Source organism: Rhinichthys klamathensis, unplaced genomic scaffold (genome assembly GCF_029890125.1).
Source record: "Rhinichthys klamathensis goyatoka isolate OS25496 unplaced genomic scaffold, OSU_Roscu_1.1 h1tg000072l_1, whole genome shotgun sequence".
Classification (NCBI taxonomy): Eukaryota; Metazoa; Chordata; class Actinopteri; order Cypriniformes; family Leuciscidae; genus Rhinichthys; species Rhinichthys klamathensis.
Window position 1 is genome coordinate 865,607 of NW_026606615.1, and position 144,179 is coordinate 1,009,785.

The 144,179-nt window shown below is 38.1% G+C and overlaps 1 protein-coding gene and 1 long non-coding RNA gene across 4 annotated transcripts; both read right to left on the reverse strand.

The window, feature by feature from the left end:
- Positions 1-5,940: 5,940 nt before the first annotated feature.
- runx3 (RUNX family transcription factor 3) lies at positions 5,941-62,991 on the reverse strand. 3 transcript variants are annotated; one of them, XM_056250616.1, is made up of 8 exons: positions 62,843-62,991; positions 62,479-62,593; positions 33,140-33,384; positions 32,008-32,164; positions 30,496-30,600; positions 18,662-18,820; positions 13,520-13,591; positions 5,941-6,577 (listed from the first exon to the last, which is right to left on the reverse strand). In XM_056250616.1, the coding sequence occupies exons 2-8, from the start codon at positions 62,534-62,536 to the stop codon at positions 6,054-6,056; spliced, it is 1,320 nt and encodes a 439-aa protein (XP_056106591.1). In that variant the 5' UTR covers positions 62,537-62,593; positions 62,843-62,991; the 3' UTR covers positions 5,941-6,053. The 3 variants fall into 3 exon arrangements, with proteins under 3 accessions (XP_056106591.1, XP_056106592.1, XP_056106590.1); XM_056250617.1 differs by lacking the exon at positions 62,843-62,991 and adding an exon at positions 39,357-39,443 and having other exon boundaries at positions 62,479-62,697; XM_056250615.1 differs by lacking the exon at positions 62,843-62,991 and having other exon boundaries at positions 62,479-62,702.
- A 42,889-nt stretch (positions 62,992-105,880) lies between these two features.
- On the reverse strand, positions 105,881-106,375 carry LOC130085058 (uncharacterized). The gene is made up of 2 exons (XR_008807097.1): positions 106,324-106,375; positions 105,881-106,064 (listed from the first exon to the last, which is right to left on the reverse strand). It is a non-coding gene; the product is annotated as an uncharacterized LOC130085058 (long non-coding RNA).
- Positions 106,376-144,179: the final 37,804 nt, after the last annotated feature.

A 144,179-nucleotide genomic window follows, 5' to 3' on the forward strand; every position in this document is an offset into this window, starting at 1 on the left:
CGACTCATTAGGGGAATTCACTGTCTATATTTACAGTCCTCCAGTGACCTCATCAGTTAAAAAATGACCCGGCCTGACAGGAACGCCGGCCGACTGCATGACAGGTAGAGGAAGAAGAGCGGCCATGTTCTCAACAGCAGAACTCTGTGCTTGTGTCCGGGGTTTGAGACGGTTAAATCTGATGTAAAGGGGTTGAACTATCACAGACCATGGGAATCTTCACACATCTTTCACATTCTGTGAAGATATAGATCTGCTGCTGTTTGTCTGGTGGAAGGCGTGAAAAATGAGCTCAGCTAGCTATGAATGTGTGAAGTGTGAAGTTTCTGACGGCAAGCACATCCACACATAAACACACTCAGATTCAATTAGAAAACGATGGTTTGTCAAGACACACTTTGAATGTTGGCTTGAAAATAAAACAAACAAACAAACCTTCACGTTAGAAGGTTATATGCAAGAGAAGCTTGACAGTTAAGTATGAGTATTTCCTCAGCTATGTTTATAATAAATTTAGTCATTTAGCAGGTTTCATACATTATGCATGATTTATAAAACAGATTTTTCTAGGGCACTTACACTGGTCAAAAGTTTGCGGTCAGTTTTATTCAGTAGCTTTTATTCAGAAAGGACGCATTCACTTGATCAAAAGTGACAGTATAAATTTATAATGTTGTAAAAGATTTCTGTCAAATAAATACATGAATTAATTACATTCAAATAGAAAACAGGTATTTTGAATTGTAATAATATTTCACAATATTACTGTTTTTACTATAATTTAAATGCAGCAATAATAAGGATATGTGACTTCTTGACTATAGCATTAAAAACTTTTACCTAACACTTTTGAATGGTAGTGTATAAGTCAAATTATATTTATTTATTTATTATTTGAGTATTATGAACCAGGTTATGTGAGGGTACATCATTTTAAACAATTGTCAAAGTCAGAAGCAGTTTCATTTCTTTAAGTTTAAAGCTGTTTTTAATTGACTAAAATATGTTAAACCTTTAAACTTAAAGGTGCAGTGTGTAGATTTTAGCGGCATCTAGCGGTTCGGTTGCGAGTTGCACTAAGGGCTCAGCCCACTGCTCACCCCTCCCTTTCGAAGAAGCTACGGTGGCTAAAACGGGACAAACATAATGTCGTCTGAGACAGCAGAGAATAGCCAGAGTAAGCCAAGAGTGTGTAACATTGTCACTGTTTCTGTACCACAGTCCATTATAAACCACATCATGGATAAAGTTTATAAAGCCATAGTCAGGTGAGGATCAAGGGTCTTAATATATAATATAATAATAGTAATAATCAGCTGATTGTCTCACAAACATAACCAGCACATTTATCCCCACATAGCAAACCCATAATACAGCGAGGAAGAAGAACCACGTGAAACTATGCAACTATATATTTTTTCTAAACGGGTAGTAAAAGTTTAGCTGGCTAATATGAGCTGTTACTGTGGCTGAGCTGGTTAAAGCGTAAAGCCTTGTTTAAACTCGACGCGTCCGCATGATATAAGCCCAAAGGTGCGCGCGGCAAAAATGACGTGATTGTAACAGCGCGCGCGCCTCCGCATCCCCTAGACACCATTTACTGCACACAATAGGCTTTTTTCCTCTGATTTTGAAAACTCTTCGCGATCGACTTAAAATGCTTCCAAGATCGACTTGTCGACCGCGATCGACGGGTTGGTGATTCCTGTAACATACTGTTTTACGGTCAATGACAAGAGTACTAATCAGCTGTCTCACGAACGTAACCAGCACATTTATCCCCACATAGCAAAGCCATAACACAGCGAGGGAGAAGAACTAAGTTACATGAAACAATCCAACTACATATTTTACACCACTGACAAGGGGAAAGTCACTACTCACGGTGTTTATGACTAGCTTCTTCTAGCTTCCTGCGGCTTCTCTTTCAAGGTAGTGACAAAACGCGCTCTGTAGCGTTGTGAGTTTGCGTTCGGCTACTGTAGAAACATGACGTCACAATATGTCGACCTTCATAGAAGGGGGTGCCCGCGGTTATGTAGATATAAATATCTCATTCTAATAAAAACATAACGGTTTATTAAGTAAGTTCTTTATACACCACTGAACAGATAGTTATGGATGTCATACTGCATTTCTGTTAATAGATACTCAAATTTTTTACACATTGCACCTTTAAAGTGGTACCGCTGGCAAAATGGACTTTCAATAAAACTTGTCGGTTTATACAGTAGAAAGGCGGTTTAAAAAGCCCCCGATGCTACCCGATTAGAGAAAACAGAGAAAAAGGCTGTCTTCCCTTTTGCCAAAACGTTAAGAAAACTTCAACACCCATAATGCACTGTATGTTGCCATCTGAGTCCACTCCCTCCAGTCTACATCCGATACGCTTACCAGAGTTATATATCGCCTTGCTTTAGTAGGAAATACTTTGTTTGCAAACTTTTAGTCATTATGGTATTGACTTGTTTTGTTTCTGGGTGCAAGAATTCAAAGAGTAAATGTTTAGTGTAAAGGCAGCAAATAAAGGCTGCAAAGAACTGTCAACTGGATTCAACCTGGATGATATCGAACACAGTGTTTTAGGCCAAACGGTGAGATGGTTCTCAATGCAGTACATGAAATCCATGGGGAGGAGTTGGATCCAGATCCAACTCCTCCCACCTTACATATATCTAAACCTACCCATCTCCCTGCCCCCTGATCCCTAAACCCGCCCCTAATCCTACCCATCTCCCTGCCCCCTGATCCCTAAACCCGCCCCTAATCCTACCCATCTCCCTGCCCCCTGATCCCTAAACCCGCCCCTAATCCTACCCATCTCCGCCCCCTGATCCCTAAACCCGCCCCTAATCCTACCCATCTCCACCCCTTGGATCTTGATCCGACTCCTCCCCGTGGATCTCATGTACTGCATTGAGGTGCTACTGCAAACAGTGGGAAAAGATAAAGAAAAAAAAATGGCCGTTTTCACAAAAGCTCTGGATCTGGCAAAAGTTTTGCTGACAAATAAACTTCTCGGTCCAGGAAACACGGAGAAAGATAGCCTAAACACTGTTGTTCAGTGACGACGTAACAATACAAAGCGGGTTGAAAATTGGCGAAGTTATTTTATTAAGTGATCTCAATAAAATGACACTATTGAAATGTGGAAATATTGAAGAATTATTTTTGAAGAATTGTAAAATCAATGGCTGAATTACAAAAAAAAACATTAATGACAAGTAAATGAAATCACAAGCAAATCCTGATCTTTTTTTAATTAAAATGCATAAAAAACTACATCATTAGCACACAATGAATGAACAAAAAGAGCATATTTCAGAACCAAAATTACAAACGTACAATGAGTGAAAAAGACAGTTTGTTCTACAGGAGTGTGTTGTGCTTTTTTAGCTCTTTCAGCATGATTATAATCTGTGCACATTACAAACATCACAGACTCGTGGCCTTCAGTGATATTCACTTCACTGGCAACATTTGGGATTTGTTCCAAAACATATTGAGCTTCGCTGCAGCCCACATAGACATCTGCTTTTAAATAACTAAATGATTTGGAACGCTTTACACAGGCATAAATAAGCTGCGCACGTTTTGTTACAGCCGTGTAGGAAGCTCACTAGGTTTTGGATCAGAGCCTTGGCGTCAACAGACGGTTCAATGCAACACACGATACAAATCAGTATTGATAGTGGAAATAAATAGATGCATTTTTGGTCTTATTTTGGGCCAGCAAATATTAATTTAGCCTGATTTGGATTACCCAGCTCAATCATAATCAACAATCACAACAAACTCACATACGATGAGACGACAGGTTTTGATATCCACAGACATTAATAGATACGGACTGAGGCACTGAGAGAATTATGAAACGCTACTAAACTCAAATGCTTCCCGTAGCACGGGTTTCTATTACCCAGAAGTCCTCGCAGGAGAGAATTGACTCCCACCTGTAACTAGACCAGCTCACATTTTGAATCCATCTTTCCTGTAGACTGCAGCTTGAGGCGATAATCAAGGGCAGGCACAATGGGAAGGAAAATAACCGCCGCCATAAAGGCATCAAAGCGGCCGTGAATCAAGCTGAACACGGGCACTTCTGCTTGGATAACAAGGCCTGGAGGATGACCAATGATTGCGAAAGGAGATATGGCTCTCTTCATCCATCTTTCTACTTGTTTCCTTTGCTCTTTTGGGGCTCTCCGCCCTCAGGTGAAGGCAGCAGGTGTGAGCATGGGAAAAACCTCTGGGTTATGGGCTGAAATATTCACTAACACCTGTTACGCGAATGTGTGTGTGTGTGTGTGTCATGGCCACTTTACCCTCCTTGTATGAGCATGTGCACGGTTTTGTTATTCAAATAATCGAGACTGATCTCCTTTCAAACGTGCCCAATTATTGTCTCCGATTTCAGTCATTCCAAGAACAAGGTAGGAAAAATAGACACATAATGTAAGTGCTTAGAGCAACATATTTTTCACACTTTAGAGACATAGATGACAACAGGTGATTGTTGGACTCTTTGGCTTGTGAGGACTGAAGGCTTTCAGGCAGTATGACTAAATATCATGTGGAACTCAATCTGGTAAGAATGTCTCCATTATGTGGTTTACAAGGACATATAACATCTTAAATAAATGTTTTAGTGCATTAAAGCTGCATTGGAAAAACATAGACATTACATTAAAATTTGTTTTGTATAATTTAGAAAGAATATATTACAGTAGCACAACTTCCAATTTTATATTAAAACAAAGATTAAAAATTCAATTGAGAAAAAAAGAAAAGAAATACGAAATGCTTGTGACCCAGAAACGACCCGGAATAGGAACGAGTCTACTTTGGCTCAAATAAATTAAATAAAAAAAATGGAAAAAAAATACACAAACCATAAAATTGAGAGCAAACAGATCAGAATCGTTTTAAGAAACTGCAAAGTCATAAAAAGCGATCAACACTGAGAAAGAAATAATTACTCTTAAAACTATTCCAAAAAAGACAAGTCTCCACAAGTTCAAAGACAAATTAATTGTTTGTGATTTTGGTGAAAAGCAAGACACCAAAGAAAAAATGAAATAAGAAAAATCAAACACCTGTCTGTCTCTGGATTATAGACAGTGTTTTACGTTTCTACAAATCAAGAACCCACAGCTAAAGGGTGAATCTCACAAAAACACATCCAGATCACATTTCACCCCAAAATCTAAAGAAAAATAAGTTGATGATTTTGTGATTTTGCATAATACATCATTATGTTTTGTATTACAATAAGAATCTGAGGGTCAAATGTGCTTCATTTTGAAAAAAAAAAAAATTATGAATGACAAATTTTCATTTTCAGCAAAACATTCTCAATAAATATGACCTGGATATGTTCCTGACGGGTTTTGTGATTCACCCTAAAATCCTTTTTCTTTTTGTAATTAAAAACCCATTGTCACAAAGCTCACATTGACCACATTTGTATTATATGATCACATCTCACCATTTCAAGACTATTTCAGCAATTTTGGAAAGTACCTGAAAGTTCGCGGGGGCGACATTTTTGGTATATTTACACATTAAAAGTCCCACGGTCCTGCAGCTCCGTGAAGCTCTTTCATACTGTCTGCATGACAAACGCTTTCATCTCTGCAGCGTTTCGTGGTTGCAAAGCACTCTGGGAATTACAGCTTTCAGGCAGTTTGGTTTGTAAGGCTGGATGAATTGTCTTTTTTCAGTTACAGGCCCATCAGAATATGTCCATGAGGAACCTGCTTTTCTTTGGTTTGTTCAGCTTTTTCAGTAACAAAAAAGTCGCTGATATATTACTATGGGATGCCTTTTCTTCCTTTTTTTTTATGATCATTTTTACTCTATCTATATACACACCTTAATTTCCTGCGAGACTTCAGTTTTGGTCCGTTTCTGTGCCGTATGGAGCGTCCAGAGCAGTCTGCCAAACTAACTTCAGGTCATTTGATCACGATCAGCGGTTGACGTCATAGAAGGACAAAGGGACATAAAACGATCAAACATGCAAGACTTTCACCTTTCCTCTTAACTCTTTCTCAGTAAGGCCTCCAGACGGACTCGTCTATGCGCGTCGACGCACTCATCGCTGTGGGCGAGTTGCTGTGGCTCCCGTCGGCATCCACGCCGTCGCTCTGGTTCCCGAGGCTGGCGTTCAGCAGGCTGTTGTTTCCTCCAGCGGTGACGCCGGCTCCACCGGCCGCCGTGCAGGACGTCAGCATGCGGGTGGGTGACCTGTCGCCTCCTGATCCGGTGCCGCCGGTCGGAACCATGGAGAACTGGTAGGAGCCGGACCCGGTGCCGTAGTACAGGTGGTACGGCGAGGAGTTGGTCTGGAAGTGTGAGTTCTGGTTCTGGTTGCCAGGATAGGGAGGAGGCAGGTAGGTGTGGTAGCGGCTGGAGGTGGGCATACCGGCTACACTGAGACCACCGATTCCAGTGCTGGACGGGTTGGCAGAGTAGCTGAAAGCACCCGGGTAATGCATGTGTGAATCCGAGAAACGAGGAGCCGTTAATGGAGACAGAGACGGGAAAGATGTCCTCTGCTGGAACAGCTCCGAACCTGAAGATAAAGAAAGTGACAGTTTAACATCTAAACAATTTCAAATGATGGATTAAATCATTTTAAATTAAATAAATAATGCAAAATGTTTGTGACCCAGAAATGATCCAAAGTAAGAATGCATCTTCAAATAAGTTCAAATAAGAGTTCAAATAAATCACTCAAGTCAAGGAATAGAACATTTCACCCCAAAATCAAAACAAAAATATTATTTTGCAAAAAGATAATGATGCCTGTTTTTGTAAACGTAAATGATTTGATCTTTTTTTGTTGCATTACAGTAATAAGAATTTGAAACAACAATAAGAAAAACAGAATGCAAGTAATGTTTACATTTTTACTAATTTCAATAATAATAATAAAAAATTCAGACCAAGACTGAATTAAATAAAGTTAAAAAGTAAAATGTTTATTTAAAAATATAAAATAGTATTAAATAATAAATTAATAATAAAATAAATAAAATGATTATAAAATCTTACATTTTCATAACTTTACCATTTAAGTGATTATATTATTATACTAATATATTCATATTTAATATGCCTTCTATTAAAATGATCTGTCAAATTCATCAGAACCCTATTGAGAGGCTGATCTAGCGCTAACTAATGTCATTTGTGAACGCCTGATAAATTGTAAAAAGAGAGGAGAGGAAGAAGATGATGAAGACTGGTATGTTCTGGTTTTTTTTTTTTCATTTAGTGTTCATGTCCTGTGCGAACAGGTGTAAGGGAAACAGAATCTGTGCACCTGCACACAAACACAAACTGCTGCCCGTTTCTGCCAGTTTGTTCTGTTTTCTGGCTTGATTTTTCTGCTTATTGCCCACATATGAGCGAGGGCTGCTGGGATACTGGTGCAGGCTTTGGCATGCAGGCGCCTGAGGGAGGAGAATGCCGTCTGTGCGTGCCACTGACTCGTTTAAAAGTCTCTCCCCCGTTTGTCTGGGGCACTGAGTCCATTTACAAACAGAAACAGAGGAAAAGAGAGAGAAAAGCACAGTTCCATTTCAATATCCTCAACTTCTGTTTTCCCCCTCTCTCTTTCTCTCAGAGGGGTGTTGACTTTCTCTTTTACACTTTTAGGGGGCCAGGATCTGATTCGAACCGAGGAGAATTCAAGATGTCAGCTGCTGTTGATTCAACTGAAATGGCCACATATTCCAGCCAGACTCACGCGCACGCACACACACACACACACACACACACACGTTTTATTATGGCGACTTTCGATTGACATAATGATTTTTATACTGTTCAAAATGTGTATTCTATCCCCTAAACCTACCATCACAGAAAACTTTCTGCATTTTTTGTTCAAAAAACATCTTTGTGGGGATATTTTGTCCCCATAACACAGGACCACACACACACCATACGAGATTAATTACTAAAAGCGGAAATCTGACAAATGAGTTGAGAAACAGCTGCAAACCAGATATAACACCCAAACCGTAGACATTGTTAACCCTCATTACCCTCACAGACACACACAGATTCAGACTCAGTGTCTCCCTCTAGTGCCTCACAGGATACTAACTAAATGAAAGTTTCCAGAATGATGCTCTAGTCTAGAACATCCCCTTGGTGGATAGAAAGAAACATATTGGTATTGTTATTATAAAAATTGAGAGTTTCATTTCATGCCTGGCCAATGAAAACTTGCATATAGTGCCATATTAATATGTTTTGACATACTTTATGATGTTTGTACCACAAAAATCATAAAAAACACATTATTGACCCCCTTTCGAAGACCACTGCTCTAGAGAATTACTAGTTTGCAGAGTTTCCATGATGTTTCACAGGATCTACATTAGTATCAGTGGAAAAACTCTTTAAAAGAGCAAAGAAAAGGAAAGCATGTGGTATAACCCATTATTATGTAATTTTCCCCTTTAAAAATATTTATATTAGTGATGAAAAGTCAAGTCAAGTCAAATATATTTATATAGCGCTTTTCACAATACAGATTGTATCAAAGCTGCTTCACAGTATCAATCAAAACAACTTAACAGTGTTTGTTTATTACTGGAAAAGACATCCAAGTTTGGTAGAGCTGATCAGTGGTATGATGGGTCATTTAATTTGAATATCCCCAACTGAGCAAGCCGAAGGCAACACCTTAAAATAACATTATAAAGATGAAAAAACAATTATGGGGGAAATAACTTAAAGAAAAAAATATTACTATTAATGAACATTAATACATTAATATTAATTGAAACGGTTAAGGGAAAAAACACGTTTTTTACAGAAACAATATTAATATTGAATATTAATATAAGAAATATTCTATTATATTGGTTTGGGTTTTCCCGTTTTTGTCCACACGATTCAAATTAAAATGAATAAAACAGTTAACCGGATTTTTTAGCAGAAGCAATATTAATACAAATAAAAAAATATAATATTTTATAATATAATGTAAATAATATTAACATTATTATAAGTCTTATTTGTTGATGACTAGTCAGAAGGGGGAATTGTTCTTCCATGGCAATTTAGAACTTCTTTAAAATAATACATTTAATGGTTTCCTGAGAATTCCCATTTCAGTTTGAGAATATGGTGAACGTTGTTGTTATCCTTCCCCCATCAGTGAGCAGTTCAGTTCGCCGTGTTCCACTAGCCCACAGTCAAGCGTGTAACCCGGCTCACTACAGAGGTTTGCCTCATTTGACTGCTGAGTTTGTTTGTTAACAGAAGAGCAAGCAGTAGCTAGTCAGCAGGAATTGTGCATGTTTGTGTGAGGATCAGGGTTCTGGTGAGGATGCAAATCTCGGCCCTCACCTGTAAAATGGCCATGCAAAAACAGATGGATTACACCTGGACCAGGCAAATCATGTGGCCAGGAGAGAGAAAGACATAAAGACTGAAATATATACTTGTTACTCTGTATATAATCTAATCAAATCCTGTATATTTGCGTCAGGACAATGCAGGATATCAAAAATACCACATATCTAACAATCATACAATAAAGTGGATCCCAGACTTGCTTACTTGTTCATGGTTTGAGTTTCTACAATGTGGTTTTATGCTCAACTGGTGAAACAAACCCACAGGAACCAACCAAACTATTGCTACAACTTGTCAAATATACAGTGGCCCCAAACTATTACTTTTAACCAACTGTTGTTGCACACTATGGACATGTTCCACTAACGTTTGACAACCATTTTGTATATATATATTAAAACTTACAAGTGTGTATATCTATTATAAGTGTGACTTTAGTGTCTAGATGCTTTTTGGGGTCACTGTAAATGCAGGCAGAGCAACTTTAACCTAATACTATTATAGCCTAGTTTTCCAAGTAGGTAAAAGACTGAAGTAGCTCAATGTTTGCACTGGATGTTGATGATTCATGATAACTGAAGGTAATGGCATATCACTCCGACAGGCAGAGAACCTGAGACGAAGGCAAACATGTAGATCTTGCGTGTTTATGTTAGAGCTGTAGTCCATAAGACAACACAGCATGTCGCATGCAAACTATCTCCTCTCCGACATGTGCCGCGCTGCGATCTCATACATCAGGACGGGTCAGGTTACCATTCACAAACATCTGATACTGTCCTGGAGATTTACAAATCAGGTCATTGACTCAAGACCTGGATCACAATGAGACACGTTTGTGAATAGATCAGGAATGCTTCTCTTTTTCTTTTTTTTGACCTTGTTGACTCTAAAATCCATTTGTTGAAATGACTGTATTATTATTGATCCAAAAATCACAACTATTAAGCAGCTTTTGCTTTTCTAGGACATTGAAAGGAATCAATATTCAGTTCTTTCGGAAGCAATTATTATGAAATATAAGAACGGTTGGATCTCATTATTCCTGCAGGCGTTTTTGATCGCCGCAGTTCAGAGCGGTGAGTCAACATTACACTCACGCAAGTCTGCAGCAGAGAACACATGCTATCTGAACCAACAGGACAGAGAAAGCACTACTTCATATCACAATCGTTTTTAATGGACAGCAATGAGATGAAGAGCAGAAGGAAACTCCTCAGATGTTTCCCCTATAAGAAAAAGACCCAAGTATCTCTTCTAAAGTTTCAGACGCAATCTCAAACACGTCTCATGCTGAGCTCAGGAAAGCCTCAGGAAAGCCATTTCTCATCAAGTTCTTCCAAGACCAAATGATCTGAGCTATTCACGTTCTTTTTACTGTATGTCAACAATTAAAGCTGCAGTCGGCAAGTATGGTAGATTGAGTGGACTTAGGCAACATTTTGAATGTTTACAACTCTCAGGGCCCTCTATCAACGGATACCCTCCCACCGAGTCCGTGCTCGTCAGTGCGTGTGCACCAGGTTATCTGTGAACGCGCCCGTCTCATCAGCATCCATCAACACCATGGAGTATTTGGAGGTATGCTGTCCTGGCTAATGTACCGATAGATTGCAATTGCTAACGTCATTTATACTCTAAATGAGCTTACTTGATTTCCCGCCATCACTCTTCGTTACTGCGCTGCATGTGATTGTAACGTGCGCGAGGCGTGTGCCGGATCTGTGATTGACAGTCAGATCTCACACCCCCCTGCGCTGATTGGACATGATGAACCGGGAGCTGTGGATTTTTGCAAAACAAATTACACGCTCCAGGTGGAGTTAGAAGCTCGGGTTTTTTTCTAAAACCACTTTATTTATGTTGTTCTGTCGGATTATCGTGTCGATTTCACTGAATATGATCAAAAAAATGTTGCCGACGGCAGCTTTAATACATTTTTGCTTTAAAGATGTAGAAGAGAAGAGAAACATCCGATACAAAATTGATACTTAAATGAGAAATATTTACAAACCTCATTAAATCTTCTAAGCAATGTAAGAGGAAACTCTGAGCAATAAAATGATTTTCTGGTCAACTTTGCAATACTATGATCTGATCTGATCATGATTCCATATTTGATGGTTCGAGAACAAATATCTAAATTCTGAAATTGAATTTTGTCTTCCAAATAAGACTGAAAAATCTGCTTGAATGAAGTTTTAAAACTGTCTTTGGCAACGTAAACACTGCAAAGAATGACAACCACAGATAAATGTAGGAGTCGACAAGCAAAGTTTTTGTGCTATTTTTGATACATGAAAATATGCAGAAGAAAATCACTCCCATAAATACCTACAGGGCCCTATCTTGCACTCGGCGCAAATGACTTTGTACACTGACGCATGTATCATTCCTATTTTGCACCCGCGCAAAGCGGACTTTTCCCTCCACAGACGCACGTCGGTAAACTAAGAAATACACTTGCGCTCCCCGGGGCGGTTCAGCGCAAAGAGGAGGCGTGTTCCGGCGCAAACTTTCCCTCATGCTATTTTGCTGTTCTATAAAACAATTGCGCCACTGACCAGAAAAAACCTAGTCTAAAGTCAGTGGCGCGTTGCGCGTTGTTCATCAAGCTATTTTAAGGGCGCATGCTTGGCCATAATCAATGTAGCGTGTGCACAATGCGCATACACTTTGATTCTCTCATCTTAGCAGCAGTTTTCATTTTTGCAAATCATACATTATTAGGCTACGATAGATAGATAGATAGATAGATAGATAGATAGATAGATAGATAGATAGATAGATAGATAGATAGATAGATAGATAGATAGATAGATAGATAGATAATTTATTGTAAAAGCATACATGAAGCTTACACATTTACGCAAATTATCATACGCCTGTTTAACAGAAGTTAATTTGGGTGGGTTTCTCAAACTTTCTCCATCCCCAATGTCACTTCTCTGTGTTTTACGGCCCTGACGAGAACGTTGCTCTCCTCGGCTGTGAACCGCTCCTGGCGCGCGCCTGGCAAATCCGCCGTTATAATAGGAATCCGCTTTAGAACAAGCGCGCCTGCTCTTAAAGGGAATGTGAGATGACGCTCTGATTGGTTTATTTCACGTTACGCCCAAACCACACCTATGAATAATGAAGCTACTTCGGACCAACCCCTTTTAGATTTGCGCCAGGCGCAAGAGGCATTTATCCCGCCGGGAAAATAGCAACAGCGCCGGGATCCGCCCACAAAGTTACTTGCGCTTTACGCTTTGACACTTGCGTTTCAGATCGTTAAAATAGGGCCCACAGACTGTACAGACTGAAATGAAACACTCAGTAGAAGAGTGACAATATATTTGGCTGCAGTGTGCATGTGGCCTTTAATAAACGTCAAATATTTCCTCCCTTTACAGAGCAGGGATTATGATGAAACTGCCACCTGGTGTTTTGAAAAATGCCACCTGACAAACTGCAAGTCTATTAGGAACAATAAATCAGTCAAAGTGCAATTAAAGAAAGCTATAACTTAAATGTCACACGGGCTGGTGGGTGTTTGTGTGTGGTGGAGGTAAAAATGACTCAGCTGGATTGGATGTTTGGGGTTTGCGGGAACAGGAAGGGCAGGAATCCTGCGTCGCCGCGGGGAAGGAAAACCATGCCAGCACCAGGTATGTGGCCGTGTGTCCATGGCAGCGAGAGTTTGTGTTTTCGAGTGAGAGTGTTTATATGTGTGTATGTGCCAAAGCAGGTGGGTGTGTGTGTGTATTTCACACACAGAGAATGTTTATTGTTGTTTCTGGGTCCATGCATGTGTGTGCGTGTGAAAGCGAAAGTATATACTTTTTTTTACATTCTGTTTGTTTCAGCCCCTCCACAAAAATGCTGCATTTTGATTGGATCATTAATATTATGATTCACCCATTAGGACTGCAAGACACCCACACACATCTGTATATCAAATAAGTAATTTGAGGACAACAGCGTGTGTGTGTGGTTTTTGATGATCTATATTATTTAAAAAGATGGGTGGGTATGGAATAGATCGCCACAAAAAGGAAATAAAGAAAGTCAAAAAGGGTTTGGAACGACATCTTTGTGTGAATTATTCTATTTGGACATAATGTGTACCAGTGTGTGTTTGTAAATCTCTTACTTGACCAGCGTAAGTCGTCTTCCACTTTACATGTCTTCAGTGCAGGAGGGTCCATCTGATCTGGCCATAATCCTGCACCAAAAACATATACATATTTAATCACTTGTCAACTGGTAATACAATACACACACACTTAAAATATGAATTCAAAAATAAATAAATAATAAAGCGATATGTGATATTGCTAAAAAAAATCGTAATATTTTAAATCCCTTTGACATTATTTAAGATATCTATTAATTTGCTCTTAATTTGTATTTGAGCTTAACAATTTCTGTAAATTAACACAAATAATAATAAAATAAAATGTAATTCATATGCAGTGATATAATAACACGTAACGATAAATTTTTTAAAAACCAACATAAATATTAATGCAATAAATAATAAAGCGCTGTTAAAAGTATATGCAGTTAAAAGAAAATTCTATATACTTTTTTGACAAAATTTAAGATATCTTTATATTGATATTTATGTATTTGCTATTTATTTACATACTTTTTTTTTTAAATTGACAAAAAATATATATATATATTTTCACTTATATGCAGCAATATAAATATATAATAATAAACAGCAATTTTTATCAACACATATTTTCCTTGAACATTTTATTAAATGTAAACATTTTAGAATTTGAGAAAAATGAAACATTAATTGTTGAATCGGTTTTGAATCAGTTCACCGAACGAAACAGACAGTTGACTAAAGTGATTATTGGAAGTCATCTGAACTCACCAACATAATTTTTGCTAATGAAGCTTAACCCGGAGATGCTGTTGCTTAATTTTAATTTCATTTTGGCAGCAAAATCATCATGAATAAACAGTGAATATTATAACCGCCCAGCCCTTTCTGTGTGTGTTTGTAGGATTGCGACAGAGTGAATTTGTCCACACACGCTCAGTGTGAAAGAGCTGCTAGTGTTTTCATCAAAGGTGCTGAGAAAAACAAACTTGAAATCTTATGCTAGTTTCATGTTACACACACACACACACACACACACACACACACACACACACACACGTTAGAGCTCCATCTGTCAAAATGCATGTGTATGAGTAGATAACTTTGAAATCTTTCTGTTTTGCTGATAAGCCAAGAAAAGTATCAGCGTGTCACGAGGAATGATATTTTGGGTTTCTGTTGAAGGTGTGTGTGATTATCACATATCTTATCTTTAGCGCGTGATGCCTGTGTGTGTGTATGATCTGAGCTTTTAAATCACTCCATCAGCATTAACACGCAGCTGTCTCTCACACACAAACACAACAGTCGCTGCACGAGTCTAAAATAAGTTACTTTGGGAAATATAGAGTATGTTTGTGTGTGTGTGTGTGTGTGTGTGTGTGTGTCAGCGCACTGAACTGCCAATTTGACATGCAAATGAATCTTGTTTGCTCTCAGTCCGAGATGAGATAGTTGTTACAAGCTAATCGTTGCAACACACACATACACGTATGAGATATGAGACGTATGCAACTACATTTTTACATTTTCTGAGAAAAATATGAGTGGTGCTTGTCCATGCAAAACTTGCCAGCATGATGCAAGTCGCTGGTTTCTAGAGTGTTCTGGAGGGATGATTGATACCCAAGTCATATTCTGGTCAGACGGCCCGAGTCCCTCCTTCACTACAAGTCTACTCAATTTGCCCATTTTATTTCTAAAGTCATAAATCAGATCAGATCCAAAAATACAAGCAAATATGTCCTTAACAAGCATTATGGGACATGTTACACACCAGAGTTTAATAGGCTAAGGAGTTTGAATAAATCCCTTTATCCATAAGTATGTGCAATAGTAATAATGATGCTTGGCTTAGCAAACACCACTAATGGCACACTGTTCCCAGGTCTCTCTCTCTCTGGTTTTCTCTGCACAATGATAAATTCTTCTGTATAAATGCTCTTATTCAGACCACAGCTGGTGCTTCTGCTGAAAATAAACATCTCACTCAAATATTTTGATTGGCCATTGCACAACGTCAATAACAGACAGATCTCTACTGCTATTAAAGTAGTGTCACATAAACTGTCTGTGAGCAGTACAATATGTGCGTAACTGAGAGCTTTGTGCATCTCTGACAGGACTCGTATGAAAGTAACTCGTCTATTTTTGGCTATAATGCCAACCAACAGCAGTGCAGATTGACTGAACTACTGAATCAGTTTGTTCTAGTGAATCAGTTCAGTCAGGCTGTTCATGTAAATGATTAATTCATTGATCAAATAAACAATTTACTGATTCATTTAAATACCCTGTTGTGAAGTACTAAGGATAGATGGTGTGTTTTTTCTATCTATATGAAATACATAGAGAGAGAGAGAGAGAGAGAGAGAGAGAGAGAGAGAGAGAGAGAGAGAGAGAGAGAGAGAGAGAGAGAGAGAGAGAGAGAGAGAGAGAGAGAGAGAGAGAGAGAGAGAGAGAGAGAGAGAGAAGCTGTATAACACTGAGTGGAAATGCAGGCTTTCCTCAGTACCAGCAAAAACAAACACAGCCACCATGAAGTCTGGTTATATGTCAGATCTTTCACCACACCTCCTTAAAACTCTCAAACGCTCTCTGAAGTCACACACACACAGTCTTATACTGCTTGCCATTATTTTGTGAAAATTAAGAACGTTTCCTTCCAGCTCTCATGTCATATAAACCATATTAAATAATATATGAATATGATAATTTACAAATTTCTTATTTAATAAATATATAACAACATATAATGAATAGAAATTAAAAATATTAATTTCACAGATATATTTGATGTGTTTGTCAGTAACGCAGCATGTGGGATGTGTGTGAGCGCATGAGTACACACCACACAGCTCTGCCCGCATCTCTGTGCGCTTGTACCTTTATTCTCTTCAATGAACTCCCTCTCCGTTTTCGTTTGTTTATTCCTTGTTCGTTTTATTTTCATCTGAAGCAAGTTGCTGCATGCTAACTAATGCCAACTTTAATTCGCCTCCCTGCTCCTCTGGCATGACAATATGTGTGTGTACGTGTGTTTGTGGGACGGCGCTGTGTGCTTTTACAAATCTGTTTAACTATGAACCATGTCTGTGTTTGTGCTGTGAATTTTGTAACTTAATATCTGTTTACAGTCATCAACAATCTGCTAACCTCAAGACTCCGGGATGATGCAATCAACACCAGACACACACACACACACACACACACAGTTTGCATCACTCAGGTGGAATGAGAGACCATCTAATTACTGTGTGATGAAGGTAATAAATCTGATTAAACATGTCTATCTTACACATGTCTGTCTGCAAACCTCATACCACACAGAGCTGTCTGACAGAATGTGTGTGTGTGTGTTAAGATTTAGATATAAAGATGAAGTGGGGACGATACGAGAGACAGACAGAGAGACAGTGTTAATATCAGACATAACAGTAAGGTTTTGATGTATCACACACACAGGCCTACAGCAGTGACAGTCTCCCGACAGCTAAAGCTCTGTTAATGTGTTATGTCTGCTAGAAATGTGTGTGTCGGCAGTCTTGGCCTCTGACAGCTCCATGAAGACATAATTCCTGTCCTAATCCACCTGCAGATATGGATCCTCGAGGTACTTTGCACACTCCTGACGCGGTAAGTGTAAATCTCCCATTCTTCTCGCGCTGAGCTCTGGATGAGTTACAGCTTTGGTTTTGCAGGAATGCTTGTGTAAGAGTCCACCCTTCAGAAATCAGGTCAATCTGATGGAGGAATTTACCAAAAACCCCAAACAAAAACACCACTGAAACATCCAGCGCCTCTAATTCAACAGCTTATGATGGATAAACTACTCATAAATAATGAAGGTTAAGAAAGAAACCACACTTTTATGGGTTCCGGTTGACCATTACATCATGTCCTAACCAAACACAAGCTATTGTTTGTCTAAATGCCTTGAAATAGAACAAAATTAAATATATATTAGATAAAATCAGATACTTTTTATATAAATAAAAAACAACAAAATGATATATCTGATGTTATATATACGTATATAGTCTATATATATGTTATGCATAATAATGTTTAACTAATCATATTTTATACTAATATAAAATATATTTTATCATTATATCAATTCTAATATTTTTTTTCTTAATATAATTATTACATATTTTTATAATAATTATCATTATTCTCATTATATATTATAAATTATTTGACTTCAAATGCGAATGGTCAAAAGAATAAAAGAAAGATGAAAGAACTATGATATGCCCCTCGGGAGCATTTGGTCTTTCTCGCTTTTTGATGGATCGTAGAGAGATGTGAGTCACGACTGCTTAGATAATCGTAAACACACGACAACTCTGTTTGAGTTTTTACAAAATATGAGCGATTCTGCCTACACTACAGATGCAGTGAGCAAACAAAAACAAATAAAAAAGGCGAAATTGTTTAACGAAATGACAAAATCAAAGCCAATCAAAACATATCTGATGTTTGATACACAAGATTTCGCCGTGTATCCAGCTTACAAACACTATCCAACTTACAAATGGAGAGTAGTGAGGAATAAATTCATGAGTTTACGACCCTAACGGTTGAAAGAACTAAACGAAATGCTCATGAACGCTTGATCTTTCTTAGCTAATGACTGTGCTGAGCAGAGCTATGAGAGTTTGATTGAAACGCGAGTCACGACTGCTCAGATGGCCATAAAAACACACCAGTTTGAGTTCTTTAGAAATGTGAGTGATTCAGTCTACACTGCAGAAACAGTGAGCAAACAAGAATGAATAAAAGAAGCACATTTCAGCAACACACACACATTGCCGCCGCGTATGAGAACAGGTGGACGAGTGAAGGGTGGGGTGCGAAAAGTGCCTGGGTGTGTATGTTTATTTGAGCGAGAGGGACAGAAAATAGAAAGATAGACTGTAAGCGAAGTGCATACGTGCCTTGGAGAGTGTGAGAGTTTTGCTGTTTTGCTAGCAGACATCATGCTCAAAGGTCTTTACATGCGTCTGAGAACGTATCCTCGCCCACTATCACACACGCTGACGTGGGAGCCGAGATCGAGAGGGGTTGCTAGATTCCAGACGTCGAGGTGCGAGTTGTTGTGACGAGCTAACGTCTGACTCTAACAAACACATACACAGGATCTGTAGGGCATCCAGGGACAAAACACACCTGGTATCTGTGTGGTGCTGGAGGGACTGTAATGGGATTGGTGGGGGCGGGCGGTCCCGTTGCCAGGGTTCATCCTCAGACTGGCCCTCTGGAAACGCTCGATGTCACTCAGGCGATCGGAAAACTGCTTGTGAGGGTCGTCCGGCTTCACACGGTGACCTGCAGAGAGAAATGCAATGCGTCATTAGAATGAGAATGAACCGGAACATACATTTGACTCATCCCCTCAGTTTTTGTAAAGACACTTATTTGAAATAAATCAAGCCAGAAATGTGAAACTTGTTAAAGCACTTCAATGACTAATTTAGTTGTCTTGTTTATGCAAATAAACTATATGGTTATGGATTACATATATAACATTCCCTCTCTGGTATCATGCACGTACTACATGAAAGTTACCAAGTCAGTAAGAAATGTTGTCACACTACTCTCATACATCCATAATATAATTTCCATAATATTCATGTACAGAACACACCCTTTCTCTTTATAAAAAGGAAATATTTTCATATAGCAATTCAAAATACACAGGCAGCTGCCTTTTAACTAACTTATGGAACCTGATTGGGAACACTTCACATAGGCAGCAACTCACACAGGAACAGAGTTGGGTATAACGCGTTACAAAGTAACGCGTTACTGTAGTGTAATTACATTTCGTGATAACGCAGTAATGTAACTCATTACATTTAAAATGTATGTAATTTGATTACAGTTACTAATGTCAATAAAATTAAGTTACTTGCGTTACAAATGTATTGTTAAGAAAAAATATTAAGTAAAATACATTTCTAATCACGTTTGGCGCGGCTGCGTCAGTTAATGAGCATGCGCTTTAATGAATTACCGGAGAACGCGGCTGCTAAAATGGACGCAGACGTCTACGGGGGGCGGGGACGGGGTAGCTTTCTTATAACGTAAAGAAAGCTAGCCGCGGTCCTTCTCTACAGATGCAGCTATCTCGTCGTCATTAAAGGCGGAAGCGGCGGCGCGCGGCGGCCGTTGTCCGTCAGTAAGCGACTCGAGTGAAGCTGGTGAAGCTGGAAGGCGCACCGGCGAGCTTTAACGGGCTGGAGAAGGCTCGGGGACCCGCTGAGTACGGCGCTTTAACGGCGCGGCACTACAGCGGGCTGGCCCGTTTCCCTGACGACTCGCGGGCAGAAGGGGGGGAGGTCCACACATAGACATAATAGTCTATGGGTCCACAGAGCTCGCCCAATTAAATTACGGAAAGAACTGAGTTTCACTTTGTAGTGTATTTTTGTGTAGTTTTAATATGTTTTCAAAGTAACTTGAAAGTAAAGTAATTAGTAATCAGATTACTTTTTACATGCAATAATCAGTAATGTAATCAAATTACAATTTTAAAGTAGTAATTGGTAATTTGTAGTGGATTACTTTTTTTGAGTAACTTACCCAACTCTGCACAGGAACAAGCACACTCACAAATGATTGCAATACAGTTTGACATTAGCATTACACAAAACTAACAACATCATGTTCTGATAAGCAAAAAATACACAAATATTGTGTAAAATGCTCTGGAAAAGAGCTTATGGCTTTCAGACAGAGCTGTGTACTCAGTCGTGACTCATGTAATGCTTGATGATCCACAGAGGAAATCACCAAGAAAAACCTCGCTATGAGTGTGTGTGTGTGTTTATCACTGACAATAATTTGCCATCCCACTTCAATAGCCATTACACACACACACACTATCATCATCATCATCATCATATGTGTAGTCTGGTCAGCTCTAATGGATGAGTTTAATGTGACTATCAGTGGCTTGTGTGAAGAACATGTGAACATTTTGTGGTTTTTAATGTGGAGTAATGGCTGTATTTGAATGTTTTATTCAGATATAGAGAGATAACAGACGCTGTGATATGGATTTTGTGTGTTCTTGCCCTCTCTTTCACCCAAGGGCAATGCATCACTCCACGTTTTTCTTTACCCCTGGGGTAATATTTCTGTTAGTTTATCGCTCCCTCCATTTGTTGCCATGCATTGTCTCCCTCTCTCATTCGATCTAAATGATAAATAGTCTTTTTTTTTGGTACTTTTTGGTTTGTTTATAAAGTGTGAGATAAACAAACACATAATCCCAGAGGAAAGAAAAAAATTTCTCAGTTGTTTCTCCTAGACTGCAATGAGATTAAATAGAAAACAACTAAAGACTTTTTTCCCCTATACTTTTCAGATGTTTCACGAGAAAAAGAAGAATTCTCACAAGTGTTTGAGAAAAGATCTCAACAATGTCTCCAAAATATACTCTTACTGTATGACTCATTTGTGTCTATTTTTATTTCTCTCAAAAATAAATGCAAAACAACTGAGATCTCCTGAGATGGCACAAAAGAGCAGTCAAATGCAATGCATAGTCATAAATATGACTTTTATTTAGCCTCAGGCACTAACTTTTAGTAAGCATTTGTTTTAAAGCTGTACTCTTAAGTCACTTTATTGTGACATACTGTATATCTTCTTAATGCAGTTGTAAGGTCATACAGTTAAACCCTTTCTGTTCAGGCACTAGTGTGTCTCTCCTGCGGGGTCAAACCCTACATCTGCCCTGGCTACATTCACCCTGTCTGAATTATTATGGATGAATGAATATTTCATAGGTAAGGGGGCACTTAGACAGGAATGTTGACTTTTTGTGAGAATGATATCATAACCACAGGACACACACAGACACACTAATTAGAGTGGATCCCTCTCATGCACACATACACGCACATGTCATGGGGAAATGGACTGGGATGAACACAACTGCAAGACACTGTATGATGGAGATATAGATGTACACCACAACCTCTTAATAAAGATGTTCAAATCAAATTCTCACCTTCACATGCATTTGAATGTTTTACCATGGGTTAGGGTGTGTGTTATTTTTCATGCCGGATAGATTAATTTGTGCTGAAATGTAATTTGTCAAGTCACAAAAGAAGAAGCATCATCAGATTGTCAGGTTATACTATATCAGATTATATACAAATTATATAAACAATATATTTACAATGTAAACATATTTATCATTATCGATTATCATTTAATGACTCAAAGACACTTGGATTGGGTATTGAATGAATCAATGTTTTCGAATGAATCGGTTGAGTAAATGATTCAATGAATCATTCATTAAGATATCACTTAATTTCTTTCTGAATAAAAAATTAGTTCAACTCTTGAGTCTTTCATTCATTTGTCATGTGACAAATGCAATGAACTAAATGTTCATAATATGACCCCTGACTAATTTACACCAATAATGCGCAGATTGACAAGCAAACACAGACATATTTTCACCAGAAATTCAGTGTAAAAAGAAGAACAACCACAACTGACCAAACTAATGTTATGTCTTCCTCATCTTGACTAACTGTTTTAGCATTCGAGTAAAACCATCCTGCCCACTAACAGTTCTGGGATATAAGAAGTATAGCCATCGTCATCATTCATTCGATCTCGTACTTTCTGCGCATGGAGTATGTGTACACAGAGGCCCTCTCTGCACACTTTCAGCTTTCATACTTGCACTGATCAACTGACTGATACGCCCAGCTTCCTTCCTTCTCTCTCTCTCTCTTCATTCTCTCTCTTTAACGATGAAAAGAAAGAAACATATGTTCCCCTTTTGGACAGACAGAACACAGGCTCTTTTAGCGCTGGCGGAGTGTGTATGCATTTGGGCAGGACTGAAACTCAACATTTGCTGTGGAGGGCCAGACATGTTACGGCGGGCACACTGTTAATATTTATACGGGTGTCTATAAATGGGGCTGATAGGCACTTAATAACATTGTGAAATTGATCTGCACAGACTGAGGGTAACGCGTGCTTTAGCTCGACCGACTGAAGAAGGTTTGGAGCTGTAAAAAATAAGCAGGCTCAAATGGATTTTGCTGGATTTTCTGAAATGAGGGACGTTTACAAACAATTATTTTCAGTGTCATTACAATGATTCATTTTTTAAAGGAAATCTGCAAAAATAGTAGACATACTTTTGACTTTCGGCATAAAATGACCGACCACAGTTAAAAAAATTGTTACGTGCCATTTACAGACAATACACCAATAAAAAAAAGACATGGAAAATTCAATGCTTAGTAAAAATGCTCATTGCATATCAACTCAGTATCTTGTAAACACAACTTTTCCAAAATGCAAACATGCGATTCCTATTGTTATGCGCAGTATGCTTCGGATGGTGAGTGTCAGACTTTGGACTGCCCGTCTGAGCATGAGAGTAGTCTGAATTTGTTCAATAGGGTTACCATCTCTGAAAATGCATTGTAAAGCAGTTCTAAATGACTTGAAATGTCTCGATATGTTAAATGAATGTAGAGCTCCACCTGTTTTATCCTCCACCGTTGTAGTTGACAGTTGGTGGGAGTAAGTTTGTGCGTACGTCAGGTGTGGTTACCGAGGCCTCAGATGAAAGTGTGCTTCCGTAGTAACGAACGCTGGAGACGTTTCTACATCTGCTAAGATCAGTGCACCTGTCTTCTTTTTCGAACCACTCACACACTCACTCTCTGTCCATCTGAGAGCTGTTGTGATGTCAGAGCAGTGCGTGACCAATCCCATCAGCCCATGACAGGAAATGGGTTTGTGCCCGTGAAGTGTGTTGGGGAGTAAGCTAAAATCCCAAACAGAGCCTCTATTCAACCTCAAACTGCACACGGCACTCTGTTTCTGAGATTTTTCAGCCCCTCAAATTTTAATATTAATTATCAAAAGTACCCTGGGAGTAAGATAATACTTAAATAAAAAAGTAATTTTATTGTGCCTTTTTTTTTTTGGTTCTTTCATACTGATACAGCTACGTTACCTTCAATTATATGCATGAAAATAAAGAAGAGATGATTGTAAATACATGAAAAATTGAAGCTGCATTTACCTAATTGAAATGAAATGAAAACATATTCATGTGTAGTGGTTAAGCCATAAGCCATCATTATTGTGGCCTTGAGCATGTCCCTGGAATAAGTTGTACAGTGTTTTTCTCAAACACTTCTCGTCATGTGGAAATCCGAGGGAATAAAGAGTCTCTTTTATTATTATCTCTGGTCCTTAATTCATTCTCTAGGGCAAGTAGGAGCAGGTGAGATAAAGACCCTTCAATACTGCCCATATCCATTAGACAATACACGAGCCAGAGGCAGTCACCCACCGCTTTGTGTTTTCAATGTCAGTGTTTGTTAGGCCCTCTTTGCTTTTCCTGTTCAGGTCTTATACAGAAAAGCATTAAAAACAAAAAGGGCGTAACAGCGCACATGTGTTTGTGGGTTTTTGTGACTTCACTGAGAAATTACGTATGTGTTTTTGGATGTGTGCTACAAATACTCCTTAACAAAAAATATTATATATTTTGAAATATATTTCAAAAATAATCTTCACTTGTTTCACAATTATTAGTCAAAAATATTTCACAACATAGTTCTCATACTCTGTTATTTCATAATTTTGATGGCCCTCCTCTTTCTCTTAAATGTGTAAAATAGTCATTATAAACAGCGAGTAGTTGAGTCCAAACCTTTGGCTGGCAGTGTGCATGTCAGTGCTATTGTGTTTACATGCACCTGCATATGAGTGGTTTGGTGTTTGGTTGGCCTAGTTGTAACTCAAACCAAGAAACCCTTCTGACCCAGATGATATACGACATGCATTTGACTCTTGTAAGCACACTGTGTTATCAAGCATACATGCATCTAACGGAGGTGTTCTGCTCTCTGCTGGCTGTATGCAGCTGGAATGTTCTGAAATATAATGCCTGGGTTTTATAGGACAAAAGAACGAGCACACTTTGTGTTAAGAGTGTGATTTAGGAGCGGATTCCTTGGCCAAGCTAATGAAATTCAAACGCAACTGAGTTTTGGCGTGAGGAATTTCACCCGGCTCTTTAAACGTGCAGCTCTCAGAGGAGACTGACCCTCTGAAGACTTTATTTGAGATTATTCTGGAAGATGGAGCGGAAATTAGGGAGGAGATGACAGAGGAAGGAGGTGATCTGATGAGAACTGCAAGAGGTGTTAAAGGGCAGGAAGAGACCCTTGATTTCAAAATGCAAGCGCCCACGCGTGTGTGTGCCTGTGACAGGATTTGACGCAACTGCAGCTTGCAGGAGTGTGAGAACTGATACAGAGATATATCTATCACACAGAATAGGTTTCAGTCTTATTGTTCAGACACATAATTGTTTACTTAGCTATCTAAATGAGGACATATATAAAGAATATATAATCTTATCTTCAGATCTTCTCATATTTGTTAATAATAGAATTTAGAATTTATTCTACTTACTCTTTGTTATCTTACCATCATTGGGTGGGAACCCAAGTTTGTGAACTTCAAACAGGCCTCATTAATGTATGGCGGTCGGTCATGGTCAAATGTATCCGTCTGACGTCAGAAAGTTGTGGAAGTGCGGAACGAGACATGTTAGCAGAAAGTTTTGAGCTTGAAAAATGATAGTTTTCATGGCACATTGAAGTCTTTTATCTCAAAAGATCAAGGATAAATTGATTCCTCATGATATGAACCTAAAATGTTGAAACACTACGCTTTGACAGGGAGAAATTCTCCTTTTCCCAACAAGCTCAGTGTGTGTGTGTGTGTTACTGGAAGTCTGGGCACATCTCGCTTCTTCAATTAGGCTATTTGCAGAATTTTCCTCACTGTTAAAAATGGCCGAAAAATAAACAGATGATTCACTATAATGTTCCCGTAACACTCCTCCCTCTCCTCTCTGTCTCGGTCTCTCTCTCTCCAATGCCTCTCAGACGTTTATCATGGACTGTGAGGTGCTTTATTATGCTACTTTATTAAATTAGTCTTTAAAGCAGCTAATGGTGTCTGCTGGGTCAAAGAATAAACACGGAAGTTCACAAACACAGGTTGAGCTTGGAAGATGAGGGATGGAGATATTGAGTGTGTGTTTGTGACTTGTGCATGGGTGTATAGATAATGCCTCTCTTGTCAGCCTTTGTCGAGTTTATCCCTCGAATAAAAGAAAATATGACTGGGAGGTGAATATAACTAGGACAGAATCATCCTTTATATCCTCAAAGACACTTTTTTTGTCAAACGCTGAGCTGTAGCTCTGCAAGGATTCATTGCATGCATGCTAAAGCAGCCATGCGCTCATTTAGAGGCTAAATCTGCACTGCATGCTTGACCATTTGTTTTCACTGTAATGAAACGTCTGTTCATTTTTCAAACGCATTCCATTCATTTGCCATCCGATATTGGCTCCATTCATATTTAGCGTCAGTGGTGACGAAAGCTGCGACTCGCCGTTAGCGATGTCCACCAGCGTTGCTTTGAAGAAACATTCTTATGATGCATAGATAGCAGAACGATTGTTAATAGCATTAGTGTGATGATACCACCGTTAAAAATTGCAGAACACTCGCACAAATGCAAGATTTTTATCCTCCCAAAGGAAAGAAAAATCTCAAATCAAGAAAACGACAGCAGATATGATACCTTTAAAGCATGCAATCCGACTTTCCCAAAGAGCCAGTAGGAGTTGTATCTATACTTTTATCTTTATTTTTTAATTATTATATTATCATCTGCAATATGCATAACTAAGTGTTTATATGGGTGTGGCATGCATTATTTAATGGATGACACACCTGGCAGGTGTTTTACGCACACACATGCATAGCAATGTATGTACACTCCTTTATTTACAGAAACACAGAATGATATCTGTGGAAAAATAACACAGCAAATGATATTGTTAAGAGATTTACATGCCCTCTGAGAAATGTGTGCCAAAATGCAAATACAGTCGAACTCGAAACCCCTGACTATAATCTTCTCTTCTCTTCTCTTCTCTTCTCTTATCTTATCTTATCTTATCTTATCTTATCTTATCTTATCTTATCTTATCTTATCTTATCTTATCTTATCTTCTCTTCTCTTCTCTTCTCTTCTCTTCTCTTCTCTTCTCTTCTCTTCTCTTTTCTCTTCTCTTCTCTTCTCTTCTCTTCTCTTCTCTTCTCTTCTCTTCTCTTCTCATACAATATCAATCCATAGCATCAAATGCTGCATAAGCTTTTCATAGAAAAACTTCACTTTTCTGGGGTATTTTTGCTATGACTTGTGATATTTTGCTTAACGAGAGGGCATGCATCTTTCTTAAAAACTAATGCTGCTGGTTTGATAGGTTGTTAGGTAATAACATTTATACACACTGAACAAATTTGATGTATTTGGTGAACAATTTTCACTCAGAAATGGCTAGTAAATGTCACAAAGAATTCCAAAGTAACTTGTTGAATTAAATTTTTTTTTTTACAGTGCATTTTACATGCAAATAAAGTGTCTAAATATTTCTGGGGCCAATTTATCTATGCTAAGTATGGAGAGCGTTCATCATTTCAAGATGCCTGTGCTTCTGTTGTTTGTGTGTGGGGGGTCCCGTCTATCAGGTTTATCAACTCCGCAGGTAAACATTAAAGAGGTATTATTCTATTGGCAGCACTATCAAAGTACACACACAGCCTCAGTCAGCCCGCGCCTGGGGGAGGAGAGGGTGTGGTTTTTCTCATGAAAGATGCCATCAACGCAACATATCTGACAAAAGTAGAATACACAAAAAACACACACACTTCAATCTACGATTGTGGCAAACATGCACATTAGTTTTCAGCATTATGGGACGGTCACTTAGCCGAAATCCAATTATTTTGCTCATATGTGACTCAGATCTGTTTTTCTCATGACAGTGTGAACAGCACAAACCACATGGAATCTGATCTTTTCAATTCTGATTTGGGCCACTTCCATAAGTGGTCCTAAATCTGATACAGATCAGATGTTTTACAATGCAACATCAGTCTGAACAGTCATATCGGAATGCATGCGACTTTTACGTCATTCGTCACGATTTATGTCAGCAACATTCATCACAATTCTGCACTAATGGAAGTCACGTCAAAGATTTAACATACCTGAAATTATCAAGACTATTGTGAAAGGTAGTCAGTGAAGGACAGTCTCAGAACTCATAAGTATAACATTGACAGCTCTATATGCAAGCAAAACATGAGGGCTCGTTTTATAAATGTTTAAATGCACTCCTTTTTCGCATCCTCGTCTTAGTTTTTTTATATTGCCTGCGCATAAATTCGCTGGCTTCCATGGCAGATCACACTATAAATAAATGCGTAGTCTCTTACTTTAGTGCCCTATGACAGCCCTATTCCATATGACAGCATGCTTTTAATCATTCTTTTGCGCATGCGGCGGCGGCCGGGTCACTCCAGGACCATGATATGTTCGCACTGGAATCTGATTTTGGCCACATTTAAAATAACAATGTGAACAGCTATACAAAAAAATCAGATCTGACTGAACAACAAATCAGAATTGAGCACTAAGGCTTGCAGTGTAATTCCAATCACTTCCATACACTTGCAGACATGGGCAGGTATTTTTGCTGGGTTTCATTTTGCATGACGGAAAAAAATTATTGATAGGGGATCAAAACATCACAGATTATAATTATTTATCATTTATTGTTAATAAAAACAGTCCTCATGTCCTGTCTCATATTCATTGCGGAGTCTGAAGTAATTTGGCATACTCCAAGTCTAATGTAACCGCACCATAACCACTCACACAATTTCCCTGCATTGTGTCTGAAGCACCTGTTCAGTGATAGTTGAGTGAGCGCAGGCTACAGATCAGGCACGCTGTGGCAATGTGACCCGCTCTAAAGAATCATTACAAGCCAAATGTCAGTGAGCCAACATGATAAATATGACATGCATGAGGAAATCTAGCATTACACACGTAACAAAAAGATAAACAAAGCGCCGGATTGAACCAAAAGGGATTTTTGCATGTACTTTGCATTATTACATGCCATTGCATTTTACAAAATATAAAACCAAGTGGCATTTGCTCAAGTGATGCTAGAGCTTTTCACAGACCTAACTGGGCACCACGATTTTTACCACATTTCAAACATTCAAAGGAAAGAAAAAAAATGTATAAAGAAAATTAAGCCAATTTTTAGGACCATAAGAATCGTTTGCATCATTTGAATGACTATAAAGCAAATTTTCTCTCAAAATAAGTTCTCATTGCTGTAATACAGTAAAAAAAAAAAAAAAAGTATAAATATATACAATTGTACAAATGTATTATAATAAAATATTATATATTTAATATTTTTTATTAATTTAATATTTTTATTAGGAAAAATATTTTTTTTTTAGAATTGGCAGGAGGATGTGCTTAATTGTCAAAAAAATATTTTGAAATGCAAACAAATAAATAAAATATTCATTCTAACATTAGGGTTTCTCTTTGAATAAAAATCTCCTTCATGAGATTCACCCAACATCACTTTTTTGGATGTATGAAGTCAGTTCACCTCAAATTCACCCAGGTGTCCTAGCAGAGTAACCACAGGTGTAGTTCATCACATTAACTATGGACATCTTCCACTAGTATTTGCCCACCACAAAGTTTTAAAAAGTTTACAAAAACTGTGGTTTTGCTTAAAACATGTACTTGTGCTATAAATGCCACTTGGTTTGATATTTAGTGCAATTAAATAAATTCATTAGTGTCCAAATTATTTTTGGGGGGCAAGTGTACGAACAAATATGACAAAATGTAAACAGCAGCACTGACTTCCCTTTATCTCCCGCTCTCTCTGGTTGTGGTCGCGGCTGCATTAGTGTTATGGATCTGTACCCCTAGCAGGCGTTCAGTGCTGTGTTAATTCAGCGGCTCTAATGCGGTCAGGCACTGCTGACCCCGCTGGTCAGAGAGAGTGGCCACTTTCATTGAACCCTCTTTGTTTGCGGCTCAGAGACGCACCCTCACTCTCTGTGCCCGAAAGGCTTAATAACACACCACAACTGACATCTGAGGTTGGCAACCATCTAGACCACGAAGGACTGTTCGCTGTTTAATATTAACACATGCTGCTGTGCAGGTATGTATAAACCCAAACACGAGAATACAGGGAGACATCGAAACCAACACTTACTCACAGAAATACACTGCACGGTACATTTTGGGAACACACACACACATACAGTTGCTCTATTCCCTGGTATCATCTGCGGATGACTCATAGGTCTTTTAAAGCCGTCGGTGTTCTGCAAATAGTTCAAATACTCGTCGCCCCTTCTGAATACTCCACCTAACATAGTATAATATCAACACTATAACGTATCTTCACCCATTTAGCTACAAAATGCAACGTAGTGTGCAATAATAAACCTACCAGCTATAATACAGAAAGAAAAACTCCAGGCACAAACAGATTATCTAATCTGTTTTACTTGGCACATGTTCTAAAGACTGCTCAGGTTGGTTTTTACTTCAGTAAATAACACGGTATAAAGCAGACACAAAAGAAGAGACTATCTCATCTCATATCACTTCCTTAAATACTTTCCCCCGCTATGAAACAGTGCTTCCTTCACCGCGAAAGAAATGCAATTTCAACAGAGTTGTGATTTGCAGTCTAGCATGAAATGATATGCAGACAATACATCAATAAAGCCGACAACACATCTTTCTTTGCATACTGCACTGGTTTCATGCACAAAGAAACACACAGCATGACCGGTGAAAGTCCAGATCACATTGGTTCTTTAACCAATCAGTTCAAATGACTCATTGAATAATTCTAATACTTGACAAAACACGTCATTCGAGTTCAAGAAAATTGTCATGCAAAAAGGTGGTTACCAAACCAAGATAATGTTGTCATTGTTAGCGCTTCTGGAAACAATCATACACCTCGCTTAACACTCTTTTTGATAGTCGCTCAGGGGAATTGTACTCACGTCTTGGCTCTCGAGGTCCGTCCACTGTGACTTTAATAGCGCGGTGGTATGTGGCGACCTGGGGTGGGCCAGTGAACACTGTGATGGTCAATGTGAAGCTCTTTCCTGAGGATGACAGGAAGACACAGAGATACAATGTCACTTGTCGGTTTTAAAAGGTACTGACATGATCACATCAAAAGTATGAGACCACAGAAATAAATTCATTTAATCCTAGAAATAAGCATAAACATTCTCGAATCAAGCTTATTAACATGATCAAGTTTTGTTAATGTAGCTTGCTGTTGTCGGAGGCATTCTAAATTAATAAAAGAAAAATTTAAATCAACTTTCCTCTGAAAATATTATACATATAATAAAATGGGTTTAAAAAAAAATGAGAAAACAGAGCAAATAAGAAGCAAGTGGTCTCAGATTTTTCAACCCCATGCGCTGTTGGTATGTTGAGTCAGATTGAGTGTAGCAGAGAGAAACATGGAAAGTATTTGTGGTTTACAATACCAAATATTGTGCAGTCAGTATTTTAGCAATGTGCCGATGACTAAATAATGTTCAAATTACATTTGCACATTTTTTCTTGGTTTAATCTGGAAAGTGGCGCACAGGACTATCTATGTATGAGTTTTTTTCCATTGTAAAAAATGACTATGTTAAGGTATAACCTAGCTAAGGTATAACTAAAGTTGCCTATACCGGAAAAGAAACTCCCATAGGCTGCATGAAATAAAAGATTCATGCACAATCCCAGTGAGGTGGGTCACATACAGCTGGGAGAAATGAATGAGTTTCCTCTGAAAAGAGACAGCACTACAGCTTTGATGCGCTTTCAAATGCGTTTATGATGTGGATTAGTCAGACAATGTGTTCCAGATTGTTCCCGGGACTCCGCTGTGTCTGTGTGCATGTGTGTGTGTGTGTGATCTCTAAATGCAATGAAGCTGCGCTTTGAGGGGGAGAAAGCCGTGGCTTGTATGAGGGCTATGAGGGTGGGGTAATTGACTGCAGAAATGAAAGGTACTTTTAATTCGCACACTGCAGCGCTTTCCACTCATCCGTCTGCAACTATTTAAAGTGAAACATTTACAGGAAAAATGTGAGTGCGAGGAGCGGGGCCAAGAGGAAAAAGACGAGAAGGAAAAGCTTGTGAAAGAATGTGAGCTATGTAAGAGGTAGGGTGTTTTTAGGTGTGTAAACAAGATGGTTTGTAAAGCTCAAATCGTTTCAGAAAATTCTGCAGTGGGGAAATTATTTCTCTGGGACAAGTAACTGAAGGATGCTGTTTTAGCCTTTGCTCCACAACTCCTTGGCCTATTTGTTGACTAAATCTTCATTACAAGTTTAAATGCATGGCAGTTTATGCATTTCAGGAGTTCTGTCTTTGTATGAATTAAGAAAAATTAGCTGCTATGCTTTAAATTAATTTCTTTTTTTTATCACAATGATTTTGGATTTTAGCAACACGCATGCATCAGATCACAGACAGACAGATAAACAGATTGGTAGATGTGGCACCTCTCCCGCTCCTTCCCACGAAGCGCAGGTCGTTGAATCGCGCCACCTGGTTCTTCATGACGGCAGACGCGTTTCTCAACTCCGCGGAATAATTCTCATCATTTCCCGCCATCACCGTAACCAGAGTCCCGTCAGGAACATCACCTAGTGCCACCACCTGATAATAAACACACAGAGAAACCCAACAAACCTAATCAGCAACACAAACAAACCCAATAAACCCCAAACCCCAAACCAAACAAGTCCGGGTTGCAAGTTGCAATCGCACAAATAATTATTACAACATAATCTTGCTCATATAAAGGCGTAGCCTACACTGAAATGCATTTAATATTTAGATTTTTGAATAGCTCTGCGAGAACATCGCTTCCTTCAGATATAAATCTGTAAGAAGCTATTTTATTTAAATTACTTTTGACAATTTCACGGTTGTGTTTGGCAAATGAAATTAATAGAATATCAATATCAATTGCATACAGCCGAATAATAATAGATTATCTTCGCAAATAAAACATTATAACCTAAATGTCGTTGTTGCGATAATTATAAAAAATATTGCATTATTTCCAATTAAATAAAAATAATAAAAATTCCATGCAGAGAAAAGAGAAACATGTGCCGAATTGTCTCGTGATTTGTTCAAATTCTGTTCATATTATCAGACAAGCAGAATATGTCACCACGCTGTCAAAATAAATAAATGAAAAAATTTGAAATAGGTCAAATAAATAGATAAAATCGGCAAGCAGTGTTTGAATTATTCAGTGACGTTCAGGTAAATTGACTTTTTAAAGGATTTTTTTTTTAATCAGTAGCCTAACTGGTAAACTTGGCTCCCGCAAAATGTATTTTGGCGCCCCTATAGTTAACCACACGTCAACTATCTTACAGATATTTAAAAAACGCATTTTGCTACCAGATAATGATATATATAGATGTAAAAATTTATTATAAAAAATAGTACTTGATTTGTTGATGTTCCTATCCTATGATTCTAACGGAAAACGCTCGCGCAGTCTGCTGTTGCTATGGTTATCTCTTCAGGAGAGCGCGAGCAGGAGCTATTTGGCGCTTGTTGACTGACTTTTTAATCTAGCCCGTGAAATAAGTTATATTACAGAAAAGAATTTACCTTAAAAGCCACAGGCAGAGTTTTGTTGCACCTCCAGTGTGACGGCAGGACCGAGCAGAGAAAGTTTGGGCTGTCCGTGCGCACCAGCTCTCCGGCGTGATCGGCCAGCACGTCCACCACGGAGCGGGTCTCCACGGGCCGCCCGGACCGCAGCGGACCCGGTGCGTTCATACCCGGGTTATCGGTCACTTTAGGGCACGGGAACGAGGCGGAGGGCGGCGTGAACCGTCTGCTCGTGGTCGGGTCTACGGGAATATGCATCACAACAGATTACAAGTGAGACCCCGCGAAGAGCTCAGGCACCCAAAGTGAAGTAAGTACAGAAAGTCCGTGGCAGTGGACCGGGAAAACTCCTCCGTGACCTTTTACTTTGCGTTTCAGTGCCGCACAAAGGATGCAGAAGCGTTAAAGTGCGCTCGAGTTTCCCACTGACTTCAGCAAAAACCAAAAACCGCAAGCACACATACACACATACGCGCGCACACACTCTCGTGCTGCACGATAGAAGAGATATTAACTATGCCTCTCAAAGCATGCACGTATTAAATAGCATTTATTCCAGAGTGTGTGTACGGCAGGTCTGTGCCGCTCCTGGATGTCAGTTTTACTTTCAGAGCGACACTTTCCGTCCTATCAGTCCAGAGTCTCCGAAAATAAAGTCCAAACAAATTAATCCCAGTTTCAGAAGAGTTTCTGCAATAAAGTCCTCTTTAGTTGTCAAATGTTCTGTTTCCAAATGAATGTTCAAGCGTAAAAAGTGAGTAAAATCGAGAAAAACGTTTCTGGTAGTCAGACGTGCCTGTATGCAAAACGCGGCGCTCTGCGCTATGCAGACAAGAGTTATTTACTCATCTCATTATAGCCTGGAGTGCGCTGAGCGCTCCACCAATCAGCGATCAGGGCTGGGTCTAACCGACCAATCAGCGACCAAGGCTGGGTTTGATGCACTCATCAAACATGCCGAAGCAAAACTGAAAGCTCCTCTATTCGTATTAGCAATGTACTTAATGAACAATCAATAAATATTTGAACCCTCCCCTCACATGTTAAGGCACATAATGGATAGTCTGCCAGGTGTAACCTTTAAAAACCACAGACAAAAATTTTAATATTTTCTGTTGAAGTTATTTAGCCTGTTATTGAAGCTATGTCTGTGTGCCAGTTTATCTTTATTGTTTTTGTAAAGAAAAAACAATCCAAGAATAAAAATAGGTAATTAACCTTAATTTTTGCTTCAACAAATATAAAAAAAAAAATATAAGAGGCTAAAACAGCAGCATTAACAATAATTAAACACATTCAGTACCAACGTTACATTTTTTGATAACATTCAAACAAATATATTTTCCCATAAAAACTAATAATGTTGAGAAATTTCTATATCTTCCATGTATCTTGTGCTAAATTAATCGAATTAATGGGTTAGCCACATTATAACAGAACAACAATAATTATGATAATGTATTTTATAAGTCTCATATGGTATTTAATTATAATCTAATGAGTTCTTGTGTGGTTGACACACCCTGCGCTCACGCTGTCACCACTAGTAGGCGCATTTGTCGTTTAAAAACCTTCAGTGGCTCCCTTAAAAAGTGATATAAAGCAACATTAAACTGAACGGGAGGGAAAAAGACAGAGAGAGAAAGACAGAAAATAGACTGACAGAAATAAAGCGATTGTCGCAGTTACTGTTGGTCAGCTGATATTGCTAATGCATCTTTTTTTTTTATAGAGTTAAGCAGTTTTTCCGTGTCTTTCGATGTTATTCGTGATGATACAGACAATTTTCTCTAAAACTGACGCTAAAATCGCGACAATACAAATTAATTCACTGGCTGATTAACAGGTCATGCACGCATTGTTTCAGGTGAGAGTGCGGGAAAACAGATCTCTCACTCCACAAATGACCCGACAGCTAATAGGCTACAATATATAGGCTATATATTTCTTTTTTAATTTGGTTGTCAATGATTCGCAACACAAATTGAATAATTATTATTAAATGTTTAATATATATATATATATATATATATATATATATATATATATATATATATATATATATATATATATATAGCTACACACATTTTTCTTTATCACAATTTAAAAATGATTTATTGACTACACATAAAGCCAACAGAAATGTCTTTAGTAGTCATTTAGAATTTTAACAGTAATTCGTAATGGTCATTAATATTATTCTGATTATTTATTTGCTCGTTCTGCGCCGGACACCGAGAGTGTTTCAGCGTCGAGCTGTTATGTGCAGTGGGCTTGAGGTTTGACTCGTGCTGGCAGGATTCGAGCCAGAATTTTGCGGGTTTACATGCTAAAGATGAGCTCAGTTTGAAACCAGCGTTTGGTTATGAGAGAACATCCACTCACTTAAAACACAACGACAACAAACAAACAAAAACAAATACACGTGTGTGTGTGTGTGTGTGTGTGTGTGTGTGTGTGTGTGTGTGTGTGTGCTTAATAATTAGAATTAAATGCAATAAAAAAATAACAGCTGTGTAACTATAATAATAATAATAACTTTATTATTATTATTATCTGACTGTTATTTTTTCTGTTATCATATCATTAATGCTGTTATACCACTGATGTTTATCTTGATCTCGACGTAAGGAAATGTGAATAGTATAGAACAGAAGAGTCAAAGTCTCACCCACACTAATGGTCTAAGTGAGCAAAATATGCACATTATCCTACAGCTCAAGATCATTAGCATGTTTCATCAACATCTGCTCGGAGGATTTACATGTATCTTCCTCTTTTCAACGCCTTCACATTTCCACCCGCTCATTGCACTGCACTGAGTAATATTGTGCACGTTGACGTGTTGCACACAGACTAAACACTTTAAATAAAGCAGAATACTTTGATTAATCACAGCAATGCCTGAGTCACACTTTGCATCACAGTGTTTCTGTTAAATTACTAGAAAAATAATAATTTTTAATGAACAATAATGCATTTCAAATAGGCCTACATGAAGGGAATTGCGGCATTATATTGTTGCGCGCTTGTTCTTCTCAATAATTAATTAGTAATAGTAATATTATAGCAATGCCTATATAGCCTACAATAATATGTAGTAGCCTAATATGCTATAGTATAGAAATATATTCGTAGACAAATTTTAAACGTCTGCTAAATGATTACATGTATAAATATTTTTTTGGAGCGCAATCTGACTATATGATTAGTCTCGCGCCGCGTAAATGAGCTATGCTTTGGCGCCAGTTTTTTAAACGTCAGTCATCTATAATAAATAAAAAAAACTGTTAAAACCTATATACTTAGCTATAAAAAAAGACTAATACTTTCACAAGGACACTGCAACATAAATTGTTATTCTGAACACGATAGTGCCAAGAAACCCCCCAAACACAAGCTGGCCAGGGGTGGTTGTGGATGCATATATCGGTGATTTTTCAGCATCTGTTTATTATTAATATGTGACCGCACGCGCTCAGACTGACTCCGCGCGCCTGTCATATTCAGACTCCGCGCGCAGTTTCTACGGTTACAGTCGCGCAGCAACGTGTCCTCCCTAATGACGCGCGCCCCTCTGATATGCGATCTGAGTGAGGCGCGTGCAGCTTACAGCCCGCGTCAAATACACATCGAGTAATCAAGCGCTGAGGAATGATGTGAGTTCATACAAAGAGGCACGAGCCCTCAAAAACAGCCTCAAGTTCAAACTCAGAGACTCAGAGAGCACCCACATCATTCTTTACAAGGGTACAATGGGGTTAAATGCCTCCAGGAGTAAAAGATCCTTTTGATTTGATTTTCTCCCAAAAACACTAAACAACATCTAAATCCAACACAGCTCTTTCCTAAACCTGTTTGTCACTATGCATTGCTTAAACATCCTGATTCGTGACACTGCATGTAATGTCGTAAGGTTGTCTTTTTTAAGAGATTTCCCCTCGCTTTCAGACTTGAAAAAATGCAGACTATTATAAAATAAACTATTCATTTTAAAAAGTAAATGGTATGAAAGATTAAATGATCTGATGATTAAAGTAAAATCCCATATACTTTATTTTAGATAATTATGATGTAATAAACAAGGAAATTATTCTAAATAGTAAATTTTCTAAAATATATTAAAGTAATTGTTCTGCAAAAGACAAAAAAAACCCGCCGTTTTTGGCACAGGATCAATACAGTATGCCTGAACATCAACAAACTGCTTTCCATAATTGGGAGGGAATAGATTTATTGCAAAGGATGTGCAAATATGGCTCACACACACTGTCTGCTCCAATCATAGGACATTAATTTGTAATATACGCTTATACTAACACTGCAGCTCCAAGACATACACCCTACTAAAATAAAAACAATACTCATATAAAATACTTGAGGGCCAAAAGTGGTTAAATAAATGTAACATTGTTTAAACATTGCTGATGTGATTATTTTGGAGCATTTACTTAAATGTTATTCCAAAAATATCATGCATTTGTTGCAAATCACGTTTGACCATATCTACTCAATATACACCAGAGGCCTTCCGCTCCCTTCTGCCATCATCAAAACTTACATCGAAACAAATAATTTTGACACAAATTATGTTGCTCAATCAATATGTATATAAAGTATCTTGTATATCAATGGTCATATACTCTGAGACCTCAAAACAAAAGACATTTTCCTTAGGCTTTTCACCCCATTGAACCCTGTAACAAAGACGTTCACATGCCAACCTCTTTATCCAATAGCAAGTCAAAAATAACTTTGTATGTCTCAAAAGTTAATGATGAAAGCATGCACGCACACACACACACACACACAAATGAACCCACTTAGATTTCTTGCAAAAGCAGCACGACAGTCTGAAGAATACTGAATCAGAAGAAACCACAGATATTTGCCCAAAATGCTCTGGTAAAACATTACTTTATTAGTCATCACCCCTCGAACACACACACACACACACACACACACACAGAGGCCTCCATACCCACAGATAAAATCAAAACGGGGCATAAAATGCTGACATAAGTCTGTGTATTTGCTATCTACCCCCTTTGTGGGCGGCAGCACATTTCTGTACATTTACAAATTACAGAGGGAGCAAGTCTGGAAGCCGCAGAGAGCATTCCTTCCGTACAGTGTCTCCTTGTGTTTCAACTGTGGGTTTGTCTGCCTGAGAAAGCAGCACGGATGACCTGCAGTCAACTCTAAATCTCCCATTTACATGCTTGAATTTCAGCCCCACCTCATATCAGGTGTCCCTATGACATCATCACAGTGTCCTATCTAGAGTGCAATGCATCTTTGTGATGTCATCTTTTCATTTTCATTGCATGCAGCCAATACATTGTAAATAAATGTACATTCAAATGAGGAAAAAACATAAATGCACACTCATATTAATAGGATATGTAAACGCTCTCGGTGCTGAAGCTTAGTTTACCGTCTTTTGTCAAATACAGTGAAGCTTGTGGTGAATGATTCACTCTAAGCCATGATTTGTTTTATATTTTAAGTAAAGCATGTCAGATCAAAGCATATTTTGCTGATGGATGAATCTGAATTGTTATTGCACATAAATATTACAGATGACGGCATTCAAAGCGTATATGGATCTTTTCAGCGAATGTAAAACAAACAATTATTTTGTATTTCTGTCCAGAAGCGCTCACTCCGTCACAGAGCACAGAATTAAAGCCACATTTCCTCTCAGGAACTGTCTAGGATGAATAAACTTTAAAAGTCTCCAAAAAAACTCCTTACTCAATGAAATATCTGATGGGTTCAGATGACAGTGTCTGTCCATGACACCATCCTTCCGTTCTCAGTGTCTCATTAATTATTAAAGTGATAAGATACAAATACTAATTTGTGCTTCTTTTTTTTTTTTTGCACAGGTGAATGCACTAGAAGTATCTATTTTACAAGAAATGTTTCCGAACTAAGAATGCTCAGAGAAGTGTCATGTGACATAACACTGAAAATGCATAATGGAACGTGTCATCAAAACAGTCTGTTTTTCATGGAGCATGCAGGAAGTGTTTTACAAAGAGAGATCCGAGTTAATGTTTGCAGTTGAAAACTACTAAGATTTATTACGCTGTTAGGAATATTGAGACTCCGCAGCAAGAACTGTCTGAGAAAAATGTCTCCCTTGAGAAATAAATCAAATGCTGTTTTATGGAATGTCATTTCCTCTTTCAGTTGGATTTGGACTAACTTCATGGTGGTATAGTCGCCCTCCTGGCCCCTAGAGGAGGCTACGGCCTGTGCATCAGCTGAAGCGAGGCTTCTGAAACATCACTGGCTGGAGACACAGGAAACATCAAAGTAAGTTCTGATTTGCAAAAATCACATATGCTAGTGTATGCACGGCCTCCCCGGCTCTTTCTGCTTGTTTAAATGTGCATAACAAGTCCTCATAAACATCAACAGCAATTCAGTTTTGAGTTTTATAGTATTCTGATTCATCAGGTTAAATCACTTATATTTGCTCATGATCTGTCAAGACGCAAACACCTGCAAGCCCATTTGCACTCACATGCACACACACACACACACACACGCACGCACGCACGCACGCACGCACGCACGCACGCACGCACGCACGCACGCACGCACGCACGCACACACACACACACACACACACACACACACACACACACACACACACACACACACACATTCGTGAGATGACTGTCTCTCACTATGTGTTTGATGCTGTGATACTGAATCTGTGATCTACAGTAATTACGTGTTTCAGAAAAGTGTTTGGCAGTTAAAATCTACAAAAATTCTAAAAGAAAACCCCAGCAAAAAGATTCTGCAGAAGTTCAGCACATGCTTTATCTCATTTAAAATGTGCAGAGGAAGTTTACATACTATAAGAGTCTAAAAGGCACAGCAGGAAAATAATACATTTAATTCTATGAGCCAGAGAAAGGGTGTACAATGTGCATATAAAACTAAATTATGCCTTTTTTTGGTGCAAATTATGGGTTATGGGTTAAAATCCTTTTAAAAAACCACACCAGTCTTAAGGTTCTAAACAGTCTTGATACTACTGCATAAAACGACTACAGCACATTTCACTGTAGTAACGAACAGCAGGCTGATTTTTTCCCACCAAAATGTATCTCGTTTTAAACATTTGTGTTTCTCAAGCCAAAAAGTCACTTTTCTCAGACTCTTCAAGTCTGCTCTTTCAAAATGTTCTCTCATATGTGGTCACACAATGTACAGCGTTTCATTAATTATACCGTTGACCAAGCACTTTTTGCGTCTGTGACTGTGGTTGACCAGTGGTTCACAACACATGAGAATAACCATGACTCTGTCGTACGTTTATGATGTCATTCATACAGAGTGATCACAATTATCTCACACACACAACCTTATGCGTGGGAATTTGGGTGTTGAGGGTTTCTTCAATGACCACTTCTTATGGTTGATTCTAATGCCCATTTTGGGCTGTCCCAGACTAAAGATGATCAATCATGGTGATTTCTGTGGTCGTGGCTCCTAAACGGTGGTCCCTCGTCATACAGTGATGAAGGTTCAAAGACGGTCGTTGTCACAGTCTTGCGACCAAAGATAGCCTGTGATAATTTTCTGACAGTGTCAGAAATTTAAAGGGATACTTCACCTCTGGAAAGATGAATGTGTGTTTAAAATGGGTCATTTATGTTGAAGAAATGTGAAATAATTTTTGAATTTGGAGCTTTCAAGACTGAGAAAAGCCAGAAAATGTATTTTTGGCTTATGTGGATGAAAGACAACAACTCCCAGAATGCACTTGCTTCGCTGCCCTAGGAGGCCACGCCTACCGGTAACAGAGCGCAGTAGTTAAACAACAAGTCTAGGCTACTAGTGAGTCTCCGTCTGCCCGAAAATGTGTTTCGAGATCGCCCAAAATGTCCGGGATTCGGCTTTTGGGTTCTACAGTCTGCATTCATTATGTTTACTGTGGCGAGCAGGACGAGTGAGGGCCGCGGGAGAACGGCGCGAGGCCGGTGGCGTGATTACTGATGAGCGACACCTGTGAGACGCACCGGTATGGTATCTCTCACGGAGGAGCGGGAATTTTCTTAGCAATGTTAAAACACACATCAACCGATCCCTTGTTTAGCGTTCATGTAAACACTACATTCAGATTCACCAATCGGAATGAATTCAGTTAGATTGAAACAAAAGATGTGCATGTAAACAATGAATGGCGACTGCAGAAAGCAAAAGCTGAATCCCGGACATCGACGGCCGGACATGTCCGGGAAAAAGTCGATGGTAACCCCTACTACTCAGCTTTCTCCACAGAACAAGAGCCTGCTAGCTTAGCTTCCAAAAAAAGATGGCCGACACTATGTGTACATTCTGTGAGTGAGAGCCCACCCTCTATGGGCGGGTTGAGAGCATGCGGGACAGCCCCTATACTGGCTGTCTTTAGCCTCTGGCCAAAAAATCCTCCGATGACGCAAAATGACGATTTTTGCGTCATCGGAGGATTTTCTCCTGACAAAAAATACATAAATCTCTCGTCTCAGGGGGATATGAGGGTGGAAAGCATGGTAATTCGAAAATACTACAGGTTTTCTACTAATACAAAGCTTAATGCTAAATCCTCAAGTATCCCTTTAACAATGATCATCTCACAGTGTGTTTGCTGCTACGACCTACGTCTACTGACTACCAATAAAAATGCAACATGAATGGCGTATTGATCAACGCGACATGACACTAAAACTTAAAACTGCTACTTACCTCAAGCTTCATTTGCAAGATTGGCATGCCAAGTTGGCCTCTTTTCCCTAGCCATGACCACGTCCATAATCTCCTCTTTCGCTTCCACCTTTTTCTTTTTTTCAGCGCGCATAATAACCACAATTGCCAAAGTGCGATTCACCTTGCTCTTATTGTTTAGAGCGCATGCTGATGACGTTTTAATCATCATAATCGAATACTAACTTGAGTCGTAGCCTACGAATCAATAGGTGTCATCATCGTACAGTCTATTGATCCATGTCGACCCATGTCGTACACTACAGTGTGATTTGTAATGATCTTATAGGATTGCCGAAATCTGTAGCAGGCATTAAATAAGAAGCATTCCTTTTAATTTTCTTAGGTGTAAGCCTTGAGTTATTAGGCACTATTACAAAGTTTAAAATTTAAGAAGTATCCTTTAAAGGTATATTATTTTATTTTTATTTATTATATATAAATATTATTTTTTATTATATATATATAATTATTTATTATATTTATAATTATTTTTTTTATATATTTTATTTTATATATTATTATCTTATATTATATTTTATAATTATTTATATTTTATATTTATTTATACTATATATCTTTTATATTATTCTATTTTTTTTTCTTTAATCTATTATAACTTTATATATTATTTATATCTATTATTTATTCTATAATTTATTTCTTTATATTCTTTTTATACTTTTATTTAATTATTTATATTTCTATTTTATTATTTATATTTATTTTATATATATTATTTTATTATTATATCTTATTAATTATATTATATTTTTTAATTTTTATTTCTATATAATACATCTTTATAATCTATCTATATAATAATTCATTTGGCATACATTTCTATTATTCAGCTCTATTTTTACAGCAGAACCGCAGTAATCCTCCACCACCGCTGGGAAATCTGACCCTCTAGGAAAACTTCAAAGCCCCTGGAAAAGACCCCTGAGCCACAGCACTGAGATGTATTTTCAGACTTGATGGAACCATTTTGATGGAGTAAGTGAGAGATGAGTTTCAGTGGGCACACGGTGGTCCCACCCTGACAATAGATGGATGTACGAGTGTCTTAATGAGGGAGAGAGAAAGAAAGAGATGGAGTGACCTTGCGGTGGGGCCTAAATTCACACTCCACCCCACTGGCTCCAAAAATAAGCCATGTCCCGCTTTCATAAATGCCCCTCGCCACAGCCGCCATAACTCAGGGCTTTCCCAAAACAAGAGCTCATGTGCCGGCAGCGTTAGGAAGTGTGTCTGCCTGCCAGCAACCGCTAGGGCCGTCCACCAGCGTCTGCTTACCACATTTTACCCAGAATACAATGCCCCTTTGTTTTTGCGTGCGGTGGGGCCTCTCTCAGCCGGAACACACACACAGAGAGAGAGGCAGAGAGAAGGGCGAAAAAGATAGATGGATAGATAGATAGATTGATGGATTGATAGATATGAAATAGCCAGTTCAAACCATGAGAGGAAAACAAATGCTGAGCAAAAAATAAAATTGAAAGCATGATAAAGTTGAAGAAAAGAAAGAGGAGAAATGGTGTGAGATATGGGAGGCCTTTCATGTGGTTTCATGCGGAATGCTGTCGTTCATTTATGCCTGCAACAAAAGCCACATGTTTATCTTTTTTTTCTTCGTTCAGACGAAGCGCTCCATCTCGCAAGCGCCTGAGAGGGAGGAGGTATGCTGTATATGAAAGGAATGATGGAATTTAAAAAGTAGGTCGACATAAAACAGAGGAATTCATCAAAACAGCACGCTTGTCAGAGCATGAACGCACGCTGCGAACACGCATTATTATGTTGATGCAGATTTTCTGACTGCAATGCACAAGGTGCAGATGCACAACATAACACGCCAAGATCATGGTTCGATTCACAGGGAATGAATTCATTGCTAAAAAGTAGACCTTCAAATGCAATGTAAGTCGCTTGGGGAAAAAAGCATTTGCTAAGTGCATAAAAACGTAATCATTTTAATGATTTCCACGTTTGTAATATGCTGCAAACTTTGAAAGTCTCTGAATTTCAAATATGGCCTCGAACAAAATTTTGACCTATTCTGCCTCTAAACAACTTTCCTTTATGACTGATCTCAACAAGCCCTCTTCTGGTGTGTTTGTAAACTCGACACAGAAGGTGTTGTTCTGTTAATGTTAATCGAGCTAATCAATTTGAGAGCATGTAAAGTCTTTACCATTGAGTTTTAAAATGAGCTTGTTAACAGACTTGCTGCATGTTTAATCACTCATAATGGGCTTGCCAAGTTTGACTTCCTATCAGTGGCCGGTAAAAGTGTTTACACTGCTGAGCTAATTTTTGCTTGCAAACATATTTTTCCTAAGAAGTAAATGGAAAAATAATTGAAGATTTAAAACATTACATGTGCTGCTCTTCTGAAGTACCAACCCGTAAATGATATAATAAATAAAAAATTACTTGCCAGTTGGCCTGTGAAATTCAATATAATAAATTCGGTAAAGTGCAAATTAAAGTAACCGTATACTAAAGAAAACATCTGTTGTGAACTCTGTTGAGACAAATATGGAATATTCCATTGTTTAATTTAGTATTTTTTTATTTTGTAATGTTTATTTTATATATATATATATATATATATATATATAAACATTGCAAAATTAAAAATAATTCAATTTGAATATAGGCTATATTATATAATTATATATATAAAAATAAGTAATATTATATGATAAATACTTTTGTTTTTATATTTTTTATATATAAAATATGTATTGTTATTAATATATATAATTTTATTATTTTATAAAATAATTAATAAACATAGCAAAATTAAAAATAATACAATTTGAATATCCATTAAGAAATATTTCTTGCTGGTAAATTTTCAGTTGCTCAGTTCATGTGGAAAAAAGCAGTTAAAACCTGCATTAGGGGGACTGTTCCTGTAAAACGTTGACTCTAAATTCACTTCCTACATTTGGCTTTTGCACTTAAAGAGACGACAGACAAATGAAACATGGAATGTCCAACAGGAAGTGACAGTGTAAAAATTTGTCATGAAGTTTTCTAGATGTAACGAAATCACAAAGTCATCACTGTGACATAACGAGTCAGCAGCATGATGTCTGTCATCTGTCTGCAAGAATGAAAGAAAGTGTGAGAGATTTTGCAACTTCTGTGGGAATGCCGTGAGAGCGATTCAGACAGCCTGACCAAAGTCCAGACACGGAAGGACAGATGAATGGGAAGAGAGAAAGCGTGTGTTTGTGTCTGTGAAAGAGAGAGAGAGAGAGAGAGAGAGAGAGAGAGAGAGAGAGAGAGAAAGGGGAATCCCTGTCTGTTTGTCTGGGGCTTTTCCTCAAAAAAGGAACTGCAGCAGCTCCATAAACATACAAACACACTTGTTGTGTTACCTCAGGTCAAGCACATGCGCAATTGAAGAGTAAATTATGCCAGACATTAAATTAAATCTAAAGTTCACTCGTGAATTAAAATGACTAACTCATCAGATGAATAAAAAGGCAACCTCCTCAAGTTCCCTATAGTTTATGAACTGTTCAAAGATACTAGATTACTGTAGTTTAAGGGCTGCCCATCTAAAATGCACACTTCATAAAATTGGATGTTTGTGCTTTTGTCTATTTAGCTTGCGACTTCAAAGTCCAACATGAAATCAACACAGAGGCTATATATTTCCACAATGTACGTTACTGGTCTTATTATGGATGATTCATCCATGCATGTTATTCCAAATCAAAAAGATTGTAATTGATCTTTTTATACATGTAATAATTTGCTCCACCAATTTCAAACAATTTTCCTTTGCCGTTGATGTCACCAAGCCCTCTTAATTTTCAACCTCTTCCTTCAAACCACCTGCTTTTTACAATCCAATCAATAACTTAGATCAAATAAAGTCCCACCCAACAATTTTCCTGTTTGATATATACTTTCACTGTAAGAAAAAGAGCAGCATGGACATTCTGAATAACATCTCCTTTTGTGATTCATGGCGGAAAAAAGGACCATTCCTTCTTCTAAAAAAGAAAAGAAAAAAATAATCGTGTATATGGCGTCCTAACTGGAGTGAACCACAGATGCATTGAAATAATCATCTGAAATATCTATTCACTTAAAGAACTCTAAGCACAAACATCAACCTGAAAATCTCCCATCACCCAACACAAGTCAATAAACCGCTTGTAAACAACTTCAGCTTTTTCTGGGAAGGGCGCCTTGGATTTAGCAAGCAAAAAAACAAAAAGGAACAGAGAGAATCAAGAACTCATAACCTCAGGGCGACCATCATCTTATATCCTATCATTATCCTCATATTTTCAATGCCATAATTAACTTGTTTTATTGCACTCTGGCAAATAAGGGAGAGAGGAAGGGAGAGGTTTTGAAGACGATTAAGGATTTTTGTCTGTGTGTGAGAGTTCTCATGGTTGAAGAGTCTCCGTCGCGTATCAGTCTTGCACGCTTTCAGACGGATAATTGAGACAATGATGACGCATCGGTCTGATGTTTTAACGACAAATAAAACGATTGTGCGCGGACGCTCCAGGGCACGTTTTTAACGAGGCAATTCAATCATTGCGAATTCTAATTTTCCATGTATTCCATTTATTCTTGACCAAACTGAAGTTTCTTAAACCCTCAGAGAGTGTGGCATGCTGAGAGATTTAAGTTGTAAACATTATATAATATTTCATGAAGTTATTTACTCTTACTCTATGTCATATTAACCTATAATTAGTGAAAGTAGACATGACTGAATTGCTTTTAAGAAGCGTTGCAATTTTCTGACAGTGGATCTCTGAGGGTTAAAGTCCTAATGTGGAAATGTTCAAGTTACGCTGTGAAAACACAGTGTGAACCGGAGCTAAAAATGCGGCACTAATGTTCTTAGTGGTTTTGCATCTTGGTGGGGCCGTAGCAATAACACTTATAGGGTGTGTTTGGGAGGTTCTGTGTGTGTTTGCTTGAAATGGCGAATGTTTGTTTCTACACTTTCAATCAGGTGTTGGGTGAGGTCTGAAAGTGATACTAATGGAAAACAAGCTTATCAGCATTTAAGAGCAGGTGTCGAGCTGTGTGGTGAAAATACATAATTAGTTTACAAAACAAAAAAACAACAGCAAGATCTAGGACTGACTAAAACACATCATCAGTAAGTTACATACCGGTATTCAACTAGAACAAGTTCAGAATGACACTGGAAAAGCTGAAGACACACAAAGTCAGACTGACCAGCTTTTCCTTGGTCCGTCTGATAACATTCCTGTGGTCTGTGGCTCTGCACAACTTAGCTTCAGATTTTATTTTTCAGATTTGTTCATATTACAGTCAAAATTACTATAATAGTCCAATCTGTAAACACATTAAAGCAGGACTTTATTGATATTCCTCAAATATTCTTGTTCTAAACCTCTAACACTAAATAATAAACCTCTGCAGTTCATTCAGACTCCATTTTGAAGTTATATTTGTGCTACCTATCCTGAAAGTCTTTCAATTGGTCTTCTTTCTTACATCTTGAATTTCGATATTGTTGAGTCTTTCTTGTATATTTAAAGCCAGCCCGATCTCACGGCAATTCGTACGAATTTTACGAGGTGGCTAATCCGTACTAATTCATACGACCTCGCTCGTACAAATTCGTACATATTTTACGAGTTACCAAATTCGTATGAATTCGTACGAATGACCTACCCCTGACCCCGCCCCTAAACCTACCCATCACGTGGGTTTAGACAAATCGTACAAATTCGTACGAGTGAGGTCGTATGAATTAGTACGAATTAGCCACCTTTTAATCACTGGTACGAATTCGTACGAATTGGTCGTGAGATAGCGTTGTTAAAGCCAAAATGCGGCACCAAAATAAATTGCAAAGAAATCATAATAAATAACATTTAATTAACATAAAATGTACATTAAACAACTATCCCGACCTCTTATCCTGTCTTATATTAAACATATAATCTTCCCCAAACATACAACATTGGATACGCTTTTCTGAAATGAAGTTTTTCATGATTTTAAAAACATTTTGATGTAAAGGCTTCTGCTTACATGCCTAAAATTTGATTGGTAAAGAAATCTAAATGTATTTTCTACTTATGAATTGGATACTTATGAATCGGGTCATTGGACCCGAATAGTGAAGCCAACAAGTGTCCGGCTGCAATTCCTTCAATCATTTAAAAATATTCCTATAGGATGTACCTCTTGAAGTTGTTTGAGGGAACATCGAGAAAGCAAAGAAGAAGCTCAAATATAAGAGTTTTCATTTCTGTCATGTTTTGATCCATTCCCAGACTTTATGTTATGTTTCATAGTTTAGATGCCTTTACTTTTATTTTAAAATGTGAGAAATAATCATATGAGGTCTGTCCAAACTTTTGCCTGGAAGTGTAGATGCTCCATCACGGTTTATGGAGAGAGAAAAAAGGCGGTCAATTGTTGATGGTATCTCTGAAAGTAGGGTGTAAACCTTTCAGTTCCTGTCACTCCAAAATGTTGACACTTTAAAACATAACATAACCATCAGCATTGTATGTCACACCACTGGCAAACAAGATCACTCCCAACACAGACCTTATCACTGTATATTTTTACATGTAGATCTGCTAGGCTGATTTCTCATGCTGATGGTCAACTGATCAGCACGTCAAATGCTATATATACTACATATAATACACGTCATATACATACGGTCCGAAAGTTTGGGGTCAGTAGATTTGTTTTAAAGAAATTAATACTTTTATTCAGCAAGGACACATAAAAGTGACAGTAAAGATATTAATGTTACAAATGATTTATATTTCAAATAAATGCTGTTCTTTTGAACTTTATTTTCATTCTTTTTCACAAAAATATGAACTGTTTTCAACATTGATAATAGTAAGAAATGCTTCTTGATCAGCAAATCAGCATATCAGAAGGATTTCTGAAGGACACACTGAACAAAACTTTTTTTTTTAATCCGCAATACGTGCGTTTCTGCAAGTAAAAATTTAGAGTTATCTGTGCATTCATTTATTCCTTTTGCATACATTCTCTCCAAAACTTAAAAATGAATGAAAAAACACAAATATATACAATGAATCATAAGGAGCAACAACGAGCAGTACTGCAATAAAAAATATTACTAGTGGTGGATAGAAAAGTTTCATAAGCATGAAACAAACTGTTCTGTGGGACTGCAGTCTGTCCTAATGGTCCATTACTCACTGGAACATGTGAGCTATAAAGATGTTAGATGCATTTATTTTAACATGCTCAGAGAATCAAACAGAAACTATTTTATGAGCATTTCCACTGAGCTTTCCAGTGCTGTGGATATTCTGGAAGTGTATATCCTGACTTCATGACGTTTGTTCCACTGCAGTGAGGGTCTCTCAAAAATAGCTCGTCTAGACATTTTAAATGACATTGACATCCCTCTACCTCCTCATATCATGACAGATCGTTATGCAAGGACCACCGAACACCTTGTTCCTCAAACTCACTGTGTGTTGTGGTAATGTGTTTAGCATACACCCAGGATTCGGCTTCACTCGCTGCTGTCACACACAATCACACACCCAAGCGCTTAAAACACAGACTAACTCTGGGTGAACCCAATACACTGCTGCCACTACATACATGAAAAACACTTTTGATCCACACTCAATGGCCTTTTCAAGGTCTAGTACTCTGGTTTACAAAAAAAACACACTGGCTTAGTTCCAAAACCTCTAGTGTATAGGCAGCATTTTAAGCCTGAAACATACTATTATGTGAACGCAAAATCTTAAACCTTCTAACACATTGTAATGGATCAAATGTGATTTTTCTTTGTTTAATTGCATTTCAAAATATGTGAGAGTGTAATTTATAAATCAAGTTAAGAATGCAATCACAATGTTGCTGCAATGGCACTATAGTGAATTATCTATACAGTCACGGCAAAAGAATAGTTGAACAGAGATAGTTCCCCGAAACATTCTGTCGTAATAACTCACCCTCATGCACATCCCAAACTTTATTCTTTTCATTTTATGGACACAATCTCCTTTATGTTCCTCAGAAGAAAGATAGTCATACAGGTTTAATATGACATGAGGGTGAGTAAATTATGGCAATTACAATTTTTGGGTGAACTATCCCTTTAAGCATGTTCAAGTATGCATAGAATAACTACAAAGTTGAAAGGCTTTCAAAAGGCAATTATGCTGCTTTGTGAGATATTTTCTTTTGGACTACATTGAATGCATTCTTAGTGGAGGAGACAATCCAATAATGCATTGCCACATGCTCAGTGAAAAACATTCCAACAAACTGTGAGACCATAATAAATGTTCTTCATTCATTCAATTATAACTCAATTTTATACAAAAAGTTGGCCTATATTTTTGTCCATTTACAATGTTTTTGAAACTTGCTCACACCAAGTCAAGTCTCTCCTACACTTTGCATGGGTAGCACCATTTATGATACGGATAGGATGCTGTCTTCATGTAGGGTTTCTAAAAGGAGTTTGTACAGCAATGGCGTACTGTATAAGAAAATGTTTTGATTTCTCAAAGAAACGGTAACACTTTACAATACGGGTGCACTAATATGCATTAATTCATGTTTAACTAATGCACAGATAATCATGAGTTAATGTATAACTCATTAAGAACTAAACCATTAATTAATTATTACTGCATCAGCAACTAATAAAGAGTCTATATGATTAATAGATTAAGTAATACATGAATTGCTATTAATTCAATGTGTCATTGTGTATTAATTCCTTAATAACATATTTTATTAACTAATAGTGTAAATTAATGTGTTAATTACCACAATTAGTCAAAGCTATGCACTTCAACTACCAGTTGTCTGCTTTAATTAATCATTTGCTAATGATTTGCAAAGGTATCATTATGTTATGACTTTACTTGTTGAGGCACATCTTTATTAACTAGTCATTTGGTAATTGTAGTAATTTACACATGAATTTGCACTAACAATGAAGTAATTAATCATGTATTAATGCATATTAGTGTACCTGTATTATCTGGAAGTTGAAATACAAGGCTTTGGCTCATTCTGGTAATTAACATATTAATTAACACTATTAGATAAAAAAATGAGTTATTAGGGAATTAATCCACAATTACATATTTAATTAATAACAATTCATGAACTAATACATTAACCTTACAGACTCTTAATTAGTTCCTAATGTGGTAATCATTAATGAATAGCTTAGATAATCATTAGTTACACATTAATTCAGTATTATCTGTGCATTAGTTAAGCATGAATTAATGCTTATTAGTGCACCCGTATTGTAAAGTGTTACCAAAGAAACTTCCAGTAAACAGTTTTTAATAAAAGAAACCTTTTTTTTTCTTAGTGTGAAGAACATTTCAATAATCTGAAGAACCTTTTTCCACCATAAAGAACCTTTAGTGCAATGATCCCTCAGAAAATATAGAGGGACTACAGGAGAAAATATCTCCTTCGTCACGGCCATTAGATGCCCTGACACAAGCTCTGAACACTAGCTTCAGGACCAGTGAATAAAAATATCTGCAAAACACTCCCCCTTACTCGGGACATTTCCCTAATCAACTCCAGTCCCACAACAGAGCCATGTGCTTTATAAATAGGAATTGTTCTGAGCTAAATTGGACACAGAAGCCAGACCCTCCGCTGAGACCCTCATGCAGTTTTCATTACGCTCTTCCCTGTCCAATATCCAGACCCTCAATATCTGGTTACAGAATTCAGTTCTTGCCATGGATGCTGATATTTTCAGGGGCCGAGAGGGTAATGGGTAGGAGTTGAAAGCCTTTGAATGTGCTCCAGCGCAGTGAAGTATCAATTTATAGGAGCAAGAACCATGTGTTTATGAAATTAATAAACTCTGTGCAGTCATCTGAAGTTTTGCATGTCCTACATGCTGCATTGGTAAATCTAAGCACTCACCAGTGTCCTTAAGTTCTGCCATGAACACTTCAGAGCATAATGTAATAATTGTTTTCTGTAGCTCCAACTGATGGAGTTTTACTTTGCTTTGGAGTTCCGCTAGTGTTATGTAAGGTCATGTCGAATTCAACCCCGAAAACTGTGGCAGGATTCAAATGTTGCCTCCACTATGTGCACGTGTGTTCATCCATGCATGCAGATGGATGCTTGTGTACACATCCTTGCACACTTGGGCTGGGTATTGACACAATATTCACGATTCGATTCGATTTCGATTCACAAGCTTGCGATCCGATTTGATTTCGATTCATTCGATTATTTTGGATATATATCAGACAGTACATTTTCTCAAAATCTATCCGGATTAATGTAGCCTGATTTAGCGATTACATTAAACATGATACGAATTTCGGTAAGTTGTTCTGTATCTTTTAACATACCTTCAGATGCTCATTCATGTTTATTTGTTGCTGTAACTAGTAATAAAGCGGAGGAGATGATCCGTTCACGTGCGCTCCGCGCTGCCGCTTCTCTTGAACTGAGGCGCTACTGTGATGACTTTAAAATCCTGTTCACACCGGGACGAATTTCGCGCGCGATATTCGCCGACGTTTAACGCCTCGTGACTAAACAAAGGGCGCCAATGTGAGTGTGCACACCGACACGGAAAACGCCACGCGTAAAAGCGTCAATTTTTAAAAAAAAATGCTTCGGATTCGTTTTTTGGGTTTGACCCGCCGCGTCAAAAACTATCCGACCAATGAGATTGGCGCTTTTACTCACGTGTCTGGGGCTTCTGAAGTTACAGTAAAACACAACTTGGGGGCGCTCAAACACAAAACGGTCTTGCCGAGCACACATACGTAACGGCGAAGAAGATATACGCCAAGTAGCGTCTACACTGCCGGGAAGAAATAAGACGAGGAAGATGCAAGGCAAGATGAATGTAGAGCTGCTGGTCTCGTTGGTGTCGGAACATAAGAACTATATGACAAACGCGACAGCGACTACAACATAGGACTATTTCTGTTTTACATTAAGCGCCGTCTAATGTCAGGGAATGAATTGGCATGTTCACTCGGCTCATCGCCAGCGAAAATCGCTTGGGTGTGAACACAAAAAACGCGTTAAAAAACGCTGCCGAATAACGCGCGGCGATATTCGTCCCGGTGTGTACGGGCCTTTAGTTTCATATCAAAAATAACAAAGCACAAAGCTTACTGCTATTTATTGGATGGGAGGCGAGCTACAATGTCCCGCTCATTAATCAACTGAAAACAGGATAGACTAATCGATTGTTGGGATTTAAGAACCGATATCGGTTCGTAAGAGAAATCTTTTTTTTTTTTTACAGAGCCCTATTGCACACTGTACAAAACGAGGTCTTCGTGGAAACCTGAAGGTAACAGCACCCAAAAATTGAAATTCTGTCAATATTTACTCACCCTCATGTTGTTTCAAACCTAAATGCATTTCTGTCTTCTGTGGAACACAAAAGAAGATATTTTGAAGAACTTTGGGCTCCAATGCTGTTTGACTCTCTTACATTATTTTTATGTTCCACAGTAGAAAGTCTTGCAGGTTTGGGACGACATGAGGGTATTTAAATGACAGAATTTTTATTTTTGGGTGAATTAGAAGTAAATGCCTTTGACTGAATTTTAAATGTTAATTGCCATACTTGTCATCAATAAATCAATTAACTGTTCATATTAAGTAACTCCAAAAAGATTTAAGTTGTATCAATGTGTTCTATGCTAATTGTTTCATTTATAAATATAATTTTTGACATTTAATATTGTTCAATAATATATCCATCTCATGAACAATCATGAGACAAAAACAACAACAACAACACACCAAAAAATTGTTATATGAACGGTAAAAGTCAATTGACCAAAAACAGATTTTTTTAATAAATGTTTTTACACAGAGGAACAAGCTTATCTTGGCACCACAAGAAAACAAGTTACTAAATCTGACAACAAATCAACATCAGTAACTGTGCAAACAGTCAAACGTATACAACCATCTTAATAATTCATAGCCCAGTTCATGATGGTAAGAAAGTAAATGGGACTGAACAGTAAAATAATTTTCAGTAAAGGCTGAAGAGTCCAGTGCAGATACTGCATGCGAGTCCAGCTCACCTGCTGTGCTTCTTTATAAAGAAAAATCTTTATAAGGGTATATAGGAAAAAAAATGCATTGAGATGCATTAGTGGTGTTTCTAGAACTACGTAAATGTATAATTTTTAAATTGCATGTTTAAGATTGTGCATTGCATTATTTTTGTGAGCAGACCCGTACTCTAGTGAATGTGGTTGTGTTTGTGTATGCGTCTATAAATGCAAGTATGCAGGATTGTATAGATACGTTTTTATATATTTATATATTTAGTGTGTGTGTGTTTTAGACTGCTGTTTCAGTGCAACAGGTGTGACCTCATTGTGGTTGCTGGTGAGCAGCAGAAGCAAACAGAGTCTGCATCAGATTAACACGCAACACACACACGCACACACACACACACACACACACACACACACACACACACACACACACACACACACACACACACACACACACACACACACACACACACACAACCCTCTCGACCTGTTCCTTCAATTTTCTTTCTCACACTCACTCTTTCGCTTGCATGTGAACCGTTTTACAAGACTCTTCCTGTATTGTACATCAACGTACACATTTGCACTGCGAAAAATCTTTTCTTATTTAATAACAATTATTATTATAATTAATTTTTTTTTTTTTTTTGCTGTGTGTGTCATAGGCCTACCTCTCATGTCTATCTTTTTCCAATGAAGTTGAGCTTCAGTTTGGAATTTAGAAAAACTTCTGAATTTAATGAAATACTGTAAATGTTGGAAAAACTTTGAAGTTGATTTAGTATATATAAACTCTGTATACCGGTATATACACTCACCGGCCACTTTATTAGGTACCCCATGCTAGTAACGGGTTGGACCCCCTTTTGCCTTCAGAACTGCCTCAATTCTTCGTGGCATAGATTCAACAAGGTGCTGGAAGCATTCCTCAGGGAGTTTGGTCCATATTGACATGATGGCATCACACAGTTGCCGCAGATTTGTCGGCTGCACATCCATGATGCGAATCTCCCGTTCCACCACATCCCAAAGATGCTCTATTGGGTTGAGATCTGGTGACTGTGGAGGCCATTTTAGTACAGTGAACTCATTGTCATGTTCAAGAAACCAATTTGAAATGATTAGAGCTTTGTGACATGGTGGAAGTAGCCATCAGAGGATGGGTACATGGTGGCCATAAAGGGATGGACATGGTCAGAAACAATGCTCAGGTAGGCCGTGGCATTTAAACGATGCCCAATTGGCACTAAGGGGCCTAAAGTGTGCCAGGAAAACATCCCCCACACCATTACACCACCACCACCAGCCTGCACAGTGGTAACAAGGCATGATGGTTCCATGTTCTCATTCTGTTTACGCCAAATTCTGACTCTAACATCTGAATGTCTCAACAGAAATCGAGACTCATCAGACCAGGCAACATTTTTCCAGTCTTCAACTGTTCAATTTTGGTGAGCTCTTGCAAATTGTAGCCTCTTTTTCCTATTTGTAGTGGAGATGAGTGGTACCCGGTGGAGTCTTCTGCTGTTGTAGCCCATCCGCCTCAAGGTTGTGCGTGTTGTGGCTTCACAAATGCTTTGCTGCATACCTCGGTTGTAACGAGTGGTTATTTCAGTCACTGTTGCCCTTCTATCAGCTCGAACCAGTCTGGCCATTCTCCTCTGACCTCTGGCATCAACAAGGCATTTCCGCCCACAGAACTGCCGCTCACTGGATGTTTTTTCTTTTTCGGACCATTCTCTGTAAACCCTAGAGATGGTTGTGCGTGAAAATCCCAGTAGATTAGCAGTTTCTGAAATACTCAGACCAGCCCTTCTGGCACCAACAATCATGCCACGTTCAAAGTCACTCAAATCAACTTTCTTCCCCATACTGATGCTTGGTTTGAACTGCAGGAGATTGTCTTGACCATGTCTACATGCCTAAATGCACTGAGTTGCCGCCATGTGATTGGCTGCTTAGAAATTAAGTGTTAACGAGCAGTTGGACAGGTGTACCTAATAAAGTGGCCGGTGAGTGTATATATTCAGGGTAAACGTACTGTATAAATGTGCATACTACACATAGTTTTCATTTATTCAGATCGCCTTATCGTTATATTTATTAGACTTACTGTAAACGCTTATAAAAACATATTGTACACAGCAAATGCTCTAAAATGAAGTATGATTTCAAACACAAAATGTGAATGGCTCCAAAAGCATGCAGGCTTGTGATTTTGTTTATGTACACGTACACAATCTGTAGGATATCTGAAAAACTTAGATAATTTGGATAACATCGGCCTGGTTTCACAGACAGGGCTTAGATTAAGCCAGGATTATGTCTTAGCTCAATTAGGACATTTAAGTAGCTTTTGTAAATGTGCCTTCGGAAAAAAACATTACTGATGTGCATCTTGAGACAAAACAATGGCACTGACATAATTTAAGATATGTAATTTTTAAGTTGCTTTCAGTTAAAAAGCTTAAACATGCATTTTAGTCTGGGAATAGGCCCAAGCCTTGTCTATGAAACCGGGGGTTAATGGTTTAGGCTCTTTAACTGATTCACTTTGGTTTCCTTTTTGTATGGTCGAAAAAACTAAAAAAGCATATACAGCCGTGTTCTGATATCTGAGCAATTCTGACTCTAAAAACAGAAAAAGCAGAATTCAGAACTTGTAGTCAAGAAAGAAAGGGAAAAAGATCTATAACTGTTGAAAGTCTACATCAAATCAAAACTGAGCCTACTCACTTTCTCAATACCCATTATTACACTAAATTGTTATCGACTCATCAATGCACATTATTGCTAGTAAAAAAAAGTTGTGTACCAAATGACAAACTATGCACTTATTCACTATAAGTAGTGTAGTGTAAGTAGGGTTGGGTACCGAAACTCGGTGCCAATAGGGAACCGGTTCCGACGTAAACGGTAGTAACCAGACCGAATAAGAACGAAAATTTCGGTGCCTGATTTCGGTGCCTAACTTCATTGGGCACACACGCACACACACAAGGTCTCTCGCTCTCTCTCTCTCTCCGCCATGCGTGTGCTAGTTTGGAGCACAGTCTCTTCTGTCTCGCATGCGCGCTCTTTCTCGCAAGGTTTTGCTGCATTTCACGTGTAAAATTACGCGTCAGAACGCCCTCTGGGTGTGCCGATAGTCTGAATCCCACATAGAATCAAGCCAATTCATTGGCTGATGGCGCGGGCGCCGCATCGACGCACTAACGTCGTCATACTATGTTGGCGCGCGCGGGCCATCTGCTCCTCAGATTTCTCTGCCGAAAAAGGAAGCTGGTCGGCAGCGCGAGGAGCTTGGCAGCGTCTCGTTCCCTATTGAGAGAACATAGGTTACACCAGTAACCAGAGATGTTCTCTTTCATAGGTTCACTCAACGCTGCGTAGCTAAGAAGCAGTGGATTTGTATTTGTAGGCTGCTGTATCACGTGCCGTTTGAACTGACGCGCTACAGCGATCTGTCACATTTCAAAGAGCCAGAACGTTATTTATTGTGTGAATCTCGTAAAAATATTGACAGAATCTGACAGCTGTGGATTTGTTCCATATCATAAGTAACCTTCTCTGTCTTGTCTGTCAGTGTCCTCTTTGTCCGCGATTTTTCTGTGTGAAAAGGGTCATTTGCGTGAGTCTCACGGTCAATGCGTGAGAGTTGGCAGCTCTGCCTGCTAGTAATCTTCTCTATTAATCTCCAGTATTATTACATTGTTTGATACAATATTGTTTCATTTGATATTATGTAAATATGAATTTTTATTTTATATTGGTTTTATTATTACCATATGTTACTTGTATTTATATTGTTTAAAGATTTAAGTTAATATTGTGTCCAGTTTGGCCCTGTAAATTAAAGGGTATTATTTTTTGATAAAGTGTGTGCGGTTTCATTTTCTTAAGTACCGATTTAAGAACCGTTTAAGCACCGGAACCGTTTAAAAAATACCGAGTAGGTACTGGAATCGGATAAAACCCAAACGATACCCAACCCTAAGTGTAAGTCTTATAAGGTTATTTTGTCATTCAACATCGAAATCTGATAGCCCCTCCCCCTCTGCTACGTAATTAAAGATGAAACAGTTGAGCGCATACAGTTTCCAACATTCTTTTTTTATACTACAAAACGACATAGAAAAGTGCACAAGTACGTGAATTGGGACACTCTACATCCGTCATTGAAAAACTCTCCTTTTCAATCACCTGACTCCATTCTGATATGCAACGCTCACTTCGGATCAATTCTGGAAATACACTCAAGCCCCACCCTACATATTTTCATTGAAATTAAATTAATTACACAAATAAATTTGGGTTGCAAATGATATTATATTGGTTCAGAAAACATCAGGGTAAAAATATCCTGCAAACAGTTTAGAGCTACGTCTCTCATCCCAGACTCTTATTTTGGCAACTGTTACTAAAGCAAACACACTTTTTTAACACTTCTGTTTTCCGTCTGTGTTTATTTTTCTTTCTTATTTTTGGCTGTGTGCACTTATTTAAGACAAACTAAGACTCTCTGCTCATCCTGCAGGGACGCAACCACCACAGCCAATGGGATACATCTTCCCCAAATGTTCTGATTAGTGATCAATCAAGATAGTTCAATGACTGAAGGTACTGAACAGGTAGAAAGTGAGTGAACACTACAATGAGAGTGGAACAGCATGCTGGGAGTTTATAGGAACATAGCAAACAAACCCCCTGCTAGCATTTAGCTACTGTTTACTTCATAGAGTGGATGACATCAGTGTTCTCTCTGTCCAATTCTGAGCTACTTTATTCAACACACACAGATCCATCCCAGACTCTACAGTAATGTTAACCAGCTCAGAGCTCTGCTGATGCATGTAAACACTGACTCAACCATACATGTGAGGATCAATTACTTAACCATACGCTTTCATGTGAGCAGATGAGTGGGATATTGGTGGATCTTTGTCATCTATGTGAAATGGACTGCAAAGAAGAAGAAAAACAACACAGGCAGGCGGTATATATTTTGTCTCTGCAGGCCTGGGTGTCGTCACTTAACCAGACTAAAAGCATCACTTGTAATTTTGGCGAGGGGTGATTGGCTCTTTGATCTTAAAGTTACACAACTTGTTTTCTAAAACAGTTTTGACTCTTAATTCTGATTGGATGAGATGCTCTTTAAGCAGTTGCATTAATGCGCAACATACATTGCTTGGCAACAGTAAACAGCCTACTCTAATGAATATTACTTGCTAGAATAATTATTATGATGGATTCCCAGGGAATGCATGAACTAATGTATACCTTGAATGCAATGTAAGTCACTATCGATAAAAGCGTCTGCCACATGCAAAAATTTACATTTTATTAAAGGGTTAGTTCACCCAAAAATGAAAATTATGTCATTAATGACTCACCCTCATGTCGTCCCAAGCCCGTAAGACCTCCGTTCATCTTCGGAACACAGTTTAAGATATTTTAGATTTAGTCCGAGAGCTTTCTGTCCCTCCATTGAAAATGTATGTACGGTAAACTGTCCTTGTCCAGAAAGGAAATAAAGATATCATCAAAGTAGTCCATGTGACATCAGTGGGTTAGTTAGAATGTTTTGAAGCATCAAAAATACATTTTGGTCCAAAAATAACAAAAACTACGACTTTATTCAGCATTGTATTGTCTTCCGGTTCTGTTGTGGATCCGCGTTCAGTTACGCTGCTGACGTAACACGCTGCTGACGTGTGTCTGGTGTGTGTGTGTGTGTGTGTGTATTCTGGTTCTGTTGTGGATCCGCGTTCAGTGACGCTGCTGACGTAAGACGCTGCTGACGTGTGTCTGGTGCGTCCGTGTATTCGGGTTCAAATAAATATGGCTGGGCAAAAAATGCAAGTCTTCCTCTGTGTCGAAATCCTTAGACATGTTTGCGAAGATTGTTTTGTTTCCAGCGTGCGTCTCCCTCAGACTGTAAACGAAGCTCGGGCGCACCAGACACACACACACACACACACACACACACACACACACCAGACACACGTCAGCAGCGTCTTACGTCAGCAGCGGCACTGAACGCGGATCCACAACAGAACCGGAAGACAATAGGCTTTATGCCGAGCGTCACGTGACCAAGCCGGAAAACAGATCACATCGCTTCCGATTCAGGTCTTTTGTAGGGGCTTCATGAAATTTTTTGCGGTTTTACTCAAGATAACTTGAAAGGACCAAGCAAAAATGAGCATAACCAATGTCCCTCGCATGTGCAGATTGATATTTAAAAGTTTTTACATTTTTCTTCTTCACACTAACATGAGGGAGAGTCATTAATGACATCATTTTCATTTTTGGGTGAACTAACCCTTTAAACTGCACGTTTTATTAAACATTGGCATCTTATATCAGGTAATTACACGCATTTTATAAAATCAATAAGCCACTCAAAACAGTGGGAGAAAAAGAAATAGGCAAAACATAGCGAGGAGTGGATTATGGCTCTGAGTTTTGTATATAAAATTATATATACGTATTATATATATGAAATTTGTGTAATCAGACAAAATGATTAACAAAATACTCAACATAAAGGCAGTTTTACTTCCTTAATATTACATATTTCTAAGTAAAACTTCGAAAAATGTAGGAGGGGACTTGAATTTATCCATTGGGAACTGACTGGATTGTGAAAACTGGGCATTACAAATACTGGGAGAATGACAGGTGGTTGGAGGGATATGTGATGTCAGCTGACTAAGAAAATCATTATGAAGACAGCCATTTTTAATTTGGAGTAATGTGCAGTGATGCATCATGCACAATTAGACCAGGTACATCCACATGTTCAGGTTTTATTCGGTTTTAAGCATTATTTGTGGGTAATTTTGACAACATTGAATACATTTTTTTTATTTTCTGTACAATTTATCACACTAATGTGCTTTAATGTTCACCCAGGAGGTGTACACAATGGCACAAAGTCACACATGTGGTATTCCCAGTCAGAAATGACCAGCCTTCAAAAAAAAAAAAAAAAGCTTCAATAGCTGTCAACCTGTTTTATATAAATTGGGACATGATTTGTATTTTTTTTTTTGAAACTGACTGATTGTAGGCCTCATTGATCTGAGCTTATAATGTTCAAAAATGAACATCCATTGAAAATGAATGGGGAATATCGAAAATAAGAGAAACACTTAGTGTCCAGGAGCATGTTCATCATGTTCATGTTCACATTACATGTGTGCTTGCAAAGCTAAAGGCCTTGGACCTATGCATGTACACACACACACACACACACACACACATTTATGTACACAAACAAACTATTTTGAGTATTACAGGCTTTCTTTTTCAGAGATGAACTTTATCCTCAGATCAATGGTTAAGTTATAACTTAAGTTAAGTTAAGTTAAGTCATATGATCAATAAGTTTCAGAAATAAATACAAAACATGTCCTAACTGAAAGAAAACAAGTTGACAAAAAGATTGAATCCAATATTTGGTGATAATATAGCATTATAAGCGATTTACAAGCAATTTTTAAAAGGCCGGTTATTTTTGACCGGGAACGCAAAAGGTGTTACAGGGTTTTCAACACAGCACAAGGATCAGCTGTGACTTCACGTAAACTTTAAACTTCACCATCCCACCCTAAATGAGTATTGCATGAGGATAATGATTCGCCATTGTTTTTAAAACAAAACCTCAATTCTAGGACAGGAAGCACCTCATCACATGTTGACGTTGCCATAGTGACAAATGGCCTCTTCTGAGGCGCTCAGGAGATGCAGATGCCAGTAAATCACTAATGTTGACTTGGGCTCGTACCCACACATATACACAGCGACCACAGAAAGGCCGAGAGTGCCCTGGCTCCAGAAGTTGACTGGTTTGTGAGTTCCAGTAAAGGTTGGTCTAGCTGGTTCCTCCCTTGCGCCCTGCGCTAAGAGTGCGTTTATAGTGCTAATGCTTGCGGTGAGCAGGCCATTATGATCCAAACCCATCAGAACTGCTCCAAACAGACTGCGGCATTATAAAACAAACATCTTAAGACGGACAAATGCGCAGGTAACTTAGGCTCCAAGTTTGTAGATGCAATTTACATCTGAAGACAGATTTGTGCATTGAATACCCAGATCTAGGTTTCATTTGTACCTTGACACACGGTAACACAGGCTCGACACACAACATCTATATGATGCTTTGTTACATCAACGGAGACATTTAAATCAGTCAGTTTGTTACAAAACAAAACAAGCATTAACTGCCCTTTACTGGAAACTGTCAGGTTGCACTTTAAAAAGTGTTATTATAGGAAGTTTGTAGTCCATATACAACACGTCAAACCCACATGTACTGTCAAACGTTCATAACTGCTAAACTGCCACAGACACACATGCAAGCTACAGCAGACACACCAGACATTCTCGTATGAACGTTACAACTACCAAAACTAGCTTTCTGGACACCACACTGGCGGAGAAGGAGGGAGGGGAATGCCACGACGGGTGACTTACCTCGCAGTAAACTGGGAGAGTAGCTGGAGAATGTGTCGAAGATGCTGTTTGAAGCCATGTGTCCCGCTCAGGAGGGAAAAGATCTGGCCTCTCCGCCGCCTTACCGACTGTCAGCCTGAGAGAATGACAGTCAGAGAAAAAGAAATAGAGAAACTACATAGACTGCCTGCAACCAAGAATTTGGGGTTTGAGAGTGCCACAGGAATCTTTCGCCACAAGCCGACTAACAGAACAGCATATGTGCCGTGTGGTGAGAGCGAGCGATAGAGAGTGAGAGAGAGAGAGAGAGAGAGAGAGAGAGAGAGACAGAGAAAGAGAGAGAGAGAAAGACTAAGTGAGGATAGCAACTGAGAGATGGACTCACCTTTGACAATGGACACTTTTGTATGTCTGTCTCTCTCTAGAAGTGGTTGTTGTAGTGTCTACGTGGTCTAGTCAGATAGTTGAAAGTTCAGGTGTCTGACGCTCTTGCAATGGTGATCTCCGTGGTAACGGCCTGTCAGTCGCATGTCTGAGGTATCCGAGGTCACGGCTCCCGCGGTAATGCTGCTGCACGGCAATCCCATGATCTGATTGGTGGAACTCAGGTCACATGACTCCCTCTCTCTCACTTGCATGCAGTGAAGTTCTCTTTTCCTTCCAATGTGTGTTTCTCAGCCATGATTGGCTGATAGTTGTTTTTTGAATGGTTTCTCAGAGGATGATGTGGCCTTCTGTAAGAGGGACCACAAAAATACACAGCTCATACCCAACACAAACTCTCGAGTGAAACAAATTGCAGAAAATGCGGGACAGAAGAGAATTATTTGGGGAAAGAGAGTGTTGAAGTGTGTTTTGGTGGTTTTGGGGCCTGTTAAACCACCCTTCCACCCTCATTCACCACTTGATAGTTTATCAATGTTAGTCTCATTAGAAACAGCCATGCCAGTCATTTCATTCGTCCTCCCGCTCTCTTTTTACCCTCATTTGTCCTCAATACTCTCTGCTCTCACAGTTTAATATGGCTGTGGGCGGCCTACTTTTTATTTCCGAAATATTTGCGGTGTTTAACACACCTTTCATGAATGGCCTGATTTCAGTGGCCCTGTTAAAAGCAAGCATGTGTATCTGTTTATCTACACCATCTAACGGTGCATGTTATGCATATGTGTGCGTGTGAAATTCATCCCTAGAATGAACCTCACGTGCAACGACAGACAGATAGTGTGTGTATGTGTGTGTGTGTGTGTGTGTGTGTGATTGAGCTGATGTTGTAACCACAGTGCCATGAAAATGAGCACTTGTGTGCTGGTCAGCCGGCAACACAAGGAAAATGACACAGTGGAAGTGTGTGTGTGTGTGTGTGTGTGTGTGTGTGTGTGTGTGTGTGTGTGTGTGTGTGTGTGTGTGTGTGTGTGTGTGTGTGTGTGTGTGTGTGTGTGTGTGTGTGTGTGTGTGTGTGGCAAATAACACACTTCCAGGGAGTGTGGCCTATGGTGAAGCCACAGAATGACTTCAGGGCTTTTTATCAACCTTATTCCAACCTCACACATATACACATGCAAATCAATCTCAAAGTTTCCCCTATGAGAATGACCCAGCTCGGTCAGTGTGTGTTTGTGTGTGCACCTCTGTGGGATCTGCTGGTTAAACGTCATTTTCACATGAGTAAAACAGAATATAGGAAGAAGACTGTAGCGGGACTTTATTTTAGTCATTAGGAATTGATAGGATCCAATGATGGGTATTCAGGACCAGAATGGTATGGAAGTTTTTTTTGTTTTTTGTTTTTTGAGTAAATGCAGTCTGTAGGTCAAATTTACCCTCAAGAGCATCTTGATGCATACAATATATCGTTATTTCCTACTGTTGCTGTAATGTTAAACTAACTAGTAAGTTAGTAATGTTAATTACTTGCAAGTGGGAAAATTAGAAAGACTTCATTATGGTTGCCTAAAATGACTAAATCACTTTAACATTTTTTTTATTTTAAATTTGGAATAATGTGCACAGAGGAAACGTATTAAGACATTAAATGGAGTCAATTTGGATGTCCAACAGACATATTCACATTTTTATGCACATTATAACTGTGTATAAATTTAGGAAGTACACCACAAGTGCGTGTATTCCCGAAGAGTGTGTATCGGACGTTGAGGATGGGGCCGTCCAGCTTCTTTCCTCAGACACAAACACCATCTGCTCTGTGTTTTGGGAAAAGGGTTTCTTAGCAGCGTCGTTCACTAACCACAAGCAAAAATGGTCGAAGCAGTGCGGCAGCAATCGGACAGAGATGTTTTTTTTTCTTCCTCTCTCTCTTGTTTATCAAGCCCCTGTATTTAAGTTTAATATAACTGTAGTGTTTTGCTGAGAGACCTGCGGTGGGCCAAACGTTGCCAATGTCCCTCCACCCCACGGGTGGGGCAGAGCGGGGCGGTGGCTAGAGCGTGCGGTCGCGAGCGCAGATGTGCAGGGGCTTATTTTGTGGTGAATAAATTGCAGGCTGCCCCATGTGCAACTCATAAAGGGGGAACACAGCAAAGGACAGAAGGAAAAATACAGTGATGAGGTGGCCATCTTCACTTCAAACGCATTTTCGGACCAAAAGCAAACGCCCAGAGTCTAAATCTGTCTATGCCGCTGAAGGGGGTTCTAGGCTCTTGGATGGAAGGATGAGAAAGGAATATGAGAAACGAACTACAGTCGGCCATTTCGATTTCATTAATCCCAGAGTCACAGGTTTTGTGATTCATCCTGTGACGTTTCATTTGTTAAGATGAAAGTTTATCCTATTAAAGTAATATTGACTCATTTGAATCATTTGAGTTTGGGGCAGGACTGTCTGGTTTTCCAATTAATGGAAATATGTTTGAAAATGATAATTAATTGAGAAATTCTGGTGACATCTGGTAGAAATTATTTCACCTTTAACTTTCTTATAGTGATCTTAATCAGAATCCAAAAATTAAATACTTGTAATTACATTATATTACATTTTAAAATACTATAAATAGCACTGTATATATATATATATATATATATATATATATATAATATATATTTAACGTTAAAACATGCTTGATTCCACAATGCTGTAGCGCTATATGTGCGTGATATTAACCCGCTTAGCAGAAAATGCAAGATCAACAATTAGTTGTATGCTGACATGATGACTTTTTAGGATGTGTTAACATCTATAAGGAGCTGTGAATGTGTAGTTAATTCATCGGCAGGGAAAAAAGATGTTTGTCAGACCATTTCAGCAGAAAATTAACCACACAAAAGCAACCTTTCACAGCAGCGTTCAACGTGTTCCCGCGCACACTCTGCCTGTCCCACATCTGATCGCTTTCTACTGTCATCTCTTCTCTCTGTGGAAACTCAAATGATCATTCTCAGTGAATTTATATATCAATATTATATATATATATATATTGAGAGAGAGAGAGAGAGAGAGAGAGAGAGAGAGAGAGAGAGAGAGAGAGAGAGAGAGAGAGAGAGAGAGAGAGCACAAAACCGACCTCCTAAAATTTGTGTTTTGAAGGTTTTTTCCCTTTTTTTTTTCCTCCACATTAAAGCCATGAACCAAACCAACCTGCTCCAAGAGGAATCACAAACTCACATTAGATCACATCACATAATCAAACCACATTACATTTGATTACAGTATATTTGAAGCACTTAAGCATATGAAAATCAGGAAAAGTAGTTAAAAGTACTTTTATGGGAGAATCAGCACTGCAAATGACGTTACTGAATCTAATGGTACAAAACCAAAAATATTTCCTTATAATCATTAATCAGTAATTGATTAATGTCAGATCTTAGTGTTGATCTGTTTAGAAATATTTAAACATAATGGCTAAAAATTAATTGGTTACACTTTAGTTTAGGGTCCAAATCTCACTATTAACGAGTTAATTAGCATGCATATTACTAAGATATTAGCTATTTATTAGTACTTATAAAGCACATATTAATGCCTTATTCTGCATTACCATATTTTACGTCCCTTAATACCTAAACTTAACAACTAACTTACTAACTATTAATAAGCAGTAATTAGGAGTTTATTGAGGCAAAAGTCATAGGTAATAGGTAGTAGGGAACTGGACCCTAATCTAAAGTGTGACCAATTTGGTTGTTTTTACTCCTGTTTGCTACATCATTATTATAGCACTTTTTCTAAACTAATCTTGTTTGTCTGTTTTTGACTAGTCCTGTTTTAGGCCCTTTCTATGGGGAAGTGGATGCTCATATGTGTTAATGAAAGATAACATTTGTGTCAATCCCTGGCTTCTCACACTTCTAAAATAACGTAAAGCTCAAATAAGTGTTGGATCCTTTTTTCCCACAGGTGCCATATCTGATGGTGGTTTCGATTCAACTTTTTTTCTTGCCACTGCTGATGCAAATGGATTTTTTGGTAAATAATAGGAATCGCAAATCATTCACTTTCAACATTCAATCAATGTAAGTCTTTTACTTTTTTGTCTGCCACAGGAAAACTGTAAGTTCATTAGTTAGAAAAGACAGCACATTAAGTCAAAACAGGCTGAACTTCTTTTCGTTGTAAAAAAAAAAAATTGTTTGTACAATAAAAGCAATTATCAAGTTTAGGCTACATCTTAAACGAGAGAAAGCGAGAGATAAAAAAAAAACACTTTGGCCTGTTTATCGCCTTGCCAGTCTGATAAGCTCCGCCCCTTTCCACAGAGCTGTACCCGCACTTCCCGCCTTCTGCTTTCTCACACACTCTCTCTCAACCACAGAGCCTTTACTGGAAGAAAAACATACCAGCCGACCGTATTTTCTTCTGAAACTAAATATTAAAGAAAAAAGCATTCGGGCTAAATGCTAAATTCCATTGGTGCATATTAATGAGGGTTCAATATAGCGAATATCATATGTGACCCACAAGATGTTACAGGTTTCCTACGTCAATGATGCCTTTAAATGTGATTAAAGTGTTACTTTCCAATCTCTTTCACACACACAAATACAGCCACACTATCTGTGGACAAATTCTTTGTAACTGAAATGCCCAATCTGCACCCTGCACTCCAATATTTCACACAGCCTCCAACATCCACTTCGTTTAGTTCCTTAAAGATCAAGTGTGTCGGGTTTATGTGGCTTTCAAAAAATATTTGTTTCTCATGAGAATGCATTGTTGTCAGTCCTCTCTACAGTTATAGTGTTAGTGCGAATACTCATATAGTTTAATCAGGTCATGTCACTATTTTGAGGACTAAGAACTTCAAAACTAACACTTAATTTGACTAGTGCAATTATTTGAGTAATTTCTTTAAAGGGACAGTTCACCCAAAAATTTTAATGATTGCATTCTTCACTGTGAATATACTGTATGCAACGCTGCCGTATTAACCTCTTAAGTGTCGCGCCCCCTCTTTTGAATAAACATGAAAATGCACAATCCGAACTTAAATGGTTGTAATTCAAGAATGCTTTGGAACATAGATTGGTCTTGTTTTAAAGAAGACATTTGGCAGATTTTTGTAGAAGTTAAATAAATTAAGAAAGTGAAACAGAAAAAAAGTTATAGACGTTTGAGTTTATGAAAATGCAAAAAAATTATTATATAAAATATATTTTTTCAAAACATGGTGGACTCTAAAACTGCAAGAAATCAAAGCCAAAACTCTGAACAAGTTGTGTTTAAAATTTTAGGTTGATATCTCCAAAAATGAGCTTTCAGTAAGATTTTGTTTGGGCGCAGTACCGAACTTTTTCACTCGCCAGTGTTTCTTTTTCACTTAGGTCACAACCAGACTCCATTACTGCCCATATAAGGGCGCCTCCATTTCCATATGTGTTTTGAGTGATCTGAACCATTATTTCCACTATTTTCATACAATTTATGAAGTAGGCATCCTATTCAGAAGTAGTAAGGGAAGTTTGGCATATTTTGATATGAATTCAACCTCAATAATCACATAAAAATAACACGCATGTGCGTTATAGCTCGCTACCACATCACAAATGGTGAATCTATAATTTTTTTCTTTATATTTAAAACATTTTCAGACCTTTTTTTCTAAAAAAAAAATTAATGGAACTATTGGCATGAAAACAAACTGAGGTTTCTACCATTCTTTCATGATTTTCATGTTCATCACTATTTCAAAATAAAGGTCTTATAACACGCCTTAGGAGTATGAAAATATTCTTGTTGCAAATTGATAGATTACCGCTCTTCTGTACTTTATTTTGAAAATCAATCTGAAACCAAATATGAAAACTACAGATTGTAAGCTTTCAAATGATATATAGTTTGTCAATATTAGTTTAGTATAGGATATTACTGTTTTAAATATGTAATAGCTATGCAACTTAAGGGGCCTAAAGAAGGCAGCATTAGACCTAAAGAAGGCAGCATTAGAGCATGTCTGACTCTGTGCATTATTGAACATCATTATTTTTTCATCTGTAGAACACAAAAGAAGATATTAAGTTATTATTGATGACAGAATTGTTATTTTTGGGTGAACTATCATTTTAAGCTAAGATATAGGCAGACGCAAAAAAACAAAAACATCCAATATTCATAGAAAAGTCAATGATCTCACCGAAAACAACTTAATGGCTATCGTCCATGCACAAAGTGTAATATGCAGTATCCCAACAATCACAATCACGACGTTTGTATTACATTCCAAAGAGCGGCCGCTATCAGCACCACAGTGGAAAATGAAACAGTAACCGTAACAGCTGGCCCGGATCGGCACGGAATGGGACGGTTACGCAATGAGAACTGTTCGGACCGACAGTGGAAAAGCATTTTTTTCTGCATATATTTAGATATTTTTCACTATAAACAAACAGTATAATAGTTCTTTGCAGTATAATAGTGTAAATCAGATTTATTTGTGTTAAAATTAGCTTCCTTAGCTGCTTTGCCTTCGTCATTTTTGTGATGTCCTCCATGGGGCATCACCATAATGACCTCGTCCACATTAGCTGCTGACGGGGTGAAACTACTTTAATGTGGGGTTACAGAGTTCCACTGGCAGACTCCAGTGCGTGGGAGCTCTGAAAGCCACGCTCTCCACCTCAAGATTCACCATCTCACATTCCTCAAACCAGACCAGACCAGATCACACCAGATCTGGGCCAAAGCATGGTCGACCAAAACCCAACCACCAACCTCTGCTCCTTACCATTCAGAGCACTTCAAACATGCAGATGTGTGTCACACACAGCCGTGCCAGTATATCCCTTGTTCGCATTTCTCGTTTTCTCTCTCCCACTCTCTCCCACTGCCCGAGCAGAGCATCTGATTTTCTCAGTTTCGTTAGCGGATGGCTTTGATGAAACAAACTCATCACTTCACATGCCAGACTTGTTTGGGGTTTCTGCAGTAACTCTGCAGATGACTTACCAATTTTGTATGCCTTAAATGCATCTATTTCCCTCTCGTTGCTTGCATCTGTGTGTACACGGTTGACCTTGCATTTATATTTTTGTTCATGTGTTTATGCACGGTTTTGTTCGTGTGCGATGTGCGTGTTGTCATGCAGTTGCGTGCTACAGTGCTGACACACAGCTCAAAATGCATGCATGGTTGTATGTGTCTACGTATGGGGTTTAGTCGTCTGTATGTGTGTGTGTGTGTATATTAGACCTGTTGATTTCCTGTGGTGCAGACAGAGGTTTGAATGTGCCAGACAAAAAGAAGAGCTCAGGGCTTGGGACAGGATGTAGAGATGTTGTTCTCACTGAATGTAGACACATTTACATGCAGTAGACTGTGTGCGTGCATATAATACAGCTAATGTACAACAGCCCCAAAACAAACTTAAGTCACACTTAGAAATGTTTGAATGTCAATTGCAATACATACAAAACCACATCAAGTAGTGGGTATTTTTAAAGAAAGATAGCATGCGTTTTAAGCAACAATTTCACAAAACAATGTAGTGTGCTGTGAAAGTAGTTTTGGAGTCACTGTACACACATTACCAATCAATGTGACCAATGAATGAATCGTTACCTTTAAGAGTTAATGTTGCATGCATGCAATCTCTCTGTCGGATGGATGTGATCTGTCTGCAGTCCTGATAAAATCATACCATCACATGGAGAAATGAGATAATGCATGCTAACCAACAGCACAGTTCAACAGCACAGTGGGTGTTTAGATGTACACACGTGATATAAACAGAAAAAAACGATTACAATTTTGATTTAAAATTAAATAATAATTAATAGACATGTGTTTGTCTTCTTCAAAAAGCAAGGAACAAAACCGTATTGCACTATTACATTGCACTATGAACGGAGTAAAGTCAAGCCATTACAGAATTCATTAACGTATTGTTGAGGTCAATATAGACTAAAAACCTTAATATTATCCTATTAATCCTATTCATTTCCTGATTCCTTCTGGGGATGTCCCCACCAATCTCAAACGCCCCTGGTAAGCACTAGATATGGGGTCTGAAACCAGTGAAAATGCTTCTATGCATTTCTAGGGGTGTAACGATACCCTCACGTCACGATTCGATGTATATCACGATATGATATTATTGCGATACTCCAAGACATATGATAAAAGGTTAACAAAAAACGTATTGTTGATATAAATTTGATATTACATTGTGGGTGTAAATGAATAGGCTTGGTGCTGGAAACCCAAAGCACAGGACAATAGTGACACCAAAATAAAAATATTCATGATTCTGAAGCTAAAAAAATAATTATTTTAGATGAAAATGCTTGCACTCTGTCATATATTTCATATAATATAGGACACTTTTTGCTGGTAACATACAACATTCGGCATTATCAGGACCCACAAATATTCCCCCATTGCATTATTATATTATACATCATATTAAGCATTATATACAGTAGTTTAAAGGGGAACTTGGCAACTCGGTAACACTTTATTTTGATGGTCCCTTTTAAACATTCTGGTGACTATTGCAACTACACTCACCGGCCACTTTATTAGGTACACCTGTCCAACTGCTCGTTAACACTTAATTTCTAAGCAGCCAATCACATGGCGGCAACTCAGTGCATTCAGGCATGTAGATATGGTCAAGACAATCTCCTGCAGTTCAAACCGAGCATCAGTATGGGGAAGAAAGTTGATTTGAGTGACTTTGAACGTGGCATGATTGTTGGTGCCAGAAGGGCTGGTCTGAGTATTTCAGAAACTGCTAATCTACTGGGATTTTCACGCACAACCATCTCTAGGGTTTACAGAGAATGGTCCGAAAAAGAAAAAACATCCAGTGAGCGGCAGTTCTGTGGGCGGAAATGCCTTGTTGATGCCAGAGGTCAGAGGAGAATGGCCAGACTGGTTCGAGCTGATAGAAGGGCAACAGTGACTGAAATAACCACTCGTTACAACCGAGGTATGCAGCAAAGCATTTGTGAAGCCACAACACGCACAACCTTGAGGCGGATGGGCTACAACAGCAGAAGACTCCACCGGGTACCACTCATCTCCACTACAAATAGGAAAAAGAGGCTACAATTTGCAAGAGCTCACCAAAATTGAACAGTTGAAGACTGGAAAAATGTTGCCTGGTCTGATGAGTCTCGATTTCTGTTGAGACATTCAGATGTTAGAGTCAGAATTTGGCGTAAACAGAATGAGAACATGGAACCATCATGCCTTGTTACCACTGTGCAGGCTGGTGGTGGTGGTGTAATGGTGTGGGGGATGTTTTCCTGGCACACTTTAGGCCCCTTAGTGCCAATTGGGCATCGTTTAAATGCCACGGCCTACCTGAGCATTGTTTCTGACCATGTCCATCCCTTTATGGCCACCATGTACCCATCCTCTGATGGCTACTTCCACCATGTCACAAAGCTCTAATCATTTCAAATTGGTTTCTTGAACATGACAATGAGTTCACTGTACTAAAATGGCCTCCACAGTCACCAGATCTCAACCCAATAGAGCATCTTTGGGATGTGGTGGAACGGGAGATTCGCATCATGGATGTGCAGCCGACAAATCTGCGGCAACTGTGTGATGCCATCATGTCAATATGGACCAAACTCCCTGAGGAATGCTTCCAGCACCTTGTTGAATCTATGCCACGAAGAATTGAGGCAGTTCTGAAGGCAAAAGGGGGTCCAACCCGTTACTAGCATGGGGTACCTAATAAAGTGGCCGGTGAGTGTACATGTCAACTGACTGTCATTAGAGTATTAGTAGACTGTCTGATTAATATCTGATAACTCTTTATTGTGATGGTCCTCCAACAGACAGTCTACTGACTATAAGTAACTATGCACTCTAAAAAAATGCTGGGTTGTTTCAACCCAAATTTGGGTCAAATATGGACAAACCCAAATGTTGGGTTAAAAATGCAATTAAAAAATGTACAGTTGAAAGTGAAAGTTATAGTTGGGTTAAAATTTGAAATTACATTTTTAACCCAACATTTGGGTCTGTCCATATTTCACCCAAATTTGGGTTCTAACAACCCAGCATTGTTTAGAGTGTGCAACTACATCTCAACTTATTCTAACCCTAACCCTACCAGTCTATTAATAATCTACTAACACTCTAAGGAGAGTTAGTAGACATGTAGGTGTAACGTTACTTATAGTCAACAGAATGTGTTAAAGGGACCATCCAAATAAAGTGAAACCGGTAACTCTAGTAATTTCTTCGCTGATTTTCACTTTTGTTGGGCATGTTTTCTCATCGAGCTCCCCTACAGTTGTGGGGCGTATATTTCACAACACTGTCGTAAAAAAACCTCACTTGCGGCGCCTTCCTCCCGCTTTCTACCGCTGCTCATGTGCATTTGTTATTATCGGAGCCGGACAAACTCTATCGTGTGGAGCATGTCTACCGAGTGGGTAATACATCATACACAGTATCATAGAATTATGTCGAATTGCCATAAAGCAGTTCGTGTTTCTCGCTCGTTCTCGCTTCTCATGAGACTTCCTATTTCCAACTTACCGGGACGCTAGTCCCCATGTTGCAAGGATGGTTTCCGCCTCCTGGGGACGCTCGGGGGAGCGGGGAAAGTCACCATTCTCTCCAGAACAGGTTATTAAACCATCCAAATGATTTTTCAACGGTTTTATTCAGTTGAATAGTTGCCAAGTTCCCCTTTAATGTAGTACCGACAGTAAAAATCTTTAAACTTGAATTTTTTCTCACACAGTATTTTTTATTTTGGTTGAATTATACACAATACATATTGTCACTCTCTACGATACATATTGTTGCATTTTTGCATTGCGATATATTGTTACACGGTTTAATTTGATTAATTTGAGTGACAATTTGAATTAAAAAAATACATGAAAATTATATTACAATTGAATTCTGTTTATTTGCAAATCCATGCATCTAGTTTTTTACACCCCCTCAAATACACACTTTCAAGTTCTGTGGAACTTCAGTTTTTGGGTGATTATCAGAATGCCATGAGTCACCGCAGCCAGAGTGCATTCTGGGTAGGGATGTGACGCAGGGTTGAGAAATGAGTGTTCCATGGTAAAGTGGCTGTGTGTGTGAAGTGTGTTTGTGTTCCATGTTAGAACGGCTCTATTTGTGTGTGTGTGTGTGTGTGTGTTCCATGGTTAGTTGTGCGGTTGGTATGACCTGCTTTCAGTTGGACCCATCACTCATTTGGTTCAGAGAAATCCTGTGAATCAGAGAGCGTGTTTCATTTGAGAGAAAAAAAGAGATTTATTTAAATCTCTTGCCTCCAGTTTGTCCTCGCTTGACATCCAGAACTTACCATTTTCTGAGCATGTGTGTGTATGCATGTTCCTAAACAGGTCTGTTTAAATTTTTACATGTGTATGTATGTTTTTTCCTTGTGTCTGTGAATATATAATTTTTTGATCATCACATCAGCTGATGCGTTTCTCTGTGCTACAGTGTGGTGATGCAAACCTTTTATTCTGAAGATATCATCACACTTTTAATTAAAGTCTTCTCTTTCTCTATTTTTCTTTTCTCTGTTTGACTTGTCAAGACCACACAGCCATTTCCCACGCTTTCCTTTGTTACTCTGCACATTGATGTGAACATGCTGTGTGAAATACTCACACACACACAAACTGCACATCATAATAGAGCACATAAAACACATGGTACTAATCTGAAATGGACACACTCTAATGAAACCATGTCTGTTGTGGGCCTATTACAGCAAAATTACAAAATCAATTGATCTATTGTGAAAAATCATTTGAGAGAACCGTGACCATCATGTTCTTCCGTCCAAATCTGTCCAAATAAAGGAATTTTACACTCTAAAAATTGCTGGGTTATTTCAACCCAAATTTGGGTCAAATATGGACAAACCCAAATGTTGGGTTAAAAATGTAATTAAAAAATGTACAGTTGAAAGTGAAAGTTGAAGTTGGGTTAAAATTTAAATTACATTTTAACCCAACATTTGGGTTTGTCCATATTTGACCCAATTTTGGGTTAAAACAACCCAGCATTGTTTAGAGTGTAAGCGAATGCAGAAATCTATTTTTAAACGTGTTTTTTTTACACAATGGTGAGCTTTGCATATTCTGTTTCCAAATAGAATTTTCGAAAGTATAATGAAATGAATAAATATATATTTTATAAATATAAAAAATATTATACAAATCGATTATTATTAATAATAATAATAATACATATTATTATTATTATTATTAGACTTGTATAATATTTATGTATACACACACACACACATAATGTACTACATAAAACTACATAAAAGTATTATTATTACACTCTAAAAATGTTGGGTTGGTCAAATATGGACGAACCCAGCCGTTGGGTTACATTTTTAAATGAAATTTTAACCCAATTTTTGGGTTTGTCCATATTTGACCCAAATTTGGGTTAAAACAACCTAGCAATTTTTAGTGTGTATTATTACCGGTGACGTTTAGACAATATTACACAATTAAATCATTAATTAAAATGTGTTGTACAATTTGTTCAATTAATTTCATAATTGCTGCATCCATACTCTTGTGTTTTGTTTTGTTTTGTTTAGAACATCAGTAAAACAATCACGCAGAAAGATCTCAAACAAATGTTTGATCCAAAGAGCAGATAGTCAGTGCTCGTTCTGTCTCACGGTGGGGCAGGTGTTTGCAGGGTTTGTGGTTGTAGTTCAAGCTCTACTGCACACAAATGAAGGAATTGACTATGAGGACACATGCAGAGCACACCATGCTGAATTCTGCATCATTTGTGTCACACACGAAGCTTTCGTGACAATAGTCTCAGGTCTGGTTTCCGCCACTGCGATATGTGTCTAAGCGTGGGTGTGTGGAAACATCTCTCTCTCTCTCTCTCTCTCTCTCTCTCTCTCTCTCTCTCTCTCTCTCTCTCTCTCTCTCTCTCTCTCTCTCTCTCTCTCTCTCTCTCTCTCTCTCTCTCTCTCTCTCTCTCTCTCTCTCTCTATCTCTCTCTCTCTCTCTCTTTCTCTCATCTGTCTGTCCTTACACAGTTATTCAACTTTCCATATACAATTGAAAGTCAGATTGTTTGTGTCATCCTCTCATGGCTTGTTTCACAGTGTTATGATAATACTGTCCAGTGGTATATTATTCCATATTAATCAAGAGATACTCTAGTGTAAATTAGAGGTGTGTAACTAAGATCTAAAAATAACTTTTCAACTGAGAAAATGCATCATGCAGCCATAAATTCTTTATATATTTTCCATTATTTAAGTACAGTATATTTTTTTTTATTCCTATGAAAATTTAATTATTTTGCCGTTTTATTTTTAACAAACATTGCAGGAGTCACACGAAGCATCATATACGAGATGAGCTGTTTCTCACTCAGAAAACATTCAATTTTCTTCCACATATTTGCTTGCTTAACATATGGAATTCTCCATAAAGTTGCCAAATTAACATATATATATATATATATATAAATCTACACAGCCAAATACGGTCAGTGTGTACGCCCCTTTATTAGTCAGTGAGGGTTTTTTAATGCGTAAAAAAAACATACTGAATGAGAAAAACGGTACTTGGCACAAGGTGAATATTCTCATTTGGTATGTGGGGGTTCACGGGGAAGCATTGTTTTGTTTGATCATTGCGGCGTGTCGTCTTCATAGTGTAGTAGTGGAGAAATTTATAGGGTTGCAGAATAGAGAGGTTTGTTTATCAGTACGAGAGGTTTGCAGTAGGAGGTTAAAAGGGCCAAACGCTCCTGTGGGCTCTGTGATTGGGGCCACAGCAGAGGTTTGTGGGCAAAGACTGCATTATAAAGCTCAGGAAATCAGACCAAATCAAGTGCATGAACACACACACACACACACACACTGCCAAAAAAGAAGCACTAAGAGAACCATGCAGCTGAACTGGTTTTTATTCGGATTCACGGTTCATTGCTCAAGTGTGTTGTCTGAGATATCGAAACGCAACTCTGGTCAACACTAAAGTGGGAGGTAGAAAGCATCTTTAAATGCATCTCAAACTCAATAATTTAGATGAAGCAAAAAAATCAAGCGTTTTATACCAATGCCTATTTTAAGATGGTTGGTGAAAGTTACATTTACAAGTTACAAAACTAAATTAACTATAGGCTAATTATGTTAAATAGTTGGTATTTATATAAAATTACTACTTTTCTCTCCAATAGAATTGTAGGTCAAAGTCCCCCTGTGGTGAAAATCAAGCTTTGAATGTTGTTTATATGTCTATGTGGTGTTTTTAATATGCTTTAAGACAAACTATGTGCAAATTCATGTCAACACCATTGCTGAGTATTTTCTCTTTAAAATTGCAGTAAAAGACAGTCTCAAAAATGTGGTTTCAAATAGCTGGTGTTTCTGAAATCCCCAACTGCCTTGTAACCAATCAGATCAACGTGTCTCTGAGCTGGTGCGAGTGAGTGGAGGCGGGGCTAGTTTGCATATTCACAGAACCTAAATACTAAATAGTAATAATACTAGAATACTAAATGAGGCAAGTGTGTAGAGTTATATTCAAGCTATTTTAAGGCAAGTGTCAAATTTTTTATTCATTTTTTGATATGGAGACGTTTGTCACTTGATAGTTGGCATTCAATGACTATACTACTTTATAGATTAGCATTCAAAAACAGCTAGATGGGATGCAAGATGGTGAACATATGCAAGGCGCAAAGCAAAGGACAAATAAGACCTGCGTGCATGTGTTATCCACAACATGACTGCACAACAACCAGCTGAAGCCACATTGTGATCGGCTCTCTGATCTAGATGTTAGCTGATACAGGTGCATGTCATCCTTGATTTCAGAGGATTTTGTGAAATATCCAGGCCTTTTTTGCAGATGAGTAATATTTGCCCTCAGGACACAGGAAGCCACATGGTCAACAGACAGGAGAGAAATTATATAAACGAAATGAAATGATAAAAAAATGAAAAATGATAAAATATAATAAAATTGAATGTATAAATATTTAATGTTTAAACATTAATAAATGTGTTTTCAAAATATAACCAGCGCCTAACATTGTTTCATAACACTCAGACATCAGCTTTTTTCAGGGATCATAAATCTTGATATTTCTGTCAGTTCTAAATGTTTTCAGGCTAACATGTCAATTAACTTAGTCGTCATGTTAATATGCATTAAATCTACACTCTGCATGATGTAAAATTAAATTAACTTTTCAAGTAACTTATATATGACCAAATTATCAGTCAATTTTTCATAAAAATAATTTAATTCTCAAGATGCAAGAAGAAAACTCTGTTCCAAAACAGCTAACTAACGTGATTTCGACTTATAAGTTTTTTTTTTTAGTTTTTTTTTTTCTTATCTGGTAATAAACGCAATTTGTAAGCGCAATATATCCATACTGGTGCATCATGGATGAGCAAATTCAGTTTGACCTTGATCAGAGACTCAAAGTAAAATCGCTTTATATCTAACCCTAACAGAATCAACTTCCAAATCTTTATCATTGTAGACTAAAACTTTATCAATGGACAGTATAGTGACTCTGAACATGTGGTCAGATTCATTGGCAGCACACAAGAGGGTCTGCATGATGTCTGACAGATGCCGTTTAAATTATTTGTGGCTTAAGCGAGAACTGGAAAGCAACATCTTATTTTTCCTCATGAGAAAAAGAAGTGAAGAAAACAACTTTTGTTATGAGATCACAATATTCCTGTAGCTTAAACAGTATGGCGCAAGCAATAGCAAGGTCATGGGTTCGATTCCAGGCGATGCATGAACTGATAAAACGCATATCTTCAATTTAATGACAGTTACTTTGGATAATAGGGTCTTCTAAATGCATATTAAGGTGTGATTATTGGAAAAGAGGACTGGGGAAAAAATAATGCATGGCCTTCCAGAGCTTCCATTCTAACATGCATGCATATTTCACACATACTATACAAAGTGAAGAATTTCACCTGTATTTCATTGAAATGTGGGCGTCATGAGAATTTAAAGGCCACAATGACATTTAAAACCACTGGTACCGCTCTGACTCACACAAGGTCTTCAGTAGCGCTTGAATAAAATCATAGGCCAGGTGAGCTGAAGCAGGTTGGAAATAATCTTTGCAAGACAGTGGTGCTGAGTCCCAATTCGCATTCTATCCATCCTAAATAGTTTTCGAAATTAGAATTACTGTGTCCAAATTCGCAGCATGTTGAAATTAGTATTGCAAAGATACCGGGATGGTCTACTTTTTCCAGTTAGAATCCGAAGTACAGATCCATGACCACTCTTATTACTGCCCACAACCCATTGTGCGTTGGACAAGGATTCGATTAGAACTACAAACACAAATAAAAAGTGTTAAAAACTACAAGTCCCATGGTTATGTCACGCCATGTCGTAATTTCTGCAATTATGTGATTTCCACTTGTAAAAAAGCGATCACGTCCTCGTAGAGCTCGTAATTACAGACTGTAAGATGGGAATTGTCTGAGAGCTCCTACTTGACTGCTGCAGATTCATTTAGGCGTTGATAGTCGTGCCATAGAAACGCATAATACCCAGTCCGAGGACGTGAACAGCTCCAAATATAACGTCATGTGTTGTCATCTTGAGACATGAATGCAGCATTAGATAAAGGGGTTTGAGTGATTAAAAAAGGAGTATCTAACCTGATGAAAAGATATTTATTCAATGTTATCCACATTATATTTATTATACATTTTATAACAGCAGTGTGATATTGTAAAGATATGCAGATCAATGTGCTACTACATTTATCTCTAAAACGGTAGGAAATTAAATTAAATTGAATGTGGAGGATTTTAACTGTGACAAGATGATTGACAGGGCAGTTTAAACGGTGACAGGATTCACGTATCTGAGCGACAGAGTTGTCCATTAAAGACACAAATATGACGATGTCCCAAAGCTTGCCTAGTCACACTCAAAAGTATGTACTTTTTCTTCACAAAAAGAGTATACTTCTAGGACCGAGTATGAGTAGGTGAATTGAGACGCAGGATGAGTCCCCAGGAGCAGGGTTGAAGACCTTTCCTATGAAGGCATCTGAATCATGTGATCAGTCAATGCAAATGTGCTGAGTAATAGCAACCTCTCTCTCCAACTTCAAAAGACAAATAAAAAATCATTTCATATTAACCTATAAAACTGTTTTCTCATGGATTACTGGGATGTATGTGATTGTATGTGTATGTATTGTTATATATGTTCTGGTGCGCTTTGCGTGCATTTACTCATCATCTGGTTACAGGTGGTAACTGCGTATACCTTGTCTACTACTCTTTCATAAATCATGGGCCCCCACATATAAGCTTTCTTAGCTTCTTTGGGAGACCCATTCACTATACCCAATTGATTCTGTACCCCTATTGTAATGTTTGAAGTGGGATTGTGAATAAACTCAAACTCAAATATAAAGAAAAATAGTATAAGCACCTTAGCACAGTTAGCCTGGGAAAACCCAGACAACTTCCGGCAAATTTAGATTTGCTCTGAAAGTTACTCTGGCAAAGAGCTCATTCAAGCCCATTTCCAATCCGCCGAAATCGAGGCACCAATCAGAAACGTTGGGGCGGGCTTTACACGATGACGACAGCGCTGGGATTTTGAAGCAGATTTTGTAGCCTACATTACAAAGATGGACGCCGCCGTCGAACATCACTCGTTCCAATCAGCTATCGCGTCTGTTTTAAGCCATTTGAACGTTTCCTTTTTGTTAAAAACCGAGCAAAGAACAACACTCGGAGATGTTTCTCCGCCGCTCTGCATACGTCATCTCCTTCATCGCTCTGATTGGGTTTAGGTCTATCCGCGACGTCCGTTGGTGACGCCCCTCTGGAAATGATTTGTCTATGACGCTTTGCCAGACCATAACTCAGTTACAACTGAGAATGGTCTGGTTTTAACCAGGCTATAGCACAGTATAAGAGCCATTTAACCAAAACAAGGTATATTACAAACTATATGGTGTAACACACTGAGTACCCACAACCCAACCGGTGACTATTGCTTACAAGATCTCGCTATACGTGTAGCCGGACAAGAGCTTGCATGTCCAGGACATCACCTAGAAATGAATGGTGTATAAGCACTGAACTTTTGTTTTTATTATAATAATATTTCATTTTACTGAATGTATACTTTTATTTTTAGAATTAAAATTTTAGAATTTATAAAATGATATCAACATAAACCTCTAAAATAGAGTAGGCCAGACAACTACCTAGAAGTCTTTGTAACAAGCTTAACTATCAAGGCTTCCTTGATTGACCAATGTCACCTGAAAGACCATGATGGTCAACCAGTTTCACCCGCTATTTGTGATGTTACACCATCTAAACCAGCACCAAACCAGCCTCAACCAGTTTTTGTTTTTCTGTGCACAGTCAAAACTTCCACTGATAAACAACTCATTGATGTATTGCAGAATGGAATCGACTAATCATGGAAAATGATCTCAGCACTATTTGATGCTAATGTGATAAATGCAAGTGTAGGTTTAGTGGACAGACGTTATGACAAGTCCAGTGACTCATGGAAACTTCATACCTAAAGTCAGTAGTGCTCACACCAATAAATTCACATTTATTCTGTATAAACAGTCAAAAGATGCAGTGAGTCATGACTTAAATTTGGCTTTCCAATATGCAAAAAAAAAAAAAAATTCCACAAAAATTAGATAAACCCACGCACAAATACACAGATCATAATACTAGTCAAAGGTATAATAATCAACTAAGCTTGCATCCGACATCTTAATCTGATTATGCATGGTCAAGCCAGCAATATATTGGTGGACTTCTATAACAAAATGACGTGCATTTGTAAATGCCTTACTTAAAAGAAAAAACTCAAAATTTTCTTTAATGATTAAATCAGCAGCACAGATGGAACTTCATGCATAAAGCATAAAAATAAATGTCAAGTTATAAATCACAGTGGCCAAACATAAAAGGTAAACATCTACCATAAATTGCATACATTTTACTTTATGCTTAGGAAAATTTCAATGATTTTGTGCTCTCAGGAGCCAATAATTTCCTATGCACAGCAAATTACAATTGACACAAACCTTGTGTATCTGTGGTGCGAGAATAAATAGTAAACACCCAATGAGACACCTGATGACTGATGCCAGCGTGATCTGGATGAAATCGAGAGGGTCTTTATCTGATCTCAGTCACACTTCCTGTTTTTAAATGTGCAGACAGATTTCACAGATGATTCTGCAAAAAATAAGAAGCAAAACAATACACATTTTATAAAATGCTCAGACAGCGTGTGTGAGCTTGTGGCCTGTGACTGCCGCAGCAGAAGTGAGAAACAGTTTACCGTTGCAATAGTGCTGCTTCCGGTCTGAATGGGGGAAACTAAAAGCGTCTGGCTGCCTGGCTGTCACGCAAAGGCCCGGCTAATCATCACAGCACCGTTGGGCCCTCAGACGCAGAAACAGGAAGTGAGCAGGCGACAGAGGAAGTTGTTGGTTTTTTGATGGCCATTGCCGTGGTTTTCAGACTTCTCTCACAAAAGGGGGGGGGGGGGGGGGGGGGGGGTACAGTCAGATGTTTGGCGTGGGAAAGGACAAGACTGTCCTATTGATCCTTGGAGAAATGTGTTTTTTTACATGTCAACAGAGAACAAGCAGACTTCATCAGCATTTCCTGCCCTCTCCAGCATAATATATATGATTCATCGAACGTGATTATTTAAAGAGACATTCTGCAAACATTATGCACACTGTGTTTACATTCACAGACATAATTGACTTGTCAGGTCCTGTCGAAATATTTCAAACTCAAAGTCTTAATATGATGGGGTTTTTTGTAGATATGGTCAAAAACACTTAACAGGTTTTTTTTTTCCAGACAGTAGTTCACCCAAATAACACTTCTGTCAACATTTACTCTTGTATTACCCTCTGTTATAACCCTCATGTTGTTCTATGCTTTTCTTTTATAAAACAGCTGAATTTGAAATGAGAGTGAAGATTAAGAGCAGGACTCTCACAATCACTGATCTGGATATATCTCATGTTTTTAAGGCCTGGAAGTTAATTCAGTTACTATATTACTAATAAAAGAAGTTAATTCAATCTTAAAACTCATCGAGATTCCTTTAGTGAATATAATTATTCTATTTATTCTCTGCTGTAAAACATTTATTTGCCTAGATATTGCTCTTGTGTAGAGCTTTTGTAGAGTAAAGGCCCATTCACACCAAGGACGATAACTGTAACGATAAAGATATAATGGGGGGGGGGGGTTGGGGGGTATAAAGTAGTATAAAATTAAAGTAGTATAAAATCTGAAGTATAAAATCATTGGTTACCCGTAAGCCAATCACATAACGCAATCACACCTCTCCCCAACTTAAACATCACCTCCATTCAAAATGTTTAACAAACACTCTTCTTGTTCGGGCTTCAGTTTGCAAATGCCGGGAATATTCTCCACAACAGAGCGAATTGCATCCCGTGTCTCCATATCCGTGGTCGTTTTCGATTTCCCTAAAATACAATCTTAAACTCGGCGCTTAGCGTCTACATCACGGCTCTCAGCCCGCCCTCTGTTCGTTGATTGGCCGGCTGCTTTCAGGCCGGAGGAAAACTGAGAGACATGTCGATGTCTCAGACTGAGAACAGAAGCGAACTGAAATAGAGCGGAAGTACGAAGTCTGACGTAGTCAGGCTAGTTTTTAATATGATTTAAGACAAACCATGTGCAAATTCATAAGTCAATACCATTGCTGAGTTTTTTCTCTTTAAAACTTCAGTGAACTAAAGACAGTCTCAAAAACGTGGTTTGAAATCGCTAATGTTTCTGACTTCACAAACTACCTTGTAACCAATCACCTCAGCGTGCCGGCGGGCTTTAGCATATCCTTAACTATGACCGCTCTGAAGCAGGGGAGTCTCAAGAGAAACCAGGTTATCCTGGTATTTTTTCTGCTGATATGAAAAATCTGGTAGATTTAGCAATACAGCTGTTGTATGATGTATATTACAATGTTATGATGAACTGCCTTTCAGTGTTTTCAAAGTCGTGCAAAGCTTTTTTTAAGGATGCTGATTGTTAGAAGGCAGGGTTTTAAGGGATACAATTATTGACTGAAGGGGGACTTTACAATTCTGTCAGTAATTCTAATTACTCACCCTCATGTTGTTCCAACCCCCTTAGACTTTCAATCATCTTCAAAACACAAATTAAGATATTTTTGATGAAATCTGAGAGCTGGCTTACTCCTTCATAGGCTGCTATAGGTAATTGCATCTGCCGGCCTAGAAAAGACATTGTTAAAATAGTCCAAGTGACTACAGTGGCTCAACCTTAAGTTTATCAAGCGACAAGAATACTTTTTGTGTGCAAAAACAAACAAAAATAACGACTTTATTCAACTATTCATTTTCTTCTGTGTGGGGCTCTGACGTGAGTTCACGAGAGCGCCACGACGCATGTCCGAGAACTGAGAAGATGACGCAGATGGGTTTCGATGTAGTGTTTAAAATGGGTCTAAAGTGTGCATTTCCTGGATGTCCGAATCGTGAGAACCCAACGAGAAAACGTAAATGTCCCTTACCAATGCCGCAAAATGAATGGCTTACCTTTCACACTTTCCCATCAAATGATCATGAGCGTCAAATTCTCAGTTCTCGCACATGAGAGCATGCAAAGGCGATACAGAATCACACTGTGTGATGCTATTATAACTACAGTAGGTGAATGTCATCTGAAGAAACCAGAACTCCCACCACAGACCAGTCACCTTCCTGCCATGCGACACCACACCTCACATCGACAGGACAGGTCGTGACAGGGCTAAACATTGAAGTATTAGTTATGACTCAAGTCTATATGAAACTAAGACAGAAACGAACCATAAGCGCAAAGCTCAAATTAAAACAAATCAGTATAATTTTAATGACATTTTAGGCCAGCTTGTCTAGTAAATCATTTCAGTGTGAGTTTCTGTTGTGGCCAAAACACTGAACCGCTGACTTGTGCTGGAAAATCCTGAGAATTTCCATCTCTACTTCCTTGTACTATTCTCAAGGAACTGATAATGCTGAGATGGTGTGGTGTTTTCCTAATCAGGTGCTGAGTAAATTGAGTAAAATTGAGTAAAAAATGTACGTACATATATTCCAAGTCTTCTGAAGACATTCAATAGTTATACTACTGAATAAGTTTTTTTTTGTTTGTTTTTTTTAATCGTGCTGACAGCATACTTTTGAAAAGTTCTATATGTGTGATAAACAGACGAGATTTTAAGTAATTATTTGCTGAAAAACTTGCCCTCTTTCCCCATCCTCAAGACACGTTGTTCCCAGTTCAAAATCATTAATGTAAAACTTAGCACAATGGTTCCTGAGCTTGAACTGAATGACATCTGAGCGCTACTGTTGAGGTGAAGAAAGAGAAGAGTTTTAACACCAGAGCTGAGGTCATAGGTGTTTCCAGACAGACAGTATAGAGAAATAGGTACTGTAATTTCACAAGTGGCAAGATAGTATCAATGATATCACCCACAATAACCGGATCCCAGCATTATGAATCATCTTTGCTACACGTTCCAGCAGATGAGAACTGTGGTGACCCTTCGACAGATTCAAGACAGTGGCTGCATTCGGGTTGTTAAAAACCATTCTCCTCTCTTCGATTTCGTTCTCCATATGAGGAAGAAAGAGAGGCCCTTTACTTCATCTTTGTGATGAGGTTTCAGTGTGTTTACAGAGATGTGGAAAGCCTGCTGTTACTGAGGGTAACTGCCACAAACCAAGGTGAGGCAGGTTCTTGAACACTCAGAGATAAGAGTAACAGGGATTGCATTTGCTAACCATAAAAGACTTACAATATGACATAAAAACAACCACCGAACACGATGAGAAGTAAGTGTAAGAGCTGGTTTGGGCCGCATCCCTTCCCCCGTTAACCTATTCCTTAACTTTGTGGTGGATATTAGATTCAGATGAAATGGCCGCAGATCACCCACAAGTGGTTCACGGATTGTCTGAATACACATGGCAAGATCTGATCTGATAGGCTGACTTATAGGAGTCGAGTTCCTCAGGATTTTAATCGGCCCATTGGGAAACAAAGGCTGTGTCCGACTCCAATCCAATCCAACCCAACCTCAAGAAGCTGCAATAATTTGGTCAAAATCACGAAAAGGAGAAATCATATGACATGGGTCATGCACAATTGAGCAATTTAAACATAAACCTAACCATAAAGTCCAACCCTTTAGCCAAACCTAACCATGACTGTGATATAGTGGTTCTCAACAAGGGAGCCTTTACATGATTTAAAATAAGACCAAAAAAAATGTTCAATTCACCTCCTCAAAAACGTTTTTTTTTTTTCTCTTTGTCTAGAAAAAGCTGGATAGCCTATATATGAGGTAGCCTTATTTTAAAAGTTTGATTTCTAGACCTGGAAAAGCATGTACAATAATCAAATCTTCATGGGAACCTTATATGCAAACTCTTTTCTATACCAAGATCAAAATATTTGTAAAAATCCTTATCCAGTAAATCATGATCTGAGAAGTAATGCAGCCTTTAAATATTGCTGTGGACAATAAGGGGAATGTGAGTAAAAATGGCAGAGGGCTGTAATAGTAAAAAAAAGTTACGAAAAAAGTTGTATGATTTTTCCATCTTGTACAAATTATTATGCTGTTAATATGAATGTGTTTGTCCAAACCTGAAAAATGCTTGCTTTTTAGGCAACATACGTTGGAAGGAAGGGATGAAGACACGTCTGAAATCGTTGTTTGCATAACATCCTGTCTATCAAAGATGTCTTCATCTGGTTGTTTTTAACTGTATCTCAGCTTGCCTGTTATTGGAAGAAGAAAAAAAGCAAATGAAACTAAAAGAAAAACATTTCGCCATTTTTTTTTTATTTTGTTTGGTGGTGGTGGTGGTGGTGGTGGAGCTGGGGTGGGGGGGGGTGGGGGGGGGGGTGCTTGTACTCACCTCTGTGAACAAGAGTCATCAATATTTTGGTTTCCTAGAATTTACAGCTAAAGTAAAAAATGATTTGCCATAAACTAGCATGGCCTCAAAGCTAACATACCAGTGTTATTGTTAATAAAAACTATTAAAAATGGTTTTCAGTTATTGAAAATTCAGTAAAAGTAAAGAAGTGCGGAGCGCTGGAGTACATAATAAAATTTTTGAATGTGATTTATTCCTCTAAATCAAACAGACCATCAATTGAAAGAGTAAAGCTTAAAATGTAAATCTTTGTAGGATAATGTAACATTATTAAACTTAAACTTATTTCATTTAGTTTCCAAGGCGGTAACATTTTACATTTTCCTTTTTATGTTTTTATGTCAAATTACTAAAAGTAAAACTGAAATAAAAATAAAGCTAAATGGATTTTTTTTTAACAAGCTTAACAAAATTACAAAAAAAAAATTAAATAAAAAAAAGCTCATTCAAAATATTAATAATATAAATAGTAAAATAACAAACATGAACTAATAGTTGTGTAATTCTGACTACATAGAAATATATCGTGTAACTAACATCAGAATTAACGTCACGCTAACACAGAGGTTTCGCCATGAGAGGCTACATATAAATATGAACCACCATCGAGGTTTTAATGGCTTTGACCTGCTGATAGCGAGCTCAAGCTGAGGTTTCCAGAGTCTGGGCTCAGTTTCCCGAGTTCGGAGAAACTAATGACAATTGATCTTTATCAAATTTTAAAACAGAGGGAGAGAGAGGGTTATCCTGCCCGCGGCCTGACCACTGCGGCCTGGCTGGAGGTAGTCTGCATCGGGCAGAGTTTCATAGACTCAATGTATATTAAACCTGAGATGGAATTTCATATACAGATGATGCCTGTCTTCTGTCCTTCCAGCAAAACCAAAAGAAGTGGCTCTACTTTCACGTTATGTCTCTTTCCCTTTGTTATCTCTCTCACTCTCTCTTTCTCTCTCACACCATCGTTCTGTCCTTTTCCTTCCATCTCACGTCTTCTGTCATGTCTCCGGTTTGGTAGTAAAAATATCCTGCTCTGAAATCAGCAAGTGATCACTGTATGGTTTATGTTTCAAGACATTATATGCAATAAATACTGCTGTATAGTACATTATTTGTACTTGAAGCTGTGACCTGTTTGTTAAATAAAACTGAACTAAATGTAATGCATTGGAACAAGCTAAGAAATATTATATATATATATATATTTACATATTATTATCGATACTGAAAAGCATCTATAAAATAGTTCCATCTAATTACAAATGAACTATTTAAATAAATATGTATGTGTACTCTGTTTATTAGTGTTTCACCTTATTAGCTGAGTATGGAAGCCTGTTTTCGCCATAGAATAAAAAATAAAAAAGGTAATTGCGACTTTATCTCAGAGTTATAGTCAGAATCGCAATTCTGAGAAAAAAAAGTCAGTCCTTTTTTTCTTCAGAATCAGACTTTATACCTCGAAATCGCGAGTTTATATCTCACAATTGCGAGAAAAAAAGTCAGAATTGCAAGATAAAAAGTCACAATTATCTTTTATTCATTTTTTATTACGTGTCGGAAAGATGCTTCCACAGCTTGAGATGTTTTACTCTTTCCCCACCATTGACAGAATCCATGTTTTCACTTTTATACGGTAGGTGGAGCGCTATTACGCAACTTCTGAAAGAGTAATCTCCAGATCAAAACACAGGCAAAGAAGAAGCAGAAACCAGCGATAGAAGCACTGCTTAAGCACATTAAAATTGAACGGCATATAAATCAAAACGGCCTAATGTTACTGAATGTTGATGGACCCTATCATGTGTTTTGATCATCGTTCTGAATCCGATCCGGACGTAGTCTTTAACAAAAAACACATTTTTCTTAGCTTTTTGTTTAAAAGGTTGTTTTTATGAAACTTACCCACATTCAAGTGTTGATAAAAAAACAAAGCATGTTTGTTTGTTTGTTTTAAAGCAGAGGCTCTGTTCTTTCTTTTGACATGTTCTATGTTCAGATATTCTATAATGCTGGCAACTTTTTAAAAAAAACACTGGCAGGGAAAGAATTTAAATTTAACTATAAAAACCACAATGAGAGACATTACTCATTTAACACATCTGCATGCTGAGAGGCAAGCTTTTAAGCCTTTTGTTATAGTCAACTGGTGGCTTTAGAGTAGAGTGAAAATGTGACCCTAAGATGTTTAAACAGCATGTTCTATAGATCTCTGGCTGGCGTGCTGTGTGTGGCGCGGTGCAGTATGTGATAATGGCAGTGTGGTGTGTAGCCTGCAGTTTCCCGCTCCACCACGCTGCTGACGCCACAACTGGCTCGGCTGACCCAACATGCCACCGGGGTCTGGCTCTCACGGGCGGATCCGGCGGTGGGACGCCTGAGAGCCCTACAGATATGATTTGAGGCCTGAAGTGAAAGAACAGAAACCACTGCCTACATCCCTGTGAGATCCATGGCAAACGCACAGATCAGAGGAAGAGAAGGGGAAAGATAGAATGGGTGGGCCAGAGAAAAACAGAATGAATGAATGAGAATTTAAATGTTATTTCAGGTAAAAATAAATACAAAACAGTATATAAACCCGCAAGTGTTTTTTGCTAGTTTCAGCCCGACGCAGTTATCATTTTCACGTCCTGCGCCACGTTGTTTAAATAGCAAATGCATGTGCGCCCATGAGCTGCTGGTCTGAGAACGAGGTGTGTTAGGAGCATTGTTGGCGCGTTGCTATTTTGAGGCTGAAATAGACATTAATTAATATACATTTATTTATTCATTTTGCTGACGCTTTTATCCAAACCGACTTACAATTGCTATACGTCAGAGGTTGCACGCCTCTGGAGCAACTAGGGGTTAAGTGTCTTGCTCAGGGACACATTGGTGTCTCACAGTGGATTCGAACCCAGGTCTCTCACACCAAAGGCATGTGTCTTATTGACCATGTGCTGGGCCCGCAGACCATTTTTCCCGTCGTTAAACTAGCAAAAGTGGATTCGGACACGGCCTAAGTGCACTTGTGCCGTGCGCTTTAGACCATGCGCTTAGATCCTTTAAAATATGGCCCGAAGGCGTGTAAATTAGTGGGGCAGTTGTGACCTACTGGTTAGAGAGTCGGACTTGTAACCCAAAGTTTGCGGGTTTGATTCTCAATTGATGCTCCCCGGGGGCTGCAGTGAATGCCTGCCACTACTCCAGGTGTGTGTGTGTCTATGGTTTGGAGTGTGTGTGTGTGTGTGTGTGTGTGTGTGTGTTCACTACTCACTGCTCCTAATATGTGTGTGGGTTAAATAAATGCAGAGGACAAATTTTGAGTATGGGTTGCCCTCACTTCACCTTTCGGTGCAATAGTGCTTTTAAAAAGAACACAATATGACATTAGACATACATTTATTTATTCAAAATGCACTGAAAACAAGGTGTAGAATTTCCTTTGAAACAGTTTTTACACAGAAATTGCTAAAAGTCACAAATAATTACAGAGGAACAGCTATAATAACACATTGGATTAAACGTAACATTTTGAAATGGTATTTCCACGTAAAACGCACTCCAATAATCTTTGTTTCAATTTCAACTTCATTTTTTTACAGTGGGCGCATACTCCAACATGCACTTATCAGTAACGACCCCAATTCTTCTGACGTTCTACAGACCACACAGATTGATTTCCATTTTCACTCATCATTGCGTTCCCATCAGCAGCAGTCGAATGACACACTGAGCGAGCCTCTCTAAAGGTCAGCCTGCTCTCATGTGACCTGTGGTTTAGCAGCACTCTATGCTGGAAAAACCCAAAGAGAGCAGCACGCTCACAAAAGGGGTCGGGGGACCTTCTGAAGTGTGCTGCTCTCTGAAAGCAGATCTAGATATGAATCAGAGTGTAGCAGCGTGACATATACAAAGAATGACAGGTAAAGGAAACTCATCTGAGGTACGTACGTGCCTACAGGAATGTCGCACTTTCTTTATCTGCTCCGGACTTGCTTGTGATTTGAACATGTAGCAGCTACATTTCATGAGCAGTCTAACAACAGATTTACACCACCAGTCAAAACGCTGGACACACCTACGCATTTTAGAATAATAGCTGATTTTTTTGTCTTGTAAAGATATGTCTACATTAGCACAATTTTTGTTTGTCTACAAAATTGATTTCATGCATTTAAGCCTGAGCTTTTAAATCAAAATGTATTAAAATCAAAAGAAACAAATTCAGTCAAGTGTATTCACAGTCACACGTATATTTTTTGGACACGTGAAACAAATGAAATATTCATACATTTGCAAAAACCACAAGCTCTCTGAATATTAAGTTAGTTTAGCAATTTATTCCATTGATTCAATTTGACTATACAGAAAAAAAACAGGGAATGATCAGAACAAGCATTTTATTAAGCATTTCTCTGATGAAGAAACATTACTTTTGACTGCAAAGATTATTACATCTGACCGCAACAAACATTATTTTTGACTGCAGGGACTTTTACTTCTGCAGTGAGTGTTACAATTGCAGTGATTATTACTTCTGACTGCAACAATCATTAGCCTACTTTTTATTACAGTGATTTTTAGTATGCAGTGATTATGTCTGACTGCATCAATCCTTACTTCTGACTGCATTGCCGTTATATCTGACTGCAACAAGCATTACTTCTGTGACCGTTATGTCTGACAGCAGAGACATTACTTCTGGCTGCATTGATTATTACATATGACTGCAACGATCATTTCTTCTGACTACAGTGATTATTACTTCTGACGGCACAGATTTTTTTTTTAGTCAACATTGTTCTTGATTGCAGTGATTTTTACTGCTGACTACAAAGATCATTACTTGTGTTTGCAGTGATCAAAATTCCTGACAGCAGCAATCATTACATCTAAGTGCAGTGATCATAACTCTTGGCTGCACTAATCCCTCAGCGACTGAGTTTTAGAGGCCTGGTTAAAAGACACAAAACCAGTCCGAGCTTTTAGACCTGGCCAAAGGAAAACCACCACTTCTGAGCGATGAATATTTTACCCTCCCGATCGCTCAGAGTGACCACAGGCTGCGTTAAGAGTTATTGGCCAGAGGCAAAGAGGGCACTTAACAAATGATAATGCCCATTTCTATCAGGTAGAAGAGACACGGCCAACAGCTGAGAGCCACCATGGTCAAACCCAAACCACTGAGTCCAGCGCTGACCACACACTCCACAGACTCATCAAGAACATGCGCGTACACACACACACACACACCGTGCGCACACACCATTAGAAAAGCATCTAAGCATGATGTATATAGATAGGGGTGTGTATATTTGTGCACTCACATTAATAGATAAACTCTAAATAACTACGTTATTCGTCTCGCACATATCCATTTATCACATACAAATGTTACCACATTATTAACATTACCGGTCGTCCTCTTTCCAGGAAACACACAGTAGTCATCAATCACACATAATGATACCTGCCAATCCCATTTGTGACTGTCTTACGACCACCATTATGACCACTTCCTCCATCGCCATGCCGAAAATGACCGTTCACTGCCCACAAATGCACCGCACCAAGGAAATCCTGAGATTTGAAAAAGTGCACATTTACACATCATTCATTTTACATGAACGTTGTACATGTACTCTATTGAATCTGTAAAAGAAGCTCAAGAAATGTTAGAAGCCATTCTACAATTTCCCCGTAATTTGCTTGCTTGAGATGTTCTGAACCATCAACTAAACTTGTTCTCCTGTCTTTAGCAGTTCATCATGAGCTCTAGATCATTTTGCAGCTCTTTTTTTTTTCTCTCACACCAATCTAAAGATTTCATTGTCCCGTCTGAGGAGCCCATAAGACATTTTGGAGTTCCACGGCCGCCTGTAGACATATTCAGATATTGATCAACCGGGTAAGAGATCTGATTCTTAGAGAGGTCGGCACAGTAATCTGGTTTACAGCTCTGTAGTTTGGAGACAGGGCTGGCAATGATAGCCCTGCCTGATTAAATTTGCAACTCAAGGGGGATTTTTTAACGTGAGGTAATTGCTGACAGGCAGTGGGTCAGACAGCCCTCGGCCCAATCAAGTGGTATCAGATATCACAGTAACATTTCATGGCCCCAGAGAGGAAAAGAGAGCGAGAGAGTTATACAAATAACTGCCATATCTAACTCTCTCTCACACATACAGTATACATGTTCACATAATGTATCATCTGTGCTGTGCATTTAAATTCTTCAACTAGGAGTGTCAGAGGTCATAGGTCAGAGGTCACCATCAACTGAACCAGCAGCCAGGAGGTCGAGGTTTGGCTAGTTAGCTTCGCCAATTCAATTGCTGTTTTTCAATTACAGTAGGTTTTATTAATAAGCTTATTTATTGTAAAATCTTGTCCTGGTTTAGTTTACAGCAGCAACGATTCAGCAAGTGATTTTTTTTTATTTTAAATGCTGTTTAATGTTTGCTGGTCACGTTATTTTACATGGGCATAAGGAATGCTTCTATCGCTTGTTTCTGCTTCTTCTTCACATGTCTTTTGATCAGGAGATTCTGTACTCTTTCAGAATATGCCTAATAGTGCCCCCTACTGTATAACATTGAAAACATGGATTGCCGGAAAATTCCGTCAATGGCGGGGAAAGAGTTAATAAATGCTATTTATTAAAACCAATTACTTGGTATGTGCTTTGATAAACTGTCACGCAATCAAGTATTCCAGTACATTTCATTTGTACAATTTCTCCTTTTCGCTATTAAACATTCTTGAATCATTCAGACCATTTTGTGAACTTGTTCAAACGATACTTTGTACATATATAAGTATTAATAATAACAAAACGTTACTTCAATTAAATAAATAAATATATATTTCAAACTAATTAATTATTAATAAATCACAGAACATTACTGAATGGCAATTCATAAAAATGTAACAGTAGAACATTAGAGAAACTTCATTACTGCAAATTCTTTGCAAATAAATAAATAAATGTATCTAATTACATAAAAAACAATAATCACTAAGCATTACTTCAAATAAATAAAATAAATAATTATCAATAATTTGGACAAATGATGCATATTTTTTCCTGATTTCTACAATACAGACTGATATTTGTCTAAACTTAATTTAAAAACAATTAACAGAGCCATAAAAATAAAATAAAAAACATGAAGACATGTCCCATCGCTCTCACTATACCACCACTGTCCTGTCATTTCAAGACAAAAGCCATTAAATATAATATAAGAAAAACATTTCTGTTTGCAGACAAATATAGGCCTATGTGTGTGTGTGTGTCTGAGAGATCAAGCGCCTGTTGGGGCCCATTTCTAACCGGTGCTAAATGGCTTCAAGAGTGTGTGAGCACATTAGTGTTAAAGGTCATATGTTTGCTATGCTAACCTGTGACCTCTGGTCTATTATAGCAGCGCTCTGAGAGACAGAGACGCACACAAGGTGTGTGACATCTCTAATGGACATGTGCTCAGAAAGGGACCGTCCCAAGACAATTGAATTATTAAACAAGGCAAAACAGTGATCACACACACCCCTCATTAATGTACACACACACACAGACTATCATAATGGAGACTTGCATTCATTTTCTGTCTCATACACTCCAAAAAATGCTGGGTTGTTTTAACCCATGTTTGTGTCAAATATGGACAAACCCAAAAAAAGTAAACAAATGGTTGAGTTTGTTCATTTTTGACCCAAACATAGGTTGAAACAACCCACTATTTTTATAGTGTACAACTAAACATTTTTGTATGTTTATCCTCAATACATTATTTCATATGTTTCTCTCTTGCAGACTTCTCTCATTTTCTCTTTCACTCTTGATTCTATCTCTATTTATTCCCCTAAGAAGCCAGACAGTTCCTTATTCTGAGTCATTTTTAAATATGTTAATATTATCAGTCACACTTTGTTATCAGACATATTTAAGAGTCTGAACCACAGGCAACATTTAGCAACGATTCGTTAATTTCTCACACTTCTGCTTCCTGGACGTAAGCCGCAAAACAGACAGGCAGCTCATATTGTCTAGAGCAGCCCACTGTGAGAACTAGTTTGTGTGATGATGAAGATGATGATGATGAGTGTATGTGTGGATAGCGAAGGCTGACTGTCATCATGAACAGATCTGAGAGTTTTCTGAACTTGCTTACTCTCACAAATCCTCTATCAGGCCTGGGTCATGTTACTTTATCTAACAAAAATGCTCGCACACATTTACCCAGCTATCCTCAAAGGACAACGTTATTGCTCAGAAATGGCATTTCAGAGCTTAAAGGGATACTCCACCGTTTTTTCATATTAAACTATGTTATTCTCTTATCTAAGACGAGTTGATACATACCTCTCTCGTCTCAGTGCGTGCACTGAATCGCTCTGTCGGGCGGAGAACTTTGAGAGCAGTTAGCTTAGCCCCATTCATTGTATATGGGCCATACAGAGATGAAGTTAGAAGCGACCAAACACATCCACGTTTTCTCTATTTAAATATAGTTACACGACCAAGTATGGTGACACTAAATAAAATGTGGCGCTTTTTATAAGCGGGTAAAATGGATAACTACAATGTATGGCGGAATAGCACTTATTGGGAGCACTTCGACTCGGCGCTGTAATATCTTCACTCGTGAAAAGTCCTCTCCTCTCTCCCCTCTCCCCTCTCCCTGATACTTCGTCAACTCTGCACAAAAAACTACTACTACTGCAGGCGTGCAGGTCATGTTGGTTCTATTGACAGAAATGACAGGGAGAGGGAGAGGGGGAGAGGACTTTTCACGAGTGAAGATATTACAGCGCCGAGTCGAAGTGCTCCCAATAAGTGCTATTCCGCCATACATTATAGTTATCCATTTTACCCGCTTATAAAAAGCGCCACATTTTATTTGGTGTCACCATACTTGGTCGTGTAACTACTCGTGTAACTATATTTAAATAGAGAAAACGTGGATGTGTTTGGTCGCTTCTAACTTCATCTCTGTATGGCCCATATACAATGAATGGGGCTAAGCTAACTGCTCTCAAAGTTCTCCGCCCGACAGAGCGATTCAGTGCACGCACTGAGACGAGAGAGGTATGTATCAACTCGTCTTAGATAAGAGAATAACATAGTTTAATATGAAAAAACGGTGGAGTATCCCTTTAAGAGACTTAATGAAGTTTTCTGTTTTTTCAGCGAATCATCAACTTTGTCTAGATGTTTATCCTAAACGTCCTCCTAATAAAAACAGACACAAATGGGGAAAGAAATTGTAAAAAAAAAAAAAAAACTGAAGCAGGAGACCTCAGCATAAGTCTCTTGCTCTTCATTTAGTGTAAAATATTTTACATTTCTCTGCTGAAAACATTTTTGCATGACCTTTTCATGGATTAATTTATTAAAACAACTGCTTTGTATGTGCTTTGATAAACTGGCAAGTATCTAAACCTCCCTGAATCATTCAGACTGGTTTTGTGGACTTGCAATTCATAAAAATGTATCATCATATCAGAGGAATTTCATGAGGAATTTTTCGAAACACTACAACAATTTAGATTTAGAGATCCATAAATGAGACCATGCATTAGACTTTTATAAGTGTTATTTAATGACAGCAGACTAACCCTATACTTCTAGTCGTTTTAGACTAAAGGCTTTTTCTTTTTTATATATCATATGCATTTGTGAAGGCAGGTTTTGTCAGAGTCTGGGATAATTTTGGCGGCAAAATATAGCCAAGTAACTCTAACACATAAACTCAGAAGATCTGTGCGTCAGTGCAAACTTTAGTTTAATCTGCACATTTATGCGCGTGCATGGATTTCTGTACTTTAAAATGTGCATCCTCTAATTTTAATAAAGCAAAAAAAAAAAAAACGCTATATAAAAACAAATACTTATATACACAATTACTGTACCTGGTTGATGGTGTTGATTTAAAGCTTGATGAAGGTTAAACAGGACGGAGAACTCAAAGAGAGTGAGAGAAAGACGTCACAGGGGAGGGTGATATGGAGACACGGGGTTCCACCTGCTGGCAGACACAAATCAAACTGATGCTTCTGTATATGAATCAGATTTGACAGCATGTAAACCATCAGGAGTAACTGACTCCATTCATCTGAGTGTACATAAACATCTGAGTCCTTGCATGTACAGTGAGTAAATTAATTAGTCAATATTGTGCATCTGATAGATGGTTGCATATCTGGGTCAAAGAAGTTATGCTCATTCTTTGGCCCAGACCTATTAATATGGAATGAAATAATATATTAACATTAAAAGGCCTTTCATACACACAATCTCTGCTATGAGGAAAACATTAGGCGCGTCTCTACGACTACGTAAAGTAATTATGCACTATTCTATGCCATTTTGTACAAATAGTAGTGCGTTCAGACTTTAAAATTCCTACTAGAAAAATTGCACTTAAAAAATCTGGATAATGCTGTTAATCAACCAGAAAAACGAAGTATGAAATGTTGGACACTTCATGCTCTCAGCTGTCGCAGCTTTCATTATGTAGTTGAAGGGGAAGGGTTACCAGATTCTGATGCTGGATAGCAAAATAACCTTATAAAACTCATAAACTAAACGGCAAAGTACATATAGTGCAGAGTATTGGTGCATAGTGTTATGTCATTTGGGAAGCAACTTATTTTTATAAATAAATACACAAACAATAAAAACACAATCAAATAATAATAAAATAAAATATAAATAAGTGAATAATAATAATATATATAAATAATACATAATTACATATGTCAAAGTAGTGAAACCTTAAGTTTAACAAAAATGTAATAGTGAAGGTTGGAAACTTTGTCCACCAAATCAAAGTCACTGTGATGCATCCAACATGCAGGAAGTCGTTTGGTTGTCATGTCACAATAAAACCTTAGAACAGGAAACGACATCACACCCTCGTATCTAATTACGAGGACCCTCGTACACCCTCATTAAGGGCGTTTTTTCATAAAACAAAGTTAGTTTAGGTTGTCAAATAATAACATTATATTTTATGATTTGACAAACATGTTTTTTTAAATACATGTAAAAATTCATAATATTAGTAAAAAAAAATGAAATTAATGTTTTTAAGATAAAGATTAAGATTGGTGCAAGGAAAATATTTTATTACTTTTTACTTGATTGTTACACCACTTTACATTTTTAGAGTTATTGGTAACACTTTATTTTACAGTGTCCTTGCTACACATATTACTTGTAGTTACTGTAGTAATAACTATAAATTATACATAATTACATGCAACTAACCCTAAATCAAACCCCAATCCTATAGTAAATACATGTAGTTAATTATTATTACTCAGTACTTAATGTATAATTACACTGTAACACGGACACCTTAAAAGAATGTGTAACCGAGTTAATATATCATAAAACGTTTTCAAAAATGAAACATGAACACAACAACTGCCTTTCTAAGAATTTGCCACATGCATTTTAAAAATAGATTTGTAAAAAAAAAAAAAAAAAAAAAAAAAATCTCCTCTTCGACCCACTTACAGGTCATACCAGCACATGTGATGTTGTTGCACTATATGACTGAGTGCTTTGTATTTGTCCATGTTTACAGAGACATTTGACATCACTAATAGCTGTGTGTGTGTGTGTCTATTAGACTATTTGAGATGTGTCACTAATGGCTCATGTGGAGTCCCTCCTCACCCAATGACCCTTCACGTCCCTGAACGAACATCATCTGTCACTTTTCCCTCTCTATCTCTCCCCTTCTCTCTCTCTCCTCCTGCGGGAGTTGTGCTGCAGTTCTGTCGGTAACCTCTGGGGTCAGATTGAATATATACTCTCATAAACAACATCTATTATTCACCAGCTGACACTGATCCTCAGCCTCGTCTCCGGGAATGGCAGTCCGTCAAAGCATGAAATATATCCATCTATCCGTCCGCAGTCTTTCATTAGACATATCAATAAAAATCTGCCTCTGTTCTATTTAACCGAGCTCACACATCCCGTCTGTGTTATGGAAATTATGCATTTCTTCCTGCATATGAATGTCTGAAGTCATTTGCAGCATTCTTCAAATATGTTCAAGGATTTTCAATACCATGCAAGAAAAAGTATAGAAACGGATACATTATTGCTCAGATTCTTAGGCTATGTTCACACTGCGAGCCTTAGTGCGTAATTCTGATTTACTGCTCAGATCAGACTTTATTTTTTTGTATAGCTGTTCACATTGTTGTTTTAAATGTGGCCAATTTCAGATTCCAGTGCGAACATATCATGGTCCTGGAGTGACCCGCATGTGCAAAAGAACGATACAAAGATGACATGCAGCTAGGGTTGCCAACCGTTCCGTATAATACGGAATCGTTCCGTATTTGACACATAAAAGACTTGTTCCGTATTGAACTGATACGGAGCGCACTTTGTTCCGTATTTTTGAGAATCAATTCAGTGCAAATCCATGACAGACGCATAGCTTCTAATATATATGTCAGACAGACTATGATGAATGAACGAAGACCCGCTGCTATAATGGCAAATTCGGGGACTTGGCGCCACCTTGACGGGCTCTGACGTGTAATGACGTAGAGTTGGCTCATTGGTCGCACGTCAGAGGCGCCCGCGCCATTGGATGTGCAGTTGCCGCAGCGCAGCCTGAGCGAGCCAGACGCTCAATGTGCTAGCTGTGCAGCTGCAAATGCATTTTACAGGCTTCAGTAAATCGAGTAAAATGTGTTTCCGAAGACATTTGTAGGCTATGATAAGAAAAACTACTAAAATTTGTTTTGTTTTTTACAAAAAAATAAAAATAAAAAAATTGCACCGGAAAGAACATTCTAGAAGTCTAATTCTATTGAATAAGTTCGCACAAGGCTACAGAAAACTGTTGTGTTTATTTTTCTTCAAATGCAGTCTAAGCCGATGAGTTTCGAATGTTATATGTTGTATTTGTTTAAGTTAAAAATAAAACGTATTATAATCTAAACAAATACATGGTTCATTTTTGGCAAAATGATCATGATAGCCTTTTATATCTGTGTGGGTAAGTCTTGTATATTGATTAAGCCTACTTTGCTATTCTATAAATATATAGGCCTAATAAGTTGCATTATAATATGATATAAAATGTATGAATTTCAGGGGGCATGTCACTACCACATACAAACCCCCCCCCCAGAAAGTTGGCAACCCTCATGCAGCACCCTGTCATACGGAAGAAAGGACGGGGAACATTAAAGCGATTACGTGTTTATTTGAAGTGTGATCTGGCGTGGAAGCCAGTGCATTTATGAGCAGACAATATGTAAAATAAAAAAAAGATGAGGATGCGAAATAAGAGAGTTTTTAAACATTTATGACACGAGCCCTCATGTTTTGCTTATATATAGAGCTGTCACTGTTATACTTATGAGTTCTGAGACAGTCCTTCACTGACTACCTTTCTCAATGGTCTTGATAACTTCAGGTATGTTAAAGCTGCAGTCCGCAAGTATGGTAGATTGAGTGGACTTAGGCAAAATTTTGAATGTTTACAACTCTCAGGGCCCTCTATCAACGGATACCCTCCCACCGAGTCCGTGCTCGTCAGTGCGTGTGCACCAGGTTATCTGTGAACGCGCCCGTCTCATCAGCATCCATCAACACCATGGAGTATTTGGAGGTATGCTGTCCTGGCTAATCTACCGATAGATTGCAATTGCTAACGTCATTTATTCTCTAAATGAGCTTACTTGATTTGTTAGTGTTTTGAAAGCGAGATACATCCCCCATCACTCTTCGTTACTGCACGAACTTCAGGCGTGTGCATGTGATTGTAACGTGTGCGAGGCGTGTGCCCGATCTGTGATTGACAGTCAGATCTCACACCCCCCTGCGCTGATTGGACCCGATGATCCGGGAGCTGTGGATTTTTGCTAAACAAATAACACGCTCCAGGTGGAGTTAGAAGCTCATGTTTTTTTCTAAAACTACTTTATTTATGTTGTTCTGTCGGATTATAGTGTCAATTTCACTGAATATGATCAAAAAAAAATTGCCGACGGCAGCTTTAAATCTTTGAAGTGACTTCCATGTGCGCAGAATTGTGGCGAATGTTGCTCTAGAGGGACGTAAAAGTCGCATGGATTCCGATATGACTGTTCAGACAGATGTTGCATTGCAAAACATCTGACCTGTATCAGATTTAGGACCACTTATGGAAGTGGCCCAAATCAGAATTGAAAAGATCAGATTCATGGTTTGTGCTGTTCACACTGTCATGGGAAAAACAGATCTGAGTCACATATGAGCAAAATAATTGGATTTGGGCCACATTTACCTGCAGTCTGAGCGTACTTTAGCTGTTACTTTTGGATGGTGGTGTCCTTTCCGGACTTCTTAACTATTTTACCTTAACTACCCATGCAGATTGACCACAGTGAAAAAAAAAAAATGTGTGTAGGATTTACTTTGAAACTATTTTTTTTTTAAATGTGTGAACGGCCCCAAATCTGCATTGGTACAAATCAGCCGATCTTTTAGAAGAATTTTCCACCTGTCCCACATTTGGTGCAAAAAGTAAAACATACTATGTTATTTTTTTAAGTGTGTCTTTTGAACTAATCACATGAGTTTATGACATCCTTTCTCCTTCCTCAGGGGAAATGATGTCATGTATCCCCATTAAATACATTCTCCACGGCTCGTGTGTTTTCATATAATGAGAGAAATCCCCCCTAAACAACACCAATACATTATTTACTCCTCAACTCTCCTTTATTCACCAGAACCTTCATTAGACAAGGCTAATGTCACTACACAATGCTGGTCTTTCTGGCCCTGCTCTTTGTACAGGTCTTCATGTGTTTGGCCCATAATCCATTAGATCCCTCTGAGGGCTTATTACGCACAACTCTAATGCACATGCACATGGCTTACAGATGAGGAGGGCCTGTCTGTGCTTCTCAGGGGCTTTCCTGTCATTTTCTTTGGGGAAAAGATTAAATGAAGAAAGAAAGAGTTTGTGTGAGAAAGAGTCGCCACGTGTAGGCCTGAACCAAAATAAGGAAAAGTAAAGCTTCCAACAAATAGTTTTGTTTTGGTTAAGTATGACTTTTTAAAAGAAAATAATACTTTATTCAACAAGGATATATTTAAATGATCAAAAATGGGTGGCAGTAATTAAAGACTTCTATTTCAAATAAACGCAAAAATAAAGCAGCGCGACTGTTTTCAACATCGATAATAATCAGATATGTTTCTTGAGCAGCAAATCATCATGATTTCTGAAGGATCATGTGACACTGAAGACTGGTGTAATGATGTTGAAAATTCAGCTGTGCCATAAGAATAAATTACATTTTCAAACATATTCAAATACATTAAACAGAAAACAGTTACTTTAAACTGTAACTGTAAGCTTTTTACTATATTTTTGATCTAATAAATGCAGGCTTTAAAAACAATCTTAACAAACCCTAACTTGTATGCATGTATTTTGTGTACATAATATAATAAAATATTTTTTAATTATTTTAAGCCCATTTACCCCCAAATTCTCGTCTGGACATTTAAATTAGATCTTTTGTGTATTTCCCATTATTCTCAATGGTGTTTCTGATTACTTTAATACAGTATATTTTTTTAATTACATAAAATATATATATTTTTGAAATAATGTATTTTTAAACCAAACACTACAGTGGTGCATAAATACTTAAATATGCTTTACAGTAATGAAAACCTATGATGAATGCAATTTTCATGACAAATGATTATGGCACCCGAAAAAACACATTGAGACCAAGACAAGACCATGGACAAAGGCAGGGTGAGACCGAGTAAAGACCAAGACCAGAGCAGCACTTCTTAAATTCATCTAAAACATCCACATTTACTGCCTGAGAAATGGCTATATTTAATCAATTAATACAATAAGAATTAAGACACTATACAGAGCTGTTACCAATCAAATGTAATCACTAACAACAAATTATTTGCATTGAGGTGGCACAGAAGTTGTATCTGAATTGGTACAAAATAAACTGCATAAATAATGTTGAGATTAATGTTTAAAAAATAAAACTTGTTCTGATCATTTGTATAAAATCAATATCACATTTGCAATCATGCTCATTTGTGAAAACAACTCTCTTGCTCTTAATATAGCTTAAGCATACGTTATAATATAAAAATTAAGATCACATACAAGTACTTTTTTGCAATCATATCTTGAATTTTGTGGGCATTTGGGTATTAAATTTGGTGACATTTTTGACACAATCACTCGTTGATTTCTGACCCGCCACAACAGTAACAAAAGAAATCAAATTATTGATTGCACTTGAAGCAGAAAATTTCACATCCAAACACATAAATGATGTTAACATAAATCAGACAATGCTCCGGCAATTTAATAATAACCCTGCAGTAGTGAAATAAAATCCCAAGTCCTCTAATGCTTGCTACAGACTGCGATTTCGGGAATCCTATAAGATCATTACAAATCACACTGTACGACATGGATCTAATAAATTTGGGTACGACATGTACACTGTAAGAAATGAATCTGGGGTCATGTAGATTTGAATTAATGTTTTTGGTTAAAATGTATTCAATATAATTGTGTTTTTGATTTTGAGGCAAATATTTAATTAAATTTCAAATAAAAATGTTTGGAATAAAAACCACCCATTGTAGTTAAATAAAACTTAAGCATTTTATTAATTTAATTCCAAATGGAGAGAATATTGAGTGAATTCAAATTAATGTAATCAGGCAAATTTAAATTCAAAAGCACTTCCTGTCAAAGTGGCCTTTTTTAAATGCAGCAGGCTAGAATTTGAAGAGAGTACGTTAAGCTGCCTACAGACAGTGAATGTTCGTCGTCTTCCACATTGCTCATCTTACAACTGGTTGACTAAGGTAAGAAAACTTATTTTGTTTTCACTGGACTAGTAAAAAGAACGCATGTAGTGGTTATATGTAAGGGATAATGTAGAGCGAGGCGTTGTTATAGCAAATAGAAAACCTGACAGGCTGATTATGACCCCGACGCGAAGCGGAGATGAAGGGGTTGTATTCGCTATAACAACCGCCTCGCTCTATATTATCCCGCTTATTACATGGCTACCTACCAAATAAATAAATAATTTGACACGATTTACTGATAAAGGAGTTTATAGCTTGTTTTCATATGACGTCACGCCACTGCGTTGCCATGGCGCGAAATGCAAATGGAGGGCAGGAAGTGATTTGCTGTATTTAGAAAGCTCTATAACAAACTCAAAATGCCTATGTTTTGCGTCGTTTATGGTTACTTAAATCGATCAAACCACGAGGAGTTTTTATCGTGTACCAAAAGTTGTTGTTCATAAGGGGGGAAATGCAAGAAATTGACCGAAAAACTCTGGGAAAACGGCTTGCAAACCTACGTCTGCGGTCGGGAGGAGCCGAATGGGAAAATGCCCGTGTGTGCAGTGATCACTTCGTCAAAGGTGAGTTAATACAACTTAAGTGGCTATGTTTGTGTAACGTGTAACGTTTCCGAACTTTGTAAAGTCAAAGTATGTCTGTAAGACGAGGTAGTTGCTGATATCTACCGGCTCGATGGCACGAAAATCTTTCAATTCAGTTGAAAAATCGCTCCTCTTCATAACGTAAGGATCACGTTCAACATAGGTTTGATTTTTTGTTTATATCTTTCTCTTGTAATAGCGTGTAAAGTAGTACAGTACGGACTTTCCTCCATCTCGTCCATTGCGCTCTTCACTCCCTGCCCTCCATCTGAATTTCGCGCGTCATCATAATCACGTGACTGAAACCCAGCTATTGGTTTAAAAACGATTGTATTGCTTCCGCTAAAGAAAATAGTCCGTTCTGTCTACGGTTAGAATCCATGGCAACGCTTTTGGGAACTTTGATGGATTTATAAAGGAAACTCCTTTTTAAATCAATATATTGTGTCAAATTATTTATTTATTTGGTAGGTAGCCATGTAATAAGCGGGAAAATGTAGGGCCAGGCGATTGTTATAGCGAATACAACCTCTTCAGGCTGATCAGGACCCCGGCGCCGCGGCGCGAAGCGGAGGGATCTTGAATCAGCCTGAAGGGTTTGTATATTGTATTGATTCCGCTAAAGAAAATAGTTTCGTTTATAATTCTAAATTACAGAAACATTCAGTGATAATATATATATATAGGCTATATATAATTTGCATTACCTTAATTCAAGGACAATAATTCCTTAATTCCTCAAGTAGGTGCTTTATCTAGATCTGTGGCCTTTGTTTTTTGTAGTATCTTTTTTCTTATTTAACAGCTTCTGTGCTCCTTGTCATATATTCTCTAAATCTCTGAACTCAATTAGAGAGATGAAGATACTGTACATAGAGAGGGATATAATAGTAGAACACCATAAATCCCTCATTACAATGGAAGAACATTTGTAGACTACAACAAACATAAAAAATAGAGAAAAAACATCAAAATAGAGAAGAAAACAACGAACAATTTGAGACCAAGGCGAAAATAAAATGTAATAAAATAGATTTATAAGCTATGAAAACAATAATGAATGTATTGTCTAGTTCTGCTATATGCTTGCAATATACTTCTGACAGTTTTATACTAAGACACTACATTTCATGACATTTCATGTTGCAGGACACTGAGAACTTGGAGGAACAGGTCATAATGGCCATTACTCTGACCCCAAAGCCTGGAGCTTCTACAAGCAACTACCCAAAGAACATTGGAATCGTCATCACAGGACTTGGAAATATTGCAAGGGCCTTGCTCTGTCCTCCTTGGCTTGACCTACGCGCTGAATCTCGATTATCACCTTTGTACACCTTTGAGGTATTCCAAAAACGTGTCTTGGATCTGGATCAACAAAGTCCAATCCCTTAAGAGCAAACTTCAGGCTTGAAATGAGACTGTATTGCAGTGCAGACTTTTGTGCTACACAATGTCTTACTTACTTCAGATTTGCACATTTGAAAGTGCTGTGTTTGTAAGTTAGCACTGATTTGTCCCACGAATGTCATGACATTTCAATTGTTGTAAGTTCAAAGTACAAATGTATTTTACTCTGTACAAATTGCACTTTAAAGGTCCCGTTCTTCGCGATTCCATTTTTCAAACTTTAGTTAGTGTGTAATGTTGCTGTTAGAGCATAAATAATACCTGTAAAATTTTAAAGCTCAAAGTTCAATGCCTAGCGAGATATTTTATTTAACAGAAGTCCCCTTTCAAAGCATACAGCGAACGCCCGGTTTGGACTACATCCCTCTACTTCCTTTTTTAATGACGTAACTAGGAATACACAAAAATAGGGGGTGTGGTCTTGTTGCGCTCCCACGGAGAAGAAGCACTTCAAATGCGCATGCATCTCCAATTTATGGTAACACAGCGGTTCGCTGGCACAATCAGAACTCGTTATGTATTTCGGAAGGAGAGACTTCATAGAACAAGGAAGTCATCGGGCCGTTTTTTGGACAGTGATAACAGCAGATAAGTAAATTGCGTGAAAAATACAGTGTTTTTTTACACGCGAAACATGAACACATGTTATATTACACACTGTAAACACAATAAAAAACATGAAGAACAGGACCTTTAAGGTTTATGGAGTATTTATGGAGTATTTTTATTTTAAAATCTTTATTGACCCAATTTAGTGGCTAAGTGAGGTGAAAAAGCATGGAAACAGGTTTATGGACACATGTATGGCATTTATTTTTGTTTTTACTAAATAGTTTGAAGTCAGCATTCTTTCCTTTTTAAATGTCTGGTTTGAAATGCAAGATCCTACTTCTGTCTTGAAATGAGACTGTGGCTGCAGTGTACAATGATGTGCTACAATGTGTTGAAAGCACAAAAGTGAATTGTTAATAAAATTATTATTTGAGTATTTGTTAAGTTCTGTACTTTCTGTGCCATTATTCCTAGGAAAGGAATATTTAGATTTAATTAATTGCATTGATTAAAATCAAATCAATGTGCGGATTAATGTTGATTATTATTACTCAATTATGTATCATTGTTATGTAGAATTAAATTAATTTTTATTAGCACTATTTACACATTAAAGGTCTTTTTCAAATCAACTCAATATTTTTGTTTAGGTTTTAATTAATTCTGTTATGTTTTCTATTCGAATCTACTCATTTTAAATGGATAACTATTAAGAGTCTCGTTTAATTAATATTTACTCAATACCAAACCTTGTGAAATTTAATTAATAATATTGCTTGTAATCTGTTGCCTCATTTTTATTGAGTAGATATGGTGTATCTTTTCTTACAGTGTATGTAGACTGTACGTGGATGACAACGATTGAATCATAGGCTGCGACGCGAGTTAGTATAGAAGAATAAAACATCACCAGCATGCACTAGTGGTAAACAAATAGAGCAAGATGAATCGCACTTTACCAATTTTTATGTGCACTCACCAAAAGAGGAGGAAGCGAAAGAGGAGAATATTGACGCGGTCATGGCTACGGAAAAGAGGCCAACTTGGCATGCCAATCTTGTAAATGGAGCTAGTTTTAAGTTTTAGCATCATGTTGCATTGATCAATATGCAATTTCATGTTGCATTTTTATTGGCTGGTCAGTAGACGTAGGTCGTAGCAGCAAACACACTGTAAGAGGATCGTAGTGACTTTCTGAAACTGTTATTGCAGGCTATCTTTGGTTGCAAGACAGTCTTTAAAACTCTCTCACTGTTTAGGAGCCACGGCCACAGAAATCACCACGATTGGTTATATTTCGTCTTGAATTCGTCGTACAATGTGTACTGGGCATTAGTACAAGGCAGAGTAAAAAAGGTTTTGAGACCAAGAATGGTCTCGAGTTCTACAACACTAGAATTTAGTGAATATATGACAATGTTATTTGGCCTGAATTACCTTCAGTGAATCAGCCCCTTTGAGGCCTCTGTTACAAACTGCTCTCTCTTGGACAGCATACAGTGAAGCTGAGACACACCCGGGGCGTTCTGGTCCTCACGCTTACTGTCGGCAGCACGAGATTCGCCAATCACTTCCACATGTGACAGCCATCATAGCCACGAGAGCAGCCCTTCTCCAATTGGATCTCATTAAGAGCGGAAGCCAAAGCTGGCGTGGGGGTACGAGCCTTACATAAGCGAGACCTGGAGGATGGAGCGAACATCACTCTTTAGTTAAAGGGTGGAGAGCAATTGCACACGTTTAAGAAACTGCTGTTTCTACTCTGCAAGTTATTGTGACATGAACCTGCACAAACATTTACAAAGAGCAAAAGTCTGACCTGTGAAGAACGGTGGCTAATGCAGAACATATGGGAGCTTTTCTTCCTCTCTCTCTCTCTCTCTCTCTCTCTCTCTCTCTCTCTCTCTCTCTCTCTCTCTCTCTCTCTCTCTCTCTCTCTCTCTCTCTCTCTCTCTCTCTCTCTCTCCTTTACGCTCACACACACCTTTCAGTCTGTTGCTATCTCTCTTTTATGTGATCCATCAACACCTGTTGCTATAAAGCAACAGCATTTTGTGGTTCGCGGGGTGAACTGCTGCGCGTAACTCAGTCCAGAACAGAGTAGTGGACTCATAAATCAATTCCCCTGCATGAAACACATCCTAAGAGAGGAATAATGGGTACAGCATGGATGGTGTTAAAGAAAAATAAATCACACTGTTATAAAGTTATGAAATTCAGCTGATAAATGTATGCAATGGGGAAACAGTTGCTGTTTCCATCTGATATATTAACTACTGGCTGGTCTTGCACAGCTTTGTTAAGCCGAACAACTATTCTGGATTTGTTCTCATAAAATAGAGAGATAGAAAGAGAATGAGACAGATCTATAGTGATACTTAGCCCTCGGTACTTGATGTCATATATGGAAGATGTGCAGGCAAGCCACTTTCTTTGCTGCAAATCGCTATAGAAACAAACGTCCCCATACAAACAAACACATACGCTGCGTCCAAAATCACATACTGACTGAGTAGCTACTACATTTGAATTTACTTTGCGACCATTAAAAAAAGTATGGTCTATATAGTATGAATGTGGGTAGTATGAAGTGTGTCGCTTCACTGCCATTCATAAATCCTCTCCCGTGGCCTAATGGGATAGTAAAGTGTCTATCGAATGCACACTTCAAGTCAAGTCAAGTCAAGTCAAGTCAAATATATTTATATAGCGCTTTTCACAATACAGATTGTATCAAAGCTGCTTCACAGTATCAATCAAAACAACTTAACAGTGTTTGTTTATTACTGGAAAAGACATCCAAGTTTGGTAGAGCTGATCAGTGGTATGATGGGTCATTTAGTTTAAATATCCCCAACTGAGCAAGCCAAAGGCAACAGTGGCAAGGAACCGAAAAAACTCCATCAAGTGACCCGATGGTGTCCTAAAACTCCATCAGATGACCCAATGGAGAAAAAAAAAACCTTGGGAGAACCCAGGCTCAGTCGGGGCCAGTTCTCCTCTGGCGTTTATGAAGTAGAGGCCGAGTTTTCACTAACTGTAAGATAAAAAATGTATATGAATGTCTGGCTAAATAGATGCGTTTTTAGTCTAGTTTTAAACTGGAAGAACGAGTCTGAGCAACGAACAATATCAGGAAGGCTATTCCAGAGCTTCGGAGCTAAATGTGAAAATGCTCTCCCTCCTTTGGTGGATCTGGATATCCTAGGAATGACCAGAAGCCTCGGATTTAGTGATCTTAAAGAGCGCGATGAATTATAGGGCGATAGAAGATCCGTTAAATAGACTGGAGCTAAACCATTCCGAGCTTTATAAGTCAAAAGCAAGACCTTGTAATTAATACGGAACTTTATAGGTAACCAATGAAGTGATGATAGAATCGGTGTTATATGATCATATTTTGTTGATCTAGTAAGAACTCTAGCGGCTGCATTTTGGACTAACTGTAGCTTGTTTATTGAAGATGTAGGACAACCAGCTAATAAAGCATTACAGTAATCTAGTCTCGAGGTCATGAATGCATGAACTAACTTTTCTGCATCAGAGACTGATAGCATATTACGTAGCTTAGCAATGTTTCTAAGGTGGAAAAAGGCTGTTTTTGTAACATATGAAATATGCTTTTCAAAAGACAGGTTGCAGTGTAATGTAACACCCAGGTCTTTTACTGTAGCGGATAAAGTAACAGGGCATCCTAATATGTTAAAGTCGTGCTGTGAAAGGTTTTGTGGACGGTTTTTAGAACCGATAAGTATTACCTCTGTCTTGTCTGGATTTAATAAAAGAAAATTACGCCTCATTCAATCTTTTATATCTTTAACACAATCTGTCAATTTGGATAATTTAGCGTATTCATCTGGCCGTGATGAAATAATATTTGAGTGTCATCGGCATAACAATGGAAACTAATTGCATGTTTCCTTAGAATATTACCAAGTGGCAGCATATATATTGAGAATAATAAAGGGCCTAACACAGATTTTTCTCCATTTAAGTAGACGAAATGGTAGCGGTCAGACAAGTATGACCTGAACCAGCTTAATGCTTGTCCTTGACTTCAGAAACTTGCCAGAAGTTATAGATCATCCGGGGACTCTTTCCCTACTGTTTTTCGATTACTGATAGAAAGATATAGTAAAAGTAGTACGAGTAGTATACTAGTATGCGGTTCCGAATTCAGCATGTATTCGGACATACTACTCTTTTGGCATACTGTTTTTTGCATACTATACTATATAAGGAAGTATTCGATGTCAGACGCAGCAGTTTCACATAGTCAGATGTGTGAACATCTGCATGAATCTGGTCCAGTTTGCAGTGTCACCCTCTCATAAAAATGACCAACATAAAAGGAACCAATAACAATTTGTTTTGGTTTTTAGGTTTTGTCTAGGGTTGGGGTTTAGTTGAAGTACATGACAAAACATTAATAGAATAACATTGAAACAGTCCATCAAATAATTCCAATGCCGATCTTTGATCAGCTGTATTACCCCCCAAGCAAATTTTTTTGTAACTCCCATTATTCTCGATGGTGATTCTAATTACTGTAATACAGTATTGTTATTAACTCTTTCCCCGCTATTGACAGTTTTCACTGGGGGACGATATTAGGCATCTTCTGAAAGTATGCAGAATCTCCAGATCAAAAGGCATGTGAAGAAGAAGCAGAAACAAGCGATATAAGCAGATGCATATGTAAAATAATGTGATCATCAACATTAAATGGCATATAAATCAAAACTGCCTAATGTTACCGAATGAAATGTAGAACCAGGACGAGGTACAGGACTGTGAAGCTTTAGGGGTGTTGATGGACTCGATCTACTCCATCTGTGTTTTGATCATCGCTCTGAATCCGATCCAGACACAGTCTTTAACAAAACGCGATTTTCTCAGCTTTTTGCTCAAAAAATTGCTTTTTTATGAAACTTACCCTCATTCAAGTGTTGATAAAAAAATTATGTAATTTTATCGAATTACATAATATATTTAAAAGGTTAAACTTTATTTTGTTGGTCCACTTTAGACATTCTACTAACTGCTAGTAACTTTGCAACTACATGTCAACTAACTATCTTATAGAGAATTAGCAGACTGGTGGTTTAAGGTTTGGTGTTAGGGTTAGTAGAATAAGCAGTGTTGGGCAAGTTACTGAGAAAATGTAGTGAGCTAAGCTAGCAGTTACTCTACATTACACTGAAGCTACCACCCTGGGAAATGTAGCAAGCTAAAGCTACAGCGATATGGCAATAGTTTACTACATCTAAGCTATTTTTTTATATATATATATATATATATATATATATTGAACCAACTTCCTTCCAAGTCAATGCTATCTTGGTGATCAATAAAACTGTCAATCAAACATATAGACGGGCATAATTTGTCAGTTCACTTGTTTATTCAACAACTGTTCCAAACCAATTTGGCACAAAAAAAAAACATAACATAACTATATAAAACCATATAACTATATAAAACTATAACAAAACCAGGTGTCAAGAGTGTGTGCATCTTTTCCCATTAAGTACAGTTCTTTCGTGTCAGCCCAATGATTGATATTGGTATGTGATGTCACACCATACAGAGCAGAAGATGATAGTAATAATGAAATATGAAATCTGTTTTATTTTTCCCCATATTCCAAATTCAGTTTTATTTTGTTTTCATTTTTCTGGACACCCATTTTAATGGTTAAATAAAATTTTAGTAATCAAAAACATGTGTAATTAATTGAAATCATGAAACGTATACAATTTAACAATAATGTATTACAATTTTAAAATAAATTACATTTTAAGGGCACTATGAAATGTTTTTTTTTGTTTTTGTTTTTATGGTTTAAATTGTAATGACCAATTATTTAAAATGTAGGCCTAATGATTTAAGCAAAACTTTCTTCAAAGGTTAAACCAACATTTTATTTTGACAGGGTGCAATGCAGACATTTGAGTCTCTCTGTGTTTTCTTTTATATGACGATAGTTTTTCTCAAATCAAGCTAAAATGCTGCTAAAGTGACTCTCAGAGCGGCTGTGTAGATGAAGTGCATGCATTAATGTCCTCATATAGGCTTAAAACATCGCGAGCGTGCTTCAGTGTGTGTGTGTGTGTGTGTGTGTGGTAAATTAATCCACGCTTCTGAGCCATTCCTTCACAGAGACACGCAGCAGAACATGCATGATTCTTTTTTAAATAGTCTTTATGCGGTTTAATATTCACAGACACTAGTCTATATCGCGATTTTATTTAAGTTTACTTAACTTCTTTTCATCCAAGATCGGACAAATTCCATGAAATTCCGCGTTATACTGTAAATTTCGTTTTTATGCATGGATAGCCTACCGCGATTCAGTCCATGTTTTCCTCATTGCGGTAAAATCATATGGCCCGGGTGGTCAACCACCGTAAAACAAGAAGTCGCCGTCACTACTGATCCAGCATCAGTGATACTTAGCAGTTGTATTTCCGATTTGAGCTTGAGCTTTAGAAATGCTTGGGAAAATGGTGGCACTACTCAATCAAAAAAAGAGCTTCACTACTGAAAATCTATTTGATTCAGAAAAAAGCCACGCTACCACACTACTGAGTAGCGACGCTACCGCCCAACACTGAGAATAAGTTGCAAAGTTACTTATAGTCAGTAGAATGTCTGTTGAGCATCAGAATAAAGTGTTCCCTTTAAAAAAAACTGTATTATAACTATTATTTGTGTAATTCCCAGTATTCTCAATGGTGATTATGATTACTGTAATACAGTATAATATATAAAAGTGTAAACTCATGCAAAATCCTAAGTATCTGGCCACCATGGCATCCCTTGGCATTAATATGTCAAAATGTTTTCCACTGGATGTCTTGCGATAGTTAAACAGCCCAAGTTCTAGTTTGTGATGGTTGCAGGTTCAACACTTTCACAAGGAAACGTCAGTCTGCTGTCTTATTTGGTTTGTTTCTTAGGATTTTTCCAGAACTTTTCCCAGTGTTTAATCCGAAGCTAAACTTTTAAAAGTTGACTTGCTTTTTCACTGTTTGTCTCCAAAAATGACAAAAGCACCATAACAGTTACCAGTTCTACCGTAGCGCTATATTCAAAGTCTTCTGAAGCCGTACAATAGTTCACAATGTGTAAGTGTACGGCACATGGGACCATTGGATTGGAGGGTCACTAGCATTCATGATCTAGTCATTTAACCTCACTCTGTCATGACAAGTAAATGGGTGTGTTTGTAATATTTTGGCTTGGTGGACGTATGGGTTGCCAGAACCACAGGAATGGGACCACCCAGATTACTGGCAGGACATTGGCTAAAGATCAGGAGAACTGAGGGCAAGCTGTACCCAGGGCGGAGCTGTGTGAGTGTGTGTTCGCTCGCACGTGTACAGTATGTGGTGTTAGAAGTGTGTGTGAATGGATGTTCCATTTGTGGAGAAAAGATATTTTTAGTCAGTGGTTTTCCTCAGATATGTGTGATTTCACCACTGGTTGAAATAAAACACATTTAGTGAAAAATCTAAAGGGGTCATTGAAGGAGAGGGCTGTTCATTTCAATTTGTGTAGAAACAATTTTCACTCAGAAATGACTGGTAAATTTCACAATTAATTACAAAGAAAAAGCAAGTAACACTTTGAATTAAACACTTTTTTTTTGGTCAACTTCAAATTTTTATTCTTTACCTTTTTTTACAGTGTATTTGTTTTACCATATTACATACTGTAATACATCTTAAAGACCCCCTGTGTTGAAAATCAAGTTTTTAATGTTGTTTACATGTGCTGTTTTTAATATGCTTTAAAGGGATAGTTCACCCCAAAATGAAACTTTTGCCATTATTTACTCACCCTCAAATTGTTCCAAACCTGCATTAGTTTCTTTCTTCTGTTGAACACAAAAGAAGATATTTTAAAGAATGTTGGTAACCAAACAGTTAATTTGACTTCGATAGTATTTTAGGAGGACATTCCTCCAGGGTGTCTTTCGCTTGATTCGTGCCCGAGACGGTGCATCCTTCCTGGGATGCAGTTTCACAAAATCAGCCTGTCAATTCCTGGAGGTTTCATACTTCCAGAGCTCCACCGCGGTGGAAATTGAACTCTCCCCCCACCCAGAGTCACTCTGAGTGGGCCTCACGATGGTCTAAGGAGGCCCTGTGCAGTGGTCCGTTTTCGCCCGGTACATACTTGAGAATGACCTCCAAAGGGCGGACGGATCTGACTTTGACCGGGAATGAGCCATCCTCCCTGGGCTGGAGGGGGAGGTTGGAGAGCATGGATGTTCGGCCAAGTTTGTCTATTTGGTCTTCCTCCATGGAAGTCAATGGCTAACTGTTTGATTACCAACATTCTTTAAAATATCTTCTTTTGTGTTCAACAGAAGAAAGAAACTCATACAGGTTAGGAACAACTTGTGGGTGAGTAAATGATGACAAAATGTTAACTATCCCATTAAGATAAACCATGTGTGAATTCATCAGACAACACCATTGCTGAGTATTTTCTCCTTAAACCTGCAGTGTGCCAAAGAAAGTCTCAAAAACACAGTTTGAAAGTGCCCCCGTTTCCTACCATCACAAACATGTAACCAATCCCATCAACGTCAGGGCGGGGCTTTTCTCCAATGACATTCACTGATGTTCAAAGCATTTGTAAGGATGCTGATTTAGTCTGACTCTGAGATGGTGAACAGGAACATGGTTTGTGTCATATTAGCAACACATTATTAGCTGTTTGATAACGCAGTCAAACCAAAGGCTAATCATATCAATTGCCGTTATGTGTCCGACGTTGTAGAGAGCGATACGTAAAACACATTACCATTCTGATACATCGACTTGTATAATTCACTCTTCCTTTTTTTATTCTAAATCAGTTTCTGGTTCAAACATAAATGGCTGAATTAAATCAATTTTCCACTTGTCATTGTGTAGCGTTTACTACAGTTGCAGACTGATCTCATGATGTCATGTTGACAGTTGACAGAGTGGATCAGGTAGTCAGTGCTGGTGTGATTGAGTGGAGGCGGGGACTAATTTGCATAATGGTTCCGCATACTAAATGAAGAAAGGGTGTCGAGTTACATTCAAGCTTACAGTATGCAGTAAGTAAAAAATGGCACACAAAAACAAATTAGATAAAAGCTTCAGAATAATAAATATGAATGACTGACTTGAATAGTCCTGTTCCTTACACAAATGTATTGTATGGCTTCAGAAATCTCACACATAAGCCACATGAACTACTTTTAATGTGATTTTTGACCTTTTTGTTGCCCCTGGTCAATATGAATACCGTTTTTCTATAGTGTAACTTATCTAGTTACATTTTCTGAGTAGTTTGCTACTGATAGCCTAGCTAATTACTTTTTTAATGGATTTCAAATGAACTTCACCAACTTGAACTCTCCATGCTTTATATTACGCCGAAAAAGGATGCAGTCAGGACACAGATCCGTCAATGCTAGCCTCCAGAGGCATGTATACAGTTTTCCTGTGTGTCTCCTGTGTGCTGCTAGTTGTTCCACTCTGAAAGAGAATAAGAGAGTTTATCTTTCTGTTTGTCTCCTCTGAGAGAGCATTCACTTCATCTCAGCACTTACAGCTTATAAACTTACCCGGTAATCACGTTAGCTTTCAGCTTCCCCCGACACGGGCGGCCCGTCTCTGGGCTAAAGAGACCTTTATAGCCCTATAATTGACTCTTTCTGAGACCGAAGAGAGAGACAAAAAGTGAAAACAGGGAAGCCTGGTAGACTGAAGACAGAAAAGGACAAAAAAAAATGCTTAAATGGAGAGAAACAAAACTTAAAGTGCAAACGCTGAAACAATCATTTAATGCTAACTTAGAAATGAAAACACATATTGGTTTATTTTGTTTTAAACTGTAACTATAATGAATATGCTTGTGTTGTAATTTAAAGGGATATTTCACTCAAAAATGAAAATTATGTCATCATTTACTCGCCCTCATGTTGTTCCAAACCTTTATGAGTTTCTTTCTTCTGCCGAACACAACAGAAGATATTTTGAAGATTCTCGGTAACCAAACAGTTGATGGACCCCATTGACTACCATAGTATAGAAAAAAATATTAATACTATAGTCAATGTGGCCCATCAACTGTCTGGTTACCAACATTCTTCAAAATATCTTCTTTTGTGTTCAGCAGAAGAAAGAAACTCATAAAGGTGAACAACAGCCAAAATGAATACTTTTTCCTGTTTATCACTGTAAAGCTGCTTTGAAACAATATGTATTGTATAAAGCGCTATAAAAAAGGCGACTTGACAGGTTTGAAACAACTTGAGGGTGAGTAAATCATGACAAATTTTACTATCCCTTTAAGGAAGTCAAGTGTAGACCACATTTTCAGAAATTTACACAATAGCAAGAAAATTAAGATGGAAATAAAGAGCTAAGTTAGTTATTGCTCAGTAAAGGATTGACAGTTAACTTACATGAGGGTGTCAAAATAAAGTTAACATTCCTATTTTAATGAATCCTATTAATTTTTACTTAATTTTGAGATGCACTACTACCGTTCAAAAGGTTGAGGTCAATAAGATTGTTTCAAAGTCTTTGAGAAAAGTCTCTTTTGCTCCAAGCTGCATTTATTTGATCAACATATATTAATAACAGTAATATTGTGAAATATTATTACAATTTAAAGTAACTGCTTTCTATTGTGATATATTTTAAAATATAATTTATTCCTGTGATGCAAAGCTGGATTTGCTGCTCAAGAAACATTTCTTATTATTGTCGATGTTGAGAACAGTTTTTTATAGGATTCTTTGATTAATAGGATGTTCAAAGGAACAGCATTTAATTGAAATTAAAAAATAAATACTTTTACTTTGTATCAATTCAATGCATCCTTGCTGAATGAAAGTATTAATTGCTTTTAAAAAAATCTTACTGACACCAAACTTTTGCATGGTCGTAAATGTTCATCAGAAAATGAAATGACAAAAATTGGGGGGTGAAACAAACCAATTAATATCATAAATACCTTTGCAAATGACTAACATGAGGGAAAGTTACATTTGTAAGTGTCTTGTGTTTTTTACATTTACATTAAATAAAGAAAAACATCTCACATGCTTTGGTGTAGTGTTTATTTTCCTCTTTTTTTCCCTCTTCATGCTGCCCTCCCCTCGTCTTCCCTTGAGGTCACTGATTCAATTCCACCCATATAAAACGCTCACTAACACTGACAAATATTTGCTTTCAACATTTATCATATGATGCTTGTTTTGTTTACAGAATGAAAAGTAGAGCACCCTTCTATAATGAGAAAGTATGTGGAAGAATATTCTCCCTTCTTATTCTACATGCAATATTACTGAAGAAACCCGTAATTTGCAGATTTGAGTTTAACATTGACAGATTTCACCACTGAGATCCTCACCTCAAATCTGACCCCGAAATCGAGGCCCTGTATATAAACATAAATGCATATAAACATTTAAAATGCATTCAGCCACTACTGAAAGAAATATTATTGGTAGTGATAAACAAGTAATTCCAGTTGTGCATTCAGAAGTTGCTTGAATTTCCTGCTTGATTTTTCCATTTTCTTCACCCTCAAAACTCAACTTACGATTTCCTATCCATCAAACACACATTCAGAGCTTCCGAACCGACATGTTGAATGATTCGGATGGATTATACAGTCACAGTTTAATGTGATTTCAGTGGCCATGTCTACATTTACAGTGTTTTCATTCTCTTAAGTTGCACTCTAAATGCAAAAATGATATTGGTAAAAAACATAATGTTCTTTATTGAAATCAATGGTTCCTTGAAGAACCTTTTAACATCCATGAAATCCTTCAATCGCTAAAGGTGCTTTATAGTGGAAAAGGGTTATTCAGATTATTAAAATGTTCTTCACACTGAACTGTTACTTAGTGGACACCAATTGGTTTTTCTACGGCATTGGTATGGTATCTATGGCAACTGTGAAAACACCCTTTTGAAAGTGTGATGCAGTGGCAAATGGTTAGATTATTAAAATGTTATTTACACTACACTTTAAAAAAAATAAAGGTTATTTATTGGCATCTATGGTACCATGAAGATCCTTCATGGAATCCTTGCATTGCACAAAAGTTTCTTTATAGTGGAAAAGGATTCTTTAGATTATTAAAATGTTCTACACACTGAGAAAAAAGTGGTTCTTTTAAGAACTGTTCACCCAGGTGAATGTGATTTCACCAAGTACCACATAATCCTGGATCAACATCTTTGTTGATCCTGGAACAACTTTCCAATCAACCAATCAGATTTGAGGGACAAGTTTACAGTTTATGTCAAGTTTAGGCTTAGAACCAGGGTGAAGTACCTATCATTACCCTCTGATTTTATGGAAAAGTTATGGGTAGGGTTAGGTTTAGGGGTAGGGATTGGGTAAGGACTACATTTTGGGAGAGGAATGTTGATCCAGGAACAACAAAATATGTTGATCCAGGAACATGTCTTACTTGGCAAAATCACGGTGACCGTTCACCCAAATGATCTTTGGGGAATCATAAATGGTTTCTATGGTGTCACTGTGAAACCCTCCTTTATTTTGAAGAGCTGAAATCAAGGTTCATCATGTGTACCTCAGTCTGTTGTTGTAGTTTGCGGCCTCTCGGGGGCCCTCAGGGGACGGACGATCTGTGAGTGTATTCTGGGAGCCGATACGAGCGCTGGCACAGGTGTCTGCCCGATCACACCGGGCGTTCTCTCTCACCTCCTCCATCACTGTCACCCCTCACTAGCCCACCCGGAGCCAGCACCACATCTAACCAGCACCAGACCGCCGTCTCTAGCCGTCCATCAGTCTCCCCACCCCTACGCTACATTTGCAAATCATTTATTTTGCTTTGGTTTCCTGTACTCTTCTGGTTTCCCCCCCTACTCTTCCTCCTCTTGATCAGAAGTCGGAGACATCTGGAAGTCATTTTAACGCGTTAGTGGTATTGTGTGGCTGCCTATCGGCGACGCTTTTCACATTCACGCTCTGTACTGAAAAGAAGCTGTACAAGAGAGACGTAGAGGGAGGGAGAGAAGGGGTTATTCAGTGAAAGCCAGCAAAATTATGGTCTTTAAACTGCATGGAAGTAAACAGAATTAACCAAACACTAAGTAGTACTAAAACGAAACAATGTGGCTTGACAAAGCCTTGTCTGAAAGTTTAAAACAGAACCTTGTTGTATAAGTTTTGTGTGGTTCAGTTGCTAAAGTGTTCATAGTGGCTGAGGTGTATTTGGTGGTTGCTAAGGAGTTGATTGGTTGCTAGGGTGTTCTGAGTGGTTGCTAGGCAGTTGCTAGGACTAGGATACACTGTCTTTCAAATGTCTAGAGCTCTGTCTGAAACCGCTCACTCGTTCACTCATTCACAAATGGCATTTGAGTGCACTATATCTACAAGGAGTAAACGAAATGAAGTGAATTCGGACGCTGACTGTGCGTCGGAGAGCTGGAGCAGAAACGGCTTCGTCACGCGTAGTGATAAAACTACTTTTATCTTACATGTTAGATTAGATTAGAAGATTAGAACATATTTGTAGTCTCATCGATTGTATTATTGGTTTATCGTGCTTAATATGTGTATAATCAATTAGAAATTGTTATAAACTCTCAGAGATGACGTGGTCGTTGAGCGCCCTCAGGCGACCGTTATGATTACAATCGAATAAATACGCTACCTACAGATGATTAACGAATATTTTTAATTCATCCACCAAATTATCATCTCTTCCTTATAGTTTAATGAGTTAACAACAATGCCTCAAATTATTAAAGGGATCATATGATGTGATTTCTTGTTTTCCTTTTTCTTGTGTTATGTAGCTGTTTGTGCATGTATAAGATCTGCAGAGTTACAAAGCTCAAAGTTTCAAACCTAAAGAGATATTCTTTATAAAAGTTGAGGCTCAGCCACGCCTTCGTAAAACGCTTCATTCAAACACGCCTCCACAAATCTAAACATGTCAGCTCTTCTCTGATGACACTCACATGAGACCCACCAATAGCAAACCACAATTATTCAACCATCCAATCAACTCCTCATGGACAAAATCAAGTCCTGCCCCACATTTTTTCTTGTCCGAGAAGCAGTTTCACTCGGATATACATCGGCTTCATGCCGACTTTAACAAGACAAAAACAAAGAGATCAAATAAAAGCCCCTCGCAGACACTGCTGCAACTCAGCGGACAGTAGACGGTGAGTTTATTATTCAGCACGCTCAGCAGAAACAGATCTCAATGCTGTACTTAAGTCACTGGTAAAGATTTTACATTAGGACTTTAACTCTCTCTAAATGCTCTGTCTATTTTTAATGAGCTGCAGTCCAGAGTTCTGCATCAGAGATGCACACCAAGAATGTCAATGTTAAGCTGCTATTGACTAGATAAAAATGCTTGTTCCAGCAGCGCAAAAAAAAAAATTCGTATACAAACCCAGGTCAGAAAAAAAATCCAATGAAATGCTAATGGCTTTTTGATTTTAATTTTGAATCAATCTGGAGTGTTCCACTACTGGATAAACTAAAAGTCTGAGCAATATATATATATATATATATATATATATATATGATATATATATATATATATATATATATCTTTATAATTTGTATATAATATATTTTTTTTTTTTAAGTTTTTCATCTAATATTTATGTTTTATTTTAATAATAATTTTAGTTAACTATAACTTTTTATTTTAGATAGCACACACTTAAACCACTTGGAACACACTCGCATAATGACAACTTCCCGTTTTTTGGGGGCGATTCAGCATTTTTAATCAGCGATTTTTGATTGGCTGTTCAGCTTAGCAAACAAGTCAATGCACAAGAATAAAAGCGAAAGTGATGAAAGCGAGCAAAGAAGTCAAGACGGTATACTGACAGAAGGCTGTTTTAATTTTACATCATCTTACCTGAACATTCGAATGCACAAATATTTTCATAATAACATGAGCCGACTGGATTGGAGAAAGTGATCAGTGTGATTGATATTCTGCTTTGTTTACGGTCGGTTTGTATATCTGCAGTCCTAGTTTCGGTTTCCATTTTTGAATGACAAAAATAGACTATTGATACTGATATAGATAGATATTTACTTACACGCAGGCGCAGAACGCACATGCTATAGTTGATAGTCCTTTAGTCTTTTTTTGGTGTGTTCAAGCGCAGCTTTTTGGCCGGGACGCAGCAGACGAGAGGCGACAACACAGTCAGCTTTCGTCACCGCTAGTTTTTTGTCATCGGCTTGGTGTGTCCCACGCTTAACATTGTGAGGACAACTTGCATATTCTTTGAAAAACTATAATAGTATATCAAGTAGATAATATAATAGTATATAAATAATCCTAAAATTACACTTATTTAACACAGGTAATTGTACTCATTTTGCAATTATGTCATTTAATCTCAAATGTAATTCCAAAGGAACATTATTAGAGCTCTCTGTTTTCTAAATATTTATCTGTTATCTCACTTTGTATCTTAAAATCACCCTGATATGATATGTATTCTGATACCTTCTGGATATAATTGTTCTTCTGGCACATGCTTCAGTTTTCCAGTGCAGGTCTATTGATGAAAGCTGTCTTTCTTTGACAGTAGTGGAACTATAGTGGTGTGTGACTATATATCATCCAGCACAATCCATCAATCCAACTCAAATCGTTATCTCTGACATCCCAGGACCTTACAAACACACGTACACAGATTTGTTTCGCATGAAACTGCACTTAAAAAAAAGTAATAGCACACATATCTTTAGAAATCCACATGATTTGAGGAATCATTCATGTTTGTAACCAAAACACTGCAGGACAAGAAATGTAATACCTACGATTCTGGGTTTGGCAAGCACCACTTGGAGAAAAAATAACAACTAGTGGAACAGACACTGTAACTGTAAAAGACAAAAAATATTGTTAATTCAATTCATTATGTAAAAATATATAATGTGTGAAATGATTGACTTTCAAAAAGACATTGACTAAATTCATGTGAATGCAAAGCCAGCAAAATGACTACAGGGATTTTTCATATAGAATACAACAATATCCATTTAGAGATTTTTTAAATTGCAGCTGTTTCTTAAAAAAAAAATGCATTAAGGTCATCTAATATATGTAATGTGAGCTTGCCTGTATTTAAACACATGCGCACACACAGACTGAATGCATGATGACGGCAGTATAGTTTAAGTAGGGTATGACCTTCAGAGCGAACGTCTGGTGATTCGCTTTCTCCGTCGCTCTGATCCTGACCAGGAACTGGTGTTTATGGGCCTGTGGTGTACATACAGGTTACACAAGGTTTGCATCTTTGCAAGGTTAGTGTTAGCATAGCCTGACTTTTAACTGTTGGCTAAACTGTGAGATCTAATAAAGTGAGATCTACAGTGCTTTGCATGAACCATGAACTGACGTATGAATGTTTTTGTTTTTGTGTGCAATTGAGAAAATTCAGCCTTGCATAATTATTTATCTCAGTATAGCCATTTACAGCATTTCAAATATTAGACTTAATGCTGTGTTCAGGCAGAGGGAATATGAAGTGTGTTTTAGTCTGTGTGGCCTTCAGTGTAAAACAAGGGTTCACCGACCCGCCCGCAACCAAATAATGTCAAAAAGCAATTAATATCTTAATACCACCATCAGCTGCTGTGGGGCCAAAGCCTCTCCACCTCTCTCTATCTCTCTCACTCTCTTTATTCCTCCATCAGGCCGTGGTTTCCCTGAGGTCCTGGTGGTCAGATGCGGTTTTCGGGGCAAGAGGACTTGGAGTGTGGGCAGCGCGGTCCTTCTCCTTTCTGAGAAAAGACAGAGAGAGAGAGAGACTCATCTAATGCATCCATCTCTTTTCTCAATCCATTACACTAAGGATGGGGTCACGCTGGGTTTCCACTAATAGTCTGGCTTGTGGACTCTCCTTATAGGATCAAATGTATCTTTAAAAAATCTAATGCACTATTCTACATTTTATTTTTCATATAGTTCACATATAATATAAGTCAAGTTTTTTGCACAAAAGCAGATTTCATTTCAAATTAGGATGGAAATAATCAAATGAGGTTTTTTTTTTTTGCATTTGATAATTTGAAAATTTAGTTTGGAAATACAACTACATAACTGCATAGGTAAAAGAGCTAAATTAATAGGCTTAATGTTATATTTTTTTGTTGATCAAAAGCCAGGTGTCTACATTTACATTTATGCATTTGGCAGATCTTTTATCTAAAGTGACTTACATTCAAGGAACACATTTGATCAGTTCTTGCATTCCCTGGGAATCGAGCCCATGACCTTTGCGTTGCTAGCGCAATGGTCTACCGTTTTTATGTGTGTGAATCGAACCCATGTTCTTGATGTTACTAGCACATGCTTCTAGAGATTTCGTTCACTTATCTACAACGAACAATATTGATACTGTGTTGGGACATACCTTGATGTCCAGTGTTAAATCTGGGTCCTGATACAAAAACATTTGCTTAGACTATGTCTATATAGTAGGCCACACAACTCAAAAGAGAAAGGAAATCTGTATGAGCCCTTTAAAACATTTAAACATGAAGAGTATGTATGAGTGATCATCATATACTTTTTGGGGGGAATGTTGAACATATCAAACTATAAATGAACTTTTATAATGAACTCAAGACTAATAGAAGAACAGGTTAGACTATAGTAAAGTATAAACACTATAACTCTTACATTAAGCAACAAGACAAGATAAATATTCCCTCTAATTTATACTTTCCTTTGCTAAACACTGGATGTGAATCTTCATCGTCTCTCTGCATGTGTTCTTCCTCTTACAATGACCTCTCATTTCTGTGATTTCCTAGAAGAAAAAGAAGTGATAGACACAGAGAGCGAGTGATTCTACTGTACACCCAGGCCCACACACCTCGCCTGTCTGGGCGGCACTGCGTGTGGAGTGAATGCTGAGTGTGTTGTGTGGTTTTGGGCAGGCCGCTGGACACCATTAGAAGAGATCTCCCCACCGGCACCAGCGTTTCAACACCACCTCACCTACTAAACCAACAGCCAATTACAGCTGAGTCAGTGTAGACATACAGACAAACCACCGTCCATGTGCTACTTTTAGCTTTACGTTTCTAAACGCTCAGCAAAGGCTGGGTCGCTCCTTACGAATTTCAATTACTGATGAATACTAGTAGAAGTAGTTTTCCATGGACAAATACTTTTTCTTGGCTTGGTGGTCATTCGAGGTTATGCAGTCAGGAAAATAGAGACCAAAAATTACTTCTATTCATTAAACTAAACATGATTTTTAAACTACACTGTGATTTTAACCAGTTTTAACTGACAAATAATATAAAATGCTCAAATTAAAACCTGTTGATTGGTTAACCGTGCTGTTACTTTATCACATGTTATTACTTTACATGTTAAATTGTATGTTTAGCAAAGCAATACTTGTAATTTTACAGAAAAATATTATAATAAATATAGTTTTTAATTAAAATAAAGAATTGAATAGTTATAAATCTACAAATAATTATATATATGTGTGTGTGTGTGTGTGTGTGTGTGTGTGTGTGTGTGTGTGTGTGTGTGTGTGTGTGTGTGTGTGTGTGTGTGTGTGTAATAGTTACAGATAACTAAAGTTCAAGTTGAAATTAATTTTAATTTTTAATTAATTTTTAATTAATAAAATATTTTTAATAAAATGTTATACTTGCTTTTTTAACTGCAAACCTACTTTACTTTACCATATATGGTGAAAATGTATGTTTAGCAAAAAAATACTTATAATTTTACAAAAAAATATTTTTTTAATTCAAAACAAATATTAAATATAACAATTACATGTTACAAATATTAAACAATAAACAATAAATACATCAATAACAATACATTATTTTATTGTTATTGTTTTATTTGTTATCTGTAACATTTACAGAAACTTTAGTTCAAGTTAGTTAAAATATAAACATTTTTTCAATTAAAACCAAAAAGACATTGGAGACATAAGTGGAAAAGACGGGCCACTGCAGGAATGGAATAAATTATAACGTTAAATAAGCTGGCTGTAGTCCTGCTTTACAGTTTAAATAGCCTAATTTGTAGTCAATATTGGCAGAAAAACCTAGCAAAACTTTTTTTCTCTAAATTATTTAACGCTTGTTAATGTCACTGACTCACTGAAGTTAAACTGTAGTTTGCAACCTTACGTGCACATCACAGGAGTCTGTGTTATCTCTGTTAAACTGCTGTGAGTGGGCCGCATTCAGCACCAATTGATTTCCTCTCCCCCTCGCTGACGGCTCTGATAGAGAGCAGTCATAATTCTCTGCACTCGAGAGATTAAATTCCTGTATCGCTGTCAGCTACATTAACTCACTTCCTGGATCTAAACCCTATTAGCGTAGCAGGCCTCGCTAACATTAATAAATCAATGCTCCTGATGGCAGATGAAGATCCGGAGCTACTGTATGCATCTCTCTCTCTCTCAGCGCTGGCGATGATGAAGATTATATAACTTGAGTTATATCTACAATTTAAAATACACTTTTTTTTCAATTTGTATACCATTACCTGATAAAACCTGTGCATTTAAAAAGTTTATCATCAGAAAAAACATGAAAGTTGACTTGAAGTTGAAAGCACAGGAGAGGAGAGGAGAGTACAGGACAAGAGAGGAAAGTAGAGCACAGGACAAGAGAGGAGAGGAGAGCACAGGAGAGGAGAGGAGAGCAGAGGACAAGAGAAGAAAGTAGAGAACAGAACAAGAGAGGAGAGTAGACCACAGGACAAGAGAGGAGAGGAGAGGAGAGCACAGAACAAGAGAGGGAAGTAGAGCACAGGACAAGAGAGGAGAGGAGAGCACAGGACAAGAGAGGAGAGGAGAGCACATGACAATAGAGGAAAGTAGAGCACAGAACAAGAGAGGAGAGGAGAGCACAGGACAAGAGAGGAGAGTAGAGCACAGGACAAGAGAGGAGAGGAGAGCAGAGGACAAGAGAGGAGAGGAGAGCACAGGAGAGGAGAGTAGAGCACAGGACAAGAGATGAGAGTAGAGTACAGGACAAGAGAGGAGAGCACAGGACAAGAGAGGAGAGGAGAGGAGAGCATAGGACAAGAGAGGAGAGCACAGAAGAGGAGAGGAGAGCACAGGAAAAGAGAGGGGAGTAGAGCACAGGACAAAAGAGGAGAGTAGAGCACAGGACAAGAGAGGAGAGGAGCACAGGACAAGAGAGGAGAGGAGAGCACAGGACAAGAGAGGAGAGTAGAGCACAGGACAAGAGAGGACAGGAGAGTAGAGCACAGGACAAGAGAGGACAGGAGAGTAGAGCACAGGACAAAAGAGGAGAGTAGAGCACAGGACAAGAGAGGAGAGGAGCACAGGACAAGAGAGGGGAGGAGAGCTCAGGACAAGAGAGGAGAGTAGAGCACAGGACAAGAGAGGACAGGAGAGTAGAGCACCGGACAAGAGAGGAGAGTAGAGCACAGGACAAGAGAGGAGAGTAGAGTAGAGCACAGGACAAGAGAGGGGAGGAGAGCACAAGAGAGGAGAGTAGAGCACAGGACAAGAGAGGAGAGTAGAGTAGAGCACAGGACAAGAGAGGAGAGTAGAGTAGAGCACAGGACAAGAGAGGGGAGGAGAGCACAAGAGAGGAGAGTAGAGCACAGGACAAGAGAGGAGAGTAGAGTAGAGCACAGGACAAGAGAGGAGAGTAGAGTAGAGCACAGGACAAGAGAGGAGAGTAGAGCACAGGACAAGAGAGGAGAGGAGAGCACAGAACAAGAGAGGAGAAGAGAGCACAGGAGAGGAGAGCACAGGACACGAGAGGAGAGTAGAGCACAGGACAAGAGAGGACAGGAGAGTAGAGCACAGGACAAGAGAGGAGAAGAGAGCACAGGAGAGGAGAGCACAGGACACGAGAGGAGAGTAGAGCACAGGACAAGAGAGGACAGGAGAGTAGAGCACAGGACAAGAGAGGACAGGAGAGTAGAGCACCGGACAAGAGAGGAGAGTAGAGTAGAGCACAGGACAAGAGAGGAGAAGAGAGCACAGGAGAGGAGAGCACAGGACACGAGAGGAGAGTAGAGCACAGGACAAGAGAGGACAGGAGAGTAGAGCACAGGACAAGAGAGGACAGGAGAGTAGAGCACCGGACAAGAGAGGAGAGTAGAGTAGAGCACAGGACAAGAGAGGACAGGAGAGTAGAGCACAAGAGAGGAGAGTAGAGCACAGGACAAGAGAGGAGAGTAGAGCACAGGATAAGAGAGGAGAGTAGAGCACAGGATAAGAGAGAAGAGTAGAGCACAGGACAAGAGAGGACAGGAGAGTAGAGCACAGGTCAAGAGAGGAGAGTAGAGCACAGGACAAGAGAGGAGAGTAGAGCACAGGACAAGAGAGGACAGGAGAGTAGAGCACAGGATAAGAGAGGAGAGTAGAGCACAGGACAAGAGAGGAGAGTAGAGCACAGGATAAGAGAGGAGAGTAGAGCACAGGACAAGAGAGGAAAGGAGAGTAGAGCACAGGACAAGAGAGGACAGGAGAGTAGAGCACAGGATAAGAGAGGAGAGTAGAGCACAGGACAAGAGAGGAGAGTAGAGCACAGGACAAGAGAGGAGAGGAGAGTAGAGCACAGGATAAGAGAGGAGAGTAGAGCACAGGACAAGAGAGGACAGGAGAGTAGAGCACAGGATAAGAGAGGAGAGTAGAGCACAGGACAAGAGAGGAGAGTAGAGCACAGGATAAGAGAGGAGAGTAGAGCACAGGACAAGAGAGGAAAGGAGAGTAGAGCACAGGACAAGAGAGGAGAGTAGAGCACAGGACAAGAGAGCACAGGACAAGAGAGGAGAGTAGAGCACAGGATAAGAGAGGAGAGTAGAGCACAGGACAAGAGAGGAAAGGAGAGTAGAGTAGAGCACAGGTCAAGAGAGGAGAGTAGAGCACAGGACAAGAGAGGACAGGAGAGTAGAGCACAGGACAAGAGAGGAGAGTAGAGCACAGGACAAGAGAGAACAGGAGAGTAGAGCACAGGTCAAGAGAGGAGAGTAGAGTAGAGCACATGACAAGAGAGGACAGGAGAGTAGAGCACAGGACAAGAGAGGAGAGTAGAGCACAGGACAAGAGAGGAGAGTAGAGCACAGGTCAAGAGAGGAGAGTAGAGTAGAGCACATGACAAGAGAGGACAGGAGAGTAGAGCACAGGACAAGAGAGGAGAGTAGAGCACAGGACAAGAGAGAACAGGAGAGTAGAGCACAGGACAAGAGAAGACAGGAGAGTAGAGCACAGGACAAGAGAGGAAAGGAGAGTAGGACACAGGACAAGAGAGGAAAGGAGAGTAGGACACAGGACAAGAGAGGAGAGGACAGGACAAGAGAGAACAGGAGAGTAGAGCACAGGACAAGAGAGAACAGGAGAGTAGAGCACAGGACAAGAGAGAACAGGAGAGTAGAGCACAGGACAAGAGAGAACAGGAGAGTAGAGCACAGGACAAGAGAGAACAGGAGAGTAGAGCACAGGACAAGAGAGGACAGGAGAGTAGAGCACAGGACAAGAGAGGACAGGAGAGTAGAGCACAGGACAAGAGAGGAGAGTAGAGCACAGGACAAGAGAGGAGAGGAGAGAAGAGCACAGGAGAGGAAAGGATAAGAAAAGATAGGAGAGGAGATGCGAGGTGAAAGGAGAGGAGAGAAGAGAGGAGAGGATCTACTCTATGTAGCTGTAGGCCAAACTGATATTTCCAAAGAAGCCAAAAAGAAATCAACTCCCATCACTGATCTTTTAAGAAGCAGATTTATTTTTGAAGAGCTGGTCTGATGTTCAGGAACATTTATCTGGACCTTAACTCTCTGGCTTCATTACAGCCATTGTTCTACAGTGTTTCCACTGATACACACAGTCACAGGGCTTTAGGTTTATTTCTGTTGATTGCAGAGTCTTTTTCCAGTGCCTGTGCTTTGTTAGAAACTGGTTTGGGTCTTGATTGCGAGCGCTATCCTCTAACGGTTCATTTAGCCCGTCTCAGCAATGAGATAGTTGATATGAGGCATTGATTGCCTTTTTTTTTTTCTTTTTTTTTTTTGCTAACAGAGGAGGTTTGCAGTATGACACCAACGTGCTGGTACAAACTTCAGCAGAAATCTTTCCATATGGATCAGTTTGTGTGTAGATAGACAGAGAGAGAGAGAGAGAGATTTGTGGCTTAACTATTGTCCATAGCCACTAAACGTGTCCATGTGGTGATTCTGCTCAGCATCACAGTAGATGAATGTTCTCCAAGCCTGTTGCTCATCCCTTTTCTGTCACTGACACAGATGCAGCAGAAGATACAGAAAGACCCATTTTTTTCTGGTGTAGCCTCACCGCAAAACTCTGGAACAAACCCACAGCACATACACAAGAACCTTTGGAACAGGAGAAAAGAGAAAGCCTGATCAAAACAGGGATAAAACGCACTTCCACACAGCCCCAAACTCATCTTCTCGGAGATGCATGTAGTGTAAATTTGATCAAAAGCACTTTTTTTCTATTGGTGAGGGCATACATGTCAGTGATGTGAAAATACGTTAGAGCTGTTAAATCTTGAGTAAAACAGCTTCTGGAGACGATTACACTGGCGATACGAACCAGCTGTGGCTTTGGCAGAAGGTACGAGACGGTGCCGCTCACTCCGGGTATCAGAAATCAAACCAGAGATGACTGGAGCATGATGGAAAATACAGAAGGAATAATTGTGAAATAATTTCACACATTTATCACTGCACTTTTTAATCCACACTAACAACCTGCCAAAGTGAGACGCTACATCTCTGTCCGGGCTTGTGCTGTTCTTGCCATTTCTGGAACTTTGTTTCTCCGCTATCCTCATGTTACCATCCTTATGATAAATTGCTTGTATTGTAGAATTCTATTTGTAGGTTCTTTTATCTTTATCAGTAATTAGGATTATAAAACTTACAGTTTCAGTCCTGGATGTTGATTGGTCAATACTGCATTCCAGTCATGCTAAAAACAATAGCAACTATGACATGAAACACCTGTTCTCCAGTTGTACATTTTATATTCAGCACCCATATCTGTACATACCGGTACTCTTGGTTTACATAGTGGAGACTAGCCCTATTCGGACTGGACTGGTTTCCTCAAAAGACATTAGAGACGTACTATGTGATTTTAATTCTGTCCAAATCTGCCATGTCTGTGTTTTTCTCACACAACCTCAGTAAAACCTCAGGTTTTTTGGCTACTCAACGGTCCTCTGAGAAATCTAATACTGTCCGAAAGCGAATGTCTGTGACTGTTGCATTTGTATTATCCTAACGCTTCTCCTCGTGTTTTTTGACCTACCTGGGCTACCACTTGCACACCAAAAGCATGCTTTCATTTCATTTCATTTCAACATGGATAATTTCAGATGAAAAAATAAAATCATAAAATTAATAAATAGAGCCAAATCGTGGAAACAGCTAAGACTGGCCATTTTAATATCAGTGTCAGGTAAGAGTAAAATACTTGTCTAAATTTCTCTTTATTATGAACAGCCAATTCTATAAACCTATGTGAAGTTTACTTGTAGGGTTTTTATGATAAATTAAAATTATATAAATAAATAATTAATTAAGAGACATATACGTCATACATGATGCATGCAAAACAGCACAGACCTTCTGTAACGCCAGCGTCTAGAAAACACACACTCACACCTCTGTAATAAACACAGAGATGTTTGTCTTGTCTGAATCTGTACAATCTGTAACTCAAATGTCATTTAGAAAATTAGCCCCGTCCGAGCTAAGCCTGTGTACGAAGCCAAAGGCCTTTGCTTTCCTGTCCGTTTTGGTATGAAAGCATCTCCTAAAGAAAGTAGAAGAAAACAAAAAACAAAAGTGAGGTTTAGGCATAAAGCACATATTTAATGATTGCAATATATATAAACCAGTGGTTCCGGGGGGCCGGGGCCCACTAAGGAGGACTTTCAACGAGGCCACAATATGACTTATAATAATTTAAAATAAGAAAAAACAAGCATTAAAATTTGCTAAAATGGTTACACTTTATTTTATGGTCTAATTGTTACTGTGTAATTATATATTTAAGTACTGAGTAATATTAATTAACTACATGTACTTACTAGGGTTAGGGTAGGATTAGGATTTGGTTCAGGGTTAGTTGCATGTAATTATGCATAATTTACTGTTATTACTATGGTAAGTACATGTAATGTGTAACAAGGACACTGTAAAATAAAGTGTTACAGCTAAAATAAATATTTAAGATCTCTTATAGTATTTGGTTATTTTTATAACAAATATATATTTTCTAGTTATGCCAAGTGCTTAAATATTTTATTGGGTAGAAATTGTAAGTGCGCCAAATGGACTTACGGGTTGAGATCCACTGGGGGCAAAAATCAGTGCATTTATACATTAATTACCTTTAGACAGACAGATATGTGAAGTAAAAATCCTACTTACAGTACATTACAAGAGCACCTCCGGAAAAACTATTAAATTTAAACTCCTCCTTTTATATAATACATTATAAAATAAATAATGTCTTTCTTCAATATCCACCAACATCAGTGTGTAAGAATGTGTGTTGTGTGCTTGTGTAGATGTGCTTTTTGAAATATTAATGCTCAAAGAGTGTGATGTTTCTGTAGTGTTCTGTAGGGTCCCATATCATAAGCACTCTCTGAACACTTCATTTCCCATTATAGCCTGTCGTTTAGTGCGACGCCTGAATGGACAGTTGGATTTATTTTCCCCTGTTGTCCCTGTAGAGATCCTCATAAACACTGGCTGAATACTGTTTGGACATCCACTAATACTTTTCAAGAAAAAAAAAACGTAGGTATATTTACAATGACAAATTTAAATCATATAAATAAATGTAATACATTTCACCAGTTTGCCAGGCTCTGCTATTTTGGCCATCCTGTTTCAGTGATCTCTGTCAGACGGATGCAGGGTATTTTCTTTTTTGTACTTTGGAGTACCAAAATCCCAGTTTCATAAGTGAACATAAATAAATAAAAAATTTAAATTAACCATTTAATTTCCTTTTAACTATTATTGACCCAATTAAGGCCCAGAAGACAGATTTTATTGAAACTTAAACCCTGTTTTACCACAAAAAATAACATTTTTAAAATTGTTATTCAAAATATTAATTTGATCCCAGCGAAACACACTGTGAACAAAAATCTGTGAACAAATAATTTAATTGTTCCTTTTTTATATTAGTAATGTAAAAAAAAAAGAAGTAAAATCTTGTGTAAAAATGTTGAGGTATGCTATCATGAAACCTTTTTTTTAATCAGTTCTCATAAGTTTAAAGAAATGATGAAGTACAAACCTTCAACTAAAACGAGGCTTAACACTCTTGACACTTCAAACTGAAGATGAGGGTCAAAGTCATCAAGTGTTTCGATGACAACAGCTACGTTTTAATTAACGGCTGATTGTGGTTCTGGTGTTTGAGCTCTCAGACTACAAAAGACCAGCGCTTCACAGAGGAAATGTGGAAAACGAGAGGGGAGGGTGACGTCTGTGACCTCGAGGTCAAGCGGTAGCATCCCTCCACCACGTCCACATCACTTTAGAAACATTAACTTCACGTCACACCTGCCTCTTCAGTCAGACTCATCTATCAAATCGGCTTCAGAGAGAAAATATATTGGCACCAGACCCTCGTAATCAATGCCATTACCACTGCACCCTTTCCTAAACCCAGAGAGGGTCATCTGCAGGGTCACGCGGCGGTCAGACCGCGCTCAGAAAACGAGGCCAGGCTCAAGTTCAAGGTCGGGGGTCAAAGGTCAAGCTTCCAGGGAAATGGGCCCAGCTGTGCAGGGATGTGGTAGCGTACGGGCTGGACGTCTGGACGGGTGACCAGTCGCGACCCCTGCTTTTGTGCTTGTATTGGTGAGTGGCGGTTTCCTTATGGTCTTGCGGTCGGACACAGGGCTCTGCCAAGCTGCTAGAGAAACGAGAGACGACTATCGGTTTAAAATAGTGGACAGAGGTCAAAACGAGGCCAAATGAGAGAGTTCGTGTCATGGATAAAAGTCTGACAGCCGGTCAAGATGCTGTATTGTTCAGAAGCCTTTTATGATCAACAAACAATTATCATATTACTAAAGTCTCTCAGAGCCTGAGTTTTATATAGTGCATTTTTTGCAGTTCATTCTGCTCAAGCGGTGCCTTCTTAGAAAAGACTGCCTGCCTGATATCATGTCAAGTGACCAATCACAGATCATTTTGTTTGTACATGCCATTTAGGGTGCTTTCACACCTGCCTTGTTTAGTTCGGTTGAATCGCACTAGAGTTCGTTTTCCGAATTGGTGCGGTTCGTTTGGGTAGGTGTGAAAGCAGCAATCGCACTCGGGTGCGCACCAAAAGCGGACCAAACAAGCGTACCGAGACCTCCTCGAAGAGGTGGTCTCGGTACGCTTTCAAACGAACTCTGGAGCGGTTCGTTTGTGGTGAGAACGTGATCCGAACTCGAACAGACCCAACTGTCAGAGAACTGCGTATTTTTGGACTAAACCAGCTGCCGTAGTCAGCCGCGCTGTGTTTTATGGGATGAGGAATAATGTTTGTTGACATTTTGCACTAGCATGCAGCTCGCGGACAAACGTGGAGTTCTGAGGAGGTGCGACTTCGCCGCGTGCAGTGCATTAAAACATTTTGTTCAAGCCGCATCCTCGATTCATTATGAAATGTAATTGTTTGCCTAAAGTAATATACTATGACCAGGGATACTATCAGCCCACGCAGTCGTAGACTCTCCATAGTCAAACGCTGTCTGCCGGATTTTCCTCCTCTTTGTTTACTTCCGGGAGCTCTGGAATTTTCCCGCACGTTGATTCTGACCAATCGAAGTGCAGTTACCTCTGGCCAACGAGTGATGTGGATGTTGTCACGTGACTGCATTTTGGTTCGTTTCATCAACTCATCATCTGATTCGGACCAGAGCAATCAGTGTGGTGTGAAAAGGAACCAAAACGCCTGAAAATGATACAAAGTATCATTTTTCGCCCTTAGTCCGGACCAAATGAACCGAACTACAGGTGTGAAAGCACCCTTAGGGTCAGGTAAATTTCAAATTGATTTGAAAATGTTTGAATATTTGAAACCAGGGTTTCATGAACGCTGAAGCACAACACGGTGTCCAGTGCACACTTGAGCATCTTATGATCCGGTGTCTACAGCATTTCCAGGGTACGTTTACACGACAATGATCTACTAAAAAACAAAAAAGTTTTTTTGCAAACAAACGACAACAACAAAAATGATCCACAGATCTGAGAAAAAAAGATTAAAATGCCGTATTAGTAGTTGCTGATGTCACTTTGTAAAGAAACACTACACACCTATATAGACCGAACGCGTAATACACATGCGCATGACGTCACCGTTTTTTAACAAATTCGTGTTTTTGACGTTTACACAAAGACTTCAAAATCTTCTCTTTGAAACTCGTTTTCAAAAGCTTGCGTTTTCAGGCCCCCAAATGAACGGCCAAAACGGATAAAAAGTTTTCCGTTCTTTAGTTGAAAATGGTCTCGTTTAAACGGCCCCTAAATATGTAGGCTATCTATTTACTAGCATGTCACGCGACTATCATGTGTCGTTGAATTATTGAAATGTTAACTTATAATCTAAACCTGTGCATCCAGACTCCATGAAACACCAGCCCGATCTCACGGCAATTCGTACTAATTTTACGAGGTGGCTAATTCGTACTAATTCATACGACCTCACTCGTACAAATTCGTACGATTTTTGCTAATTCGTACATATTTTACGAGTTACCAAATTCGTATGAATTCGTACGAATGACCTACCCCTGACCCCGCCCCTAAACCTACCCATCACGGGGGTTTAGACAAATCGTGCTAATTCGTTCGAGTGAGGTCGTGAGATAGCGTTGGAAACACACATCTGCATGCAAGAGTCCCATTCCCCGATCAGATCACTGTCCCGCGTGCCGTCCGGTCGTGTTGCGGAGAGAAGAAGCTGTTTATACAGGGTGGAGAGTAAGTTAAATATTTCCATTCTAAAGTGTTACACTGGGAATATGAGAGCACGCTCTGGTCAGATCTCTGCCAATAACAGAAGAGAGGAGAACAAACGCGAGGCAATTCTCTCCAGATGTGTGTGTGCACAGAGGGAAAGACGCTTTCTTTTTTTGTGAGGAATTATAAAATTATATACGGTTCAGTTCTAGTTCTGGTCTTTAAAAGTCGGGTATTATTCTTGCATTTCAGAGGAGATAGATGAAGGTGGACAGAGAGAGAGGAGAGACTAAACATTTTAGTATATGACAAATGTTTTTGAGTGCTGATTCACTTCTATTAATTCAAATAATCTTACCAACTCTTATGCCATTCTTGCCAGTGAAGCTTAAAAACTAATACAAATATGAGAAATAAAATTCTTATTATTATCAATTTAAAAATATTACATTTAAAAATGGAGTTTGTTGTAATCTCATGTTTTTAATTAACCTCCTGTTTCTTTATTTCTAATTTCATATTCAAAACATGAATTTCATAACATTATTTCAGTGGTTGTAATTTCTGTATAGGATAGGGACACGGAACTAAGCCAGCTTTATGGCTAAATAAATAGTATTAAAATCATCTTAATATTTATGATCATAAAACATCATTATAAATATATAGTGAATACTGGATCGCCACTGCCAGCAATACTTGCAAACCAGAATAATGTTGCGCTCCAGTAATATAAAAACGCTTGACCTTTGACCTCTGAGCTTCACAGGTACACACATATTCTCTCACGGGCTTCTGATGTCAGTCAAGTCATGTTAAGAGCAAACTGTGATCTGTCAAGTCATGTTTCGTGTGCTGAGATCTTAAATTGACTTTTTTTTATTATTTATTTTTTGTTGCATTTTTGACAATTTAAAGGTAAGTTCTAGATTTAAGGTAAGCTCTATAAACAGCATTTGTGGGATAAAGTCGATTACCACAGAAAACATTTTTACGCTGTAAAAAAACCTCAACTAATTATATTTAGTTTATTTTTTGCACGGGCTTTTTTGAGTACTTGCTCCCAAAAGTTGAGATAACTTTATTTTGTCAATGCAAATACATTGAAAGACAAAGACAAATCAATTGGATAAACACAGTAAATTAAGTTTAGTTTACTAAAAAAATATAAAACAAATTACAGTGTATATCAAATATTGATTACCATTGAAAAGTTTGGGGTCGGGAAGATTTTTCAAATGTTTTTGTAGAAAAGTACTCACCAAGGCTGCATTTATTTGAACAAAAAATATAGTAAAATGTGAAATATTATTAAAATTTCAACTAACTTTTTTATTTGAATATGTTTAATAAATGTAATTTATTACTTTGATAAAAGAGCTGAATTTTCAGCATCATTACTCCATTTTTCTCAGGGTTCTTTAATGAACAAATGAACTGCATTTATTTGAAATGGCATTTCTTGTAATGATACAGTGTTACTTTTAATCAATTTAATGCATCCTTGCTGAATAAAAGCACTATTTTCTTACTGACCCCACACACTTTTGAACAGTAGTGTATTTCAGATGTCTGCATCGTTCGTAATAGCGGCAGCAACCACATATACAGCAGAAAGGGAAAATCTGACATGGAAACACCGCAGAAAGACTAAGAGTGATAGAACATGAAGGGGAAGGAGGAACGTAAACAGAGAGAAAGACAGAGGGAAAGAGGTAGACCACAGATCTTCTAGTCTGGGCCTCTAATGTCTCCACAAGCCCTGATGCTTTACACCAGTGTAAACGTACTCTGTAAGCACAGTATGTGAGGTTTCTCAACCTCTTAAAGGGGTCATATAATGCCATTTTTGTACAAGCTAATATGATTCTTTAGGGTCTAAATTAAAAGTTTGTAATATACTTTAATTAAAAATTCTCATTAGTATTGTAAGAAAACACTTATTTTACCTGGTCAAAAACAGCTCTGTTTTCAGCACGCCGTTTCAGTGTATATGACTTTAAATGATCATGAGCTTTGCTGACTCCGCCTCTCTGTTCTGTGCGTCACCAGAGCCGGCTCTGGCGTACACCGTTTGTAACACAATAATAACGCGTTGTTCAGTATAAACGTGGGATTATGCATTATATTGAGAACGTCATACATAGAAAACATGCCGTAATGTACCCTGAGTGTAAACCTTAGACGCATTCATTGTGAAGCGTGCAGCTAGCGATTTACAAGGATTAATATAAATAGTAATATAAAGTTTAATAAAACGTTATACTCACTTCAGTTCTTTTGGAGGTTCAGCAGGAACACGAATATCTGCTACCGATCCTTTCTTCAGGAGCTGCTTCTTAGCAAAACCAGCTTTATACTGACCCTCGTTTATAAAGCAGTCTGGTGTGAGAAATGATTCGCGCAAACATGAAAGCATTGACGTTGCTCGTGGGGAATATTCCCTTCGAAAACAAACTCAGCCACTGCGTCTTCAGAGGTTCGGATTTAGGAACATTAAAATGACTGCTGTGTTCGTTATTACACCCAAGAGCAGAACACCACAATCGCTTAGACGCCATTCTGCTCATAGACAGTGCTCCAGCACATCAACAATGACCGCGCCGGTCCGCGCTGACTATGATTGACAGCTAGCGAGGGCGGGTCTGTGTTGAAACGCGGCTGTCGCGGCTGTCAATCAACAATCGTGGGAGGGGCGTCCGTTTTATTTACGTCACAAAAACGAACGGCTCAATTTAAGACAGGGGAAAAAATATAAGGAGATTAAAACAAAAACACTGGATGGATTTTTATCATTATATGATGGTTGTGTACAGACACTGCCAACACACATTTCAGTACAATCAACTTGTAAAAGTGCATGTACCATTATATGACCCTTTTAAACACTGAAACTGCTAAAGAGAGTTTTTTTCATCTAAAAAAAAACATGTTTTTATCTCCAACTATACAGCACTAGATGGGTGGGGAAGGCAATAATTATCAGGCTTGGTTTCATTATTTGTGTTATAATGGAAGTCTAAAATTTCACCTTTCTTCCAAACGTCCGGACCATTATGTAAATGATCTTCGATCGCAGGGTCACCGCGCAGTTTTCCACAGACCACCTTTGTCTCCGTTTTTGGACCGTGTGAAACCCGACAGGAATTACAAGCTTTCCTTCCCTCTTTTTCACATTCCTTGTCACTTTGGGTTTTCACCTCTCCTTTCCCCTCCACAGAGCATTTCTGTCAGAGAAAGAAGCAGTTCACTCTTAGCGACAACATAGAGCCGAATCCAAACCTATAATCTTCTGGTAAACCTATCATTCAAACCAAAGCTATATCCTCAGAAAACCCTCAATCACTCGCCGTTCGCTTTTTTTTCTTTTTTTTCCGGAAGTGCAGAACGGACTTCCTGTTGACCCTGGTCATGTGACTGTAAATAGGAAGTTAATGCTGATAACAGTGCCAGATTGGTTTGGCCTTCATTGACTCAGCGCTGCTGCTATTGTTCCTCTCGGTTTGATTGAATAACGTCCACCGAACACACTGTAATCAGAGGATACGCTCTGGTCAGTCCTGGCACAGATTCTCTCAGTGAGTTTACAGAGGAGAGCTGCTAGTGTTTATTTGTTGTGAATGTGGAAGACACTTCTATGCTTTGGCTTGGAGGGGAAGCAGTTGTCATTTATACAGTCATTTTCCAGGTGGAAGTGGGATGAGATCCTGTACCTCCTGTCTGTTCTATGGTTTATTTTATATCCGAAATCATATATATAGAATGAATGTGTTCAACATGGTTGCTTAAAAGTACTGTACACTCTAAAAAATGCTGGGTTGTTTTAACCCAATTTTGGGTCAAATATGGACAAACCCAGTCGTTGGGTTACATTTTTAAATTGCATTTTTAATCCAACGTTTGGGTTTGTCCATATTTGACCCAAAATTGAGTTAAAACAACCCAGTATTTTTAGAGTGTAGCTATAGGTGATTGATAAGTGGTTGGTGTTAAAGTGGTTGCTATAGCCTAGGCTATTTCTAAGGTGTTCTGAGTTGTTGCTAGGCAGATTCTGGGACATAATTACTTGTTTTATATCTAATATGCATAAATAACACACCAATATTGGGATAGTTCTCCCAAAAAAATGACAATTCTGTCAATAATTACTCACCCTCATGTCGTTCAAAACCCGTATGACTTTCTGAGAGATTTTCTTGCTGAAGCTCAAACGTGCTGCGTAACATGAGAATGAAATAAATTCTCACTAGTAAAAACAGTAATATTGTAAAATATTATTACAGTTTAAAATTACTGTTTTCAAATGTAATTTATTCCTGTGATCAAAGCTGTATTTTCAGCATCATTACTCCAGTCTTCAGTGTCACATGATCCTTCAGAAATCATTCAAATATGATGATTTGCTGCTCAAGAAACATTTCTGTTGAAAACAGTTGTTCTTTGCTTAACATTTTTGTGGAAACGTGATACTTTTTCAAGATTCTTTGAAGAATAGAAATGTCAAAAGAACAACATTTATTTAAAAATCTTTTGTAACTTTATACATGTCTTTACTACCACTTTTGATCCATTGAATGCATCCTTGCTGAATAAAGTAATCATTTCATTAAAAAAAAAACTTTTGAATAGGACACTGTAAAAGAATTATCGAGATTTTAAGGTGAAAGGTTGTAAAAGTACTACCGTAAAAAACTGTTAATTGGTTAATAGAAATTTTCAGTACCATATAAGGTGAATAACTGTAATAGATGTAATAATGAACCAAGTGCAATAATTAGAAGTGAAAAAGAACAAGTCATTGTAAAATTTACAGTGAAAACCGTAAATTGACATTCCCAGAATTCCCTGCGTGACACTTCACATTTGATGTTTTCGTTGAAATAACTGTTTCTTCTGAGTTTTTTCAGTTATGTGCATTAGGGTTTCATGTTACATCTAATGTTAAATCTAATGTTTATTGCATTGATTTAATGTCATGGGTGTTACCATGGTTACAGTGAAACTGTAGTTCCTGTGTGTTCTTTTGAAATGTTACAATATTTTTTTGTGATTTAAATAGTTATTCACTGGCTTTAGGTAATGTCCACATCATGAATTGCCTGTAGTAGAGCATATCCGACTTCAGCGCATATTAACACACAAGTGAAGTCTTGTTCTGTCCTGTGAGCGCTGTTGGTTTGCCTTCTCTTGTGGTCTAGTGCTTAGATCCAGCCGCACATGGACTGTGGAAGAAATCTGGCCAATCAAAGACTTTGTGATGAAGATCTCTGGAAGCTTCAGCTAGTAAACAGCACCATAAAAGTGGCTTTTGGGGTGGAGCGCAAGAGAGAAACTTGAAGCAGTGCCCATCACCAATAAAGCCACAACTTCTACAACAGCTCTCCCCTCCTGTCTCGCTCTCTACTTACTGTTCACGGTTACACTTTCATTCTCTCTGCACACCAATTTTCAGCCCTTGCACTACCGATTTAGAGGTGGGAATCCTTTCTGTAAAATTGCGTGTGGAAAAGTGCCAGTCGTTGTAAGGAAGTCATCCATGATGGCCACTTACATAATGCCATGAAGAAACCTCAGGGCCTCTGTCGGTGATATTGAGCGCTTTCATATTGGAGCGACTGAAATAGACTGGCAGCTGTATGAAGCCACACTCAATAGCGCCCCCTAGTGTCTGCCTGCAAAACACAACAAATGTGCTTCGTTCATTTGGATATAGACTGGAGTAGCAACCTACATAACACCCCAACAGTTTTGCACAGACCAGAAAGAACCACTAAATCTAGTTGGATATGCTTTGACATACCGTTTTTTAATTAAATTCTTTGTTTAATTTGATTTTGCAGACTTAAAAGCAATGAAGTGCACTGAGTTTTTCTGTTCATTTGCTCAGATTTAATTCTTTCCCTCAAAATCTGATTCTGAAATGTCACGCAAATTAAAGACAGAGCAAAAAAACGATATTGTGCAGAAATTAAAGTATTTGTGGAAAGAGTTTTATAGTAATCTCAGGATGGTTTGATATTTGAGGCCATCTTGCCATAATTAGAGGCTGTTATTGCATCCGCCGCAAATAATAAAGAGAACACTTGATTAATTCCTGTCTTTTTCCACTCATCTTTTCTTATTTAAAGAAGCAACTCGACCGTTTCATCATCTTGTTTGGTTATACGCAGCATCATGTTATGGTTTGGTGACTATATGATTGGTGATTGAGATTTTGTAGCATTTAATAATGACATAATGAGAGGAAATTGAAATTAAAGGTCAAATCTTGACGTGCAGATTTAAATCATAAATACAGCAACACAGTCCATGTGTTGTACCAAAACCCTTTCAATTTCTTGAAGCAATCCAATAGAATTCTAAATTCTAAAGTCATCAACTCTCTGTACTTCATTGATTCACATGAATTAGTCATTCATTATTTCATAGAAAGTCTTCGTTGTTCTGGGTGGTTGCCAGGGGGTTGCTATGCAGTTGCAACATTCTAAAATCCACTCAGAACACCTTAGCATTATTCTAAGGTGTTCTGAGTGGATTTTAGAATGTTACTATGTGGTTGAATAAGTAGCGAAACATTTAATGAACATTTAAGCTCAAACTTAGTATAATTGTAACGCACATTCCCAAACTCAACAGATTTATACTCAATGAATGGAACTGAATGGTAAAGCTCATCTTGATTCAGTGACCATATCAGTTTCATTTGATTTAAAAAAGAACATTCTGAGAAAAACAAAAACATACCAAATAAGAAAGTGATCATCCAAAATGATTGCCATGAAATTATGCTGCATGTAATCAACTAGTATCAACAGAAAATAAATACACACATATTTCTTCTGTCACATTATAATTTCAAAGCTCATTTTATCTTAGAAAAATCTAACAAAAGCCTTTATTAAAGGTTCTTGTATAACAGCTAGTGTTTCCAACAGAAATGCATAACAGAAGACAGTAATGAGGACAATATTTTAGTCAAGGGTTTGTACCTTTGGTGAAAGCCTGTGTTCATGAGTACAAATAACAGTGCCTCAAATCACATCACCATCTGTCTTTCCATCACTGTCCTGTGCCTGTGACAAATGATTTATGCATTATTTATAGCTTTACTGTAAGGATGAAGGAGGTACAGTATAAAATATATAAGTGAACTACATGACGAGACTCTGACATTTGATGATCTTGTATTCCTGACAAAAAAGCATGCTTTCTTGCTGTCTTAATGCATGCTTGTCTTAAAACTGATCAAGCAATGCTGTGCATGAACATCTTATTTTTAAAGTTACCTTCACCTGCAAGGCCCCTTGGAGGTCATTGCTGTTTCAGTACATTGTGCATGTTCACTGAAAGACAAAAAAAAATCATATTTCTGAACCTCACTATCTAGACAGTTCCAACCCATGGATAGTCATCTAACAGCTTGTCATGCTCGGCGAAGACCAACTCTATCAGATGTGATGCATTTACTTCAAAGACTCTAAAATGCACCAGGAACAAATGAAACTCAGTCTGTCAAAATTGCATTATTTCTACAAATTTAGGCAGAAGAATCGTGCCCTTTTTGTAATTTATTCCATTTGTATTAACAGTCTTGGCTCGATGTACTTCCCTTACATCTGGGTATTTCTGTTTGATGGTACAAGCTATTTCCTTGTTCAAAACTTTTACTGGGAATTATGACACATTTGTTGCTTCAAACAATGACCTCTTCAAGCTGGGTAAACACAAATATTTAGTAAATACTGCGCTTTTTTTAAAACTGTACTTTGCTTAAAATTTTGTTCACAAATTCAAGGAATGCTGTTGACTTAGTGAAATTAACTGGAGCAACCATATATATTCAGCAAGGATGCATTACATTGATCATAAGTGACATTTCTTTTTCAAATTGGCTAAATACTGTTCTTTTGAACTTTCTATTCATTAAAGAATCCTGGAAAAATAATGTATCATGGTTTCCACAAAAATAAAGCAGCACAACTCGTTTCAACATTGAAAATAATAATAATAATAAATGTATGTTTCTTACGCAGCAAATCATTGTATTAGAATGATTTCTGAAGGATCATGTGACACTGAAGATTTACACAATCTTAACCCATTTAATCCCAAATTTTTCCCAGAGATGACATATGAATTCGTATGGTATTGTAAGGATATCAAACAATCAATGTTAATTATGTTAAAAAAAAATTAAATTGAAAAGTCCATGAAAAAGTGGGTTTTATGTGACTGGTAGAACACAGGGAGTCGAGGTCTGTGGTGTTAGTGCATTTACAAACTGAAAAACCTCCAATTAGTTTAAAGACCGGGTTAAATAGTTGAAATTAGTGTTTTATTCCATTAACAAAAAAGGAAACATTGACCCTTTCATGATGAGGTGTGCAAATGTATGAGCTATTCAAAAATTAACTTAATAAACGTACCTGTCATTTCTGAGCTTTGACGTCATCATTGTGTTAAGATGGCAGTACCAGGAAATGAAATCTGTGTGATCACATGACCAAACTAACTAATCATGTTAGACCTGCCCTGAACTCATGTAGACTTCTTACATTTGCATTATAAATGAACATGTGCTTCATAATAAGAGTTGCTTTTTAATACCAAAATAAAATATGTGAGGAAAAATTGTGGTCACAATTTTTACCAATGGGATTAAATGGGATAATGACATTTTCAAGAGTTTTCCCTGAATTAGAAGAAGTTTTAGGGGGGAACTCTTGAATCTATGAAGATGTGCTGTATGTGAAGATGAAGAGGAGTGAGAATTACATGTGGATGTTTCAGGTCACCCCCCCTGTCTCCATCCATACAGAAATA

What these genes read in the sequence shown, in the direction of transcription:
- runx3 (XM_056250616.1), bottom strand. Translation starts at nt 62,536, where the DNA reads ATGGCTTCAAACAGCATCTTCGACACATTCTCCAGCTACTCTCCCAGT. An exon ending in CTCTCCCAGTTTACTGCGAG is followed by an intron (nt 33,385 to 62,478) that starts GTAAGTCACCCG and finishes ATATTCCCGTAG; the next exon opens with ACCCGACCACGAGCAGACGG. An exon ending in AGACGACTTACGCTGGTCAA is followed by an intron (nt 6,578 to 13,519) that starts GTAAGAGATTTA and finishes CTTTATCTTCAG; the next exon opens with GTTCGGAGCTGTTCCAGCAG.